Below are 142,170 nucleotides of genomic sequence, written 5' to 3' on the forward strand. Positions count from 1 at the left end.
TGTGTCCACGTTGCGTTTTGGTGCATTTCCTGTTGCGGGCGCTAGGCCTACCCACACAAGTGAGGTATCATTTTTATCGAGAGACTTGGGGGAACGCTGGGTGGAAGGAAATTTGTGGCTCCTGTCTGATTCCAGAACTTTCTGTCACCAAAATGTGAGGAAAACATGTTTTTTTAGTCAAATTTCGAGGTTTGCAAAGGATTCTGAGTAACAGAACCTGGTCAGAGCCCCACAAGTCACCCCATCTTGGATTCCCCTAGGTCTCTAGTTTTCACAAATGCACAGGTTTGGTAGGTTTCCCTAGGTGCCGGCTGAGCTAGAGGCCAAAATCTACAGGTAGGCACATTGCAAAAAACACCTCTGTTTTCTTTCAAAAAATGTGATGTGTGCACGTTGCGTTTTGGGGCATTTCCTGACGCGAGCACTAGGCCTACCTACACAAGTGAGGTATAATTTTTATCGGGAGACATGGGGGAACGCTGGGTGGAAGGAAATTTGTGGCTCCTCTCTGATTCCAGAACTTTCTGTCACCAAAATGTGAGGAAAATGTGTTTTTTTAGCCAAATGTTGAGGTTTGCATAGGATTCTGGGTAACAGAACCTGGTCAGAGCCCCACAAGTCACCCCATCTTGGATTCCCCTAGGTCTCTAGTTTTCAAAAATGCACAGGTTTGGTAGGTTTCCCTAGGTGCTGGCTGAGCTAGAGGCCAAAATCTACAGGTAAGCACTTTGCAAAAAACACCTCTGTTTTCTTTTAAAAAATGTGATGTGTGCACGTTGCGTTTTCGGGCATTTCCTGACGCGGGCGCTAGGCCTACCTACACAAGTGAGGTATAATTTTTATCGGGAGACATGGGGGAACGCTGGGTGGAAGGAAATTTGTGGCTCCTCTCTGATTCCAGAACTTTCTGTCACCAAAATGTGAGGAAAATGTGTTTTTTTTTACAAATGTTGAGGCTGGCAAAGGATTCTGGGTAACAGAACCTGGTCAGAGCCCCACAAGTCACCCCATCTTGGATTCCCCTAGGTCTCTAGTTTAAAAAAATGCACAGGTTTGGTAGGTTTCCATAGGTGCCGGCTGAGCTAGAGGCCAAAATCTACAGGTAGGCACTTTGCAAAAAACACCTCTGTTTTCTTTCAAAAAATGTGATGTGTCCACGTTGCGTTTTGGGCCATTTCCTGTAGCGAACACTAGGCCTACCCACACAAGTGAGGTATCATTTTTATTGGGAGACTTGGGGGAACGCTGGGTGGAGGAAATTTGTGGCTCCTTCTTGGATTCCTCTAGGTCTCTAATTTTCAAAAATGCACAGGTTTGGTAGGTTTTCCTAGGTGCCGGCTGAGCTAGAGGTTTGCAAAGGATTCTGGGTAACAGAACCTGGTCAGAGCCCCACAAGTCACCCCATCTTGGATTCCCCTAGGTCTCTAGTTTTCAAAAATGCACAGGTTTGGTAGGTTTCCCCAGGTGCCGGCTGAGCTAGAGGCCAAAATCTACAGGTAGGCACTTTGCAAAAAACACCTCTGTTTTCTTTAAAAAAAAATGTGATGTGTCCACGTTGCGTTTTGGTGCAATTCCTGTTGCAGGCGCTAGGCCTACCCACACAAGTGAGGTATAATTTTTATCGGGAGACTTGGGGGAACACTGGTTGGAAGGAAATTTGTGGCTCCTCTCTGATTCCAGAACTTTCTGTCACCAAAATGTGAGGAAAACATGTTTTTTTAGCCAAATTTCGAGGTTTGCAAAGGATTCTGAGTAACAGAACCAGGTCAGAGCACCACAAGTCACCCCATCTTGGATTCCCCTAGGTCTCTAGTTTTCAAAAATGCACAGGTTTGGTAGGTTTCCCTAGGTGCCGGCTGAGCTAGAGGCCAAAATCTACAGGTAGGCACATTGCAAAAAACACCTCTGTTTTCTTTCAAAAAATTTGATGTATTCACGTTGCGTTTTGGTGCATTTCCTGTTGCGGGCGCTAGGCCTACCCACACAAGTGAGGTATCATTTTTATCGGGAGACTTGGGGGAACGCTGGGTGCAAGGAAATTTGTGGCTCCTCTCTGATTCCAGAACTTTCTGTCACCAAAATGTGAGGAAAACATGTTTTTTTAGCCAAATTTCGAGGTTTGCAAATGATTCTGAGTAACAGAACTTGGTCAGAGCCCCACAAGTCACCCCATCTTAGATTCCTCTAGGTCTCTAATTTAAAAAAATGCACAGGTTTGGTTGGTTTTCCTAGGTGCCGGCTGAGCTAGAGGCCAAAATCTACAGGTAGGCACTTTGCAGAAAAAAACACCTCTGTTTTCTTTAAACAAAAATGTGATGTGTCCACGTTGCGTTATGGGGCATTTCCTGTCGTGGGCGCTAGGCCTACCCATACAAGTGAGGTATCATTTTTATCGGGAGACTTGAGGGAACGCTGGGTGGAAGGAAGTTTGTGGCTCCTCTCAGATTCCATAACTTTCTGTTACCAAAATGTGAGGAAAACATGTTTTTTTAGCCAAATTTTGAGGTTTGCAAAGGATTCTGTGTAACAGAACCTGGTCAGAGCCCCACAAGTCACCCGATCTTGGATTCCCCTAGGTCTCTAGTTTTCAAAAATGCACAGGTTTGGTAGGTTTCCCTAGGTGCCGGCTGAGCTAGGGGCCAAAATCTACAGGTAGGCACTTTGCAAGAAACACCTCTGTTTTCTTTCAAAAAATGTGATGTGTGCACGTTGCATTTTGGGGCATTTCCTGTTGCGGGCACTAGGCCTACCTACACAAGTGAGGTATAATTTTTATCGGGAGACATGGGGGAACGTTGGGTGGAAGGAAATTTGTGGCTCCTCTCTGATTCCAGAACTTTCTGTCACCAAAATGTGAGGAAAATGTGTTTTTTTAGCCAAATGCTGAGGTTTGCAAAGGATTCTGGGTAACAGAACCTGGTCAGAGCCCCACAAGTCACCCGATCTTGGATTCCCCTAGGTTTCTAGTTTTAAAAAATGCACAGGTTTGGTAGGTTTCCATAGGTGCCGGCTGAGCTAGAGGCCAAAATCTACAGGTAGGCACTTTGCACAAAACTCCTCTGTTTTCTTTCAAAAAATGTGATGTGTCCACGTAGCGTTTAGGTGCATTTCCTTTAGCGGGCGCTAGGCCTACCCACACAAGTGAGGTATCATTTTTATTGAGAGACTTGGGGGAAGGCTGGGTGGAAGGAAATTTGTGGCTCCTCTCAGATTCCAGAACTTTCTGTCACCAAAATGTGAGGAAAATATGTTTTTTTAGCCAAATGTTGAGGTTTGCAAAGGATTCTGGGTAACAGAACTTGGTCAGAGCCCCACAAGTCACCCCATCTTGGATTCCTCTAGGTCTCTAATTTTAAAAAATGCACAGGTTTGGTAGGTTTTCCTAGGTGCCGGCTGAGCTAGAGGCCAAAATCTACAGGTAGGCACTTTGCAAAAAAACACCTCTGTTTTCTTTAAAAAAATGTGATGTGTCCACGTTGCGTTTTGGGGCATTTCCTGTCGCGGGCGCTAGGCCTACCCACACAAGTGAGGTATCATTTTTATCGGGAGACTTGAGGGAACGCTGGGTGGAAGGAAGTTTGTGGCTCCTCTCAGATTCCAGAACTTTCTGTCACCAAAATGTGAGGAAAACATGTTTTTTTAGCCACATTTTGAGGTTTGCAAAGTATTCTGTGTAACAGAACCTGGTCAGAGCCCCACAAGTCACCCCATCTTGGATTCCCCTAGGTCTCTAGTTTTTAAAAAATGCACAGGTTTGGTAGGTTTCCCTAGGTGCCGGCTGAGCTAGAGGCCAAAATCTACAGGTAGGCACTTTGCAAAAAACACCTCTGTTTTCTTTAAAAAAAATGTGATGTGTCCACGTTGCGTTTTGGTGCATTTCCTGTTGCGGGCGCTAGGCCTACCCACACAAGTGAGGTATCATTTTTATCGAGAGACTTGGGGGAACGCTGGGTGGAAGGAAATTTGTGGCTCCTCTCTGATTCCAGAACTTTCTGTCACCAAAATGTGCAGAAAACATGTTTTTTTAGTCAAATTTCGAGCTTTGCAAAGGATTCTGAGTAACAGAACCTGGTCAGAGCCCCACAAGTCACCCCATCTTGGATTCCCCTAGGTCTCTAGTTTTCAAAAATGCACAGGTTTGGTAGGTTTCCCTAGGTGCCGGCTGAGCTAGAGGCCAAAATCTACAGGTAGGCACATTGCAAAAAACACCTCTGTTTTCTTTCAAAAAATGTGATGTGTGCACGTTGCGTTTTGGGGCATTTCCTGACGCGAGCACTAGGCCTACCTACACAAGTGAGGTATAATTTTTATCGGGAGACATGGGGGAACGCTGGGTGGAAGGAAATTTGTGGCTCCTCTCTGATTCCAGAACTTTCTGTCACCAAAATGTGAGGAAAATTGGGTTTTTTAGCCAAATGTTGAGGTTTGCATAGGATTCTGGGTAACAGAACCTGGTCAGAGCCCCACAAGTCACCCCATCTTGGATTCCCCTAGGTCTCTAGTTGAAAAAAATGCACAGGTTTGGTAGGTTTCCATAGGTGCCGGCTGAGCTAGAGGCCAAAATCTACAGGTAGGCACTTTGCAAAAAACACCTCTGTTTTCTTTAAAAAAATGTGATGTGTCCACGTTGCGTTTTGGTCCATTTCCTGTAGCGGACACTAGGCCTACCCACACAAGTGAGGTATCATTTTTATCGGGAGACTTGGGGGAACGGTGGGTGGAAGGAAATTTGTGGCTCCTCTCTGATTCCAGAACTTTCTGTCACCAAAATGTGAGGAAAACATGTTTTTTAGCCAAATTTCGAGGTTTGCAAATGATTCTGAGTAACAGAACTTGGTCAGAGCCCCACAAGTCACCCCATCTTGGATTCCTCTAAGTCTCTAATTTTCAAAAATGCACAGGTTGGGTAGGTTTTCCTAGGGCCCGGCTGAGCTAGAGGCCAAAATCTACAGGTAGGCACTTTGCAAAAAACACCTCTGTTTTCTTTAAAAAAATTTGATGTGTCCACGTTGCGTTTTGGGGCATTTCCTGTCGCGGGCGCTAGGCCTACCCACACAAGTGAGGTATCATTTTTATCGGGAGACTTGGGGGAACGCTGGGTGGAAGGAAATTTGTGGCTCCTCTCAGATTCCAGAACTTTCTGTCACCAAAATGTGAGGAAAACGTGTTTTTTTAGCCAAATGTTGAGGTTTGCAAAGGATTCTGGGTAACAGAACTTGGTCGGGGCCCCACAAGTCACCCCAATCTTGGATTCCTCTAGGTCTCTAATTTTCAAAAATGCACAGGTTTGGTAGGTTTCCCTAGGTGCCGGCTGAGCTAGAGGCCAAAATCTACAGGTAGGCACTTTGCAAAAAACACCTTTTTTAAAAAAAAAAAAATGTGATGTGTCGATGTTGCGTTTTGGGGCATTTCCTGTCGCGGGCGCTAGGCCTACGCATACAGGTGAGGTATCATTTTTATCTGGAGACTTGGGGGAACGCTGGGTGGAAGGAAATCTGTGGCTCCTCTCTGATTCCAGAACTTTCTGTCACCAAAATGTGAGGGAAAAGTGTTTTTTTTAGCCAAATTTCGAGGTTTGCAAAGGATTCTGGGTAACAGAACCTGGTCAGAGCCCCACAGTTAACCACTTCTTTGATTTCCCTAGGTCTCTAGTTTTCAAAAATGCACAGGTTTGGTAGGTTTCCCTAGGTGCCGGATGAGCTAGAGGCCAAACTCTACAGGTAGGCTTTTTGCAAAAAACACCTCTGTTTTCTTTAAAAAAATGTGATGTGTCCACGTTGCGTTTTGGGGCATTTCCTGTCGTGGGCGCTAGGCCTACCCACACAAGTGAGGCACCATTTTTATTGAGAGACTTGGGGGAAGGCTGGATGGAAGGAAATTTGTGGCTCCTCTCAGATTCCAGAACTTTCTGTCACCAAAATGTGAGGAAAATGTGTTTTTTTAGCCAAATGTTGAGGTTTGCAAAGGATTCTGTGTAACAGAACTTGGTCAGAGCCCCACAAGTCACCCCATCTTGGATTCCTCTAGGTCTCTAATTTAAAAAAATGCACAGGTTTGGTAGGTTTTCCTAGGTGCCGGCTGAGCTAGAGGCCAAAATCTACACGTAGGCACTTTGCAAAAAAACACCTCTGTTTTCTTTAAAAAAATGTGATGTGTCCACGTTGCGTTTTGGGGCATTTCCTGTCGCGGGCGCTAGGCCTACCCACACAAGTGAGGTATCATTTTTATCGGGAGACTTGAGGGAACGCTGGGTGGAAGGAAGTTTGTGGCTCCTCTCAGATTCCAGAACTTTCTGTCACCAAAATGTGGGGAAAACATGTTTTTTTAGCCAAATTTTGAGGTTTGCAAAGTATTCTGTGTAACAGAACCTGGTCAGAGCCCCACAAGTCACCCCATTTTGGATTCCCCTAGGTCTCTAGTTTTTAAAAAATGCACAGGTTTGGTAGGTTTCCCTAGGTGCCGGCTGAGCTAGAGGCCAAAATCTACAGGTAGGCACTTTGCAAAAAACACCTCTGTTTTCTTTAAAAAAAATGTGATGTGTCCACGTTGCGTTTTGGTGCAATTCCTGTTGCGGGCGCTAGGCCTACCCACACAAGTGAGGTATCATTTTTATCGGGAGACTTGGGGGAACACTGGGTGGAAGGAAATTTGTGGCTCCTCTCTGATTCCAGAACTTTCTGTCACCAAAATGTGAGGAAAACATGTTTTTTTAGCCACATTTCGAGGTTTGGAAAGGATTCTGAGTAACAGAACCAGGTCAGAGCCCCACAAGTCACCCCATCTTGGATTCCCCTAGGTCTCTAGTTTTCAAAATGCACAGGTTTGGTAGGTTTCCCTAGGTGCCTGCTGAGCTAGAGGCCAAAATCTACAGGTAGGCACATTGCAAAAAACACCTCTGTTTTCTTTAAAAAAATTTGATGTATGCACGTTGCGTTTTGGTGCATTTCCTGTTGCGGGCGCTAGGCCTACCCACACAAGTGAGGTATCATTTTTATCGGGAGACTTGGGGGAACGCTGGGTGGAAGGAAATTTGTGGCTCCTCTCTGATTCCAGAACTTTCTGTCACCAAAATGTGAGGAAAACATGTTTTTTTAGCCAAATTTCGAGCTTTGCAAATGATTCTGAGTAACAGAACTTGGTCAGAGCCCCTCAAGTCACCCCATCTTGGATTCCTCTAGGTCACTAATTTAAAAAAGTGCACAGGTTTGGTTGGTTTTCCTAGGTGCCGGCTGAGCTAGAGGCCAAAATCTACAGGTAGGCACTTTGCAAAAAAACACCTCTGTTTTCTTTAAAAAAATGTGATGTGTCCACGTTGCGTTATGGGTCATTTCCTGTCGTGGGCGCTAGGCCTACCCATACAAGTGAGGTATCATTTTTATCGGGAGACTTGAGGGAACGCTGGGTGGAAGGAAGTTTGTGGCTCCTCTCAGATTCCAGAACTTTCTGTCACCAAAATGTGAGGAAAACATGTTTTTTTAGCCAAATTTTGAGATTTGCAAAGGATTCTGTGTAACAGAACCTGGTCAGAGCCCCACAAGTCACCCCATCTTGGATTCCCCTAGGTCTCTAGTTTTCAAAAATGCACAGGTTTGGTAGGTTTGCCTAGGTGCCGGCTGAGCTAGGGGCCAAAATCTACAGGTAGGCACTTTGCAAGAAACACCTCTGTTTTCTTTAAAAAAATGTGATGTGTGCACGTTGCATTTTGGGGCATTTCCTGTTGCGGGCGCTAGGCCTACCTACACAAGTGAGGTATAATTTTTATCGGGAGACATGGGGGAACGTTGGGTGGAAGGAAATTTGTGGCTCCTCTCTGATTCCAGAACTTTCTGTCACCAAAATGTGAGGAAAATGTGTTTTTTTAGCCAAATGCTGAGGTTTGCAAAGGATTCTGGGTAACAGAACCTGGTCAGAGCCCCACAAGTCACCCGATCTTGGATTCCCCTAGGTTTCTAGTTTTAAAAAATGCACAGGTTTGGTAGGTTTCCATAGGTGCCGGCTGAGCTAGAGGCCAAAATCTACAGGTAGGCACTTTGCAAAAAACTCCTCTGTTTTCTTTCAAAAAATGTGATGTGTCCACGTAGCGTTTAGGTGCATTTCCTGTAGCGGGCGCTAGGCCTACCCACACAAGTGAGGTATCATTTTTATTGAGAGACTTGGGGGAAGGCTGGGTGGAAGGAAATTTGTGGCTCCTCTCAGATTCCAGAACTTTCTGTCACCAAAATGTGAGGAAAATATGTTTTTTTAGCCAAATGTTGAGGTTTGCAAAGGATTCTGGGTAACAGAACTTGGTCAGAGCCCCACAAGTCACCCCATCTTGGATTCTTCTAGGTCTCTAATTTTAAAAAATGCAAAGGTTTGGTAGGTTTTCCTAGGTGCCGGCTGAGCTAGAGGCCAAAATCTACAGGTAGGCACTTTGCAAAAAAACACCTCTGTTTTCTTTAAAAAAATGTGATGTGTCCACGTTGCGTTTTGGGGCATTTCCTGTTGCGGGCGCTAGGCCTACCCACACAAGTGAGGTATCATTTTTATCGGGAGACTTGAGGGAACGCTGGGTGGAAGGAAGTTTGTGGCTCCTCTCAGATTCCAGAACTTTCTGTCACCAAAATGTGAGGAAAACATGTTTTTTTAGCCACATTTTGAGGTTTGCAAAGTATTCTGTGTAACAGAACCTGGTCAGAGCCCCACAAGTCACCCCATCTTGGATTCCCCTAGGTCTCTAGTTTTTAAAAAATGCACAGGTTTGGTAGGTTTCCCTAGGTGCCGGCTGAGCTAGAGGCCAAAATCTACAGGTAGGCACTTTGCAAAAAACACCTCTGTTTTCTTTAAAAAAAATTTGATGTGTCCACGTTGCGTTTTGGTGCATTTCCTGTTGCGGGCGCTAGGCCTACCCACACAAGTGAGGTATCATTTTTATCGAGAGACTTGGGGGAACGCTGGGTGGAAGGAAATTTGTGGCTCCTCTCTGATTCCAGAACTTTCTGTCACCAAAATGTGAGGAAAACATGTTTTTTTAGCCAAATTTCGAGGTTTGCAAAGGATTCTGAGTAACAGAACCTGGTCAGAGCCCCACAAGTCACCCCATCTTGGATTCCCCTAGGTCTCTAGTTTTCAAAAATGCACAGGTTTGGTAGGTTTCCCTAGGTGCCGGCTGAGCTAGAGGCCAAAATCTACAGGTAGGCACATTGCAAAAAACACCTCTGTTTTCTTTCAAAAAATGTGATGTGTGCACGTTGCGTTTTGGGGCATTTCCTGACGCGAGCACTAGGCCTACCTACACAAGTGAGGTATAATTTTTATCGGGAGACATGGGGGAACGCTGGGTGGAAGGAAATTTGTGGCTCCTCTCTGATTCCAGAACTTTCTGTCACCAAAATGTGAGGAAAATGTGTTTTTTTAGCCAAATGTTGAGGTTTGCATAGGATTCTGGGTAACAGAACCTGGTCAGAGCCCCACAAGTCACCCCATCTTGTATTCCCCTAGGTCTCTAGTTTAAAAAAATGCACAGGTTTGGTAAGTTTCCATAGGTGCCGGCTGAGCTAGAGGCCAAAATCTACAGGTAGGCACTTTGCAAAAAACACCTCTGTTTTCTTTAAAAAAATGTGATGTGTCCACGTTGCGTTTTGGGCCATTTCCTGTAGCGGACACTAGGCCTACCCACACAAGTGAGGTATCATTTTTATTGGGAGACATGGGGGAACGCTGGGTGGAGGAAATTTGTGGCTCCATCTTGGATTCCTCTAGGTCTCTAATTTTCAAAAATGCACAGGTTTGGTAGGTTTTCCTAGGTGCCGGCTGAGCTAGAGGTTTGCAAAGGATTCTGGGTAACAGAACCTGGTCAGAGCCCCACAAGTCACCTGATCTTGGATTCCCCTAGGTCTCTAGTTTTAAAAAATGCACAGGTTTGGTAGGTTTCCATAGGTGCCGGCTGAGCTAGAGGCCAAAATCTACAGGTAGGCACTTTGCAAAAAACTCCTCTGTTTTCTTTAAAAAAATGTGATGTGTCCATGTAGCGTTTTGGGGCATTTCCTGTAGCAGGCACTAGGCCTACCCACACAAGTGAGGTATCATTTTTATTGGGAGACTTGGGGGAACGCTGGGTGGAAGGAAATTTGTGGCTCCTCTCAGATTCCAGAACTTTCTGTCACCAAAATGTGAGGAAAACGTGTTTTGTTAGCCACATTTTGAGGTTTGCAAAGGATTCTTGGTAACAGAACCTGGTCAGAGCCCCACAGTTAACCCCTTCTTTGATTTCCCTAGGTCTCTAGTTTTCAAAAATGCACAGGTTTGGTAGGTTTCCCTAGGTGCCGGCTGAGCTAGAGGCCAAACTCTACAGGTAGGCACTTTGCAAAAAACACCTCTGTTTTCTTTAAAAAAATGTGATGTGTCCACGTTGCGTTTTGGGGCATTTCCTGTCGCGGGCGCTAGGGTCTACCCACACAAGTGAGGTATCATTTTTATTGAGAGACTTGGGGGAAGGCTGGGTGGAAGGAAATTTGTGGCTCCTCTCAGATTCCAGAACTTTCTGTCACCAAAATGTGAGGAAAATGTGTTTTTTTAGCCAAATATTGAGGTTTGCAAAGGATTCTGGGTAACAGAACTTGGTCAGAGCCCCACAAGTCACCCCATCTTGGATTCCTCTAGGTCTCTAATTTTAAAAAATGCACAGGTTTGGTAGGTTTCCCTAGGTGCCGGCTCAGCTAGAGGCCAAAATCTACAGGTAGGCACTTTGCAAAAAACACCTCTGTTTTCATTCAAAAAATGTGATGTGTCCACGCTGCGTTTTAGTGCATTTCCTGTTGCGGGCGCTAGGCCTACCCACACAAGTGAGGTATCATTTTTATCGGGAGACTTGGGGGAACGCTGGGTGGAAGGAAATTTGTGGCTCCTCTCTGATTCCAGAACTTTCTGTCACCAAAATGTGAGGAAAACATGTTTTTGTAGCCAAATTTCGAGGTTTGCAAAGGATTCTGAGTAACAGAACCTGGTAACAGCCCCACAAGTCTCCCCATCTTGGATTGCCCTAGGTCTCTAGTTTAAAAAAATGCACAGGTTTGGTAGGTTTCCCTAGGTGCCGGCTGAGCTAGAGGCCAAAATCTACAGGTAGGCACTTTGCAAAAAACACCTCTGTTTTCTTTCAAAAAATGTGATGTGTCCACGTTGCGTTTTGGGGCATTTCCTGACGCGGACGCTAGGCCTACCTACACAAGTGAGGTATAATTTTTATCGGGAGACATGGGGGAACGCTGGGTGGAAGGAAATTTGTGGCTCCTCTCTGATTCCAGAACTTTCTGTCACCAAAATGTGAGGAAAATGTGTTTTTTTAGCCAAATGTTGAGGTTTGCAATGGATTCTGGGTAACAGAACCTCGTCAGAGCCCCACAAGTCACCCCATCTTGGATTCCTCAAGCTCTCTAATTAAAAAAAATGCACAGGTTTGGTAGGTTTCCAGAGGTGCCGGCTGAGCTAGAGGCCAAAATCGACAGGTAGGCACTTTGCAAAAAACACCTCTGTTTTCTTTCAAAAAATGTGATGTGTCCACGTTGCGTTTTGGGCCATTTCCTGTAGTGGACACTAGGCCTACCCACACAAGTGAGGTATCATTTTTATTGGGAGACTTGGGGGAATGCTGGGTGGAAGGAAATTTGTGGCTCCATCTTGCATTCCTCTAGGTCTCTAATTTTCAAAAATGCACAGGTTTGGTAGGTTTTCCTAGGTGCCGGCTGAGCTAGAGGTTTGCAAAGGATTCTGGGTAACAGAACCTGGTCAGAGCCCCACAAGTCACCCCATCTTGGATTCCCCTAGGTCTCTAGTTTTCAAAAATGCACAGGTTTGGTAGGTTTCCCTAGGTGCCGGCTGAGCTAGAGGCCAAACTCTACAGGTAGGCACTTTGCAAAAAACACCTCTGTTTTCTTTAAAAAAAATGTGATGTGTCCACGTTGCGTTTTCCTGTCGCGGGCACTAGGCCTACCCACACAAGTGAGGTATCATTTTTATTGAAAGACTTGGGGGAAGGCTGCGTGGAAGGAAATTTGTGGCTCCTCTCAGATTCCAGAACTTTCTGTCACCAAAATGTGAGGAAAACGTGTTTTTTTAGCCAAATGTTGAGGTTTGCAAAGGATTCTGGGTAACAGAACTTGGTCAGAGCCCCACAAGTCACCCCATCTTGGATTCCTCTAGGTCTCTAATTTTCAAACATGCACAGGTTTGGTAGGTTTTCCTAGGTGCCGGCTGAGCTAGAGGCCAAAATCTACAGGTAGGCACTTTGCAAAAAACACCTCTGTTTTTTAAAAAAAAATGTGATGTGTCCACGTTGCGTTTTGGGGCATTTCCTGTCGCGGGCGCTAGGCCTACCCACACAAGTGAGGTATCATTTTTATCGGGAGACTTGGGGAAACGCTGGGTGGAAGGAAATGTGTGGCTCCTCTCAGATTCCAGAACTTTCTGCCACCAAAATGTGAGGAAAACGTGTTTTTTTAGCCAAATGTTGAGGTTTGCAAAGGATTCTGGGTAACAGAACTTGGTCAGAGCCCCACAAGTCACCCCATCTTGGAATCCTCTAGGTCTCTAATTTTCAAAATTGCACAGGTTTGGTAGGTTTCCCTAGGTGCCGGCTGAGCTAGAGGCCAAAATCTACAGGTAGGCACTTTGCAAAAAACACCTCTGTTTTCTTTCAAAAAATGTGATGTGTCGATGTTGCGTTTTGGGGCATTTCCTGTCGCGGGCGCTAGGCCTACCCACACAAGTGAGGTATCATTTTTATCGGGAGACTTGGGGGAACGCTGGGTGGAAGGAAATCTGTGGCTCCTCTCTGATTCCAGAACTTTCTGTCACCAAAATGTGAGGGAAAAGTGTTTTTTTTAGCCAAATTTCGAGGTTTGCAAAGGATTCTGAGTAACAGAACCTGGTCAGAACCCCACAAGTCACCCCATCTTGGATTCCCCTAGGTCTCTAGTTTTCAAAAATACACAGGTTTGGTAGGTTTCCCTAGGTGCCGGCTGAGCTAGAGGCCAAAATCTACAGGTAGGCACTTTGCAAAAAACACCTCTGTTTTCTTTAAAAAAATGTGATGTGTCCACGTTGCGTTTTGGGGCATTTCCTGTTGCGGGCGCTAGGCCTACCCATACAAGTGAGGTATCATTTTTATCGGGAGTCTTGGGGGAACGCTGGGTGGAAGGAAATCTGTGGCTCCTCTCTGATTCCAGAACTTTCTGTCACCAAAATGTGAGGAAAACGTGTTTTTTTAGCCAAATTTCGAGGTTTGCAAAGGATTCTGAGTAACAGAACCTGGTCAGAGCCCCACAAGCCACCCCATCGTGGATTCCACTAGGTCTCTAGTTTTAAAAAATGCCATGGGTGGCGGCTGAGCTAGAGGCCAAAATCTACAGGTAGGCACCTTGCAAAAAACTCCTCTGTTTTCTTTCAAAAAATGTGATGTTCCCACGTAGCGTTTTGGGGCATTTCCTGTAGCGGGCACTAGGCCTACCCACACAAGTGAGGTATCATTTTTATTGGGAGACTTGGGGGAACGCTGGGTGGAAGGAAATTTGTGGCTCCTCTCTGATTCCAGAACTTTCTGTCACCAAAATGTGAGGAAAACATGTTTTTTTAGCCAAATTCCGAGGTTTGCAAAGGATTCTGAGTAACAGAACCTGGTCAGAGCCACACAAGTCACCCCATCTTGGATTCCCCTAGGTCTCTAGTTTTCAAAAATGCACAGGTTTGGTAGGTTTCCCTAGGTGCCGGCTGAGCTAGAGGCCAAAATCTACAGGTAGGCACTTTGCAAAAAACACCTCTGTTTTCTTTCAAAAAATGTGATGTGTGCACGTTGCGTTTTGGGGCATTTCCTGACGCGGGCGCTAGGCCTACCTACACAAGTGGAGTATCATTTTTATCGGGAGACATGGGGGAACGCTGGGTGGAAGGAAATTTGTGGCTCCTCTCAGATTCCAGAACTTTCTGTCACCAAAATGTGAGGAAAATGTGTTTTTTTAGCCAAATGTTGAGGTTTGCAAAGGATTCTGGGTAACAGAACCTGGTCAGAGCCCCACAAGTCACCCCATCTTGGATTCCCCTAGGTCTCTAGTTTAAAAAAATGCACAGGTTTGGTAGGTTTCCGTAGGTGCCGGCTGAGCTAGAGGCCAAAATCTACAGGTAGGCACTTTGCAAAAAACACCTCTGTTTTCTTTCAAAAAATGTGATGTGTCCACGTTGTGTTTTGGGCCATTTCCTGTAGCGGACACTAGGCCTACCCACACAAGTGAGGTATCATTTTTATTGGGAGACTTGGGGGAACGCTGGGTGGAAGGAAATTTGTGGCTCCTCTCAGATTCCAGAACTTTCTGTCACCAAAATGTGAGGAAAACGTGTTTTGTTAGCCAACTTTTGAGGTTTGCAAAGGATTCTGGGTAACAGAACCTGGTCAGAGCCCCACAAGTCACCCCATCTTGGATTACCCTAGGTCTCTAGTTTTCAAAAATACACAGGTTTGGTAGGTTTCCCTAGGTGCCGGCTGAGCTAGAGGCCAAACTCTACAGGTAGGCACTTTGCAAAAAACACCTCTGTTTTCTTTAAAAAAATGTGATGTGTCCACGTTGCGTTTTGGGCCATTTCCTGTAGCGGACACTAGGCCTACCCACACAAGTGAGGTATCATTTTTATTGGGAGACTTGGGGGAACGCTGGGTGGAAGGAAATTTGTGGCTCCTCTCAGATTCCAGAACTTTCTGTCACCAAAATGTGAGGAAAACATGTTTTGTTAGCCAAATGTTGACGTTTGCAAAGGATTCTGGGTAACAGAACCTGGTCAGAGCCCCACAAGTCACCCCATCTTGGATTCCCCTAGGTCTCTAGTTTTAAAAAATGCACAGGTTTGGTAGGTTTTCCTAGGTGCCGGCTGAGCTAGAGGCCAAAATCTACAGGTAGGCTCTTTGGAAAAAACACCTCTGTTTTCTTTAAAAAAATGTGATATGTCCATTTTGCGTTTTGGGGCATTTACTGTCGCGGGCGCTAGGCCTACCCACACAAGTGAGGTATCATTTTTATCGGGAGACTTGGGGGAACGCTGCGTGGAAGGAAATTTGTGGCTCCTCTCAGATTCCAGAACTTTCTGTCACCAAAATGTGAGGAAAACGTGTTTTTTTAACCAAAGGTTGAGGTTTGCAAAGGATTCTGGGTAACAGAACTTGGTCAGAGCCCCACAAGTCACCCCATCTTGGATTCCTCTAGGTCTCTAATTTTCAAAAATGCACAGGATTGGTAGGTTTCCCTAGGTGCCGGCTGAGCTAGAGGCCAAAATCTACAGGTAGGCACTTTGCAAAAAACACCTCTGTTTTCTTTAAAAAAATGTGATGTGTCCACGTTGCGTTTTGGGGCATTTTCTGTCACGGGCGCTAGGCCTACCCACACAAGTGAGGTATCATTTTTATCGGGAGACTTGAGGGAACGCTGGGTGGAAGGAAGTTTGTGGCTCCTCTCAGATTCCAGAACTTTCTGTCACCAAAATATGAGGAAAACATGTTTTTTTAGCCAAATTTTGAGGTTTCCAAAGGATTCTGTGTAACAGAACCTGGTCAGAGCCCCACAAGTCACCCCATCTTGGATTCCCCTAGGTCTCTAGTTTTTAAAAAATGCACAGGTTTGGTAGGTTTCCCTAGGTGCCGGCTGAGCTAGAGGCCAAAATCTACAGGTAGGCACTTTGCAAAAAACACCTCTGTTTTCTTTCAAAAAATGTGATGTGTCCACATTGCGTTTTGGTGCATTTCCTGTTGCGGGCGCTAGGCCTACCCACACAAGTGAGGTATCATTTTTATCGGGAGACTTGGAGGAACGCTGGGTGGAAGGAAATTTGTGGCTCCTCTCTGATTCCAGAACTTTCTGTCACCAAAATGTGAGGAAAACATGTTTTTGTAGCCAAATTTCGAGGTTTGCAAAGGATTCTGAGTAACAGAACCTGGTAAGAGCCCCACAAGTCTCCCCATCTTGGATTCCCCTAGGTCTCTAGTTTAAAAAAATGCTCAGGTTTGGTAGGTTTCCCTAGGTGCCGGCTGAGCTAGAGGCCAAAATCTACAGGTAGGCACTTTGCAAAAAACACCTCTGTTTTCTTTCAAAAAATGTGATGTGTCCACGTTGCGTTTTGGGGCATTTCCTGACGCGGGCGCTAGGCCTACCTACACAAGTGAGGTATAATTTTTATCGGGAGACATGGGGGAACGCTGGGTGGAAGGAAATTTGTGGCTCCTCTCTGATTCCAGAACTTTCTGTCACCAAAATGTGAGGAAAATGTGTTTTTTTAGCCAAATGTTGAGGTTTGCAATGGATTCTGGGTAACAGAACCTCGTCAGAGCCCCACAAGTCACCCCATCTTGGATTCCCCAAGGTCTCTAATTTAAAAAAATGCACAGGTTTGGTAGGTTTCCAGAGGTGCCGGCTGAGCTAGAGGCCAAAATCTACAGGTAGGCACTTTGCAAAAAACACCTCTGTTTTCTTTCAAAAAATGTGATGTGTCCACGTTGCGTTTTGGGCCATTTCCTGTAGTGGACACTAGGCCTACCCACACAAGTGAGGTATCATTTTTACTGGGAGACTTGGGGGAACGCTGGGTAGAAGGAAATTTGTGGCTCCATCTTGGATTCCTCTAAGTCTCTAATTTTCAAAAATGCACAGGTTTGGTAGGTTTTCCTAGGTGCCGGCTGAGCTAGAGGTTTGCAAAGGATTCTGGGTAACAGAACCTGGTCAGAGCCCCACAAGTCACCCCATCTTGGATTCCCCTAGGTCTCTAGTTTTCAAAAATGCACAGGTTTGGTAGGTTTCCCTAGGTGCCGGCTGAGCTAGAGGCCAAAATCTACAGGTAGGCACTTTGCAAAAAACACCTCTGTTTTCTTTCAAAAAATGTGATGTGTGCACGTTGCGTTTTGGGGCATTTCCTGACGCGGGCGCTAGGCCTACCTACACAAGTGAAGTATCATTTTTATCGGGAGACATGGGGGAACGCTGGGTGGAAGGAAATTTGTGGCTCCTCTCAGATTCCAGAACTTTCTGTCACCAAAATGTGAGGAAAATGTGTTTTTTTAGCCAAATGTTGAGGTTTGCAAAGGATTCTGGGTAACAGAACCTGGTCAGAGCCCCACAAGTCACCCCATCTTGGATTCCCCTAGGTCTCTAGTTTAAAAAAATGCACAGGTTTGGTAGGTTTCCATAGGTGCCGGCTGAGCTAGAGGCCAAAATCTACAGGTAGGCACTTTGCAAAAAACACCTCTGTTTTCTTTAAAAAAATGTGATGTGTCCACGTTGTGTTTTGGGCCATTTCCTGTAGCGGACACTAGGCCTACCCACACAAGTGAGGTATCATTTTTATTGGGAGACTTGGGGGAACGCTGGGTGGAAGGAAATTTGTGGCTCCTCTCAGATTCCAGAACTTTCTGTCACCAAAATGTGAGGAAAACATGTTTTGTTAGCCAACTTTTGAGGTTTGCAAAGGATTCTGGGTAACAGAACCTGGTCAGAGCCCCACAAGTCACCCCATCTTGGATTACCCTAGGTCTCTAGTTTTCAAAAATACACAGGTTTGGTAGGTTTCCCTAGGTGCCGGCTGAGCTAGAGGCCAAACTCTACAGGTAGGCACTTTGCAAAAAACACCTCTGTTTTCTTTAAAAAAATGTGATGTGTCCACGTTGCGTTTTGGGCCATTTCCTGTAGCGGACACTAGGCCTACCCACACAAGTGAGGTATCATTTTTATTGGGAGACTTGGGGGAACGCTGGGTGGAAGGAAATTTGTGGCTCCTCTCAGATTCCAGAACTTTCTGTCACCAAAATGTGAGGAAAACATGTTTTGTTAGCCAAATGTTGACGTTTGCAAAGGATTCTGGGTAACAGAACCTGGTCAGAGCCCCACAAGTCACCCCATCTTGGATTCCCCTAGGTCTCTAGTTTTAAAAAATGCACAGGTTTGGTAGGTTTTCCTAGGTGCCGGCTGAGCTAGAGGCCAAAATCTACAGGTAGGCTCTTTGGAAAAAACACCTCTGTTTTCTTTAAAAAAATGTGATATGTCCATTTAGCGTTTTGGGGCATTTACTGTCGCGGGCGCTAGACCTACCCACACAAGTGAGGTATCATTTTTATCGGGAGACTTGGGGGAACGCTGCGTGGAAGGAAATTTGTGGCTCCTCTCAGATTCCAGAACTTTCTGTCACCAAAATGTGAGGAAAACGTGTTTTTTTAACCAAAGGTTGAGGTTTGCAAAGGATTCTGGGTAACAGAACTTGGTCAGAGCCCCACAAGTCACCCCATCTTGGATTCCTCTAGGTCTCTAATTTTCAAAAATGCACAGGATTGGTAGGTTTCCCTAGGTGCCGGCTGAGCTAGAGGCCAAAATCTACAGGTAGGCACTTTGCAAAAAACACCTCTGTTTTCTTTAAAAAAATGTGATGTGTCCACGTTGCGTTTTGGGGCATTTTCTGTCACGGGCGCTAGGCCTACCCACACAAGTGAGGTATCATTTTTATCGGGAGACTTGAGGGAACGCTGGGTGGAAGGAAGTTTGTGGCTCCTCTCAGATTCCAGAACTTTCTGTCACCAAAATGTGAGGAAAACATGTTTTTTTAGCCAAATTTTGAGGTTTGCAAAGGATTCTGTGTAACAGAACCTGGTCAGAGCCCCACAAGTCACCCCATCTTGGATTCCCCTAGGTCTCTAGTTTTTAAAAAATGCACAGGTTTGGTAGGTTTCCCTAGGTGCCGGCTGAGCTAGAGGCCAAAATCTACAGGTAAGCACTTTGCAAAAAACACCTCTGTTTTCTTTCAAAAAATGTGATGTGTCCACATTGCGTTTTGGTGCATTTCCTGTTGCGGGCGCTAGGCCTACCCACACAAGTGAGGTATCATTTTTATCGGGAGACTTGGAGGAACGCTGGGTGGAAGGAAATTTGTGGCTCCTCTCTGATTCCAGAACTTTCTGTCACCAAAATGTGAGGAAAACATGTTTTTGTAGCCAAATTTCGAGGTTTGCAAAGGATTCTGATTAACAGAACCTGGTAAGAGCCCCACAAGTCTCCCCATCTTGGATTCCCCTAGGTCTCTAGTTTAAAAAAATGCTCAGGTTTGGTAGGTTTCCCTAGGTGCCGGCTGAGCTAGAGGCCAAAATCTACAGGTAGGCACTTTGCAAAAAACACCTCTGTTTTCTTTCAAAAAATGTGATGTGTCCACGTTGCGTTTTGGGGCATTTCCTGACGCGGGCGCTAGGCCTACCTACACAAGTGAGGTATAATTTTTATCGGGAGACATGGGGGAACGCTGGGTGGAAGGAAATTTGTGGCTCCTCTCAGATTCCAGAACTTTCTGTCACCAAAATGTGAGGAAAACGTGTTTTTTTAACCAAAGGTTGAGGTTTGCAAAGGATTCTGGGTAACAGAACTTGGTCAGAGCCCCACAAGTCACCCCATCTTGGATTCCTCTAGGTCTCTAATTTTTAAAAATGCACAGGATTGGTAGGTTTCCCTAGGTGCCGGCTGAGCTAGAGGCCAAAATCTACAGGTAGGCACTTTGCAAAAAACACCTCTGTTTTCTTTAAAAAAATGTGATGTGTCCACGTTGCGTTTTGGGGCATTTTCTGTCACGGGCGCTAGGCCTACCCACACAAGTGAGGTATCATTTTTATCGGGAGACTTGAGGGAACGCTGGGTGGAAGGAAGTTTGTGGCTCCTCTCAGATTCCAGAATTTCTGTCACCAAAATGTGAGGAAAACATGTTTTTTTAGCCAAATTTTGAGGTTTGCAAAGGATTCTGTGTAACAGAACCTGGTCAGAGCCCCACAAGTCACCCCATCTTGGATTCCCCTAGGTCTCTAGTTTTTAAAAAATGCACAGGTTTGGTAGGTTTCCCTAGGTGCCGGCTGAGCTAGAGGCCAAAATCTACAGGTAGGCACTTTGCAAAAAACACCTCTGTTTTCTTTCAAAAAATGTGATGTGTCCACATTGCGTTTTGGTGCATTTCCTGTTGCGGGCGCTAGGCCTACCCACACAAGTGAGGTATCATTTTTATCGGGAGACTTGGAGGAACGCTGGGTGGAAGGAAATTTGTGGCTCCTCTCTGATTCCAGAACTTTCTGTCACCAAAATGTGAGGAAAACATGTTTTTGTAGCCAAATTTCGAGGTTTGCAAAGGATTCTGAGTAACAGAACCTGGTAAGAGCCCCACAAGTCTCCCCATCTTGGATTCCCCTAGGTCTCTAGTTTAAAAAAATGCTCAGGTTTGGTAGGTTTCCCTAGGTGCCGGCTGAGCTAGAGGCCAAAATCTACAGGTAGGCACTTTGCAAAAAACACCTCTGTTTTCTTTCAAAAAATGTGATGTGTCCACGTTGCGTTTTGGGGCATTTCCTGACGCGGGCGCTAGGCCTACCTACACAAGTGAGGTATAATTTTTATCGGGAGACATGGGGGAACGCTGGGTGGAAGGAAATTTGTGGCTCCTCTCTGATTCCAGAACTTTCTGTCACCAAAATGTGAGGAAAATGTGTTTTTTTAGCCAAATGTTGAGGTTTGCAAGGGATTCTGGGTAACAGAACCTCGTCAGAGCCCCACAAGTCACCCCATCTTGGATTCCCCAAGGTCTCTAATTTAAAAAAATGCACAGGTTTGGTAGGTTTCCAGAGGTGCCGGCTGAGCTAGAGGCCAAAATCTACAGGTAGGCACTTTGCAAAAAACACCTCTGTTTTCTTTCAAAAAATGTGATGTGTCCACGTTGCGTTTTGGGGCATTTCCTGTCGTGGGCGCTAGGCCTACCCACACAAGTGAGGCACCATTTTTATTGAGAGACTTGGGGGAAGGCTGGATGGAAGGAAATTTGTGGCTCCTCTCAGATTCCAGAACTTTCTGTCACCAAAATGTGAGGAAAATGTGTTTTTTTAGCCAAATGTTGAGGTTTGCAAAGGATTCTGTGTAACAGAACTTGGTCAGAGCCCCACAAGTCACCCCATCTTGGATTCCTCTAGGTCTCTAATTTAAAAAAATGCACAGGTTTGGTAGGTTTTCCTAGGTGCCGGCTGAGCTAGAGGCCAAAATCTACACGTAGGCACTTTGCAAAAAAACACCTCTGTTTTCTTTAAAAAAATGTGATGTGTCCACGTTGCGTTTTGGGGCATTTCCTGTCGCGGGCGCTAGGCCTACCCACACAAGTGAGGTATCATTTTTATCGGGAGACTTGAGGGAACGCTGGGTGGAAGGAAGTTTGTGGCTCCTCTCAGATTCCAGAACTTTCTGTCACCAAAATGTGGGGAAAACATGTTTTTTTAGCCAAATTTTGAGGTTTGCAAAGTATTCTGTGTAACAGAACCTGGTCAGAGCCCCACAAGTCACCCCATTTTGGATTCCCCTAGGTCTCTAGTTTTTAAAAAATGCACAGGTTTGGTAGGTTTCCCTAGGTGCCGGCTGAGCTAGAGGCCAAAATCTACAGGTAGGCACTTTGCAAAAAACACCTCTGTTTTCTTTAAAAAAAATGTGATGTGTCCACGTTGCGTTTTGGTGCAATTCCTGTTGCGGGCGCTAGGCCTACCCACACAAGTGAGGTATCATTTTTATCGGGAGACTTGGGGGAACACTGGGTGGAAGGAAATTTGTGGCTCCTCTCTGATTCCAGAACTTTCTGTCACCAAAATGTGAGGAAAACATGTTTTTTTAGCCAAATTTCGAGCTTTGCAAATGATTCTGAGTAACAGAACCTGGTAAGAGCCCCACAAGTCTCCCCATCTTGGATTCCCCTAGGTCTCTAGTTTAAAAAAATGCTCAGGTTTGGTAGGTTTCCCTAGGTGCCGGCTGAGCTAGAGGCCAAAATCTACAGGTAGGCACTTTGCAAAAAATACCTCTGTTTTCTTTCAAAAAATGTGATGTGTCCACGTTTCGCTTTGGGCCATTTCCTGTAGCGGACACTAGGCCTACCCACACAAGTGAGGTATCATTTTTATTGGGAGACTTGGGGGAACACTGGGTGGAAGGAAATTTGTGGCTCCTCTCAGATTCCAGAACTTTCTGTCACCAAAATGTGAGGAAAACATGTTTTGTTAGCCAAATTTGGAGGTTTGCAAAGGATTCCGGGTAACAGAACCTGGTCAGAGCCCCACAAATCACCCCATCTTGGATTCCCCTAGGTCTCTAGTTTTCAAAAATGCACAGGTTTGGTAGGTTTCCCTAGGTGCCGGCTGAGCTAGAGGCCAAACTCTACAGGTAGGCACTTTGCAAAAAACACCTCTGTTTTCTTTAAAAAAATGTGATGTGTCCACGTTGCGTTTTCCTGTCGCGGGCGCTAGGCCTACCCACACAAGTGAGGTATCATTTTTATTGAGAGACTTGGGGGAAGGCTGGGTGGAAGGAAATTTGTGGCTCCTCTCAGATTCCAGAACTTTCTGTCACCAAAATGTGAGGAAAACGTGTTTTTTTAGCCAAATGTTGAGGTTTGCAAAGGATTCTGGGTAACAGAACTTGGTCAGAGCCCCACAAGTCACCCCATCTTGGATTCCTCTAGGTCTCTAATTTTAAAAAATGCACAGGTTTGGTAGGTTTTCCTAGGTGCCGGCTGAGCTAGAGGCCAAAATCTACAGGTAGGCACTATGCAAAAAACACCTCTGTTTTCTTTTAAAAAATGTGATGTGTCCACGTTGCGTTTTGGGGCATTTCCTGTTGCGGGCGCTAGGCCTACCCATACAAGTGAGGTATCATTTTTATCGGGAGACTTGGGGGAACGCTGGGTGGAAGGAAATCTCTGGCTCCTCTCAGATTCCAGAACTTTCTGTCACCAAAATGTGAGGAAAATGTGTTTTTTTAGCCAAATGTTGAGGTTTGCAAAGGATTCTGGGTAACAGAACATGGTCAGAGCCCCACAAGTCACCCGATCTTGGATTCCCCTACGTCTCTAGTTTTAAAAAATGCACAGGTTTGGTAGGTTTCCATAGGTGCCGGCTGAGCTAGAGGCGAAACTCTACAGGTAGGCACTTTGCAAAAAACACCTCTGTTTTCTTTCAAAAAATGTGATGTGTCCACGTTGCGTTTTGGGGCATTTCCTGTTGCTGGCGCTAGGCCTACCCATACAAGTGAGGTATCATTTTTATCGGGAGTCTTGTGGAAACGCTGGGTGGAAGGAAATCTGTGGCTCCTCTCTGATTCCAGAACTTTCTGTCACCAAAATGTGAGGAAAACTTGTTTTTTTAGCCAAATTTTGAGGTTTGCAAAGGATTCTGAGTAACAGAACATGGTCTGAGCCCCACAAGTCACCCCATCGTGGATTCCCCTAGGTCTCTAGTTTTCAAAAATGCACAGGTTTGGTCGGTTTCCCTAGGTGCCGGCTGAGCGAGGGGCCAAAATCTATAGGTAGGCACTTTGCAAGAAACACCTCTGTTTTCTTTCAAAAAATGTGATGTGTGCACGTTGCGTTTTGTGGCATTTCCTGTTGCGGGCGCTAGGCCTACCTACACAAGTGAGGTATAATTTTTATCGGGAGACATGGGGGAACGTTGGGTGGAAGGAAATTTGTGGCTCCTCTCTGATTCCAGAACTTTCTGTCACCAAAATGTGAGGAAAATGTTGTTTTTTAGCCAAATGTTGAGGTTTGCAAAGGATTGTGGGTAACAGAACCTGGTCAGAGCCCCACAAGTCACCCGATCTCGGATTCCCCTAGGTCTCTAGTTTTAAAAAATGCACAGGTTTGGTAGGTTTCCATAGGTGCCGGCTGAGCTAGAGGCCAAAATCTACAGGTAGGCACTTTGCAAAAAACTCCTCTGTTTTCTTTAAAAAAATGTGATGTGTCCACGTAGCGTTTTGTGGCATTTCCTGTAGCGGGCACTAGGCCTACCCACACAAGTGAGGTATCATTTTTATTGGGAGACTTGGGGGAACGCTGGGTGGAAGGAAATTTGTGGCTCCTCTCAGATTCCAGAACTTTCTGTCACCAAAATGTGAGGAAAACGTGTTTTGTTAGCCAGATTTTGAGGTTTGCAAAGGATTCTGGGTAACAGAACCTGGTCAGAGCCCCACAGTTAACCCCTTCTTTGATTTCCCTAGGTCTCTAGTTTTTAAAAAATGCACAGGTTTGGTAGGTTTCCCTAGGTGCCGGCTGAGCTAGAGGCCAAAATCTACAGGTAGGCACTTTGCAAAAAACACCTCTGTTTTCTTTAAAAAAATGTGATGTGTCCACGTTGCGTTTTGATGCATTTCCTGTTGCGGTCGCTAGGCCTACCCACACAAGTGAGGTATAATTTTTATCGGGAGACTTGGGGGAACGCTGGGTGGAAGGAAATTTGTGGCTCCTCTCTGATTCCAGAACTTTCTGTCACCAAAATGTGAGGAAAACATGTTTTTTTAGCCAAATTTCGAGGTTTGCAAAGGATTCTGAGTAACAGAACCTGGTCGGAGCCCCACAAGTCACCCCATCTTGGATTCCTCTAGGTCTCTAATTTTCAAAAATGCACAGGTTTGGTAGGTTTTCCTAGGTGCCGGCTGAGCTAGAGGCCAAAATCTACAGGTAGGCTCTTTGGAAAAAACACCTCTGTTTTCTTTAAAAAAATGTGATATGTCCATGTTGCGTTTTGGGGCATTTCCTGTCGCGGGCGCTAGGCCTACCCACACAAGTGAGGTATCATTTTTATCGGGAGACTTGTGGGAACGCTGCGTGGAAGGAAATTTGTGGCTTCTCTCAGATTCCAGAACGTTCTGTCACCAAAATGTGAGGAAAACGTGTTTTTTTAACCAAAGGTTGAGGTTTGCAAAGGATTCTGGGTAACAGAACTTGGTCAGAGCCCCACAAGTCACCCCATCTTGGATTCCTCTAGGTCTCTAATTTTTAAAAATGCACAGGTTTGGTAGGTTTCCCTAGGTGCCGGCTGAGCTAGAGGCCAAACTCTACAGGTAGGCACTTTGCAAAAAACACCTCTGTTTTCTTTCAAAAAATGTGATGTGTCGATGTTGCGTTTTGTGGCATTTCCTGTTGCGGGCGCTAGGCCTACCCATACAGGTGAGGTATAATTTTTATCGGGAGACTTGGGGGAACGCTGGGTGGAAGGAAATCTCTGGCTCCTCTCTGATTCCAGAACTTTCTGTCACCAAAATGTGAGGGAAACGTGTTTTTTTTAGAAAAATTTCGAGGTTTGCAAAGGATTCTGAGTAACAGAACCTGGTCAGAGCCCCACAAGTCACCCCATCTTGGATTCCCCTAGGTCTCTAGTTTAAAAAAATGCACAGGTTTGGTAGGTTTCCATAGGTGCCAGCTGAGCTAGAGGCCAAAATCTACAGGTAGGCACTTTGCAAAAAATACCTCTGTTTTCTTTCAAAAAATGTGATGTGTCCACGTTTCGCTTTGGGCCATTTCCTGTAGCGGACACTAGGCCTACCCACACAAGTGAGGTATCATTTTTATTGGGAGACTTGGGGGAACGCTGGGTGGAAGGAAATTTATGGCTCCTCTCAGATTCCAGACTTTCTGTCACCAAAATGTGAGGAAAACATGTTTTGTTAGCCAAATTTGGAGGTTTGCAAAGGATTCCGGGTAACAGAACCTGGTCAGAGCCCCACAAATCACCCCATCTTGGATTCCCCTAGGTCTCTAGTTTTCAAAAATGCACATGTTTGGTAGGTTTCCCTAGGTGCCGGCTGAGCTAGAGGCCAAACTCTACAGGTAGGCACTTTGCAAAAAACACCTCTGTTTTCTTTAAAAAAATGTGATGTGTCCACGTTGCGTTTTCCTGTCGCGGGCGCTAGGCCTACCCACACAAGTGAGGTATCATTTTTATTGAGAGACTTGGGGGAAGGCTGGGTGGAAGGAAATTTGTGGCTCCTCTCAGATTCCAGAACTTTCTGTCACCAAAATGTGAGGAAAACGTGTTTTTTTAGCCAAATGTTGAGGTTTGCAAAGGATTCTGGGTAACAGAACTTGGTCAGAGCCCCACAAGTCACCCCATCTTGGATTCCTCTAGGTCTCTAATTTTCAAAAATGCACAGGTTTGGTAGGTTTTCCTAGGTGCCGGCTGAGCTAGAGGCCAAAATCTACAGGTAGGCACTATGCAAAAAACACCTCTGTTTTCTTTTAAAAAATGTGATGTGTCCACGTTGCGTTTTGGGGCATTTCCTGTTGCGGGCGCTAGGCCTACCCACACAAGTGAGGTATCATTTTTATCGGGAGACTTGAGGGAACGCTGGGTGGAAGGAAATTTGTGGCTCCTCTCAGATTCCAGAACTTTCTGTCACCAAAATGTGAGGAAAACGTGTTTTTTTAGCCAAATGTTGAGGTTTGCAAAGGATTCTGGGTAACAGAACTTGGTCAGATCCCCACAAGTCACCCCATCTTGGATTCCCCTAGGTCTCTAGTTTTCAAAAATACACAGGTTTGGTAGGTTTCCCTAGGTGCCGGCTGAGCTAGAGGCCAAACTCTACAGGTAGGCACTTTGCAAAAAACACCTCTGTTTTCTTTCAAAAAATGTGATGTGTCCACGTTGCGTTTTCCTGTCGCGGGCGCTAGGCCTATCCACACAAGTGAGGTATCATTTTTATTGAGAGACTTGGGGGAAGGCTGGGTGGAAGGAAATTTGTGGCTCCTCTCAGATTCCAGAACTTTCTGTCACCAAAATGTGAGGAAAATGTGTTTTTTAAGCCAAATGTTGAGGTTTGCAAAGGATTCTGGGTAACAGAACTTGGTCAGAGCCCCACAAGTCACCCCATCTTGGATTCCTCTAGGTCTCTAATTTTCAAAAATGCACAGGTTTGGTAGGTTTTCCTAGGTGCCGGCTGAGCTAGAGGCCAAAATCTACAGGTAGGCACTTTGCAAAAAACACCTCTGTTTTCTTTAAAAAAATGTGATGTGTCTACGTTGCGTTTTGGGGCATTTCCTGTCGCGGGCGCTAGGCCTACCCACACAAGTGAGGTATAATTTTTATCGGGAGTCTTGGGGGAACGCTGGGTGGAAGGAAATTTGTGGCTCCTCTCTGATTCCAGAACTTTCTGTCACCAAAATGTGAGGAAAACATGTTTTTTTAGCCAAATTTCGAGGTTTGCAAAGGATTCTGAGTAACAGAACCTGGTCGGAGCCCCACAAGTCACCCCATCTTGGATTCCCCTAGGTCTCTAGTTTTCAAAAATGCACAGGTTCAGTAGGTTTACCTAGGTGCCGGCTGAGCTAGAGGCCAAAATCTACAGGTAGGCACTTTGCAAAAAACACCTCTGTTTTCTTTCAAAAAATGTGATGTGTCCACGTTGCGTTTTGGGGCATTTCCTGTCGCGGGCGCTAGGCCTACCCACACAAGTGAGGTATCATTTTTATTGAGAGACTTGGGGGAAGGCTGCGTGGAAGGAAATTTGTGGCTCCTCTCAGATTCCAGAGCTTTCTGTCACCAAAATGTGAGGAAAACATGTTTTTTTAGCCAAATGTTGAGGTTTGCAAAGGATTCTGGGTAACAGAACCTGGTCAGAGCCCCACAAGTCACCCGATCTTGGATTCCCCTAGGTCTCTAGTTTTCAAAAATGCACAGGTTTGGTAGGTTTCCCTAGGTGCCGGCTGAGCTAGAGGCCAAACTCTACAGGTAGGCACTTTGCAAAAAACACCTCTGTTTTCTTTAAAAAAATGTGATGTGTCCACGTTGCGTTTTCCTGTCGCGGGCGCTAGGCCTACCCACACAAGTGAGGTATCATTTTTATTGAGAGACTTTGGGGAAGGCTGGGTGGAAGGAAATTTGTGGCTCCTCTCAGATTCCAGAACTTTCTGTCACCAAAATGTGAGGAAAACGTGTTTTTTTAGCCAAATGTTGAGGTTTGCAAAGGATTCTGTGTAACAGAACTTGGTCAGATCCCCACAAGTCACCCCATCTTGGATTCCCCTAGGTCTCTAGTTTTAAAAAATACACAGGTTTGGTAGGTTTCCCTAGGTGCCGGCTGAGCTAGAGGCCAAACTCTACAGGTAGGCACTTTGCAAAAAACACCTCTGTTTTCTTTCAAAAAATGTGATGTGTCCACGTTGCGTTTTCCTGTTGCGGGCGCTAGGCCTATCCACACAAGTGAGGTATCATTTTTATTGAGAGACTTGGGGGAAGGCTGGGTGGAAGGAAATTTGTGGCTCCTCTCAGATTCCAGAACTTTCTGTCACCAAAATGTGAGGAAAATGTGTTTTTTAAGCCAAATGTTGAGGTTTGCAAAGGATTCTGGGTAACAGAACTTGGTCAGAGCCCCACAATTCACCCCATCTTGGATTCCTCTAGGTCTCTAATTTTCAAAAATGCACAGGTTTGGTAGGTTTTCCTAGGTGCCGGCTGAGCTAGAGGCCAAAATCTACAGGTAGGCACTTTGCAAAAAACACCTCTGTTTTCTTTCAAAAAATGTGATGTGTCCATGTTGCGTTTTGGGGCATTTCCCGTTGCGGGCGCTAGGCCTACCCACACAAGTGAGGTATCATTTTTATCGGGAGACTTGGGGGAACGTTGGGTGGAAGGAAATTTCTGGCTCCTCTCAGATTCCAGAACTTTCTGTCACCAAAATGTAAGGAAAACGTGTTTTTTTAGCCAAATGTTGAGGTTTGCAAAGGATTCTGGGTAACAGAACTTGGTCAGAGCCCTAAGTCACCCCATGTTGGATTCCTCCAGGTCTCTAATTTTCAAAAATGCACAGGTTTGGTAGGTTTCCCTAGGTGCCGGCTGTGGCTAGAGGCCAAAATCTACAGGTAGGCACTTTGCAAAAAACACCTCTGTTTTCTTTCAAAAAATGTGATGTGTCCACGTTGCGTTTTGGGGCATTTCCTGTCACGGGCGCTAGGCCTACCCACACAAGTGAGGTATCATTTTTATCGGGAGTCTTGGGGGAACGCTGGGTGGAAGGAAATTTGTGGCTCCTCTCAGATTCCAGAACTTTCTGTCACCAAAATGTGAGGAAAACATGTTTTGTAAGCCAAATTTGGAGGTTTGCAAAGGATTCCGGGTAACAGAACCTGGTCAGAGCCCCACAAATCACCCCATCTTGGATTCCCCTAGGTCTCTAGTTTTCAAAAATGCACAGGTTTGGTAGGTTTCCCTAGGTGCCGGCTGAGCTAGAGGCCAAACTCTACAGGTAGGCACTTTGCAAAAAACACCTCTGTTTTCTTTAAAAAAATGTGATGTGTCCACGTTGCGTTTTCCTGTCGCGGGCGCTAGGCCTACCCACACAAGTGAGGTATCATTTTTATTGAGAGACTTGGGGGAAGGCTGGGTGGAAGGAAATTTGTGGCTCCTCTCAGATTCCAGAACTTTCTGTCACCAAAATGTGAGGAAAACGTGTTTTTTTAGCCAAATGTTGAGGTTTGCAAAGGATTCTGGGTAACAGAACTTGGTCAGAGCCCCACAAGTCACCCCATCTTGGATTCCTGTAGGTCTCTAATTTTAAAAAATGCACAGGTTTGGTAGGTTTTCCTAGGTGCCGGCTGAGCTAGAGGCCAAAATCTACAGGTAGGCACTATGCAAAAAACACCTCTGTTTTCTTTTAAAAAATGTGATTTGTCCACGTTGCGTTTTGGGGCATTTCCTGTTGCGGGCGCTAGGCCTACCCACACAAGTGAGGTATCATTTTTATCGGGAGACTTGGGGGAACGCTGGGTGGAAGGAAATTTGTGGCTCCTCTCAGATTCCAGAACTTTCTGTCACCAAAATGTGAGGAAAACGTGTTTTTTTAGCCAAATGTTGAGGTTTGCAAAGGATTCTGGGTAACAGAACTTGGTCAGATCCCCACAAGTCACCCCATCTTGGATTCCCCTAGGTCTCTAGTTTTCAAAAATACACAGGTTTGGTAGGTTTCCCTAGGTGCCGGCTGAGCTAGAGGCCAAACTCTACAGGTAGGCACTTTGCAAAAAACACCTCTGTTTTCTTACAAAAAATGTGATGTGTCCACGTTGCGTTTTCCTGTCGCGGGCGCTAGGCCTATCCACACAAGTGAGGTATCATTTTTATTGAGAGACTTGGGGGAAGGCTGGGTGGAAGGAAATTTGTGGCTCCTCTCAGATTCCAGAACTTTCTGTCACCAAAATGTGAGGAAAATGTGTTTTTTAAGCCAAATGTTGAGGTTTGCAAAGGATTCTGGGTAACAGAACTTGGTCAGAGCCCCACAAGTCACCCCATCTTGGATTCCTCTAGGTCTCTAATTTTAAAAAATGCACAGGTTTGGTAGGTTTTCCTAGGTGCCGGCTGAGCTAGAGGCCAAAATCTACAGGTAGGCTCTTTGGAAAAAACACCTCTGTTTTCTTTAAAAAAATGTGATATGTCCATGTTGCGTTTTGGGGCATTTCCTGTCGCGGGCGCTAGGCCTACCCACACAAGTGAGGTATCATTTTTATCGGGAGACTTGGGGGAACGCTGCGTGGAAGGAAATTTGTGGCTTCTCTCAGATTCCAGAACTTTCTGTCACCAAAATGTGAGGAAAACGTGTTTTTTTAACCAAAGGTTGAGGTTTGCAAAGGATTCTGGGTAACAGAACTTGGTCAGAGCCCCACAAGTCACCCCATCTTGGATTCCTCTAGGTCTCTAATTTTCAAAAATGCACAGGTTTGGTAGGTTTCCCTAGGTGCCGGCTGAGCTAGAGGCCAAACTCTACAGGTAGGCACTTTGCAAAAAACACCTCTGTTTTCTTTAAAAAAATGTGATGTGTCGATGTTGCGTTTTGTGGCATTTCCTGTTGCGGGCGCTAGGCCTACCCATACAGGTGAGGTATAATTTTTATCGGGAGACTTGGGGGAACGCTGGGTGGAAGGAAATCTCTGGCTCCTCTCTGATTCCAGAACTTTCTGTCACCAAAATGTGAGGGAAACGTGTTTTTTTTAGAAAAATTTCGAGGTTTGCAAAGGATTCTGAGTAACAGAACCTGGTCAGAGCCCCACAAGTCACCCCATCTTGGATTCCCCTAGGTCTCTAGTTTAAAAAAATGCACAGGTTTGGTAGGTTTCCATAGGTGCCAGCTGAGCTAGAGGCCAAAATCTACAGGTAGGCACTTTGCAAAAAATACCTCTGTTTTCTTTCAAAAAATGTGATGTGTCCACGTTTCGCTTTGGGCCATTTCCTGTAGCGGACACTAGGCCTACCCACACAAGTGAGGTATCATTTTTATTGGGAGACTTGGGGGAACGCTGGGTGGAAGGAAATTTGTGGCTCCTCTCAGATTCCAGAACTTTCTGTCACCAAAATGTGAGGAAAACATGTTTTGTTAGCCAAATTTGGAGGTTTGCAAAGGATTCCGGGTAACAGAACCTGGTCAGAGCCCCACAAATCACCCCATCTTGGATTCCCCTAGGTCTCTAGTTTTCAAAAATGCACAGGTTTGGTAGGTTTCCCTAGGTGCCGGCTGAGCTAGAGGCCAAACTCTACAGGTAGGCACTTTGCAAAAAACACCTCTGTTTTCTTTAAAAAAATGTGATGTGTCCACGTTGCGTTTTCCTGTCGCGGGCGCTAGGCCTACCCACACAAGTGAGGTATCATTTTTATTGAGAGACTTGGGGGAAGGCTGGGTGGAAGGAAATTTGTGGCTCCTCTCAGATTCCAGAACTTTCTGTCACCAAAATGTGAGGAAAACGTGTTTTTTTAGCCAAATGTTGAGGTTTGCAAAGGATTCTGGGTAACAGAACTTGGTCAGAGCCCCACAAGTCACCCCATCTTGGATTCCTCTAGGTCTCTAATTTTAAAAAATGCACAGGTTTGGTAGGTTTTCCTAGGTGCCGGCTGAGCTAGAGGCCAAAATCTACAGGTAGGCACTATGCAAAAAACACCTCTGTTTTCTTTTAAAAAATGTGATGTGTCCACGTTGCGTTTTGGGGCATTTCCTGTTGCGGGCGCTAGGCCTACCCATACAAGTGAGGTATCATTTTTATCGGGAGACTTGGGGGAACGCTGGGTGGAAGGAAATCTCTGGCTCCTCTCAGATTCCAGAACTTTCTGTCACCAAAATGTGAGGAAAATGTGTTTTTTTAGCCAAATGTTGAGGTTTGCAAAGGATTCTGGGTAACAGAACATGGTCAGAGCCCCACAAGTCACCCGATCTTGGATTCCCCTACGTCTCTAGTTTTAAAAAATGCACAGGTTTGGTAGGTTTCCATAGGTGCCGGCTGAGCTAGAGGCGAAACTCTACAGGTAGGCACTTTGCAAAAAACACCTCTGTTTTCTTTCAAAAAATGTGATGTGTCCACGTTGCGTTTTGGGGCATTTCCTGTTGCTGGCGCTAGGCCTACCCATACAAGTGAGGTATCATTTTTATCGGGAGTCTTGTGGAAACGCTGGGTGGAAGGAAATCTGTGGCTCCTCTCTGATTCCAGAACTTTCTGTCACCAAAATGTGAGGAAAACTTGTTTTTTTAGCCAAATTTTGAGGTTTGCAAAGGATTCTGAGTAACAGAACATGGTCTGAGCCCCACAAGTCACCCCATCGTGGATTCCCCTAGGTCTCTAGTTTTCAAAAATGCACAGGTTTGGTCGGTTTCCCTAGGTGCCGGCTGAGCGAGGGGCCAAAATCTATAGGTAGGCACTTTGCAAGAAACACCTCTGTTTTCTTTCAAAAAATGTGATGTGTGCACGTTGCGTTTTGTGGCATTTCCTGTTGCGGGCGCTAGGCCTACCTACACAAGTGAGGTATAATTTTTATCGGGAGACATGGGGGAACGTTGGGTGGAAGGAAATTTGTGGCTCCTCTCTGATTCCAGAACTTTCTGTCACCAAAATGTGAGGAAAATGTTGTTTTTTAGCCAAATGTTGAGGTTTGCAAAGGATTGTGGGTAACAGAACCTGGTCAGAGCCCCACAAGTCACCCGATCTCGGATTCCCCTAGGTCTCTAGTTTTAAAAAATGCACAGGTTTGGTAGGTTTCCATAGGTGCCGGCTGAGCTAGAGGCCAAAATCTACAGGTAGGCACTTTGCAAAAAACTCCTCTGTTTTCTTTAAAAAAATGTGATGTGTCCACGTAGCGTTTTGTGGCATTTCCTGTAGCGGGCACTAGGCCTACCCACACAAGTGAGGTATCATTTTTATTGGGAGACTTGGGGGAACGCTGGGTGGAAGGAAATTTGTGGCTCCTCTCAGATTCCAGAACTTTCTGTCACCAAAATGTGAGGAAAACGTGTTTTGTTAGCCAGATTTTGAGGTTTGCAAAGGATTCTGGGTAACAGAACCTGGTCAGAGCCCCACAGTTAACCCCTTCTTTGATTTCCCTAGGTCTCTAGTTTTTAAAAAATGCACAGGTTTGGTAGGTTTCCCTAAGTGCCGGCTGAGCTAGAGGCCAAAATCTACAGGTAGGCACTTTGCAAAAAACACCTCTGTTTTCTTTAAAAAAATGTGATGTGTCCACGTTGCGTTTTGATGCATTTCCTGTTGCGGTCGCTAGGCCTACCCACACAAGTGAGGTATAATTTTTATCGGGAGACTTGGGGGAACGCTGGGTGGAAGGAAATTTGTGGCTCCTCTCTGATTCCAGAACTTTCTGTCACCAAAATGTGAGGAAAACATGTTTTTTTAGCCAAATTTCGAGGTTTGCAAAGGATTCTGAGTAACAGAACCTGGTCGGAGCCCCACAAGTCACCCCATCTTGGATTCCTCTAGGTCTCTAATTTTCAAAAATGCACAGGTTTGGTAGGTTTTCCTAGGTGCCGGCTGAGCTAGAGGCCAAAATCTACAGGTAGGCTCTTTGGAAAAAACACCTCTGTTTTCTTTAAAAAAATGTGATATGTCCATGTTGCGTTTTGGGGCATTTCCTGTCGCGGGCGCTAGGCCTACCCACACAAGTGAGGTATCATTTTTATCGGGAGACTTGGGGGAACGCTGCGTGGAAGGAAATTTGTGGCTTCTCTCAGATTCCAGAACTTTCTGTCACCAAAATGTGAGGAAAACGTGTTTTTTTAACCAAAGGTTGAGGTTTGCAAAGGATTCTGGGTAACAGAACTTGGTCAGAGCCCCACAAGTCACCCCATCTTGGATTCCTCTAGGTCTCTAATTTTCAAAAATGCACAGGTTTGGTAGGTTTCCCTAGGTGCCGGCTGAGCTAGAGGCCAAACTCTACAGGTAGGCACTTTGCAAAAAACACCTCTGTTTTCTTTCAAAAAATGTGATGTGTCGATGTTGCGTTTTGTGGCATTTCCTGTTGCGGGCGCTAGGCCTACCCATACAGGTGAGGTATAATTTTTATCGGGAGACTTGGGGGAACGCTGGGTGGAAGGAAATCTCTGGCTCCTCTCTGATTCCAGAACTTTCTGTCACCAAAATGTGAGGGAAACGTGTTTTTTTTAGAAAAATTTCGAGGTTTGCAAAGGATTCTGAGTAACAGAACCTGGTCAGAGCCCCACAAGTCACCCCATCTTGGATTCCCCTAGGTCTCTAGTTTAAAAAAATGCACAGGTTTGGTAGGTTTCCATAGGTGCCAGCTGAGCTAGAGGCCAAAATCTACAGGTAGGCACTTTGCAAAAAATACCTCTGTTTTCTTTCAAAAAATGTGATGTGTCCACGTTTCGCTTTGGGCCATTTCCTGTAGCGGACACTAGGCCTACCCACACAAGTGAGGTATCATTTTTATTGGGAGACTTGGGGGAACGCTGGGTGGAAGGAAATTTATGGCTCCTCTCAGATTCCAGAACTTTCTGTCACCAAAATGTGAGGAAAACATGTTTTGTTAGCCAAATTTGGAGGTTTGCAAAGGATTCCGGGTAACAGAACCTGGTCAGAGCCCCACAAATCACCCCATCTTGGATTCCCCTAGGTCTCTAGTTTTCAAAAATGCACAGGTTTGGTAGGTTTCCCTAGGTGCCGGCTGAGCTAGAGGCCAAACTCTACAGGTAGGCACTTTGCAAAAAACACCTCTGTTTTCTTTAAAAAAATGTGATGTGTCCACGTTGCGTTTTCCTGTCGCGGGCGCTAGGCCTACCCACACAAGTGAGGTATCATTTTTATTGAGAGACTTGGGGGAAGGCTGGGTGGAAGGAAATTTGTGGCTCCTCTCAGATTCCAGAACTTTCTGTCACCAAAATGTGAGGAAAACGTGTTTTTTTAGCCAAATGTTGAGGTTTGCAAAGGATTCTGGGTAACAGAACTTGGTCAGAGCCCCACAAGTCACCCCATCTTGGATTCCTCTAGGTCTCTAATTTTAAAAAATGCACAGGTTTGGTAGGTTTTCCTAGGTGCCGGCTGAGCTAGAGGCCAAAATCTACAGGTAGGCACTATGCAAAAAACACCTCTGTTTTCTTTTAAAAAATGTGATGTGTCCACGTTGCGTTTTGGGGCATTTCCTGTTGCGGGCGCTAGGCCTACCCACACAAGTGAGGTATCATTTTTATCGGGAGACTTGGGGGAACGCTGGGTGGAAGGAAATTTGTGGCTCCTCTCAGATTCCAGAACTTTCTGTCACCAAAATGTGAGGAAAACGTGTTTTTTTAGCCAAATGTTGAGGTTTGCAAAGGATTCTGGGTAACAGAACTTGGTCAGATCCCCACAAGTCACCCCATCTTGGATTCCCCTAGGTCTCTAGTTTTCAAAAATACACAGGTTTGGTAGGTTTCCCTAGGTGCCGGCTGAGCTAGAGGCCAAACTCTACAGGTAGGCACTTTGCAAAAAACACCTCTGTTTTCTTTCAAAAAATGTGATGTGTCCACGTTGCGTTTTCCTGTCGCGGGCGCTAGGCCTATCCACACAAGTGAGGTATCATTTTTATTGAGAGACTTGGGGGAAGGCTGGGTGGAAGGAAATTTGTGGCTCCTCTCAGATTCCAGAACTTTCTGTCACCAAAATGTGAGGAAAATGTGTTTTTTAAGCCAAATGTTGAGGTTTGCAAAGGATTCTGGGTAACAGAACTTGGTCAGAGCCCCATAAGTCACCCCATCTTGGATTCCTCTAGGTCTCTAATTTTCAAAAATGCACAGGTTTGGTAGGTTTTCCTAGGTGCCGGCTGAGCTAGAGGCCAAAATCTACAGGTAGGCACTTTGCAAAAAACACCTCTGTTTTCTTTAAAAAAATGTGATGTGTCCACGTTGCGTTTTGGGGCATTTCCTGTTGCGGGCGCTAGGCCTACCCACACAAGTGAGGTATCATTTTTATCGGGAGACTTGGGGGAACGTTGGGTGGAAGGAAATTTCTGGCTCCTCTCAGATTCCAGAACTTTCTGTCACCAAAATGTAAGGAAAACGTGTTTTTTTAGCCAAATGTTGAGGTTTGCAAAGGATTCTGGGTAACAGAACTTGGTCAGAGCCCTAAGTCACCCCATGTTGGATTCCTCCAGGTCTCTAATTTTCAAAAATGCACAGGTTTGGTAGGTTTCCCTAGGTGCCGGCTGTGGCTAGAGGCCAAAATCTACAGGTAGGCACTTTGCAAAAAACACCTCTGTTTTCTTTCAAAAAATGTGATGTGTCCACGTTGCGTTTTGGGGCATTTCCTGTCGCGGGCGCTAGGCCTACCCACACAAGTGAGGTATCATTTTTATCGGGAGTCTTGGGGGAACGCTGGGTGGAAGGAAATTTGTGGCTCCTCTCTGATTCCAGAACTTTCTGTCACCAAAATGTGAGGAAAACATGTTTTTTTAGCCAAATTTCGAGGTTTGCAAAGGATTCTGAGTAACAGAACCTGGTCGGAGCCCCACAAGTCACCCCATCTTGGATTCCCCTAGGTCTCTAGTTTTCAAAAATGCACAGGTTCAGTAGGTTTACCTAGGTGCCGGCTGAGCTAGAGGCCAAAATCTACAGGTAGGCACTTTGCAAAAAACACCTCTGTTTTCTTTCAAAAAATGTGATGTGTCCACGTTGCGTTTTGGGGCATTTCCTGTCGCGGGCGCTAGGCCTACCCACACAAGTGAGGTATCATTTTTATTGAGAGACTTGGGGGAAGGCTGCGTGGAAGGAAATTTGTGGCTCCTCTCAGATTCCAGAGCTTTCTGTCACCAAAATGTGAGGAAAACATGTTTTTTTAGCCAAATGTTGAGGTTTGCAAAGGATTCTGGGTAACAGAACCTGGTCAGAGCCCCACAAGTCACCCGATCTTGGATTCCCCTAGGTCTCTAGTTTTCAAAAATGCACAGGTTTGGTAGGTTTCCCTAGGTGCCGGCTGAGCTAGAGGCCAAACTCTACAGGTAGGCACTTTGCAAAAAACACCTCTGTTTTCTTTAAAAAAATGTGATGTGTCCACGTTGCGTTTTCCTGTCGCGGGCGCTAGGCCTACCCACACAAGTGAGGTATCATTTTTATTGAGAGACTTGGGGGAAGGCTGGGTGGAAGGAAATTTGTGGCTCCTCTCAGATTCCAGAACTTTCTGTCACCAAAATGTGAGGAAAACGTGTTTTTTTAGCCAAATGTTGAGGTTTGCAAAGGATTCTGTGTAACAGAACTTGGTCAGATCCCCACAAGTCACCCCATCTTGGATTCCCCTAGGTCTCTAGTTTTAAAAAATACACAGGTTTGGTAGGTTTCCCTAGGTGCCGGCTGAGCTAGAGGCCAAACTCTACAGGTAGGCACTTTGCAAAAAACACCTCTGTTTTCTTTCAAAAAATGTGATGTGTCCACGTTGCGTTTTCCTGTCGCGGGCGCTAGGCCTATCCACACAAGTGAGGTATCATTTTTATTGAGAGACTTGGGGGAAGGCTGGGTGGAAGGAAATTTGTGGCTCCTCTCAGATTCCAGAACTTTCTGTCACCAAAATGTGAGGAAAATGTGTTTTTTAAGCCAAATGTTGAGGTTTGCAAAGGATTCTGGGTAACAGAACTTGGTCAAAGCCCCACAAGTCACCCCATCTTGGATTCCTCTAGGTCTCTAATTTTCAAAAATGCACAGGTTTGGTAGGTTTTCCTAGGTGCCGGCTGAGCTAGAGGCCAAAATCTACAGGTAGGCACTTTGCAAAAAACACCTCTGTTTTCTTTCAAAAAATGTGATGTGTCCACGTTGCGTTTTGGGGCATTTCCTGTTGCGGGCGCTAGGCCTACCCACACAAGTGAGGTATCATTTTTATCGGGAGACTTGGGGGAACGTTGGGTGGAAGGAAATTTCTGGCTCCTCTCAGATTCCAGAACTTTCTGTCACCAAAATGTAAGGAAAACGTGTTTTTTTAGCCAAATGTTGAGGTTTGCAAAGGATTCTGGGTAACAGAACTTGGTCAGAGCCCTAAGTCACCCCATGTTGGATTCCTCCAGGTCTCTAATTTTCAAAAATGCACAGGTTTGGTAGGTTTCCCTAGGTGCCGGCTGTGGCTAGAGGCCAAAATCTACAGGTAGGCACTTTGCAAAAAACACCTCTGTTTTCTTTCAAAAAATGTGATGTGTCCACGTTGCGTTTTGGGGCATTTCCTGTCGCGGGCGCTAGGCCTACCCACACAAGTGAGGTATCATTTTTATCGGGAGTCTTGGGGGAACGCTGGGTGGAAGGAAATTTGTGGCTCCTCTCTGATTCCAGAACTTTCTGTCACCAAAATGTGAGGAAAACATGTTTTTTTAGCCAAATTTCGAGGTTTGCAAAGGATTCTGAGTAACAGAACCTGGTCGGAGCCCCACAAGTCACCCCATCTTGGATTCCCCTAGGTCTCTAGTTTTCAAAAATGCACAGGTTCAGTAGGTTTACCTAGGTGCCGGCTGAGCTAGAGGCCAAAATCTACAGGTAGGCACTTTGCAAAAAACACCTCTGTTTTCTTTCAAAAAATGTGATGTGTCCACGTTGCGTTTTGGGGCATTTCCTGTCGCGGGCGCTAGGCCTACCCACACAAGTGAGGTATCATTTTTATTGAGAGACTTGGGGGAAGGCTGCGTGGAAGGAAATTTGCGGCTCCTCTCTGATTCCAGAACTTTCTTTCACCAAAATGTGAGGAAAACGTGTTTTTTTAGCCAAATTGTTGAGGTTTGCAAAGGATTCTGGGTAACAGAACCTGGTCAGAGCCCCACAAGTCACCCGATCTTGGATTTCCCTAGGTCTCTAGTTTTAAAAAATGCACAGGTTTGGTAGGTTTCCCTAGGTGCCGGCTGAGCTAGAGGCCAAAGTCTACAGGTAGGCACTTTGCAAAAAACACCTCTGTTTTCTTTCAAAAAATGTGATGTGTCCACGTTGCATTTTCCTGTCGCGGGCGCTAGGCCTACCCACACAAGTGAGGTATCATTTTTATTGAGAGACTTGGGGGAAGGCTGGGTGGAAGGAAATTTGTGGCTCCTCTCAGATTCCAGAACTTTCTGTCACCAAAATGTGAGGAAAACTTGTTTTTTTAGCCAAATGTTGAGGTTTGCAAAGGATTCTGGGTAACAGAACTTGGTCAGAGCCCCACAAGTCACCCCATCTTGGATTCCTCTAGGTCTCTAATTTTCAAAAATGCACAGGTTTGGTAGGTTTCCCTAGGTGCCGGCTGAGCTAGAGGCCAAAATCTACAGGTAGGCAGTTTGCAAAAAACACCTCTGTTTTCTTAAAAAAATGTCATGTGTCCACGTTGCGTTTTGGGGCATTTCCTGTCGGGGGCGCTAGGCCTACCCACACAAGTGAGGTATCATTTTTATCGGGAGACTTGGGGGAACGCTGGGTGGAAGGAAATTTGTGGCTCCTCTCTGATTCCAGAACTTTCTGTCACCAAAATGTGAGGAAAACATGTTTTTTTAGCCAAATTTCGAGGTTTGCAAAGGATTCTTGGTAACAGAACCTGGTCGGAACCCCACAAGTCACCCCATCTTGGATTCCCCTAGGTCTCTAGTTTTCAAAAATGCTCAGGTTTGGTAGGTTTCCCTAGGTGCCGGCTGAGCTAGAGGCCAAAATCTACAGGTACGCACTTTGCAAAAAACACCTCTGTTTTCTTTCAAAAAATGAGATGTGTGCACGTTGCGTTTTGGGGCATTTCCTGACGTGGGCGCTAGGCCTACCCACACAAGTGAGGTATAATTTTTATCGGGAGACTTGGGGGAACGCTGGGTGGAAGGAAATTTGTGGCTCCTCTCTGATTCCAGAAATTTCTGTCACCAAAATGTGAGGAAAACATGTTTTTTTAGCCAAATTTCGAGGTTTGCAAAGGATTCTTGGTAACAGAAACTGGTCGGAGCCCCACAAGACACCCCATCTTGGATCCCCCTAGGTCTCTAGTTTTAAAAAATGCTCAGGATTGGTAGGTTTCCCTAGGTGCCGGCTGAGCTAGAGGCCAAAATCTACAGGTACGCACTTTGCAAAAAACACCTCTGTTTTCTTTCAAAAAATGAGATGTGTGCACGTTGCGTTTTGGGGCATTTCCTGACGTGGGCGCTAGGCCTACCCACACAAGTGAGGTATAATTTTTATCGGGAGACTTGGGGGAACGCTGGGTGGAAGGAAATTTGTGGCTCCTCTCTGATTCCAGAACTTTCTGTCACCAAAATGTGAGGAAAATGTGTTTTTTTAGCCAAACGTTGAGGTTTGCAAAGGATTCTGGGTAACAGAACCTAGTCAGAGCCCCACAAGTCACCCCATCTTGGATTCCCCTAGGTCTCTAGTTTTAAAAAATGCACAGGTTTGGTAGGTTTCCATAGGTGCCGGCTGAGCTAGAGGCCAAAATCTACAGGTAGGCACTTTGCAAAAAACACCTCTGTTTTCTGTCAAAAAATGTGATGTGTCCACGTTGTGTTTTGGGCCATTTCCTGTAGCGGGCACTAGGCCTACCCACACAAGTGAGGTATCATTTTTATTGGGTGACTTGGGGGAACGCTGGGTGGAAGGAAATTTGTGGCTCCTCTCAGATTCCAGAACTTTCTGTCACCAAAATGTGAGAAAAACATGTTTTTTTAGCCAAATTTTGAGGTTTGCAAAGGATTCTGAGTAACAGAACCTGGTCAGAGCCCCACAAGTCACCCCATCTTGGATTCCCCTAGGTCTCTAGTTTTTAAAAAATGCACAGGTTTGGTAGGTTTCCCTAGGTGCCGGCTGAGCTAGAGGCCAAAATCTACAGGTAGGCACTTTGCAAAAAACACCTCTGTTTTCTTTAAAAAAATGTGATGTGTCCACGTTGCGTTTTGGGGCATTTCCTGTTGCGGGCGCTAGGCCTACCCACACAAGTGAGGTATCATTTTTATCGGGAGACTTGGGGGAACACTGGGTGGAAGGAAATTTGTTGGTCCTCTCTGATTCCAGAACTTTCTGTCACCAAAATTTGAGGAAAATGTGTTCTTTTAGCCAAATGTTGAGGTTTGCAAAGGATTCTGGGTAACAGAACCTGGTCAGAGCTCCACAAGTCACCCCATCTTGGATTCCCCTAGGTCTCTAGTTTTAAAAAATGCACAGGTTTGGTAGGTTTCCATAGGTGCCGGCTGAGCTAGAGGCCAAAATCTACAGGTAGGCACTTTGCAAAAAACACCTCTGTTTTCTTTAAAAAAATGTGATGTGTCCACGGTGCGTTTTGGGCCATTTCCTGTAGCGGACACTAGGCCTACCCACACAAGTGAGGTACCATTTTTATTGGGGGACTTGGGGGAACGCTGGGTGGAAGGAAATTTGTGGCTCCTCTCAGATTCCAGAACTTTCTGTCACCAAAATATGAGGAAAACGTGTTTTGTTAGCCACATTTTGAGGTTTGCAAAGGATTCTGGGTTACAGAACCTGGTCAGAGCCCCACAAGTCACTCTACCTTGGATTCCCCTAGGTCTCTCGTTTTCAAAAATGCACAGGTTTGGTTGGTTTCCCTAGGTGCCGGCTGAGCTAGAGGCCAAACTCTACAGGTAGGCACTTTGCAAAAAACACCTCTGTTTTCTTAAAAAAAATGTGATGTGTCCACTTTGCGTTTTGGGGCATCTCTTGTCGCGGGCGCTAGGCCTACCCACACAAGTGAGGTATCATTTTTATTGAGAGACTTGGGGGAAGGCTGGGTGGAAGGAAATTTGTGGCTCCTCTCAGATTCCAGAACTTTCTGTCACCAAAATGTGAGGAAAACGTGTTTTTTTAGCCAAATGTTGAGGTTTGCAAAGGATTCTGGGTTAGAGAACCTGGTCAGAGCCCCACAAGTCACCCCATCTTGGATTCCTCTAGGTCTCTAGTTTAAAAAAATGCACAGGTTTGGTAGGTTTCCATAGGTGCCGTCTGAGCTAGAGGCCAAAATCTACAGGTAGGCACTTTGCAAAAAACACCTCTGTTTTCTTTAAAAAAATGTGATGTGTCCATGTTGCGTTTTGGGCCATTTCCTGTAGCGGGCACTAGGCCTACCCACACAAGTGAGGTATCATTTTTATTGGGAGACTTGGGGGAACGCTGGGTGGAAGGAAATTTGTGGCTCCTCTCTGATTCCAGAACTTTCTGTCACCAAAATGTGAGGAAAATGTGTTTTGTTAGCCAAATTTTGAGGTTTGCAAAGGATTCTGGGTAACAGAACCTGATCAGAGCCCCACAAGTCACCCCATCTTGGATTCCCCTATGTCTCTAGTTTTCAAAAATGCACAGGTTTGGTAGGTTTCCCTAGGTGCCGGCTGAGCTAGAGGCCAAACCCTACAGGTAGGCACTTTGCAAAAAACACCTCTGTTTTCTTTAAAAAAAATGTGATGTGTCCACGTTGCGTTTTGGGGCATTTCCTGTCGCGGGCGCTAGGCCTACCCACACAAGTGAGGTATCATTTTTATTGAGAGACTTGGGGGAAGGCTGCGTGGAAGGAAATTTGTGGCTCCTCTCAGATTCCAGAACTTTCTGTCACCAAAATGTGAGGAAAACGTGTTTTTTTAGCCAAATGTTGAGGTTTGCAAAGGATTCTGGGTAACAGAACCTGGTCAGAGCCCCACAAGTCACCCGATCTTGGATTTCCCTAGGTCTCTAGTTTTAAAAAATGCACAGGTTTGGTATGTTTCCCTAGGTGCCGGCTGAGCTAAAGGCCAAAGTCTACAGGTAGGCACTTTTCAAAAAACACCTCTGTTTTCTTTCAAAAAATGTGATGTGTCCATGTTGCATTTTGGGCCATTTCCTGTAGCGGGCACTAGGCCTACCCACACAAGTGAGGTATCATTTTTATTGGGAGACTTGGGGGAACGCTGGGTGGAAGGAAATTTGTGGCTCCTCTCAGATTCCAGAACTTTCTGTCACCAAAATGTGAGGAAAATGTGTTTTGTTAGCCAAATTTTGAGGTTTGCAAAGGATTCTGGGTAACAGATCCTGGTCAGAGCCCCACAAGTCACCCCATCTTGGATTCCCCTAGGTCTCTAGTTTTCAAAAATGCACAGGTTTGGTAGGTTTCCCTAGGTGCCGGCTGAGCTAGAGGCCAAACCCTACAGGTAGGCACTTTGCAAAAAACACCTCTGTTTTCTTTAAAAAAATGTGATGTGTCCACGTTGCCTTTTCCTGTCGCGGGCGCTATGCCTACCCACACAAGTGAGGTATCATTTTTATTGAGAGACTTGGGGGAAGGCTGGGTCGCAGGAAATTTGTGGCTCCTCTCAGATTCCAGAACTTTCTGTCACCAAAATGTGAGGAAAACGTGTTTTTTGAGCCAAATGTTGAGGTTTGCAAAGGATTCTGTGTAACAGAACTTGGTCAGAGCCCCACAAGTCACCCCATCTTGGATTCCTCTCGGTCTCTAATTTTCAAAAATGCACAGGTTTGGTAGCTTTTCTTAGGTGCCGGCTGAGCTAGAGGCCAAAATCTACAGGTAGGCACTTTGCTAAAAACACCTCTGTTTTCTTTAAAAAAAATGTGATGTGTCCACGTTGCGTTTTGGGGCATTTCCTGTCGGCGGCGCTAGGCCTAAACACACAAGTGAGGTATAATTTTTATCGGGAGTCTTGGGGGAATGCTGGGTGGAAGGAAATTTGTGGCTCCTCTCTGATTCCAGAACTTTCTGTCACCAAAATGTGAGGAAAACATGTTTGTTTAGCCAAATTTCGAGGTTTGCAAAGGATTCTGAGTAACAGAACCTGGTCGGAGCCCCACAAGTCACCCCATTTTGGATTCCTCTAGGTCTCTAATTTTCAAAAATGCACAGGTTTGGTAGGTTTCCCTAGGTGCCGGCTGAGCTAGAGGCCAAAATCTACAGGTAGGCACTTTGCTAAAAACACCTCTGTTTTCTTTAAAAAAAATGTGATGTGTCCACGTTGCGTTTTGGGGCATTTCCTGTCGGCGGCGCTAGGCCTAACCACACAAGTGAGGTATCATTTTTATCGGGAGTCTTGGGGGAATGCTGGGTGGAAGGAAATTTGTGGCTCCTCTCTGATTCCAGAACTTTCTGTCACCAAAATGTGAGGAAAACATGTTTGTTTAGCCAAATTTCGAGGTTTGCAAAGGATTCTGAGTAACAGAACCTGGTCGGAGCCCCACAAGTCACCCCATCTTGGATTCCCCTAGGTCTCTAGTTTTCAAAAATGCACAGGTTTGGTAGGTTTCCCTAGGTGCCGGCTGAGCTAGAGGCCAAAATCTACAGGTAGGCACTTTGCAAAAATCACCTCTGTTTTCTTTAAATAAATGTGATGTGTCCACGTTGCGTTTTGGGGCATTTCCTGTCGCGGGCGCTAGGCCTACCCACACAAGTGAGGTATCATTTTTATCGGGAGACTTGGGGGAACGCTGGGTGGAAGGAAATTTGTGGCTCCTCTCAGATTCCAGACCTTTCTGTCACCAAAATGTGAGGAAAACCTGTTTTTTTAGCCAAATGTTGAGGTTTGCAAAGGATTCTGGGTTAGAGAACCTGGTCAGCGTCCCACAAGTCACCCCATCTTGGATTCCTCTAGGTCTCTAGTTTAAAAAAATGCACAGGTTTGGTAGGTTTCCATAGGTGCCGGCTGAGCTAGAGGCCAAAATCTACAGGTAGGCACTTTTCAAAAAATACCTCTGTTTTCTTTCAAAAAATGTGATGTGTCCACGTTGCGTTTTGGGCCATTTCCTGTAGCGGGCACTAGGCCTACCCACACAAGTGAGGTATCATTTTTATTGGGTGACTTGGGGGAACGCTGGGTGGAAGGAAATTTGTGTCTCCTCTCAGATTCCAGAACTTTCTGTCACCAAAATGTGATGAAAACATGTTTTGTTAGCCAAATTTGGAGGTTTGCAAAGGATTCCGGGTAACAGAACCTGGTCAGAGCCCCACAAGTCACCCCATCTTGGATTCCCCTAGGTCTCTAGTTTTCAAAAATGCACAGGTTTGGTAGGTTTCCCTAGGTGCCTGCTGAGCTAGATGCCAAACTCTACAGGTAGGCACTTTGCAAAAAACACCTCTGTTTTCTTTAAAAAAATGTGATGTGTGCACGTTGCGTTTTGGGGCATTTCCTGACGCGGGCGCTAGGCCTACCCACACAAGTGAGGTATAATTTGAATCGGGAGAGATGGGGGAACGCTGGGTGGAAGGAAATTTGTGGCTCCTCTCTGATTCCAGAACTTTCTGTCACCAAAATGTGAGGAAAACATGTTTGTTTAGCCAAATTTCGAGGTTTGCAAAGGATTCTGAGTAACAGAACCTGGTCGGAGCCCCACAAGTCACCCCATCTTGGATTCCCCTAGGTCTCTAGTTTTCAAAAATGCACAGGTTTGGTAGGTTTCCCTAGGTGCCGGCTGAGCTAGAGGCCAAAATCTACAGGTAGGCACTTTGCAAAAATCACCTCTGTTTTCTTTAAAAAAATGTGATGTGTCCACGTTGCGTTTTGGGGCATTTCCTGTCGCGGGCGCTAGGCCTACCCACACAAGTGAGGTATCATTTTTATCGGGAGACTTGGGGGAACGCTGGGTGGAAGGAAATTTGTGGCTCCTCTCTGATTCCAGAACTTTCTGTCACCAAAATGTGAGGAAAATGTGTTTTTTTAGCCAAATGTTGAGGTTTGCAAGGGATTCTGGGTAACAGAACCTGGTCAGAGCCCCACAAGTCACCCCATCTTGGATTCCCCTAGGTCTCTAGTTTTAAAAAATGCACAGGTTTGGTATGTTTCCCTAGGTGCCGGCTGAGCTAGAGGCCAAACTCTACAGGTAGGCACTTTGCAAAAAACACCTCTGTTTTCTTTAAAAAAATGTGATGTGTCCACGTTGCGTATTCCTGTCGCGGGCGCTAGGTCTACCCACACAAGTGAGGTATCATTTTTATTGAGAGACTTGGGGGAAGGCTGGGTGGAAGGAAATTTGTGGCTCCTCTCAGATTCCAGAACTTTCTGTCACCAAAATGTGAGGAAAACGTGTTTTTTTAGCCAAATGTTGAGGTTTGCAAAGGATTCTGGGTAACAGAACTTGGTCAGAGCCCCACAAGTCACCCCATCTTGGATTCCCCTAGGTCTCTAGTTTTCAAAAATGCACAGGTTTGGTATGTTTCCCTAGGTGCCGGCTGAGCTAGAGGCCAAACTCTACAGGTAGGCACTTTGCAAAAAACACCTCTGTTTTCTTTAAAAAAATGTGATGTGTCCACGCTGCGTTTTCCTGTTGCGGGAGCTAGGCCTACCCACACAAGTGAGGTATCATTTTTATTGAGAGACTTGGGGGAAGGCTGGGTGGAAGGAAATTTGTGGCTCCTCTCAGATTCCAGAACTTTCTGTAACCAAAATGTGAGGAAAATGTGTTTTTTAAGCCAAATGTTGAGGTTTGCAAAGGATTCTGGGTAACAGAACTTGGTCAGAGCCCCACAAGTCACCCCATCTTGGATTCCTCTAGGTCTCTAATTTTCAAAAATGCACAGGTTTGGTAGGTTTTCCTCGGTGCCGGCTGAGCTAGAGGCCAAAATCTACAGGTAGGCACTTTGCAAAAAACACCTCTGTTTTCTTTAAAAAAATGTGATGTGTCCACGTTGCGTTTTGGGGCATTTCCTGTCGCGGGCGCTAGACCTACCCACACAAGTGAGGTATCATTTTTATCGGGAGACTTGGGGGAACGCTGGGTGGAAGGAAATTTGTGGCTCCTCTCTGATTCCAGAACTTTCTGTCACCAAAATGTGAGGAAAACTTGTTTTTTTAACCAAATTTCGAGGTTTGCAAAGGATTCTGAGTAACAGAACCTGGTCGTAGCCCCACAAGTCACCCCATCTTGGATTCCCCTAGGTCTCTAGTTTTCAAAAATGCACAGGTTTGGTAGGTTTCCCTAGGTGCCGGCTGAGCTAGAGGCCAAAATCTACAGGTAGGCACTTTGCAAAAAATACCTCTGTTTTCTTTAAAAAAATGTGATGTGTCCACGTTGCGTTTTGGGGCATTTCCTGTTGCGGGCGCTAGGCCTACCCACACAAGTGAGGTATCATTTTTATCGGGAGACTTGGGGGAACGCTGGGTGGAAGGAAATTTGTGGCTCCTCTCTGATTCCAGAACTTTCTGTCACCAAAATGTGAGGAAAACGTGTTTTTTTAACCAAATTTCGAGGTTTGCAAAGGATTCTGGGAAACAGAACCTGGTCAGAGCCCCACAAGTCACCCCATCTTGGATTCCCCTAGGTCTCTTGTTTTAAAAAATGCACAGGTTTGGTAGGTTTCCATAGGTGCCGGCTGAGCTAGAGGCCAAAATCTACAGGTAGGCACTTTGCAAAAAACACCTCTGTTTTCTTTCAAAAAATGTGATGTGTCCACGTTGCGTTTTCCTGTCGCGGGCGCTAGGCCTACCCACACAAGTGAGATATCATTTTTATTGAGAGACTTGGGGGAAGGCTGGGTGGAAGGAAATTTGTGGCTCCTCTCAGATTCCAGAACTTTCTGTCACAAAATTGTGAGAAAAACGTGTTTTTTTAGCCAAATGTTGAGGTTTGCAAAGGATTCTGGGTAACAGAACTTGGTCAGAGCCCCACAAGTCACCCCATCTTGGATTCCTCTAGGTCTCTAATTTTCAAAAATGCACAGGTTTGGTAGGTTTCCCTAGGTGCCGGCTGAGCTAGAGGCCAAAATCTACAGGTAGGCACTTTGCAAAAAACACCTCTGTTTTCTTTAAAAAAATGTGATGTGTCCACGTTGCGTTTTGGGGCATTTCCTGTCGCGGGCGCTAGGCCTACCCACACAAGTGAGGTATCATTTTTATCGGGAGACTTGGGGGAACGCTGGGTGGAAGGAAATTTGTGGCTCCTCTCTGATTCCAGAACTTTCTGTCACCAAAATGTGAGGAAAATGTGTTTTTTTAGCCAAATGTTGAGGTTTGCAAGGGATTCTGGGTAACAGAACCTGGTCAGAGCCCCACAAGTCACCCCATCTTGGATTCCCCTAGGTCTCTAGTTTTAAAAAATGCACAGGTTTGGTAGGTTTCCATTGTTGCCGGCTGAGCTAGAGGCCAAAATCTACAGGTAGGCACTTTGCAAAAAACACCACTGTTTTCTTTAAAAAAATGTGATGTGTCCACGTTGCGTTTTCCTGTCGCGGGCGCTAGGCCTACCCACACAAGTGAGGTATCATTTTTATTGAGAGACTTGGGGGAAGGCTGGGTGGAAGGAAATTTGTGGCTCCTCTCAGATTCCAGAACTTTCTGTCACCAAAATGTGAGAATAACGTGTTTTTTTAGCCAAATGTTGAGGTTTGCAAAGGATTCTGGGTAACAGAACTTGGTCAGAGCCCCACAAGTCACCCCATCTTGGATTCCTCTAGGTCTCTAATTTTCAAAAATGCACAGGTTTGGTAGGTTTCCCTAGGTGCCGGCTGAGCTAGAGGCCAAAATCTACAGGTAGGCACTTTGCAAAAAACACCTCTGTTTTCTTTAAAAAAATGTGATGTGTCCACATTGCGCTTTGGGGCATTTCCTGTCGCGGGCGCTAGGCCTACCCACACAAGTGAGGTATCATTTTTATCGGGAGACTTGGGGGAACGCTGGGTGGAAGGAAATTTGTGGCTCCTCTCTGATTCCAGAACTTTCTGTCACCAAAATGTGAGGAAAATGTGTTTTTTTAGCCAAATGTTGAGGTTTGCAAGGGATTCTGGGTAACAGAACCTGGTCAGAGCCCCACAAGTCACCCCATCTTGGATTCCCCTAGGTCTCTAGTTTTAAAAAATGCACAGGTTTGGTAGGTTTCCATTGTTGCCGGCTGAGCTAGAGGCCAAAATCTACAGGTAGGCACTTTGCAAAAAACACCTCTGTTTTCTTTCAAAAAATGTGATGTGTCCACGTTGTGTTTTCCTGTCGCGGGCGCTAGGCCTACCCACACAAGTGAGGTATCATTTTTATTGAGAGACTTGGGGGAAGGCTGGGTGGAAGGAAATTTGTGGCTCCTCTCAGATTCCAGAACTTTCTGTCACCAAAATGTGAGGAAAACATGTTTTTTTAGCCAAATGTTGAGGTTTGCAAAGGATTCTGGGTAACAGAACTTGGTCAGAGCCCCACAAGTCACCCCATCTTGGATTCCCCTAGGTCTCTAGTTTTCAAAAATGCACAGGTTTGGTATGTTTCCCTAGGTGCCGGCTGAGCTAGAGGCCAAACTCTACAGGTAGGCACTTTGCAAAAAACACCTCTGTTTTCTTTAAAAAAATGTGATGTGTCCACGTTGCGTTTTCCTGTTGCGGGCGCTAGGCCTACCCACACAAGTGAGGTATCATTTTTATTGAGAGACTTGGGGGAAGGCTGGGTGGAAGGAAATTTGTGGCTCCTCTCAGATTCCAGAACTTTCTGTCACCAAAATGTGAGGAAAACATGTTTTTTTAGCCAAATGTTGAGGTTTGCAAAGGATTCTGGGTAACAGAACTTGGTCAGAGCCCCACAAGTCACCCCATCTTGGATTCCTCTAGGTCTCTAATTTTCAAAAATGAACAGGTTTGGTAGGTTTTCCTAGGTGCCGGCTGAGCTAGAGGGCAAAATCTACAGGTAGGCACTTTGCAAAAAACACCTCTGCTTTCTTTAAAAAAATGTGATGTGTCCACATTGCGTTTTGGGGCATTTCCTGTTGCGGCGCTAGGCCTACCCACACAAGTGAGGTATCATTTTTATCGGGAGACTTGGGGGAACGCTGGGTGGAAGGAAATTTGTGGCTCCTCTCAGATTCCAGAACTTTCTGTCACCAAAATGTGAGGAAAATGTGTTTTTTTAGCCAAATGTTGAGGTTTGCAAAGGATTCTGGGTAACAGAACTTGGTCAGAGCCCCACAAGTCACCCCATCTTGGATTCCTCCAGGTCTCTAATTTTAAAAAATGCACAGGTTTGGTAGGTTTCCCTAGGTGCCGGCTGAGCTAGAGGCCAAAATCTACAGGTAGGCACTTTGCAAAAAACACCTCTGTTTTCTTTAAAAAAATGTGATGTGTCCACGTTGCGTTTTCGGGCATTTCCTGTCGCTGGCGCTAGGCCTACCCACACAAGTGAGGTATCATTTTTATCAGGAGTCTTGGCGGAACGCTGGGTGGAAGGAAATTTGTGGCTCCTCTCTGATTCCAGAACTTTCTGTCACCAAAATGTGAGGAAAACGTGTTTTTTTAGCCAAATGTTGAGGTTTGCAAAGGATTCTGGGTAACAGAACTTGGTCAGAGCCCCACAAGTCACACCATCTTGGATTCCCCTAGGTCTCTAGTTTTCAGAAATGCACAGGTTTGGTATGTTTCCCTAGGTGCCGGCTGAGCTAGAAGCCAAACTCTACAGGTAGGCACTTTGCAAAAAACACCTCTGTTTTCTTTTAAAAAATGTGATGTGTCCATGTTGCGTCTTCCTGTCGCGGGCGCTAGGCCTACCCACACAAGTGAGGTATCATTTTTATTGAGAGACTTGGGGGAAGGCTGGGTGGAAGGAAATTTGTGGCTCTTCTCAGATTCCAGAACTTTCTGTCACCAAAAGGTGAGGAAAATGAGTTTTTTAAGCCAAATGTTGAGGTTTGCAAAGGATTCTGGGTAACAGAACTTGGTCAGAGCCCCACAAGTCACCCCATCTTGGATTCCTCTAGGTCTCTAATTTTTCAAAAATGCACAGGTTTGGTAGGTTTTCCTAGGTGCCGGCTGAGCTTGAGGCCAAAATCTACAGGTAGGCACTTTGCAAAAAACACCTCTGTTTTCTTTAAAAAAATGTGATGTGTCCACGTTGCGTTTTGGGGCATCTCCTGTCGCGGGCGCTAGTCCTACCCACACAAGTGAGGTATCATTTTTATTGAGAGACTTGGGGGAAGGCTGGGTGGAAGGAAATTTGTGGCTCCTCTCAGATTCCAGAACTTTCTGTCACCAAAATGTGAGGAAAACGTGTTTTTTTAGCCAAATGTTGAGGTTTGCAAAGGATTCTGGGTTAGAGAACCTGGTCAGCGTCCCACAAGTCACCCCATCTTGGATTCCTCTAGGTCTCTAGTTTAAAAAAATGCACAGGTTTGGTAGGTTTCCATAGGTGCCGGCTGAGCTAGAGGCCAAAATCTACAGGTAGGCACTTTTCAAAAAATACCTCTGTTTTCTTTCAAAAAATGTGATGTGTCCACGTTGCGTTTTGGGCCATTTCCTGTAGCGGGCACTAGGCCTACCCACACAAGTGAGGTATCATTTTTATTGGGTGACTTGGGGGAACGCTGGGTGGAAGGAAATTTGTGTCTCCTCTCAGATTCCAGAACTTTCTGTCACCAAAATGTGATGAAAACATGTTTTGTTAGCCAAATTTGGAGGTTTGCAAAGGATTCCGGGTAACAGAACCTGGTCAGAGCCCCACAAGTCACCCCATCTTGGATTCCCCTAGGTCTCTAGTTTTCAAAAATGCACAGGTTTGGTAGGTTTCCCTAGGTGCCTGCTGAGCTAGAGGCCAAACTCTACAGGTAGGCACTTTGCAAAAAACACCTCTGTTTTCTTTAAAAAAATGTGATGTGTCCACGTTGCGTTTTCCTGTCGCTGGTGCTAGGCCTACCCACACAAGTGAGGTATCATTTTTATTGAGAGACTTGGGGGAAGGCTGGGTGGAAGGAAATTTGTGGCTCCTCTCAGATTCCAGAACTTTCTGTCACCAAAATGTGAGGAAAACATGTTTTTTTAGCCAAATGTTGAGGTTTGCAAAGGATTCTGGGTAACAGAACTTGGTCAGAGCCCCACAAGTCACCCCATCTTGGATTCCTCCAGGTCTCTAATTTTCAAAAATGCACAGGTTTGGTAGGTTTCCCTAGGTGCCGGCTGAGCTAGAGGCCAAAATCTACAGGTAGGCACTTTGCAAAAAACACCTCTGTTTTCTTTAAAAAAATGTGATGTGTCCACGTTGCGTTTTGGGGCATTTCCTGTCGCGGGCGCTAGGCCTACCCACACAAGTGAGGTATCATTTTTATCGGGAGACTTGGGGGAACGCTGGGTGGAAGGAAATTTGTGGCTCCTCTCAGATTCCAGAACTTTCTGTCACCAAAATGTGAGGAAAATGTGTTTTTTTAGCCAAATGTTGAGGTTTGCAAAGGATTCTGGGTAACAGAACTTGGTCAGAGCCCCACAAGTCACCCCATCTTGGATTCCTCCAGGTCTCTAATTTTAAAAAATGCACAGGTTTGGTAGGTTTCCCTAGGTGCCGGCTGAGCTAGAGGCCAAAATCTACAGGTAGGCACTTTGCAAAAAACACCTCTGTTTTCTTTAAAAAAATGTGATGTGTCCACGTTGCGTTTTCGGGCATTTCCTGTCGCTGGCGCTAGGCCTACCCACACAAGTGAGGTATCATTTTTATCAGGAGTCTTGGCGGAACGCTGGGTGGAAGGAAATTTGTGGCTCCTCTCTGATTCCAGAACTTTCTGTCACCAAAATGTGAGGAAAACGTGTTTTTTTAGCCAAATGTTGAGGTTTGCAAAGGATTCTGGGTAACAGAACTTGGTCAGAGCCCCACAAGTCACACCATCTTGGATTCCCCTAGGTCTCTAGTTTTCAGAAATGCACAGGTTTGGTATGTTTCCCTAGGTGCCGGCTGAGCTAGAAGCCAAACTCTACAGGTAGGCACTTTGCAAAAAACACCTCTGTTTTCTTTTAAAAAATGTGATGTGTCCATGTTGCGTCTTCCTGTCGCGGGCGCTAGGCCTACCCACACAAGTGAGGTATCATTTTTATTGAGAGACTTGGGGGAAGGCTGGGTGGAAGGAAATTTGTGGCTCTTCTCAGATTCCAGAACTTTCTGTCACCAAAAGGTGAGGAAAATGAGTTTTTTAAGCCAAATGTTGAGGTTTGCAAAGGATTCTGGGTAACAGAACTTGGTCAGAGCCCCACAAGTCACCCCATCTTGGATTCCTCTAGGTCTCTAATTTTTCAAAAATGCACAGGTTTGGTAGGTTTTCCTAGGTGCCGGCTGAGCTTGAGGCCAAAATCTACAGGTAGGCACTTTGCAAAAAACACCTCTGTTTTCTTTAAAAAAATGTGATGTGTCCACGTTGCGTTTTGGGGCATCTCCTGTCGCGGGCGCTAGTCCTACCCACACAAGTGAGGTATCATTTTTATTGAGAGACTTGGGGGAAGACTGGGTGGAAGGAAATTTGTGGCTCCTCTCAGATTCCAGAACTTTCTGTCACCAAAATGTGAGGAAAACGTGTTTTTTTAGCCAAATGTTGAGGTTTGCAAAGGATTCTGGGTTAGAGAACCTGGTCAGCGTCCCACAAGTCACCCCATCTTGGATTCCTCTAGGTCTCTAGTTTAAAAAAATGCACAGGTTTGGTAGGTTTCCATAGGTGCCGGCTGAGCTAGAGGCCAAAATCTACAGGTAGGCACTTTTCAAAAAATACCTCTGTTTTCTTTCAAAAAATGTGATGTGTCCACGTTGCGTTTTGGGCCATTTCCTGTAGCGGGCACTAGGCCTACCCACACAAGTGAGGTATCATTTTTATTGGGTGACTTGGGGGAACGCTGGGTGGAAGGAAATTTGTGTCTCCTCTCAGATTCCAGAACTTTCTGTCACCAAAATGTGATGAAAACATGTTTTGTTAGCCAAATTTGGAGGTTTGCAAAGGATTCCGGGTAACAGAACCTGGTCAGAGCCCCACAAGTCACCCCATCTTGGATTCCCCTAGGTCTCTAGTTTTCAAAAATGCACAGGTTTGGTAGGTTTCCCTAGGTGCCTGCTGAGCTAGAGGCCAAACTCTACAGGTAGGCACTTTGCAAAAAACACCTCTGTTTTCTTTAAAAAAATGTGATGTGTCCACGTTGCGTTTTCCTGTCGCTGGTGCTAGGCCTACCCACACAAGTGAGGTATCATTTTTATTGAGAGACTTGGGGGAAGGCTGGGTGGAAGGAAATTTGTGGCTCCTCTCAGATTCCAGAACTTTCTGTCACCAAAATGTGAGGAAAACATGTTTTTTTAGCCAAATGTTGAGGTTTGCAAAGGATTCTGGGTAACAGAACTTGGTCAGAGCCCCATAAGTCACCCCATCTTGGATTCCTCCAGGTCTCTAATTTTCAAAAATGCACAGGTTTGGTAGGTTTCCCTAGGTGCCGGCTGAGCTAGAGGCCAAAATCTACAGGTAGGCACTTTGCAAAAAACACCTCTGTTTTCTTTAAAAAAATGTGATGTGTCCACGTTGCGTTTTGGGGCATTTCCTGTCGCGGGCGCTAGGCCTACCCACACAAGTGAGGTATCATTTTTATGGGGAGACTTGGGGGAACGCTGGGTGGAAGGAAATTTGTGGCTCCTCTCAGATTCCAGAACTTTCTGTCACCAAAATGTGAGGAAAACGTGTTTTTTTAGCCAAATGTTGAGGTTTGCAAAGGATTCTGGGTAACAGAACTTGGTCAGAGCCCCACAAGTCACCCCATCTTGGATTCCTCCAGGTCTCTAATTTTCAAAAATGCACAGGTTTGGTAGGTTTCCCTAGGTGCCGGCTGAGCTAGAGGCCAAAATCTACAGGTAGGCACTTTGCAAAAAACACCTCTGTTTTCTTTAAAAAAATGTGATGTGTCCACGTTGCGTTTTGGGGCGTTTCCTGTCGTGGGCGCTAGGCCTACCCACACAAGTGAGGTATCATTTTTATCGGGAGTCTTGGGGGAACGCTGGGTGGAAGGAAATTTGTGGCTCCTCTCTGATTCCAGAACTTTCTGTCACCAAAATGTGAGGAAAACGTGTTTTTTTAGCCAAATGTTGAGGTTTGCAAAGGATTCTGGGTAACAGAACTTGGTCAGAGCCCCACAAGTCACCCCATCTTGGATTCCCCTAGGTCTCTAGTTTTCAGAAATGCACAGGTTTGGTATGTTTCCCTAGGTGCCGGCTGAGCTAGAGGCCAAAATCTACAGGTAGGCACTTTGCTAAAAACACCTCTGTTTTCTTTAAAAAAAATGTGATGTGTCCACGTTGCGTTTTGGGGCATTTCCTGTCGGCGGCGCTAGGCCTAACCACACAAGTGAGGTATCATTTTTATCGGGAGTCTTGGGGGAATGCTGGGTGGAAGGAAATTTGTGGCTCCTCTCTGATTCCAGAACTTTCTGTCACCAAAATGTGAGGAAAACATGTTTGTTTAGCCAAATTTCGAGGTTTGCAAAGGATTCTGAGTAACAGAACCTGGTCGGAGCCCCACAAGTCACCCCATCTTGGATTCCCCTAGGTCTCTAGTTTTCAAAAATGCACAGGTTTGGTAGGTTTCCCTAGGTGCCGGCTGAGCTAGAGGCCAAAATCTACAGGTAGGCACTTTGCAAAAATCACCTCTGTTTTCTTTAAAAAAAATGTGATGTGTCCACGTTGCGTTTTGGGGCATTTCCTGTCGCGGGCGCTAGGCCTACCCACACAAGTGAGGTATCATTTTTATCGGGAGACTTGGGGGAACGCTGGCTGGAAGGAAATTTGTGGCTCCTCTCTGATTCCAGAACTTTCTGTCACCAAAATGTGAGGAAAATGTGTTTTTTTAGCCAAATGTTGAGGTTTGCAAGGGATTCTGGGTAACAGAACCTGGTCAGAGCCCCACAAGTCACCCCATCTTGGATTCCCCTAGGTCTCTAGTTTTAAAAAATGCACAGGTTTGGTAGGTTTCCATTGTTGACGGCTGAGCTAGAGGCCAAAATCTACAGGTAGGCACTTTGCAAAAAACACCTCTGTTTTCTTTAAAAAAATGTGATGTGTCCACGTTGCGTATTCCTGTCGCGGGCGCTAGGCCTACCCACACAAGTGAGGTATCATTTTTATTGAGAGACTTGGGGGAAGGCTGGGTGGAAGGAAATTTGTGGCTCCTCTCAGATTCCAGAACTTTCTGTCACCAAAATGTGAGGAAAACGTGTTTTTTTAGCCAAATGTTGAGGTTTGCAAAGGATTCTGGGTAACAGAACTTGGTCAGAGCCCCACAAGTCACCCCATCTTGGATTCCCCTAGGTCTCTAGTTTTCAAAAATGCACAGGTTTGGTATGTTTCCCTAGGTGCCGGCTGAGCTAGAGGCCAAACTCTACAGGTAGGCACTTTGCAAAAAACACCTCTGTTTTCTTAAAAAAAATGTGATGTGTCCACGCTGCGTTTTCCTGTTGCGGGCGCTAGGCCTACCCACACAAGTGAGGTATCATTTTTATTGAGAGACTTGGGGGAAGGCTGGGTGGAAGGAAATTTGTGGCTCCTCTCAGATTCCAGAACTTTCTGTAACCAAAATGTGAGGAAAATGTGTTTTTTAAGCCAAATGTTGAGGTTTGCAAAGGATTCTGGGTAACAGAACTTGGTCAGAGCCCCACAAGTCACCCCATCTTGGATTCCTCTAGGTCTCTAATTTTCAAAAATGCACAGGTTTGGTAGGTTTTCCTAGGTGCCGGCTGAGCTAGAGGACAAAATCTACAGGTAGGCACTTTGCAAAAAACACCTCTGTTTTCTTTAAAAAAATGTGATGTGTCCACGTTGCGTTTTGGGGCATTTCCTGTCGCGGGCGCTAGACCTACCCACACAAGTGAGGTATCATTTTTATCGGGAGACTTGGGGGAACGCTGGGTGGAAGGAAATTTGTGGCTCCTCTCTGATTCCAGAACATTCTGTCACCAAAATGTGAGGAAAACGTGTTTTTTTAACCAAATTTCGAGGTTTGCAAAGGATTCTGAGTAACAGAACCTGGTCGTAGCCCCACAAGTCACCCCATCTTGGATTCCCCTAGGTCTCTAGTTTTAAAAAATGCACAGGTTTGGTAGGTTTCCCTAGGTGCCGGCTGAGCTAGAGGCCAAAATCTACAGGTAGGCACTTTGCAAAAAACACCTCTGTTTTCTTTCAAAAAATGTGATGTGTCCACGTTGCGTTTTGGGGCATTTCCTGTTGCGGGCGCTAGGCCTATCCACACAAGTGAGGTATCATTTTTATCGGGAGACTTGGGGGAACGCTGGGTGGAAGGAAATTTGTGGCTCCTCTCTGATTCCAGAACTTTCTGTCACCAAAATGTGAGGAAAACGTGTTTTTTTAACCAAATTTCGAGGTTTGCAAAGAATTCTGAGTAACAGAACCTGGTCGTAGCCCCACAAGTCACCCCATCTTGGATTCCCCTAGGTCTCTAGTTTTCAAAAATGCACAGGTTTGGTAGGTTTCCCTAGGTGCCGGCTGAGCTAGAGGCCAAAATCTACAGGTAGGCACTTTGCAAAAAACACCTCTGTTTTCTTTCAAAAAATGTGATGTGTCCACGTTGCGTTTTGGGGCATTTCCTGTCGCGGGCGCTAGGCCTACCCACACAAGTCAGGTATCATTTTTATCGGGAGACTTGGGGGAACGCTGGGTGGAAGGAAATTTGTGGCTCCTCTCTGATTCCAGAACTTTCTGTCACCAAAATTTGAGGAAAATGTGTTTTTTTAGCCAAATGTTGAGGTTTGCAAAGGATTCTGGGAAACAGAACCTGGTCAGAGCCCCACAAGTCACCCCATCTTGGATTCCCCTAGGTCTCTTGTTTTAAAAAATGCACAGGTTTGGTAGGTTTCCATAGGTGCCGGCTGAGCTAGAGGCCAAAATCTACAGGTAGGCACTTTGCAAAAAACACCTCTGTTTTCTTTCAAAAAATGTGATGTGTCCACGTTGCGTTTTCCTGTCGCGGGTGCTAGGCCTACCCACACAAGTGAGATATCATTTTTATTGAGAGACTTGGGGGAAGGCTGGGTGGAAGGAAATTTGTGGCTCCTCTCAGATTCCAGAACTTTCTGTCACAAAATTGTGAGAAAAACGTGTTTTTTTAGCCAAATGTTGAGGTTTGCAAAGGATTCTGGGTAACAGAACTTGGTCAGAGGCCCACAAGTCACCCCATCTTGGATTCCTCTAGGTCTCTAATTTTCAAAAATGCACAGGTTTGGTAGGTTTCCCTAGGTGCCGGCTGAGCTAGAGGCCAAAATCTACAGGTAGGCACTTTGCAAAAAACACCTCTGTTTTCTTTAAAAAATGTGATGTGTCCATGTTGCGTTTTGGGGCATTTCCTGTCGGGGGTGCTAGGCCTACCCACACAAGTGAGGTATCATTTTTATCGGGAGACTTGGGGGAACGCTGGGTGGAAGGAAATTTGTGGCTCCTCTCTGATTACAGAACTTTCTGTCACCAAAATGTGAGGAACACATGTTTTTTTAGACAAATTTCGAGGTTTGCAAAGGATTCTTGGTAACAGAACCTGGTCGGAGCCCCACAAGTCACCCCATCTTGGATTCCCCTAGGTCTCTAGTTTTCAAAAATGCACAGGTTTGGTAGGTTTCCCTAGGTGCCGGCTGAGCTAGAGGCCAAAATCTACAGGTAGGCACTTTGCAAAAAACACCTCTGTTTTCTTTAAAAAAATGTGATGTGTCCACGTTGCGTTTTGGGGCATTTCCCGTCGCGGGCGCTAGGCCTACCCACACAAGTGAGGTATCATTTTTATCGGGAGACTTGGGGGAACGCTGGGTGGAAGGAAATTTGTGGCTCCTCTCTGATTCCAGAACTTTCTGTCACCAAAATGTGAGGAAAATGTGTTTTTTTAGCCAAATGTTGAGGTTTGCATGGGATTCTGGGTAACAGAACCTGGTCAGAGCCCCACAAGTCACCCCATCTTGGATTCCCCTAGGTCTCTAGTTTTAAAAAATGCACAGGTTTGGTAGGTTTCCATTGTTGCCGGCTGAGCTAGAGGCCAAAATCTACAGGTAGGCACTTTGCAAAAAACACCACTGTTTTCTTTAAAAAAATGTGATGTGTCCACGTTGCGTTTTCCTGTCGCGGGCGCTAGGCCTACCCACACAAGTGAGGTATCATTTTTATTGAGAGACTTGGGGGAAGGCTGGGTGGAAGGAAATTTGTGGCTCCTCTCAGATTCCAGAACTTTCTGTCACCAAAATGTGAGGAAAACGTGTTTTTTTAGCCAAATGTTGAGGTTTGCAAAGGATTCTGGGTAACAGAACTTGGTCAGAGCCCCACAAGTCACCCCATCTTGGATTCCTCTAGGTATCTAATTTTCAAAAATGCACAGGTTTGGTAGGTTTCCCTAGGTGCCGGCTGAGCTAGAGGCCAAAATCTACAGGTAGGCACTTTGCAAAAAACACCTCTGTTTTCTTTAAAAAATGTGATGTGTCCATGTTGCGTTTTGGGGCATTTCCTGTCGGGGGTGCTAGGCCTACCCACACAAGTGAGGTATCATTTTTATGGGGAGACTTGGGGGAACGCTGGGTGGAAGGAAATTTGTGGCTCCTCTCTGATTCCAGAACTTTCTGTCACCAAAATGTGAGGAAAATTTGTTTTTTTAGCCAAATGTTGAGGTTTGCAAGGGATTCTGGGTAACAGAACCTGGTCAGAGCCCCACAAGTCACCCCATCTTGGATTCCCCTAGGTCTCTAGTTTTCAAAAATGCACAGGTTTGGTAGGTTTCCCTAGGTGCCGGCTGAGCTAGAGGCCAAAATCTACAGGTAGGCACTTTGCAAAAATCACCTCTGTTTTCTTTTAAAAAATGTGATGTGTCCACGTTGCGTTTTGGGGCATTTCCTGTCGCGGGCGCTAGGCCTACCCACACAAGTGAGGTATCATTTGTATCGGGAGACTTGGGGGAACGCTGGGTGGAAGGAAATTTGTGGCTCCTCTCTGATTCCAGAACTTTCTGTCACCAAAATGTGAGGAAAATGTGTTTTTTTAGCCAAATGTTGAGGTTTGCAAGGGATTCTGGGTAACAGAACCTGGTCAGAGCCCCACAAGTCACCCCATCTTGGATTCCCCTAGGTCTCTAGTTTTAAAAAATGCACAGGTTTGGTAGGTTTCCATTGTTGCCGGCTGAGCTAGAGGCCAAAATCTACAGGTAGGCACTTTGCAAAAAACACCTCTGTTTTCTTTCAAAAAATGTGATGTGTCCACGTTGCGTTTTCCTGTCGCGGGCGCTAGGCCTACCCACACAAGTGAGGTATCATTTTTATTGAGAGACTTGGGGGAAGGCTGGGTGGAAGGAAATTTGTGGCTCCTCTCAGATTCCAGAACTTTCTGTAACCAAAATGTGAGGAAAATGTGTTTTTTAAGCCAAATGTTGAGGTTTGCAAAGGATTCTGGGTAACAGAACTTGGTCAGAGCCCCACAAGTCACCCCATCTTGGATTCCTCTATGTCTCTAATTTTCAAAAATGCACAGGTTTGGTAGGTTTTCCAAGGTGCCGGCTGAGCTAGAGGCCAAAATCTACACGTAGGCACTTTGCAAAAAACACCTCTGTTTTCTTTAAAAAAATGTGATGTGTCCACGTTGCGTTTTGGGGCATTTCCTGTCGCGGGCGCTAGACCTACCCACACAAGTGAGGTATCATTTTTATCGGGAGACTTGGGGGAACGCTGGGTGGAAGGAAATTTGTGGCTCCTCTCTGATTCCAGAACTTTCTGTCACCAAAATGTGAGGAAAACGTGTTTTTTTAACCAAATTTCGAGGTTTGCAAAGGATTCTGAGTAACAGAACCTGGTCGTAGCCCCACAAGTCACCCCATCTTGGATTCCCCTAGGTCTCTAGTTTTAAAAAATGCACAGGTTTGGTAGGTTTCCCTAGGTGCCGGCTGAGCTAGAGGCCAAAATCTACAGGTAGGCACTTTGCAAAAAACACCTCTGTTTTCTTTCAAAAAATGTGATGTGTCCACGTTGCGTTTTGGGGCATTTCCTGTTGCGGGCGCTAGGCCTATCCACACAAGTGAGGTATCATTTTTATCGGGAGACTTGGGGGAACGCTGGGTGGAAGGAAATTTGTGGCTCCTCTCTGATTCCAGAACTTTCTGTCACCAAAATGTGAGGAAAACGTGTTTTTTTAACCAAATTTCGAGGTTTGCAAAGAATTCTGAGTAACAGAACCTGGTCGTAGCCCCACAAGTCACCCCATCTTGGATTCCCCTAGGTCTCTAGTTTTCAAAAATGCACAGGTTTGGTAGGTTTCCCTAGGTGCCGGCTGAGCTAGAGGCCAAAATCTACAGGTAGGCACTTTGCAAAAAACACCTCTGTTTTCTTTCAAAAAATGTGATGTGTCCACGTTGCGTTTTGGGGCATTTCCTGTCGCGGGCGCTAGGCCTACCCACACAAGTGAGGTATCATTTTTATCGGGAGACTTGGGGGAACGCTGGGTGGAAGGAAATTTGTGGCTCCTCTCTGATTCCAGAACTTTCTGTCACCAAAATTTGAGGAAAATGTGTTTTTTTAGCCAAATGTTGAGGTTTGCAAAGGATTCTGGGAAACAGAACCTGGTCAGAGCCCCACAAGTCACCCCATCTTGGATTCCCCTAGGTCTCTTGTTTTAAAAAATGCACAGGTTTGGTAGGTTTCCATAGGTGCCGGCTGAGCTAGAGGCCAAAATCTACAGGTAGGCACTTTGCAAAAAACACCTCTGTTTTCTTTCAAAAAATGTGATGTGTCCACGTTGCGTTTTCCTGTCGCGGGTGCTAGGCCTACCCACACAAGTGAGATATCATTTTTATTGAGAGACTTGGGGGAAGGCTGGGTGGAAGGAAATTTGTGGCTCCTCTCAGATTCCAGAACTTTCTGTCACAAAATTGTGAGAAAAACGTGTTTTTTTAGCCAAATGTTGAGGTTTGCAAAGGATTCTGGGTAACAGAACTTGGTCAGAGGCCCACAAGTCACCCCATCTTGGATTCCTCTAGGTCTCTAATTTTCAAAAATGCACAGGTTTGGTAGGTTTCCCTAGGTGCCGGCTGAGCTAGAGGCCAAAATCTACAGGTAGGCACTTTGCAAAAAACACCTCTGTTTTCTTTAAAAAATGTGATGTGTCCATGTTGCGTTTTGGGGCATTTCCTGTCGGGGGTGCTAGGCCTACCCACACAAGTGAGGTATCATTTTTATCGGGAGACTTGGGGGAACGCTGGGTGGAAGGAAATTTGTGGCTCCTCTCTGATTACAGAACTTTCTGTCACCAAAATGTGAGGAACACATGTTTTTTTAGACAAATTTCGAGGTTTGCAAAGGATTCATGGTAACAGAACCTGGTCGGAGCCCCACAAGTCACCCCATCTTGGATTCCCCTAGGTCTCTAGTTTTCAAAAATGCACAGGTTTGGTAGGTTTCCCTAGGTGCCGGCTGAGCTAGAGGCCAAAATCTACAGGTAGGCACTTTGCAAAAAACACCTCTGTTTTCTTTAAAAAAATGTGATGTGTCCACGTTGCGTTTTGGGGCATTTCCTGTCGCGGGCGCTAGGCCTACCCACACAAGTGAGGTATCACTTTTATCGGGAGACTTGGGGGAACGCTGGGTGGAAGGAAATTTGTGGCTCCTCTCTGATTCCAGAACTTTCTGTCACCAAAATGTGAGGAAAATGTGTTTTTTTAGCCAAATGTTGAGGTTTGCATGGGATTCTGGGTAACAGAACCTGGTCAGAGCCCCACAAGTCACCCCATCTTGGATTCCCCTAGGTCTCTAGTTTTAAAAAATGCACAGGTTTGGTAGGTTTCCATTGTTGCCGGCTGAGCTAGAGGCCAAAATCTACAGGTAGGCACTTTGCAAAAAACACCACTGTTTTCTTTAAAAAAATGTGATGTGTCCACGTTGCGTTTTCCTGTCGCGGGCGCTAGGCCTACCCACACAAGTGAGGTATCATTTTTATTGAGAGACTTGGGGGAAGGCTGGGTGGAAGGAAATTTGTGGCTCCTCTCAGATTCCAGAACTTTCTGTCACCAAAATGTGAGGAAAACGTGTTTTTTTAGCCAAATGTTGAGGTTTGCAAAGGATTCTGGGTAACAGAACTTGGTCAGAGCCCCACAAGTCACCCCATCTTGGATTCCTCTAGGTCTCTAGTTTTCAAAAATGCACAGGTTTGGTATGTTTCCCTAGGTGCCGGCTGAGCTAGAGGCCAAACTCTACAGGTAGGCACTTTGCAAAAAACACCTCTGTTTTCTTTAAAAAAATGTGATGTGTCCACGCTGCGTTTTCCTGTTGCGGGAGCTAGGCCTACCCACACAAGTGAGGTATCATTTTTATTGAGAGACTTGGGGGAAGGCTGGGTGGAAGGAAATTTGTGGCTCCTCTCAGATTCCAGAACTTTCTGTAACCAAAATGTGAGGAAAATGTGTTTTTTAAGCCAAATGTTGAGGTTTGCAAAGGATTCTGGGTAACAGAACTTGGTCAGAGCCCCACAAGTCACCCCATCTTGGATTCCTCTAGGTCTCTAATTTTCAAAAATGCACAGGTTTGGTAGGTTTTCCTCGGTGCCGGCTGAGCTAGAGGCCAAAATCTACAGGTAGGCACTTTGCAAAAAACACCTCTGTTTTCTTTAAAAAAATGTGATGTGTCCACGTTGCGTTTTGGGGCATTTCCTGTCGCGGGCGCTAGACCTACCCACACAAGTGAGGTATCATTTTTATCGGGAGACTTGGGGGAACGCTGGGTGGAAGGAAATTTGTGGCTCCTCTCTGATTCCAGAACTTTCTGTCACCAAAATGTGAGGAAAACTTGTTTTTTTAACCAAATTTCGAGGTTTGCAAAGGATTCTGAGTAACAGAACCTGGTCGTAGCCCCACAAGTCACCCCATCTTGGATTCCCCTAGGTCTCTAGTTTTCAAAAATGCACAGGTTTGGTAGGTTTCCCTAGGTGCCGGCTGAGCTAGAGGCCAAAATCTACAGGTAGGCACTTTGCAAAAAACACCTCTGTTTTCTTTCAAAAAATGTGATGTGTCCACGTTGCGTTTTGGGGCATTTCCTGTTGCGGGCGCTAGGCCTACCCACACAAGTGAGGTATCATTTTTATCGGGAGACTTGGGGGAACGCTGGGTGGAAGGAAATTTGTGGCTCCTCTCTGATTCCAGAACTTTCTGTCACCAAAATGTGAGGAAAACGTGTTTTTTTAACCAAATTTCGAGGTTTGCAAAGGATTCTGGGAAACAGAACCTGGTCAGAGCCCCACAAGTCACCCCATCTTGGATTCCCCTAGGTCTCTTGTTTTAAAAAATGCACAGGTTTGGTAGGTTTCCATAGGTGCCGGCTGAGCTAGAGGCCAAAATCTACAGGTAGGCACTTTGCAAAAAACACCTCTGTTTTCTTTCAAAAAATGTGATGTGTCCACGTTGCGTTTTCCTGTCGCGGGCGCTAGGCCTACCCACACAAGTGAGATATCATTTTTATTGAGAGACTTGGGGGAAGGCTGGGTGGAAGGAAATTTGTGGCTCCTCTCAGATTCCAGAACTTTCTGTCACAAAATTGTGAGAAAAACGTGTTTTTTTAGCCAAATGTTGAGGTTTGCAAAGGATTCTGGGTAACAGAACTTGGTCAGAGCCCCACAAGTCACCCCATCTTGGATTCCTCTAGGTCTCTAATTTTCAAAAATGCACAGGTTTGGTAGGTTTCCCTAGGTGCCGGCTGAGCTAGAGGCCAAAATCTACAGGTAGGCACTTTGCAAAAAACACCTCTGTTTTCTTTAAAAAAATGTGATGTGTCCACGTTGCGTTTTGGGGCATTTCCTGTCGCGGGCGCTAGGCCTACCCACACAAGTGAGGTATCATTTTTATCGGGAGACTTGGGGGAACGCTGGGTGGAAGGAAATTTGTGGCTCCTCTCTGATTCCAGAACTTTCTGTCACCAAAATGTGAGGAAAATGTGTTTTTTTAGCCAAATGTTGAGGTTTGCAAGGGATTCTGGGTAACAGAACCTGGTCAGAGCCCCACAAGTCACCCCATCTTGGATTCCCCTAGGTCTCTAGTTTTAAAAAATGCACAGGTTTGGTAGGTTTCCATTGTTGCCGGCTGAGCTAGAGGCCAAAATCTACAGGTAGGCACTTTGCAAAAAACACCACTGTTTTCTTTAAAAAAATGTGATGTGTCCACGTTGCGTTTTCCTGTCGCGGGCGCTAGGCCTACCCACACAAGTGAGGTATCATTTTTATTGAGAGACTTGGGGGAAGGCTGGGTGGAAGGAAATTTGTGGCTCCTCTCAGATTCCAGAACTTTCTGTCACCAAAATGTGAGAATAACGTGTTTTTTTAGCCAAATGTTGAGGTTTGCAAAGGATTCTGGGTAACAGAACTTGGTCAGAGCCCCACAAGTCACCCCATCTTGGATTCCTCTAGGTCTCTAATTTTCAAAAATGCACAGGTTTGGTAGGTTTCCCTAGGTGCCGGCTGAGCTAGAGGCCAAAATCTACAGGTAGGCACTTTGCAAAAAACACCTCTGTTTTCTTTAAAAAAATGTGATGTGTCCACATTGCGTTTTGGGGCATTTCCTGTCGCGGGCGCTAGGCCTACCCACACAAGTGAGGTATCATTTTTATCGGGAGACTTGGGGGAACGCTGGGTGGAAGGAAATTTGTGGCTCCTCTCTGATTCCAGAACTTTCTGTCACCAAAATGTGAGGAAAATGTGTTTTTTTAGCCAAATGTTGAGGTTTGCAAGGGATTCTGGGTAACAGAACCTGGTCAGAGCCCCACAAGTCACCCCATCTTGGATTCCCCTAGGTCTCTAGTTTTAAAAAATGCACAGGTTTGGTAGGTTTCCATTGTTGCCGGCTGAGCTAGAGGCCAAAATCTACAGGTAGGCACTTTGCAAAAAACACCTCTGTTTTCTTTCAAAAAATGTGATGTGTCCACGTTGTGTTTTCCTGTCGCGGGCGCTAGGCCTACCCACACAAGTGAGGTATCATTTTTATTGAGAGACTTGGGGGAAGGCTGGGTGGAAGGAAATTTGTGGCTCCTCTCAGATTCCAGAACTTTCTGTCACCAAAATGTGAGGAAAACATGTTTTTTTAGCCAAATGTTGAGGTTTGCAAAGGATTCTGGGTAACAGAACTTGGTCAGAGCCCCACAAGTCACCCCATCTTGGATTCCCCTAGGTCTCTAGTTTTCAAAAATGCACAGGTTTGGTATGTTTCCCTAGGTGCCGGCTGAGCTAGAGGCGAAACTCTACAGGTAGGCACTTTGCAAAAAACACCTCTGTTTTCTTTAAAAAAATGTGATGTGTCCACGTTGCGTTTTCCTGTTGCGGGCGCTAGGCCTACCCACACAAGTGAGGTATCATTTTTATTGAGAGACTTGGGGGAAGGCTGGGTGGAAGGAAATTTGTGGCTCCTCTCAGATTCCAGAACTTTCTGTCACCAAAATGTGAGGAAAATGTGTTTTTTAAGCCAAATGTTGAGGTTTGCAAAGGATTCTGGGTAACAGAACTTGGTCAGAGCCCCACAAGTCACCCCATCTTGGATTCCTCTAGGTCTCTAATTTTCAAAAATGAACAGGTTTGGTAGGTTTTCCTAGGTGCCGGCTGAGCTAGAGGCCAAAATCTACAGGTAGGCACTTTGCAAAAAACACCTCTGTTTTCTTTAAAAAAATGTGATGTGTCCATGTTGCGTTTTGGGGCATTTCCTGTCGCGGGCACTAGACCTACCCACACAAGTGAGGTATCATTTTTATCGGGAGACTTGGGGGAACGCTGGGTGGAAGGAAATTTGTTGCTCCTCTCTGATTCCAGAACTTTCTGTCACCAAAATGTGAGGAAGACATGTTTTTTAGCCCAATTTCGAGGTTTGCAAAGGATTCTGAGTAACAGAACCTGGTCGTAGCCCCACAAGTCACCCCATCTTGGATTCCCCTAGGTCTATAGTTTTAAAAAATGCACAGGTTTGGTAGGTTTCCCTAGGTGCCGGCTGAGCTAGAGGCCAAAATCTACAGGTAGGCACTTTGCAAAAAACACCTCTGTTTTCTTTAAAAAAATGTGATGTGTCCACGTTGCGTTTTCCTGTTGCGGGCGCTAGGCCTACCCACACAAGTGAGGTATCATTTTTATTGAGAGACTTGGGGGAAGGCTGGGTGGAAGGAAATTTGTGGCTCCTCTCAGATTCCAGAACTTTCTGTCACCAAAATGTGAGGAAAACGTGTTTTTTTAGCCAAATGTTGAGGTTTGCAAAGGATTCTGGGTAACAGAACTTGGTCAGAGCCCCACAAGTCACCCCATCTTGGATTCCTCTAGGTCTCTAATTTTCAAAAATGCACAGGTTTGGTAGGTTTTCCTAGGTGCCGGCTGAGCTAGAGGGCAAAATCTACAGGTAGGCACTTTGCAAAAAACACCTCTGCTTTCTTTAAAAAAATGTGATGTGTCCACATTGCGTTTTGGGGCATTTCCTGTTGCGGCGCTAGGCCTACCCACACAAGTGAGGTATCATTTTTATCGGGAGACTTGGGGGAACGCTGGGTGGAAGGAAATTTGTGGCTCCTCTCAGATTCCAGAACTTTCTGTCACCAAAATGTGAGGAAAATGTGTTTTTTTAGCCAAATGTTGAGGTTTGCAAAGGATTCTGGGTAACAGAACTTGGTCAGAGCCCCACAAGTCACCCCATCTTGGATTCCTCCAGGTCTCTAATTTTAAAAAATGCACAGGTTTGGTAGGTTTCCCTAGGTGCCGGCTGAGCTAGAGGCCAAAATCTACAGGTAGGCACTTTGCAAAAAACACCTCTGTTTTCTTTAAAAAAATGTGATGTGTCCACGTTGCGTTTTCGGGCATTTCCTGTCGCTGGCGCTAGGCCTACCCACACAAGTGAGGTATCATTTTTATCAGGAGTCTTGGCGGAACGCTGGGTGGAAGGAAATTTGTGGCTCCTCTCTGATTCCAGAACTTTCTGTCACCAAAATGTGAGGAAAACGTGTTTTTTTAGCCAAATGTTGAGGTTTGCAAAGGATTCTGGGTAACAGAACTTGGTCAGAGCCCCACAAGTCACACCATCTTGGATTCCCCTAGGTCTCTAGTTTTCAGAAATGCACAGGTTTGGTATGTTTCCCTAGGTGCCGGCTGAGCTAGAAGCCAAACTCTACAGGTAGGCACTTTGCAAAAAACACCTCTGTTTTCTTTTAAAAAATGTGATGTGTCCATGTTGCGTCTTCCTGTCGCGGGCGCTAGGCCTACCCACACAAGTGAGGTATCATTTTTATTGAGAGACTTGGGGGAAGGCTGGGTGGAAGGAAATTTGTGGCTCTTCTCAGATTCCAGAACTTTCTGTCACCAAAAGGTGAGGAAAATGAGTTTTTTAAGCCAAATGTTGAGGTTTGCAAAGGATTCTGGGTAACAGAACTTGGTCAGAGCCCCACAAGTCACCCCATCTTGGATTCCTCTAGGTCTCTAATTTTTCAAAAATGCACAGGTTTGGTAGGTTTTCCTAGGTGCCGGCTGAGCTTGAGGCCAAAATCTACAGGTAGGCACTTTGCAAAAAACACCTCTGTTTTCTTTAAAAAAATGTGATGTGTCCACGTTGCGTTTTGGGGCATCTCCTGTCGCGGGCGCTAGTCCTACCCACACAAGTGAGGTATCATTTTTATTGAGAGACTTGGGGGAAGGCTGGGTGTAAGGAAATTTGTGGCTCCTCTCAGATTCCAGAACTTTCTGTCACCAAAATGTGAGGAAAACGTGTTTTTTTAGCCAAATGTTGAGGTTTGCAAAGGATTCTGGGTTAGAGAACCTGGTCAGCGTCCCACAAGTCACCCCATCTTGGATTCCTCTAGGTCTCTAGTTTAAAAAAATGCACAGGTTTGGTAGGTTTCCATAGGTGCCGGCTGAGCTAGAGGCCAAAATCTACAGGTAGGCACTTTTCAAAAAATACCTCTGTTTTCTTTCAAAAAATGTGATGTGTCCACGTTGCGTTTTGGGCCATTTCCTGTAGCGGGCACTAGGCCTACCCACACAAGTGAGGTATCATTTTTATTGGGTGACTTGGGGGAACGCTGGGTGGAAGGAAATTTGTGTCTCCTCTCAGATTCCAGAACTTTCTGTCACCAAAATGTGATGAAAACATGTTTTGTTAGCCAAATTTGGAGGTTTGCAAAGGATTCCGGGTAACAGAACCTGGTCAGAGCCCCACAAGTCACCCCATCTTGGATTCCCCTAGGTCTCTAGTTTTCAAAAATGCACAGGTTTGGTAGGTTTCCCTAGGTGCCTGCTGAGCTAGAGGCCAAACTCTACAGGTAGGCACTTTGCAAAAAACACCTCTGTTTTCTTTAAAAAAATGTGATGTGTCCACGTTGCGTTTTCCTGTCGCTGGTGCTAGGCCTACCCACACAAGTGAGGTATCATTTTTATTGAGAGACTTGGGGGAAGGCTGGGTGGAAGGAAATTTGTGGCTCCTCTCAGATTCCAGAACTTTCTGTCACCAAAATGTGAGGAAAACATGTTTTTTTAGCCAAATGTTGAGGTTTGCAAAGGATTCTGGGTAACAGAACTTGGTCAGAGCCCCACAAGTCACCCCATCTTGGATTCCTCCAGGTCTCTAATTTTCAAAAATGCACAGGTTTGGTAGGTTTCCCTAGGTGCCGGCTGAGCTAGAGGCCAAAATCTACAGGTAGGCACTTTGCAAAAAACACCTCTGTTTTCTTTAAAAAAATGTGATGTGTCCACGTTGCGTTTTGGGGCATTTCCTGTCGCGGGCGCTAGGCCTACCCACACAAGTGAGGTATCATTTTTATCGGGAGACTTGGGGGAACGCTGGGTGGAAGGAAATTTGTGGCTCCTCTCAGATTCCAGAACTTTCTGTCACCAAAATGTGAGGAAAATGTGTTTTTTTAGCCAAATGTTGAGGTTTGCAAAGGATTCTGGGTAACAGAACTTGGTCAGAGGCCCACAAGTCACCCCATCTTGGATTCCTCCAGGTCTCTAATTTTAAAAAATGCACAGGTTTGGTAGGTTTCCCTAGGTGCCGGCTGAGCTAGAGGCCAAAATCTACAGGTAGGCACTTTGCAAAAAACACCTCTGTTTTCTTTAAAAAAATGTGATGTGTCCACGTTGCGTTTTCGGGCATTTCCTGTCGCTGGCGCTAGGCCTACCCACACAAGTGAGGTATCATTTTTATCAGGAGTCTTGGCGGAACGCTGGGTGGAAGGAAATTTGTGGCTCCTCTCTGATTCCAGAACTTTCTGTCACCAAAATGTGAGGAAAACGTGTTTTTTTAGCCAAATGTTGAGGTTTGCAAAGGATTCTGGGTAACAGAACTTGGTCAGAGCCCCACAAGTCACACCATCTTGGATTCCCCTAGGTCTCTAGTTTTCAGAAATGCACAGGTTTGGTATGTTTCCCTAGGTGCCGGCTGAGCTAGAAGCCAAACTCTACAGGTAGGCACTTTGCAAAAAACACCTCTGTTTTCTTTTAAAAAATGTGATGTGTCCATGTTGCGTCTTCCTGTCGCGGGCGCTAGGCCTACCCACACAAGTGAGGTATCATTTTTATTGAGAGACTTGGGGGAAGGCTGGGTGGAAGGAAATTTGTGGCTCTTCTCAGATTCCAGAACTTTCTGTCACCAAAAGGTGAGGAAAATGAGTTTTTTAAGCCAAATGTTGAGGTTTGCAAAGGATTCTGGGTAACAGAACTTGGTCAGAGCCCCACAAGTCACCCCATCTTGGATTCCTCTAGGTCTCTAATTTTTCAAAAATGCACAGGTTTGGTAGGTTTTCCTAGGTGCCGGCTGAGCTTGAGGCCAAAATCTACAGGTAGGCACTTTGCAAAAAACACCTCTGTTTTCTTTAAAAAAATGTGATGTGTCCACGTTGCGTTTTGGGGCATCTCCTGTCGCGGGCGCTAGTCCTACCCACACAAGTGAGGTATCATTTTTATTGAGAGACTTGGGGGAAGGCTGGGTGGAAGGAAATTTGTGGCTCCTCTCAGATTCCAGAACTTTCTGTCACCAAAATGTGAGGAAAACGTGTTTTTTTAGCCAAATGTTGAGGTTTGCAAAGGATTCTGGGTTAGAGAACCTGGTCAGCGTCCCACAAGTCACCCCATCTTGGATTCCTCTAGGTCTCTAGTTTAAAAAAATGCACAGGTTTGGTAGGTTTCCATAGGTGCCGGCTGAGCTAGAGGCCAAAATCTACAGGTAGGCACTTTTCAAAAAATACCTCTGTTTTCTTTCAAAAAATGTGATGTGTCCACGTTGCGTTTTGGGCCATTTCCTGTAGCGGGCACTAGGCCTACCCACACAAGTGAGGTATCATTTTTATTGGGTGACTTGGGGGAACGCTGGGTGGAAGGAAATTTGTGTCTCCTCTCAGATTCCAGAACTTTCTGTCACCAAAATGTGATGAAAACATGTTTTGTTAGCCAAATTTGGAGGTTTGCAAAGGATTCCGGGTAACAGAACCTGGTCAGAGCCCCACAAGTCACCCCATCTTGGATTCCCCTAGGTCTCTAGTTTTCAAAAATGCACAGGTTTGGTAGGTTTCCCTAGGTGCCTGCTGAGCTAGAGGCCAAACTCTACAGGTAGGCACTTTGCAAAAAACACCTCTGTTTTCTTTAAAAAAATGTGATGTGTCCACGTTGCGTTTTCCTGTCGCTGGTGCTAGGCCTACCCACACAAGTGAGGTATCATTTTTATTGAGAGACTTGGGGGAAGGCTGGGTGGAAGGAAATTTGTGGCTCCTCTCAGATTCCAGAACTTTCTGTCACCAAAATGTGAGGAAAACATGTTTTTTTAGCCAAATGTTGAGGTTTGCAAAGGATTCTGGGTAACAGAACTTGGTCAGAGCCCCATAAGTCACCCCATCTTGGATTCCTCCAGGTCTCTAATTTTCAAAAATGCACAGGTTTGGTAGGTTTCCCTAGGTGCCGGCTGAGCTAGAGGCCAAAATCTACAGGTAGGCACTTTGCAAAAAACACCTCTGTTTTCTTTAAAAAAATGTGATGTGTCCACGTTGCGTTTTGGGGCATTTCCTGTCGCGGGCGCTAGGCCTACCCACACAAGTGAGGTATCATTTTTATCGGGAGACTTGGGGGAACGCTGGGTGGAAGGAAATTTGTGGCTCCTCTCAGATTCCAGAACTTTCTGTCACCAAAATGTGAGGAAAACGTGTTTTTTTAGCCAAATGTTGAGGTTTGCAAAGGATTCTGGGTAACAGAACTTGGTCAGAGCCCCACAAGTCACCCCATCTTGGATTCCTCCAGGTCTCTAATTTTCAAAAATGCACAGGTTTGGTAGGTTTCCCTAGGTGCCGGCTGAGCTAGAGGCCAAAATCTACAGGTAGGCACTTTGCAAAAAACACCTCTGTTTTCTTTAAAAAAATGTGATGTGTCCACGTTGCGTTTTGGGGCGTTTCCTGTCGTGGGCGCTAGGCCTACCCACACAAGTGAGGTATCATTTTTATCGGGAGTCTTGGGGGAACGCTGGGTGGAAGGAAATTTGTGGCTCCTCTCTGATTCCAGAACTTTCTGTCACCAAAATGTGAGGAAAACGTGTTTTTTTAGCCAAATGTTGAGGTTTGCAAAGGATTCTGGGTAACAGAACTTGGTCAGAGCCCCACAAGTCACCCCATCTTGGATTCCCCTAGGTCTCTAGTTTTCAGAAATGCACAGGTTTGGTATGTTTCCCTAGGTGCCGGCTGAGCTAGAGGCCAAAATCTACAGGTAGGCACTTTGCTAAAAACACCTCTGTTTTCTTTAAAAAAAATGTGATGTGTCCACGTTGCGTTTTGGGGCATTTCCTGTCGGCGGCGCTAGGCCTAACCACACAAGTGAGGTATCATTTTTATCGGGAGTCTTGGGGGAATGCTGGGTGGAAGGAAATTTGTGGCTCCTCTCTGATTCCAGAACTTTCTGTCACCAAAATGTGAGGAAAACATGTTTGTTTAGCCAAATTTCGAGGTTTGCAAAGGATTCTGAGTAACAGAACCTGGTCGGAGCCCCACAAGTCACCCCATCTTGGATTCCCCTAGGTCTCTAGTTTTCAAAAATGCACAGGTTTGGTAGGTTTCCCTAGGTGCCGGCTGAGCTAGAGGCCAAAATCTACAGGTAGGCACTTTGCAAAAATCACCTCTGTTTTCTTTAAAAAAAATGTGATGTGTCCACGTTGCGTTTTGGGGCATTTCCTGTCGCGGGCGCTAGGCCTACCCACACAAGTGAGGTATCATTTTTATCGGGAGACTTGGGGGAACGCTGGCTGGAAGGAAATTTGTGGCTCCTCTCTGATTCCAGAACTTTCTGTCACCAAAATGTGAGGAAAATGTGTTTTTTTAGCCAAATGTTGAGGTTTGCAAGGGATTCTGGGTAACAGAACCTGGTCAGAGCCCCACAAGTCACCCCATCTTGGATTCCCCTAGGTCTCTAGTTTTAAAAAATGCACAGGTTTGGTAGGTTTCCATTGTTGACGGCTGAGCTAGAGGCCAAAATCTACAGGTAGGCACTTTGCAAAAAACACCTCTGTTTTCTTTAAAAAAATGTGATGTGTCCACGTTGCGTATTCCTGTCGCGGGCGCTAGGCCTACCCACACAAGTGAGGTATCATTTTTATTGAGAGACTTGGGGGAAGGCTGGGTGGAAGGAAATTTGTGGCTCCTCTCAGATTCCAGAACTTTCTGTCACCAAAATGTGAGGAAAACGTGTTTTTTTAGCCAAATGTTGAGGTTTGCAAAGGATTCTGGGTAACAGAACTTGGTCAGAGCCCCACAAGTCACCCCATCTTGGATTCCCCTAGGTCTCTAGTTTTCAAAAATGCACAGGTTTGGTATGTTTCCCTAGGTGCCGGCTGAGCTAGAGGCCAAACTCTACAGGTAGGCACTTTGCAAAAAACACCTCTGTTTTCTTTAAAAAAATGTGATGTGTCCACGCTGCGTTTTCCTGTTGCGGGCGCTAGGCCTACCCACACAAGTGAGGTATCATTTTTATTGAGAGACTTGGGGGAAGGCTGGGTGGAAGGAAATTTGTGGCTCCTCTCAGATTCCAGAACTTTCTGTAACCAAAATGTGAGGAAAATGTGTTTTTTAAGCCAAATGTTGAGGTTTGCAAAGGATTCTGGGTAACAGAACTTGGTCAGAGCCCCACAAGTCACCCCATCTTGGATTCCTCTAGGTCTCTAATTTTCAAAAATGCACAGGTTTGGTAGGTTTTCCTAGGTGCCGGCTGAGCTAGAGGACAAAATCTACAGGTAGGCACTTTGCAAAAAACACCTCTGTTTTCTTTAAAAAAATGTGATGTGTCCACGTTGCGTTTTGGGGCATTTCCTGTCGCGGGCGCTAGACCTACCCACACAAGTGAGGTATCATTTTTATCGGGAGACTTGGGGGAACGCTGGGTGGAAGGAAATTTGTGGCTCCTCTCTGATTCCAGAACATTCTGTCACCAAAATGTGAGGAAAACGTGTTTTTTTAACCAAATTTCGAGGTTTGCAAAGGATTCTGAGTAACAGAACCTGGTCGTAGCCCCACAAGTCACCCCATCTTGGATTCCCCTAGGTCTCTAGTTTTAAAAAATGCACAGGTTTGGTAGGTTTCCCTAGGTGCCGGCTGAGCTAGAGGCCAAAATCTACAGGTAGGCACTTTGCAAAAAACACCTCTGTTTTCTTTCAAAAAATGTGATGTGTCCACGTTGCGTTTTGGGGCATTTCCTGTTGCGGGCGCTAGGCCTATCCACACAAGTGAGGTATCATTTTTATCGGGAGACTTGGGGGAACGCTGGGTGGAAGGAAATTTGTGGCTCCTCTCTGATTCCAGAACTTTCTGTCACCAAAATGTGAGGAAAACGTGTTTTTTTAACCAAATTTCGAGGTTTGCAAAGAATTCTGAGTAACAGAACCTGGTCGTAGCCCCACAAGTCACCCCATCTTGGATTCCCCTAGGTCTCTAGTTTTCAAAAATGCACAGGTTTGGTAGGTTTCCCTAGGTGCCGGCTGAGCTAGAGGCCAAAATCTACAGGTAGGCACTTTGCAAAAAACACCTCTGTTTTCTTTCAAAAAATGTGATGTGTCCACGTTGCGTTTTGGGGCATTTCCTGTCGCGGGCGCTAGGCCTACCCACACAAGTCAGGTATCATTTTTATCGGGAGACTTGGGGGAACGCTGGGTGGAAGGAAATTTGTGGCTCCTCTCTGATTCCAGAACTTTCTGTCACCAAAATTTGAGGAAAATGTGTTTTTTTAGCCAAATGTTGAGGTTTGCAAAGGATTCTGGGAAACAGAACCTGGTCAGAGCCCCACAAGTCACCCCATCTTGGATTCCCCTAGGTCTCTTGTTTTAAAAAATGCACAGGTTTGGTAGGTTTCCATAGGTGCCGGCTGAGCTAGAGGCCAAAATCTACAGGTAGGCACTTTGCAAAAAACACCTCTGTTTTCTTTCAAAAAATGTGATGTGTCCACGTTGCGTTTTCCTGTCGCGGGTGCTAGGCCTACCCACACAAGTGAGATATCATTTTTATTGAGAGACTTGGGGGAAGGCTGGGTGGAAGGAAATTTGTGGCTCCTCTCAGATTCCAGAACTTTCTGTCACAAAATTGTGAGAAAAACGTGTTTTTTTAGCCAAATGTTGAGGTTTGCAAAGGATTCTGGGTAACAGAACTTGGTCAGAGGCCCACAAGTCACCCCATCTTGGATTCCTCTAGGTCTCTAATTTTCAAAAATGCACAGGTTTGGTAGGTTTCCCTAGGTGCCGGCTGAGCTAGAGGCCAAAATCTACAGGTAGGCACTTTGCAAAAAACACCTCTGTTTTCTTTAAAAAATGTGATGTGTCCATGTTGCGTTTTGGGGCATTTCCTGTCGGGGGTGCTAGGCCTACCCACACAAGTGAGGTATCATTTTTATCGGGAGACTTGGGGGAACGCTGGGTGGAAGGAAATTTGTGGCTCCTCTCTGATTACAGAACTTTCTGTCACCAAAATGTGAGGAACACATGTTTTTTTAGACAAATTTCGAGGTTTGCAAAGGATTCTTGGTAACAGAACCTGGTCGGAGCCCCACAAGTCACCCCATCTTGGATTCCCCTAGGTCTCTAGTTTTCAAAAATGCACAGGTTTGGTAGGTTTCCCTAGGTGCCGGCTGAGCTAGAGGCCAAAATCTACAGGTAGGCACTTTGCAAAAAACACCTCTGTTTTCTTTAAAAAAATGTGATGTGTCCACGTTGCGTTTTGGGGCATTTCCCGTCGCGGGCGCTAGGCCTACCCACACAAGTGAGGTATCATTTTTATCGGGAGACTTGGGGGAACGCTGGGTGGAAGGAAATTTGTGGCTCCTCTCTGATTCCAGAACTTTCTGTCACCAAAATGTGAGGAAAATGTGTTTTTTTAGCCAAATGTTGAGGTTTGCATGGGATTCTGGGTAACAGAACCTGGTCAGAGCCCCACAAGTCACCCCATCTTGGATTCCCCTAGGTCTCTAGTTTTAAAAAATGCACAGGTTTGGTAGGTTTCCATTGTTGCCGGCTGAGCTAGAGGCCAAAATCTACAGGTAGGCACTTTGCAAAAAACACCACTGTTTTCTTTAAAAAAATGTGATGTGTCCACGTTGCGTTTTCCTGTCGCGGGCGCTAGGCCTACCCACACAAGTGAGGTATCATTTTTATCGAGAGACTTGGGGGAAGGCTGGGTGGAAGGAAATTTGTGGCTCCTCTCAGATTCCAGAACTTTCTGTCACCAAAATGTGAGGAAAACGTGTTTTTTTAGCCAAATGTTGAGGTTTGCAAAGGATTCTGGGTAACAGAACTTGGTCAGAGCCCCACAAGTCACCCCATCTTGGATTCCTCTAGGTATCTAATTTTCAAAAATGCACAGGTTTGGTAGGTTTCCCTAGGTGCCGGCTGAGCTAGAGGCCAAAATCTACAGGTAGGCACTTTGCAAAAAACACCTCTGTTTTCTTTAAAAAATGTGATGTGTCCATGTTGCGTTTTGGGGCATTTCCTGTCGGGGGTGCTAGGCCTACCCACACAAGTGAGGTATCATTTTTATGGGGAGACTTGGGGGAACGCTGGGTGGAAGGAAATTTGTGGCTCCTCTCTGATTCCAGAACTTTCTGTCACCAAAATGTGAGGAAAATTTGTTTTTTTAGCCAAATGTTGAGGTTTGCAAGGGATTCTGGGTAACAGAACCTGGTCAGAGCCCCACAAGTCACCCCATCTTGGATTCCCCTAGGTCTCTAGTTTTCAAAAATGCACAGGTTTGGTAGGTTTCCCTAGGTGCCGGCTGAGCTAGAGGCCAAAATCTACAGGTAGGCACTTTGCAAAAATCACCTCTGTTTTCTTTTAAAAAATGTGATGTGTCCACGTTGCGTTTTGGGGCATTTCCTGTCGCGGGCGCTAGGCCTACCCACACAAGTGAGGTATCATTTGTATCGGGAGACTTGGGGGAACGCTGGGTGGAAGGAAATTTGTGGCTCCTCTCTGATTCCAGAACTTTCTGTCACCAAAATGTGAGGAAAATGTGTTTTTTTAGCCAAATGTTGAGGTTTGCAAGGGATTCTGGGTAACAGAACCTGGTCAGAGCCCCACAAGTCACCCCATCTTGGATTCCCCTAGGTCTCTAGTTTTAAAAAATGCACAGGTTTGGTAGGTTTCCATTGTTGCCGGCTGAGCTAGAGGCCAAAATCTACAGGTAGGCACTTTGCAAAAAACACCTCTGTTTTCTTTAAAAAAATGTGATGTGTCCACGTTGCGTTTTCCTGTCGCGGGCGCTAGGCCTACCCACACAAGTGAGGTATCATTTTTATTGAGAGACTTGGGGGAAGGCTGGGTGGAAGGAAATTTGTGGCTCCTCTCAGATTCCAGAACTTTCTGTAACCAAAATGTGAGGAAAATGTGTTTTTTAAGCCAAATGTTGAGGTTTGCAAAGGATTCTGGGTAACAGAACTTGGTCAGAGCCCCACAAGTCACCCCATCTTGGATTCCTCTATGTCTCTAATTTTAAAAAATGCACAGGTTTGGTAGGTTTTCCAAGGTGCCGGCTGAGCTAGAGGCCAAAATCTACACGTAGGCACTTTGCAAAAAACACCTCTGTTTTCTTTAAAAAAATGTGATGTGTCCACGTTGCGTTTTGGGGCATTTCCTGTCGCGGGCGCTAGACCTACCCACACAAGTGAGGTATCATTTTTATCGGGAGACTTGGGGGAACGCTGGGTGGAAGGAAATTTGTGGCTCCTCTCTGATTCCAGAACTTTCTGTCACCAAAATGTGAGGAAAACGTGTTTTTTTAACCAAATTTCGAGGTTTGCAAAGGATTCTGAGTAACAGAACCTGGTCGTAGCCCCACAAGTCACCCCATCTTGGATTCCCCTAGGTCTCTAGTTTTAAAAAATGCACAGGTTTGGTAGGTTTCCCTAGGTGCCGGCTGAGCTAGAGGCCAAAATCTACAGGTAGGCACTTTGCAAAAAACACCTCTGTTTTCTTTCAAAAAATGTGATGTGTCCACGTTGCGTTTTGGGGCATTTCCTGTTGCGGGCGCTAGGCCTATCCACACAAGTGAGGTATCATTTTTATCGGGAGACTTGGGGGAACGCTGGGTGGAAGGAAATTTGTGGCTCCTCTCTGATTCCAGAACTTTCTGTCACCAAAATGTGAGGAAAACGTGTTTTTTTAACCAAATTTCGAGGTTTGCAAAGAATTCTGAGTAACAGAACCTGGTCGTAGCCCCACAAGTCACCCCATCTTGGATTCCCCTAGGTCTCTAGTTTTCAAAAATGCACAGGTTTGGTAGGTTTCCCTAGGTGCCGGCTGAGCTAGAGGCCAAAATCTACAGGTAGGCACTTTGCAAAAAACACCTCTGTTTTCTTTCAAAAAATGTGATGTGTCCACGTTGCGTTTTGGGGCATTTCCTGTCGCGGGCGCTAGGCCTACCCACACAAGTGAGGTATCATTTTTATCGGGAGACTTGGGGGAACGCTGGGTGGAAGGAAATTTGTGGCTCCTCTCTGATTCCAGAACTTTCTGTCACCAAAATTTGAGGAAAATGTGTTTTTTTAGCCAAATGTTGAGGTTTGCAAAGGATTCTGGGAAACAGAACCTGGTCAGAGCCCCACAAGTCACCCCATCTTGGATTCCCCTAGGTCTCTTGTTTTAAAAAATGCACAGGTTTGGTAGGTTTCCATAGGTGCCGGCTGAGCTAGAGGCCAAAATCTACAGGTAGGCACTTTGCAAAAAACACCTCTGTTTTCTTTCAAAAAATGTGATGTGTCCACGTTGCGTTTTCCTGTCGCGGGTGCTAGGCCTACCCACACAAGTGAGATATCATTTTTATTGAGAGACTTGGGGGAAGGCTGGGTGGAAGGAAATTTGTGGCTCCTCTCAGATTCCAGAACTTTCTGTCACAAAATTGTGAGAAAAACGTGTTTTTTTAGCCAAATGTTGAGGTTTGCAAAGGATTCTGGGTAACAGAACTTGGTCAGAGGCCCACAAGTCACCCCATCTTGGATTCCTCTAGGTCTCTAATTTTCAAAAATGCACAGGTTTGGTAGGTTTCCCTAGGTGCCGGCTGAGCTAGAGGCCAAAATCTACAGGTAGGCACTTTGCAAAAAACACCTCTGTTTTCTTTAAAAAATGTGATGTGTCCATGTTGCGTTTTGGGGCATTTCCTGTCGGGGGTGCTAGGCCTACCCACACAAGTGAGGTATCATTTTTATCGGGAGACTTGGGGGAACGCTGGGTGGAAGGAAATTTGTGGCTCCTCTCTGATTACAGAACTTTCTGTCACCAAAATGTGAGGAACACATGTTTTTTTAGACAAATTTCGAGGTTTGCAAAGGATTCATGGTAACAGAACCTGGTCGGAGCCCCACAAGTCACCCCATCTTGGATTCCCCTAGGTCTCTAGTTTTCAAAAATGCACAGGTTTGGTAGGTTTCCCTAGGTGCCGGCTGAGCTAGAGGCCAAAATCTACAGGTAGGCACTTTGCAAAAAACACCTCTGTTTTCTTTAAAAAAATGTGATGTGTCCACGTTGCGTTTTGGGGCATTTCCTGTCGCGGGCGCTAGGCCTACCCACACAAGTGAGGTATCATTTTTATCGGGAGACTTGGGGGAACGCTGGGTGGAAGGAAATTTGTGGCTCCTCTCTGATTCCAGAACTTTCTGTCACCAAAATGTGAGGAAAATGTGTTTTTTTAGCCAAATGTTGAGGTTTGCATGGGATTCTGGGTAACAGAACCTGGTCAGAGCCCCACAAGTCACCCCATCTTGGATTCCCCTAGGTCTCTAGTTTTAAAAAATGCACAGGTTTGGTAGGTTTCCATTGTTGCCGGCTGAGCTAGAGGCCAAAATCTACAGGTAGGCACTTTGCAAAAAACACCACTGTTTTCTTTAAAAAAATGTGATGTGTCCACGTTGCGTTTTCCTGTCGCGGGCGCTAGGCCTACCCACACAAGTGAGGTATCATTTTTATTGAGAGACTTGGGGGAAGGCTGGGTGGAAGGAAATTTGTGGCTCCTCTCAGATTCCAGAACTTTCTGTCACCAAAATGTGAGGAAAACGTGTTTTTTTAGCCAAATGTTGAGGTTTGCAAAGGATTCTGGGTAACAGAACTTGGTCAGAGCCCCACAAGTCACCCCATCTTGGATTCCTCTAGGTCTCTAATTTTCAAAAATGCACAGGTTTGGTAGGTTTCCCTAGGTGCCGGCTGAGCTAGAGGCCAAAATCTACAGGTAGGCACTTTGCAAAAAACACCTCTGTTTTCTTTAAAAAATGTGATGTGTCCATGTTGCGTTTTGGGGCATTTCCTGTTGGGGGTGCTAGGCCTACCCACACAAGTGAGGTATCATTTTTATGGGGAGACTTGGGGGAACGCTGGGTGGAAGGAAATTTGTGGCTCCTCTCTGATTCCAGAACTTTCTGTCACCAAAATGTGAGGAAAATGTGTTTTTTTAGCCAAATGTTGAGGTTTGCAAGGGATTCTGGGTAACAGAACCTGGTCAGAGCCCCACAAGTCACCCCATCTTGGATTCCCCTAGGTCTCTAGTTTTCAAAAATGCACAGGTTTGGTAGGTTTCCCTAGGTGCCGGCTGAGCTAGAGGCCAAAATCTACAGGTAGGCACTTTGCAAAAATCACCTCTGTTTTCTTTTAAAAAATGTGATGTGTCCACGTTGCGTTTTGGGGCATTTCCTGTCGCGGGCGCTAGGCCTACCCACACAAGTGAGGTATCATTTTTATCGGGAGACTTGGGGGAACGCTGGGTGGAAGGAAATTTGTGGCTCCTCTCTGATTCCAGAACTTTCTGTCACCAAAATGTGAGGAAAATGTGTTTTTTTAGCCAAATGTTGAGGTTTGCAAGGGATTCTGGGTAACAGAACCTGGTCAGAGCCCCACAAGTCACCCCATCTTGGATTCCCCTAGGTCTCTAGTTTTAAAAAATGCACAGGTTTGGTAGGTTTCCATTGTTGCCGGCTGAGCTAGAGGCCAAAATCTACAGGTAGGCACTTTGCAAAAAACACCTCTGTTTTCTTTCAAAAAATGTGATGTGTCCACGTTGCGTTTTCCTGTCGCGGGCGCTAGGCCTACCCACACAAGTGAGGTATCATTTTTATTGAGAGACTTGGGGGAAGGCTGGGTGGAAGGAAATTTGTGGCTCCTCTCAGATTCCAGAACTTTCTGTCACCAAAATGTGAGGAAAACATGTTTTTTTAGCCAAATGTTGAGGTTTGCAAAGGATTCTGGGTAACAGAACTTGGTCAGAGCCCCACAAGTCACCCCATCTTGGATTCCCCTAGGTCTCTAGTTTTAAAAAATGCACAGGTTTGGTATGTTTCCCTACGTGCCGGCTGAGCTAGAGGCCAAACTCTACAGGTAGGCACTTTGCAAAAAACACCTCTGTATTCTTTAAAAAAATGTGATGTGTCCACGTTGCGTTTTCCTGTTGCGGGCGCTAGGCCTACCCACACAAGTGAGGTATCATTTTTATTGAGAGACTTGGGGGAAGGCTGGGTGGAAGGAAATTTGTGGCTCCTCTCAGATTCCAGAACTTTCTGTCACCAAAATGTGAGGAAAATGTGTTTTTTAAGCCAAATGTTGAGGTTTGCAAAGGATTCTGGGTAACAGAACTTGGTCAGAGCCCCACAAGTCACCCCATCTTGGATTCCTCTAGGTCTCTAATTTTCAAAAATGAACAGGTTTGGTAGGTTTTCCTAGGTGCCGGCTGAGCTAGAGGCCAAAATCTACAGGTAGGCACTTTGCAAAAAACACCTCTGTTTTCTTTAAAAAAATGTGATGTGTCCACGTTGCGTTTTGGGGCATTTCCTGTCGCGGGCGCTAGACCTACCCACACAAGTGAGGTATCATTTTTATCGGGAGACTTGAGGGAACGCTGGGTGGATGGAAATTTGTGGCTCCTCTCTGATTCCAGAACTTTCTGTCACCAAAATGTGAGGAAAACATGTTTTTTAGCCAACTTTCAAGGTTTGCAAAGGATTCTGAGTAACAGAACCTGGTCGTAGCCCCACAAGTCACCCCATCTTGGATTCCCCTCGGTCTCTAGTTTTCAAAAATGCACAGGTTTGGTAGGTTTCCCTAGGTGCCGGCTGAGCTAGAGGCCAAAATCTACAGGTAGGCACTTTGCAAAAAACACCTCTGTTTTCTTTCAAAAAATGTGATGTGTCCACGTTGCGTTTTGGGGCATTTCCTGTCGCGGGCGATACGCCTACCCACACAAGTGAGGTATCATTTTTATCGGGAGACTTGGGGGAACGCTGGATGGAAGGAAATTTGTAGCTCCTCTCTGATTACAGAACTTTCTGTCACCATAATTTGAGGAAAATGTGTTTTTTTAGTCAAATGTTGAGGTTTGCAAAGGATTCTGGGTAACAGAACCTGGTCAGAGCCCCACAAGTCACCCCATCTTGGATTCCCCTAGGTCTCTTGTTTTAAAAAATGCACAGGTTTGGTAGGTTTCCATAGGTGTCGGCTGAGCTAGAGGCCAAAATCTACAGGTAGGCACTTTGCAAAAAACACCTCTGTTTTCTTTCAAAAAATGTGATGTGTCCACGTTGCGTTTTCCTGTCGCGGGCGCTAGGCCTACCCACACAAGTGAGGTATCATTTTTATTGAGAGAATTGGGGGAAGGCTGGGTGGAAGGAAATTTGTGGCTCCTCTCAGATTCCAGAACTTTCTGTCACCAAAATATGAGGAAAACGTGTTTTTTTAGACAAATGTTGAGGTTTGCAAAGGATTCTGGGTAACAGAACTTGGTCAGAGCCCCACAAGTCACCCCATCTTGGATTCCTCTAGGTCTCTAATTTTCAAAAATGCACAGGTTTGGTAGGTTTCCCTAGGTGCCGGCTGAGCTAGAGGCCAAAATCTACAGGTAGGCACTTTGCAAAAAACACCTCTGTTTTCTTTAAAAAAATGTGATGTGTCCACGTTGCGTTTTGGGGCATTTCCTGTCGGGGGTGCTAGGCCTACCCACACAAGTGAGGTATCATTTTTATCGGGAGACTTGGGGGAACGCTGGGTGGAAGGAAATTTGTGGCTCCTCTCTGATTCCAGACCTTTCTGTCACCAAAATGTGAGGAAAACATGTTTTTTTAGCCAAATTTCGAGGTTTGCAAAGGATTCTGAGTAACAGAACCTGGTCGGAGCCCCACAAGTCACCCCATCTTGGATTCCCCTAGGTCTCTAGTTTTCAAAAATGCACAGGTTTGGTAGGTTTCCCTAGGTGCCGGCTGAGCTAGAGGCCAAAATCTACAGGTAGGCACTTTGCAAAAAACACCTCTGTTTTCTTAAAAAAAATGTGATGTGTCCACGTTGCGTTTTGGGGCATTTCCTGTCGCGGGCGCTAGGCCTACCCACACAAGTGAGGTATCATTTTTATCGGGAGACTTGGGGGAACGCTGCGTGGAAGGAAATTTGTGGCTCCTCTCTAATTCCAGAATTTTCTGTCAACAAAATGTGAGGAAAATGTGTTTTTTTAGCCAAATGTTGAGGTTTGCAAGGGATTCTGGGTAACAGAACCTGGTCAGAGCCCCACAAGTTACCCCATCTTGGATTCCCCTAGGTCTCTAGTTTTTAAAAATGCACTGGTTTGGTAGGTTTCCATTGTTGCCGGCTGAGCTAGAGGCCAAAATCTACAGGTAGGCACTTTGCAAAAAACACCTCTGTTTTCTTTAAAAAAATGTGATGTGTCAACGTTGCGTTTTCCTGTTGCGGGCGCTAGGCCTACCCACACAAGTGAGGTATCATTTTTATTGAGAGACTAGGGGGAAGGCTGGGTGGAAGGAAATTTGTGCTCCTCTCAGATTCCAGAACTTTCTGTCACCAAAATGTGAGGAAAACGTGTTTTTTTAGCCAAATGTTGAGGTTTGCAAAGGATTCTGGGTAACAGAACTTGGTCAGAGCCCCACAAGTCACCCCATCTTGGATTCCTCTAGGTCTCTAATTTTCAAAAATGCACAGGTTTGGTAGGTTTTCCTAGGTGCCGGCTGAGCTAGAGGCCAAAATCTACAGGTAGGCACTTTGCAAAAAACACCTCTGTTTTCTTTCAAAAAATGTGATGTGTCCACGTTACGTTTTGGGGCATTTCCTGTTGCGGCGCTAGGCCTACCCACACAAGTGAGGTATCATTTTTATCGGAAGACTCGGGGGAACGCTGGGTGGAAGGAAATTTGTGGCTCCTCTCAGATTCCAGAACTTTCTGTCACCAAAATGTGAGGAAAACGTGTTTTTTTAGCCAAATGTTGAGGTTTGCAAAGGATTCTGGGTAACAGAACTTGGTCAGAGCCCCACAAGTCACCCCATCTTGGATTCCCCTAGGTCTCTAGTTTTCAGAAATGCACAGGTTTGGTAGGTTTCCCTAGGTGCCGGCTGAGCTAGAGGCCAAACTCTACAGGTAGGCACTTTGCAAAAAACACCTCTGTTTTCTTTTAAAAAATGTGATGTGTCCACGTTGCGTTTTCCTGTCGCGGGCGCTAGGCCTACCCACACAAGTGAGGTATCATTTTTATTGAGAGACTTGGGGGAAGGCTGGGTGGAAGGAAATTTGTGGCTCTTCTCAGATTCCAGAACTTTCTGTCACCAAAATGTGAGGAAAATGTGTTTTTTAAGCCAAATGTTGAGGTTTGCAAAGGATTCTGGTTAACAGAACTTGGTCAGAGTCCCACAAGTCACCCCATCTTGGATTCCTCTAGGTCTCTAATTTTTCAAAAATGCACAGGTTTGGTAGGTTTTCCTAGGTGCCGGCTGAGCTAGAGGCCAAAATCTACAGGTAGGCACTTTGCAAAAAACACCTCTGTTTTCTTTAAAAAAATGTGATGTGTCCACGTTGCGTTTTGGGGCATCTCCTGTCGCGGGCGCTAGTCCTACCCACACAAGTGAGGTATCATTTTTATTGAGAGACTTGGGGGAAGGCTGGGTGGAAGGAAATTTGTGGCTCCTCTCAGATTCCAGAACTTTCTGTCACCAAAATGTGAGGAAAACCTGTTTTTTTAGCCAAATGTTGAGGTTTGCAAAGGATTCTGGGTTAGAGAACCTGGTCAGCGTCCCACAAGTCACCTCATCTTGGATTCCTCTAGGTCTCTAGTTTAAAAAAATGCACAGGTTTGGTAGGTTTCCATAGGTGCCGGCTGAGCTAGAGGCCAAAATCTACAGGTAGGCACTTTTCAAAAAATACCTCTGTTTTCTTTCAAAAAATGTGATGTGTCCACGTTGCGTTTTTGGCCATTTCCTGTAGCGGGCACTAGGCCTACCCACACAAGTGAGGTAGTGAGGTATCATTTTTATTGGGAGACTTGGAGGAACGCTGGGTGGAAGGAAATTTGTGGCTCCTCTCGGATTCCAGAACTTTCTGTCACCAAAATGTGAGGAAAACATGTTTTGTTAGCCAAATTTGGAGGTTTGCAAAGGATTCCGGGTAACAGAACCTGGTCAGAGCCCCACAAGTCACCCCATCTTGGATTCCCCTAGGTCTCTAGTTTTAAAAAATGCACAGGTTTGGTAGGTTTCCCTAGGTGCCTGCTGAGCTAGAGGCCAAACTCTACAGGTAGGCACTTTGCAAAAAACACCTCTGTTTTCTTTAAAAAAATGTGATGTGTCCACGTTGCGTTTTCCTGTCGCTGGTGCTAGGCCTACCCACACAAGTGAGGTATCATTTTTATTGAGAGACTTGGGGGAAGGCTGGGTGGAAGGAAATTTGTGGCTCCTCTCAGATTCCAGAACTTTCTGTCACCAAAATGTGAGGAAAACGTGTTTTTTTAGCCAAATGTTGAGGTTTGCAAAGGATTCTGGGTAACAGAACTTGGTCAGAGCCCCACAAGTCACCCCATCTTGGATTCCTCCAGGTCTCTAATTTTCAAAAATGCACAGGTTTGGTAGGTTTCCCTAGGTGCCGGCTGAGCTAGAGGCCAAAATCTACAGGTAGGCACTTTGCAAAAAACACCTCTGTTTTCTTTAAAAAAATGTGATGTGTCCACGTTGCGTTTTGGGGCATTTCCTGTCGCGGGCGCTAGGCCTACCCACACAAGTGAGGTATCATTTTTATCGGGAGTCTTGGGGGAACGCTGGGTGGAAGGTAATTTGTGGCTCCTCTCAGATTCCAGAACTTTCTGTCACCAAAATGTGAGGAAAACGTGTTTTTTTAGCCAAATGTTGAGGTTTGCAAAGGATTCTGGGTAACAGAACTTGGTCAGAGCCCCACAAGTCACCCCATCTTGGATTCCCCTAGGTCTCTAGTTTTCAGAAATGCACAGGTTTGGTATGTTTCCCTAGGTGCCGGCTGAGCTAGAGGCCAAACTCTACAGGTAGGCACTTTGCAAAAAATACCTCTGTTTTCTCTAAAAAAATGTGATGTGTCCACGTTGCGTTTTCCTGTCGCGGGCGCTAGGCCTACCCACACAAGTGAGGTATCATTTTTATTGAGAGACTTGGGGGAAGTCTGGGTGGAAGGAAATTTGTGGCTCCTCTCAGATTCCAGAACTTTCTGTCACCAAAATGTGAGGAAAATGTGTTTTTTAAGCCAAATGTTGAGGTTTGCAAAGGATTCTGGGTAACAGAACTTGGTCAGAGCCCCACAAGTCACCCCATCTTGGATTCCTCTAGGTCTCTAATTTTCAAAAATGCACAGGTTTGGTAGGTTTTCCTAGGTGCCGGCTGAGCTAGAGGCCAAAAACTACAGGTAGGCACTTTGCAAAAAACACCTCTGTTTTCTTTAAAAAAATGTGATGTGTCCACGTTGCGTTTTGGGGCATCTCCTGTCGCGGGCGCTAGTCCTACCCACACAAGTGAGGTATCATTTTTATTGAGAGACTTGGGGGAAGGCTGGGTGGAAGGTAATTTGTGGCTCCTCTCAGATTCCAGAACTTTCTGTCACCAAAATGTGAGGAAAACGTGTTTTTTTAGCCAAATGTTGAGGTTTGCAAAGGATTGTGGGTTAGAGAACCTGGTCAGAGCCCCACAAGTCACCCCATCTTGGATTCCTCTAGGTCTCTACTTTAAAAAAATGCACAGGTTTGGTAGGTTTCCATAGGTGCCGGCTGAGCTAGAGGCCAAAATCTACAGGTAGGCACTTTGCAAAAAATACCTCTGTTTTCTTTCAAAAAATGTGATGTGTCCACGTTGCGTTTTGGGCCATTTCCTGTAGCGGACACTAGGCCTACCCACACAAGTGAGGTATCATTTTTATTGGGAGACTTGGGGGAACGCTGGGTGGAAGGAAATTTGTGGCTCCTCTCAGATTCCAGAACTTTCTGTCACCAAAATGTGAGGAAAACATGTTTTGTTAGCCAAATTTGGAGGTTTGCAAAGGATTCCGGGTAACAGAACCTGGTCAGTGCCCCACAAGTCACCCCATTTTGGATTCCTCTAGGTCTCTAATTTTCAAAAATGCACAGGTTTGGTAGGTTTTCCTAGGTGCCGGCTGAGCTAGAGGCCATAATCTACAGGTAGGCACTTTGCAAAAAACACCTCTGTTTTCTTTCAAAAAATGTGATGTGTCCACGTTGTGTTTTGGGGCATTTCCTGTTGCGGGCGCTAGGCCTACCCACACAAGTGAGGTATCATTTTTATCGGGAGACTTGGGGGAACGCTGGGTGGAAGGAAATTTGTGGCTCCTCTCAGATTCCAGAACTTTCTGTCACCAAAATGTGAGGAAAACGTGTTTTTTTAGCCAAATGTTGAGGTTTGCAAAGGATTCTGGGTAACAGAACTTGGTCAGAGCCCACAAGTCACCCCATCTTGGATTCCTCCAGGTCTCTAATTTTCAAAAATGCACAGGTTTGGTAGGTTTCCCTAGGTGCCGGCTGAGCTAGAGGCCAAAATCTACAGGTAGGCACTTTGCAAAAAACACCTCTGTTTTCTTTAAAAAAATGTGATGTGTCCACGTTGCGTTTTGGGGCATTTCCTGTCGCGGGCGCTAGGCCTACCCACACAAGTGAGGTATCATTTTTATCGGGAGTCTTGGGGGAACGCTGGGTGGAAGGAAATTTGTGGCTCCTCTCTGATTCCAGAACTTTCTGTCACCAAAATGTGAGGAAAACATGTTTTTTTAGCCAAATTTCGAGGTTTGCAAAGGATTCTGAGTAACAGAACCTGGTCGGAGCCCCAAAAGTCACCCCATCTTGGATTCCCCTAGGTCTCTAGTTTTCAAAAATGCACAGGTTTGGTAGGTTTACCTAGGTGACGGCTGAGCTAGAGGCCAAAATCTACATGTAGGCACTTTGCAAAAAACACCTCTGTTTTCTTTCAAAAAATGTGATGTGTCCACGTTGCGTTTTGGGGCATTTCCTGTCGCGGGCGCTAGGCCTACCCACACAAGTGGGGTATCATTTTTATTGAGAGACTTGGGGGAAGGCTGCGTGGAAGGAAATTTGTGGCTCCTCTCAGATTCCAGAACTTTCTGTCACCAAAATGTGAGGAAAATGTGTTTTTTAAGCCAAATGTTGAGGTTTGCAAAGGATTCTGGGTAACAGAACTTGGTCAGAGCCCCACAAGTCACCCTATCTTGGATTCCTCTAGGTCTCTAATTTTCAAAAATGCACAGGTTTGGTAGGTTTTCCTAGGTGCCGGCTGAGCTAGAGGCCAAAAACTACAGGTAGGCACTTTGCAAAAAACACCTCTGTTTTCTTTAAAAAAATGTGATGTGTCCACGTTGCGTTTTGGGGCATCTCCTGTCGCGGGCGCTAGTCCTACCCACACAAGTGAGGTATCATTTTTATTGAGAGACTTGGGGGAAGGCTGGGTGGAAGGTAATTTGTGGCTCCTCTCAGATTCCAGAACTTTCTGTCACCAAAATGTGAGGAAAACGTGTTTTTTTAGCCAAATGTTGAGGTTTGCAAAGGATTGTGGGTTAGAGAACCTGGTCAGAGCCCCACAAGTCACCCCATCTTGGATTCCTCTAGGTCTCTACTTTATAAAAATGCACAGGTTTGGTAGGTTTCCATAGGTGCCGGCTGAGCTAGAGGCCAAAATCTACAGGTAGGCACTTTGCAAAAAATACCTCTGTTTTCTTTCAAAAAATGTGATGTGTCCATGTTGCGTTTTGGGCCATTTCCTGTAGCGGACACTAGGCCTACCCACACAAGTGAGGTATCATTTTTATTGGGAGACTTGGGGGAACGCTGGGTGGAAGGAAATTTGTGGCTCCTCTCAGATTCCAGAACTTTCTGTCACCAAAATGTGAGGAAAACATGTTTTGTTAGCCAAATTTGGAGGTTTGCAAAGGATTCCGGGTAACAGAACCTGGTCAGTGCCCCACAAGTCACCCCATTTTGGATTCCTCTAGGTCTCTAATTTTCAAAAATGCACAGGTTTGGTAGGTTTTCCTAGGTGCCGGCTGAGCTAGAGGCCAAAATCTACAGGTAGGCTCTTTGGAAAAAACACCTCTGTTTTCTTTAAAAAAATGTGATGTGTCCACGTTGCGTTTTCCTGTCGCGGGCGCTAGGCCTACCCACACAAGTGAGGTATCATTTTTATTGAGAGAATTGGGGGAAGGCTGGGTGGAAGGAAATTTGTGGCTCCTCTCAGATTCCAGAACTTTCTGTCACCAAAATATGAGGAAAACGTGTTTTTTTAGACAAATGTTGAGGTTTGCAAAGGATTCTGGGTAACAGAACTTGGTCAGAGCCCCACAAGTCACCCCATCTTGGATTCCTCTAGGTCTCTAATTTTCAAAAATGCACAGGTTTGGTAGGTTTCCCTAGGTGCCGGCTGAGCTAGAGGCCAAAATCTACAGGTAGGCACTTTGCAAAAAACACCTCTGTTTTCTTTAAAAAAATGTGATGTGTCCACGTTGCGTTTTGGGGCATTTCCTGTCGGGGGTGCTAGGCCTACCCACACAAGTGAGGTATCATTTTTATCGGGAGACTTGGGGGAACGCTGGGTGGAAGGAAATTTGTGGCTCCTCTCTGATTCCAGACCTTTCTGTCACCAAAATGTGAGGAAAACATGTTTTTTTAGCCAAATTTCGAGGTTTGCAAAGGATTCTGAGTAACAGAACCTGGTCGGAGCCCCACAAGTCACCCCATCTTGGATTCCCCTAGGTCTCTAGTTTTCAAAAATGCACAGGTTTGGTAGGTTTCCCTAGGTGCCGGCTGAGCTAGAGGCCAAAATCTACAGGTAGGCACTTTGCAAAAAACACCTCTGTTTTCTTAAAAAAAATGTGATGTGTCCACGTTGCGTTTTGGGGCATTTCCTGTCGCGGGCGCTAGGCCTACCCACACAAGTGAGGTATCATTTTTATCGGGAGACTTGGGGGAACGCTGGGTGGAAGGAAATTTGTGGCTCCTCTCTAATTCCAGAATTTTCTGTCAACAAAATGTGAGGAAAATGTGTTTTTTTAGCCAAATGTTGAGGTTTGCAAGGGATTCTGGGTAACAGAACCTGGTCAGAGCCCCACAAGTTACCCCATCTTGGATTCCCCTAGGTCTCTAGTTTTTAAAAATGCACTGGTTTGGTAGGTTTCCATTGTTGCCGGCTGAGCTAGAGGCCAAAATCTACAGGTAGGCACTTTGCAAAAAACACCTCTGTTTTCTTTAAAAAAATGTGATGTGTCAACGTTGCGTTTTCCTGTTGCGGGCGCTAGGCCTACCCACACAAGTGAGGTATCATTTTTATTGAGAGACTAGGGGGAAGGCTGGGTGGAAGGAAATTTGTGGCTCCTCTCAGATTCCAGAACTTTCTGTCACCAAAATGTGAGGAAAACGTGTTTTTTTAGCCAAATGTTGAGGTTTGCAAAGGATTCTGGGTAACAGAACTTGGTCAGAGCCCCACAAGTCACCCCATCTTGGATTCCTCTAGGTCTCTAATTTTCAAAAATGCACAGGTTTGGTAGGTTTTCCTAGGTGCCGGCTGAGCTAGAGGCCAAAATCTACAGGTAGGCACTTTGCAAAAAACACCTCTGTTTTCTTTCAAAAAATGTGATGTGTCCACGTTACGTTTTGGGGCATTTCCTGTTGCGGCGCTAGGCCTACCCACACAAGTGAGGTATCATTTTTATCGGAAGACTTGGGGGAACGCTGGGTGGAAGGAAATTTGTGGCTCCTCTCAGATTCCAGAACTTTCTGTCACCAAAATGTGAGGAAAACGTGTTTTTTTAGCCAAATGTTGAGGTTTGCAAAGGATTCTGGGTAACAGAACTTGGTCAGAGCCCCACAAGTCACCCCATCTTGGATTCCCCTAGGTCTCTAGTTTTCAGAAATGCACAGGTTTGGTAGGTTTCCCTAGGTGCCGGCTGAGCTAGAGGCCAAACTCTACAGGTAGGCACTTTGCAAAAAACACCTCTGTTTTCTTTTAAAAAATGTGATGTGTCCACGTTGCGTTTTCCTGTCGCGGGCGCTAGGCCTACCCACACAAGTGAGGTATCATTTTTATTGAGAGACTTGGGGGAAGGCTGGGTGGAAGGAAATTTGTGGCTCTTCTCAGATTCCAGAACTTTCTGTCACCAAAATGTGAGGAAAATGTGTTTTTTAAGCCAAATGTTGAGGTTTGCAAAGGATTCTGGTTAACAGAACTTGGTCAGAGTCCCACAAGTCACCCCATCTTGGATTCCTCTAGGTCTCTAATTTTTCAAAAATGCACAGGTTTGGTAGGTTTTCCTAGGTGCCGGCTGAGCTAGAGGCCAAAATCTACAGGTAGGCACTTTGCAAAAAACACCTCTGTTTTCTTTAAAAAAATGTGATGTGTCCACGTTGCGTTTTGGGGCATCTCCTGTCGCGGGCGCTAGTCCTACCCACACAAGTGAGGTATCATTTTTATTGAGAGACTTGGGGGAAGGCTGGGTGGAAGGAAATTTGTGGCTCCTCTCAGATTCCAGAACTTTCTGTCACCAAAATGTGAGGAAAACCTGTTTTTTTAGCCAAATGTTGAGGTTTGCAAAGGATTCTGGGTTAGAGAACCTGGTCAGCGTCCCACAAGTCACCTCATCTTGGATTCCTCTAGGTCTCTAGTTTAAAAAAATGCACAGGTTTGGTAGGTTTCCATAGGTGCCGGCTGAGCTAGAGGCCAAAATCTACAGGTAGGCACTTTTCAAAAAATACCTCTGTTTTCTTTCAAAAAATGTGATGTGTCCACGTTGCGTTTTTGGCCATTTCCTGTAGCGGGCACTAGGCCTACCCACACAAGTGAGGTAGTGAGGTATCATTTTTATTGGGAGACTTGGAGGAACGCTGGGTGGAAGGAAATTTGTGGCTCCTCTCGGATTCCAGAACTTTCTGTCACCAAAATGTGAGGAAAACATGTTTTGTTAGCCAAATTTGGAGGTTTGCAAAGGATTCCGGGTAACAGAACCTGGTCAGAGCCCCACAAGTCACCCCATCTTGGATTCCCCTAGGTCTCTAGTTTTAAAAAATGCACAGGTTTGGTAGGTTTCCCTAGGTGCCTGCTGAGCTAGAGGCCAAACTCTACAGGTAGGCACTTTGCAAAAAACACCTCTGTTTTCTTTAAAAAAATGTGATGTGTCCACGTTGCGTTTTCCTGTCGCTGGTGCTAGGCCTACCCACACAAGTGAGGTATCATTTTTATTGAGAGACTTGGGGGAAGGCTGGGTGGAAGGAAATTTGTGGCTCCTCTCAGATTCCAGAACTTTCTGTCACCAAAATGTGAGGAAAACGTGTTTTTTTAGCCAAATGTTGAGGTTTGCAAAGGATTCTGGGTAACAGAACTTGGTCAGAGCCCCACAAGTCACCCCATCTTGGATTCCTCCAGGTCTCTAATTTTCAAAAATGCACAGGTTTGGTAGGTTTCCCTAGGTGCCGGCTGAGCTAGAGGCCAAAATCTACAGGTAGGCACTTTGCAAAAAACACCTCTGTTTTCTTTAAAAAAATGTGATGTGTCCACGTTGCGTTTTGGGGCATTTCCTGTCGCGGGCGCTAGGCCTACCCACACAAGTGAGGTATCATTTTTATCGGGAGTCTTGGGGGAACGCTGGGTGGAAGGTAATTTGTGGCTCCTCTCAGATTCCAGAACTTTCTGTCACCAAAATGTGAGGAAAACGTGTTTTTTTAGCCAAATGTTGAGGTTTGCAAAGGATTCTGGGTAACAGAACTTGGTCAGAGCCCCACAAGTCACCCCATCTTGGATTCCCCTAGGTCTCTAGTTTTCAGAAATGCACAGGTTTGGTATGTTTCCCTAGGTGCCGGCTGAGCTAGAGGCCAAACTCTACAGGTAGGCACTTTGCAAAAAATACCTCTGTTTTCTCTAAAAAAATGTGATGTGTCCACGTTGCGTTTTCCTGTCGCGGGCGCTAGGCCTACCCACACAAGTGAGGTATCATTTTTATTGAGAGACTTGGGGGAAGTCTGGGTGGAAGGAAATTTGTGGCTCCTCTCAGATTCCAGAACTTTCTGTCACCAAAATGTGAGGAAAATGTGTTTTTTAAGCCAAATGTTGAGGTTTGCAAAGGATTCTGGGTAACAGAACTTGGTCAGAGCCCCACAAGTCACCCCATCTTGGATTCCTCTAGGTCTCTAATTTTCAAAAATGCACAGGTTTGGTAGGTTTTCCTAGGTGCCGGCTGAGCTAGAGGCCAAAAACTACAGGTAGGCACTTTGCAAAAAACACCTCTGTTTTCTTTAAAAAAATGTGATGTGTCCACGTTGCGTTTTGGGGCATCTCCTGTCGCGGGCGCTAGTCCTACCCACACAAGTGAGGTATCATTTTTATTGAGAGACTTGGGGGAAGGCTGGGTGGAAGGTAATTTGTGGCTCCTCTCAGATTCCAGAACTTTCTGTCACCAAAATGTGAGGAAAACGTGTTTTTTTAGCCAAATGTTGAGGTTTGCAAAGGATTGTGGGTTAGAGAACCTGGTCAGAGCCCCACAAGTCACCCCATCTTGGATTCCTCTAGGTCTCTACTTTAAAAAAATGCACAGGTTTGGTAGGTTTCCATAGGTGCCGGCTGAGCTAGAGGCCAAAATCTACAGGTAGGCACTTTGCAAAAAATACCTCTGTTTTCTTTCAAAAAATGTGATGTGTCCACGTTGCGTTTTGGGCCATTTCCTGTAGCGGACACTAGGCCTACCCACACAAGTGAGGTATCATTTTTATTGGGAGACTTGGGGGAACGCTGGGTGGAAGGAAATTTGTGGCTCCTCTCAGATTCCAGAACTTTCTGTCACCAAAATGTGAGGAAAACATGTTTTGTTAGCCAAATTTGGAGGTTTGCAAAGGATTCCGGGTAACAGAACCTGGTCAGTGCCCCACAAGTCACCCCATTTTGGATTCCTCTAGGTCTCTAATTTTCAAAAATGCACAGGTTTGGTAGGTTTTCCTAGGTGCCGGCTGAGCTAGAGGCCATAATCTACAGGTAGGCACTTTGCAAAAAACACCTCTGTTTTCTTTCAAAAAATGTGATGTGTCCACGTTGTGTTTTGGGGCATTTCCTGTTGCGGGCGCTAGGCCTACCCACACAAGTGAGGTATCATTTTTATCGGGAGACTTGGGGGAACGCTGGGTGGGAGGAAATTTGTGGCTCCTCTCAGATTCCAGAACTTTCTGTCACCAAAATGTGAGGAAAACGTGTTTTTTTAGCCAAATGTTGAGGTTTGCAAAGGATTCTGGGTAACAGAACTTGGTCAGAGCCCCACAAGTCACCCCATCTTGGATTCCTCCAGGTCTCTAATTTTCAAAAATGCACAGGTTTGGTAGGTTTCCCTAGGTGCCGGCTGAGCTAGAGGCCAAAATCTACAGGTAGGCACTTTGCAAAAAACACCTCTGTTTTCTTTAAAAAAATGTGATGTGTCCACGTTGCGTTTTGGGGCATTTCCTGTCGCGGGCGCTAGGCCTACCCACACAAGTGAGGTATCATTTTTATCGGGAGTCTTGGGGGAACGCTGGGTGGAAGGAAATTTGTGGCTCCTCTCTGATTCCAGAACTTTCTGTCACCAAAATGTGAGGAAAACATGTTTTTTTAGCCAAATTTCGAGGTTTGCAAAGGATTCTGAGTAACAGAACCTGGTCGGAGCCCCAAAAGTCACCCCATCTTGGATTCCCCTAGGTCTCTAGTTTTCAAAAATGCACAGGTTTGGTAGGTTTACCTAGGTGACGGCTGAGCTAGAGGCCAAAATCTACATGTAGGCACTTTGCAAAAAACACCTCTGTTTTCTTTCAAAAAATGTGATGTGTCCACGTTGCGTTTTGGGGCATTTCCTGTCGCGGGCGCTAGGCCTACCCACACAAGTGGGGTATCATTTTTATTGAGAGACTTGGGGGAAGGCTGCGTGGAAGGAAATTTGTGGCTCCTCTCAGATTCCAGAACTTTCTGTCACCAAAATGTGAGGAAAATGTGTTTTTTAAGCCAAATGTTGAGGTTTGCAAAGGATTCTGGGTAACAGAACTTGGTCAGAGCCCCACAAGTCACCCTATCTTGGATTCCTCTAGGTCTCTAATTTTCAAAAATGCACAGGTTTGGTAGGTTTTCCTAGGTGCCGGCTGAGCTAGAGGCCAAAAACTACAGGTAGGCACTTTGCAAAAAACACCTCTGTTTTCTTTAAAAAAATGTGATGTGTCCACGTTGCGTTTTGGGGCATCTCCTGTCGCGGGTGCTAGTCCTACCCACACAAGTGAGGTATCATTTTTATTGAGAGACTTGGGGGAAGGCTGGGTGGAAGGTAATTTGTGGCTCCTCTCAGATTCCAGAACTTTCTGTCACCAAAATGTGAGGAAAACGTGTTTTTTTAGCCAAATGTTGAGGTTTGCAAAGGATTGTGGGTTAGAGAACCTGGTCAGAGCCCCACAAGTCACCCCATCTTGGATTCCTCTAGGTCTCTACTTTAAAAAAATGCACAGGTTTGGTAGGTTTCCATAGGTGCCGGCTGAGCTAGAGGCCAAAATCTACAGGTAGGCACTTTGCAAAAAATACCTCTGTTTTCTTTCAAAAAATGTGATGTGTCCATGTTGCGTTTTGGGCCATTTCCTGTAGCGGACACTAGGCCTACCCACACAAGTGAGGTATCATTTTTATTGGGAGACTTGGGGGAACGCTGGGTGGAAGGAAATTTGTGGCTCCTCTCAGATTCCAGAACTTTCTGTCACCAAAATGTGAGGAAAACATGTTTTGTTAGCCAAATTTGGAGGTTTGCAAAGGATTCCGGGTAACAGAACCTGGTCAGTGCCCCACAAGTCACCCCATTTTGGATTCCTCTAGGTCTCTAATTTTCAAAAATGCACAGGTTTGGTAGGTTTTCCTAGGTGCCGGCTGAGCTAGAGGCCATAATCTACAGGTAGGCACTTTGCAAAAAACACCTCTGTTTTCTTTAAAAAAATGTGATGTGTCCACGTTGCGTTTTCCTGTCGCGGGCGCTAGGCCTACCCACACAAGTGAGGTATCATTTTTATTGAGAGACTTGGGGGAAGGCTGTGTGGAAGGAAATTTGTGGCTCCTCTCAGATTCCAGAACTTTCTGTCACCAAAATGTGAGGAAAACGTGTTTTTTTAGCCAAATGTTGAGGTTTGCAAAGGATTCTGGGTAACAGAACTTGGTCAGTGCCCCACAAGTCACCCCATTTTGGATTCCTCTAGGTCTCTAATTTTCAAAAATGCACAGGTTTGGTAGGTTTTCCTAGGTGCCGGCTGAGCTAGAGGCCATAATCTACAGGTAGGCACTTTGCAAAAAACACCTCTGTTTTCTTTCAAAAAATATGATGTGTCCACGTTGTGTTTTGGGGCATTTCCTGTTGCGGGCGCTAGGCCTACCCACACAAGTGAGGTATCATTTTTATCGGGAGACTTGGGGGAACGCTGGGTGGAAGGAAATTTGTGGCTCCTCTCAGATTCCAGAACTTTCTGTCACCAAAATGTGAGGAAAACGTGTTTTTTTAGCCAAATGTTGAGGTTTGCAAAGGATTCTGGGTAACAGAACTTGGTCAGAGCCCCACAAGTCACCCCATCTTGGATTCCTCCAGGTCTCTAATTTTCAAAAATGCACAGGTTTGGTAGGTTTCCCTAGGTGCCGGCTGAGCTAGAGGCCAAAATCTACAGGTAGGCACTTTGCAAAAAACACCTCTGTTTTCTTTCAAAAAATGTGATGTGTCCACGTTGCGTTTTGGGGCATTTCCTGTCGCGGGCGCTAGGCCTACCCACACAAGTGAGGTATCATTTTTATTGAGAGACTTGGGGGAAGGCTGCGTGGAAGGAAATTTGTGGCTCCTCTCAGATTCCAGAACTTTCTTTCACCAAAATGTGAGGAAAACGTGTTTTTTTAGCCAAATGTTGAGGTTTGCAAAGGATTCTGTGTAACCGAACCTGGTCAGAGCCCCACAAGTAACCCGATCTTGGATTTCCCTAGGTCTCTAGTTTTCAAAAATGCACAGGTTTGGTAAGTTTACCTAGGTGCCGGCTGAGCTAGAGGCCAAAGTCTACAAGTAGGCACTTTGCAAAAAACACCTCTGTTTTCTTTAAAAAAATGTGATGTGTTCACGTTGCATTTCGGGCCATTTCCTGTAGCAGCACTAGGCCTACCCACACAAATGAGGTATCATTTTTATTGGGAGACTTGGGGGAACGCTGGGTGGAAGGAAATTGGTGGCTCCTCTCAGATTCCAGAACTTTCTGTCACCAAAATGTGAGGAAAATGTGTTTTGTTAGCCAAATTTTGAGGTTTGAAAAGGATTCTGGGTAACAGAACCTGGTCAGAGCCCCACAAGTCACCCCATCTTGGATTCCCCTAGGTCTCTAGTTTTCAAAAATGCACAGGTTTGGTAGGTTTCCCTAGGTGCCGGCTGAGCTAGAGGCCAAACTCTACAGGTAGGCACTTTGCAAAAAACACCTCTGTTTTCTTTAAAAAAATGTGATGTGTCCATGTTGCGTTTTCCTGTCGCGGGCGCTAGGCCTACCCACACAAGTGAGGTATCATTTTTATTGAGAGACTTGGGGGAAGGCTGGGTGGAAGGAAATTTGTGGCTCCTCTCAGATTCCAGAACTTTCTGTCACCAAAATGTGAGGAAAACGTGTTTTTTGAGCCAAATGTTGAGGTTTGCAAAGGATTCTGTGTAACAGAACTTGGTCAGAGCCCCACAAGTCACCCCATCTTGGATTCCTCTAGGTCTCTAATTTTCAAAAATGCACAGGTTTGGTAGGTTTTCCTAGGTGCCGGCTGAGCTAGAGGCCAAAATCTACAGGTAAGGCACTTTGCAAAAAACAACTCTGTTTTCTTTCAAAAAATGTGATGTGCCCACGTTGTGTTTTGGGGCATTTCCTGTTGCGGGCGCTAGGCCAACCCACACAAGTGAGGTATAATTTTTATCAGGAGTCTTGGGGGAATGCTGGGTGGAAGGAAATTTGTGGCTCCTCTCTGATTCCAGAACTTTCTGTCACCAAAATGTGAGGAAAACATGTTTTTTTAGCCAAATTTCGAGGTTTGCAAAGGATTCTGAGTAACAGAACCTGGTCGTAGCCCCACAAGTCACCCCATCTTGGATTCCCCTAGGTCTCTAGTTTTCAAAAATGCACAGGTTTGGTAGGTTTCCCTAGGTGCCGGCTGAGCTAGAGGCCAAAATCTACAGGTAGGCACTATGCAAAAAACACCTCTGTTTTCTTTCAAAAAATGTGATGTGTCCACGTTGCGTTTTGGGGCATTTCCTGTCGCGGGAGCTAGGCCTACCCACACAAGTGAGGTATCATTTTTATCGGGAGACTTGGGGGAACGCTGGGTGGAAGGAAATTTGTGGCTCCTCTCTGATTCCAGAACTTTCTGTCACCAAAATGTGAGGAAAATGTGTTTTTTTAGCCAAATGTTGAGGTTTGCAAGTGATTCTGGGTAACAGAACCTGGTCAGAGCCCCACAAGTCACCCCATCTTGGATACCCCTAGGTCTCTAGTTTTCAAAAATGCACAGGTTTGGTATGTTTCCCTAGGTGCCGGCTGAGCTAGAGGCCAAACTCTACAGGTAGGCACTTTGCAAAAAACACCTCTGTTTTCTTTAAAAAAATGTGATGTGCCCACGTTGTGTTTTGGGGCATTTCCTGTTGCGGGCGCTAGGCCAACCCACACAAGTGAGGTACCATTTTTATCAGGAGTCTTGGGGAAATGCTGGGTGGAAGGAAATTTGTGGCTCCTCTCTGATTCCAGAACTTTCTGTCACCAAAATGTGAGGAAAACATGTTTGTTTAGCCAAATTTCGAGGTTTGCAAAGGATTCTGAGTAACAGAACCTGGTCGTAGCCCCACAAGTCACCCCATCTTGGATTCCCCTAGGTCTCTAGTTTTCAAAGATGCACAGGTTTGGTAGGTTTCCCTAGGTGCCGGCTGAGCTAGAGGCCAAAATCTACAGGTAGGCACTATGCAAAAAACACCTCTGTTTTCTTTCAAAAAATGTGATGTGTCCACGTTGCGTTTTGGGGCATTTCCTGTCGCGGGCGCTAGGCCTACCCACACAAGTGAGGTATCATTTTTATCGGGAGACTTGGGGGAACGCTGGGTGGAAGGAAATTTGTGGCTCCTCTCTGATTCCAGAACTTTCTGTCACCAAAATGTGAGGAAAATGTGTTTTTTTAGCCAAATGTTGAGGTTTGCAAGTGATTCTGGGTAACAGAACCTGGTCAGAGACCCACAAGTCACCCCATCTTGGATACCCCTAGGTCTCTAGTTTTAAAAAATGCACAGGTTTGGTAGGTTTCCATTGTTGCCGGCTGAGCTAGAGGCCAAAATCTACAGGTAGGCACTTTGCAAAAAACACCTCTGTTTTCTTTAAAAAAATGTGATGTGTCCACGCTGCGTTTTCCTGTCGTGGGCGCTAGGCCTACCCACACAAGTGAGGTATCATTTTTATTGAGAGACTTGGGGGAAGGCTGGGTGGAAGGAAATTTGTGGCTCCTCTCAGATTCCAGAACTTTCTTTCACCAAAATGTGAGGATAACTTGTTTTTTTAGCCAAATGTTGAGGTTTGCAAAGGATTCTGGGTAACAGAACTTGGTCAGAGCCCAACAAGTCACCCCATCTTGGATTCCTCTAGGTCTCTAATTTTCAAAAATGCACAGGTTTGGTAGGTTTTCCTAGGTGCCGGCTGAACTAGAGGCCAAAATCTACAGGTAGGCACTTTGCAAAAAACACCTCTGTTTTCTTTAAAAAAATGTGATGTGTTCACGTTGCGTTTTGGGGCATTTCCTGTCGCGGGCGCTAGGCCTACCCACACAAGTGAGGTATCATTTTTATCGGGAGACTTAGGGGAACGCTGGGTGGAAGGAAATTTGTGGCTCCTCTCTGATTCCAGAACTTTCTGTCACCAAAATGTGAGGAAAACATGTTTTTTTAGCCAAATTTCGAGGTTTGCAAAGGATTCTGAGTAACAGAACCTGGCCGTAGCACCACAAGTCACCCCATCTTGGATTCCCCTAGGTCTCTAGTTTAAAAAAATGCACAGGTTTGGTAGGTTTCCATAGGTGCCGGCTGAGCTAGAGGCCAAAATCTACAGATAGGCACCTTGCAAAAAACACCTCTGTTTTCTTTAAAAAATGTGATGTGTCCACGTTGCGTTTTGGGGCATTTCCCGTCGGGGGCGCTAGGCCTACCCACACAAGTGAGGTATCATTTTTATCGGGAGACTTGAGGGAACGCTGGGTGGAAGGAAATTTGTGGCTCCTCTCTGATTCCAGAACTTTCTGTCACCAAAATGTGAGGAAAACATGTTTTTTTAGCCAAATTTTGAGGTTTGCAAAGGATTCTGGGTAACAGAACCTGGTCAGAGCCCCACAAGTCACCCCATCTTGGATTCCCCTAGGTCTCTAGTTTTAAAAAATGCACAGGTTTGGTAGGTTTCCCTAGGTGCCGGCTGAGCTAGAGGCCAAAATCTACAGGTACGCACTTTGCAAAAAACACCTCTGTTTTCTTCAAAAAAATGTGATGTGTGAACGTTGCGTTTTGGGGCATTTCCTGACGCGGGCGCTAGGCCTACCCACACAAGTGAGGTATCATTTTTATCGGGAGACTTGGGGGAACGCTGGGTGGAAGGAAATTTGTGGCTCCTCTCTGATTCCAGAAATTTCTGTCACCAAAATGTGAGGAAAACATGTTTTTTTAGCCAAATTTTAAGGTTTGCAAAGGATTCTGGGTAACAGAACCTGGTCGGAGCCCCACAAGTCACCCCATCTTGGATTCCCCTCGGTCTCCAGTTTTCAAAAATGCACAGGTTTGGTAGGTTTCCATAGGTGCCGGCTGAGCTAGAGGCCAAACTCTACAGGTAGGCACTTTGCAAAAAACACCTCTGTTTTCTTTTAAAAAATGTGATGTGTCCACGTTGCGTTTTGGGGCATTTCCTGACGCGGGCGCTAGGCCTACCCACACAAGTGAGGTATAATTTGTATCGGGAGAGATGGGGGAACGCTGGGTGGAAGGAAATTTGTGGCTCCTCTCTGATTCCAGAACTTTCTGTCACCAAATGTGAGGAAAATGTGTTTTTTTAGCCAAATGTTGAGGTTTGCAAAGGATTCTGGGTAACAGAACCTAGTCAGAGCCCCACAAGTCACCCCATCTTGGATTCCCCTAGGTCTCTAGTTTTAAAAAATGCACAGGTTTGGTCGGTTTCCATAGGTGCCGGCTGGGCTAGAGGCCAAAATCTACAGGTAGGCACTCTGCAAAAAACAGCTCTGTTTTCTTTAAAAAAATGTGATGTGTCCACGTTGCGTTTTGGGCCATTTCCTGTAGCGGGCACTAGGCCTACCCACACAAGTGAGGTATCATTTTTATTGGGAGACTTGGGGGAACGCTGGGTGGAAGGAAATTTGTGGCTCCTCTCAGATTCCAGAACTTTCTGTCACCAAAATGTGAGGAAAACATGTTTTTTTAGCCAAATTTTGAGGTTTGCAAAGGATTCTGGGTAACAGAAACTGGACAGAGCCCCACAAGTCACCCCATCTTGGATTCCCCTAGGTCTCTAGTTTTAAAAAATGCACAGGTTTGGTAGGTTTCCCTAGGTACCGGCTGAGCTAGAGGCCAAAATCTACACGTAGGCACTTTGCAAAAAACACCTCTGTTTTCTTTCAAAAAATGTGATGTGTGCACGTTGCGTTTTGGGGCATTTCCTGACGCGGGCGCTAGGCCTACCCACACAAGTGAGGAATAATTTGTATCGGGAGAGATGGGGGAACGCTGGGTGGAAGGAAATTTGTGGCTCCTCTCTGATTCCAGAACTTTCTGTCACCAAATGTGAGGAAAATGTGTTTTTTTAGCCAAATGTTGAGGTTTGCAAAGGATTCTGGGTAACAGAACCTGGTCAGAGCCCACAAGTCACCCCATCTTGGATTCCCCTAGGTCTCTAGTTTTAAAAAATGCACAGGTTTGGTCGGTTTCCATAGGTGCCGGCTGAGCTAGAGGCCAAACTCTACAGGTAGGCACTTTGCAAAAAACACCTCTGTTTTCTTTAAAAAAATGTGATGTGTGCACGTTGCGTTTTGGGGCATTTCCTGACGCGGGCGCTAGGCCTACCCAAACAAGTTAGGTATCATTTTTATCGGGAGAGATGGGGGAACGCTGGGTGGAAGGAAATTTGTGGCTCCTCTCTGATTCCAGAACTTTCTGTCACCAAAATGTAAGGAAAATGTGTTTTTTTAGCCAAATGTTGAGGTTTGCAAAGGATTCTGGGTAACAGAACCTGGTCAGAGCCCCACAAGTAACCCCAGCTTGGATTCCTCTAGGTCTCTAATTTTCAGAAATGCACAGGTTTGGTACGTTTCCCTAGGTGCCGGCTAAGCTAGAGGCGAAAATCTACAGGTAGGCACTTTGCAAAAAACACCTCTGTTTTCTTTAAAAAAAATGTGATGTGTCCACGTTGCGTTTTGGGGTATTTCCTGTCGTGGGCGCTAGGCCTACCCACACAGGTGAGGCATCATTTTTACCGGGAGACTTGGGGGAACGCTGGGTGGAAGGAAATTTGTGGCTCCTCTCTGATTCCAGAACTTTCTGTCACCAAAATGTGAGGAAAACATGTTTTTTTAGCCAAATTTTGAGGTTTGCAAAGGATTCTGGGTAACAGAACCTGGTCAGAGCCCCACAAGTCACCCCATCTTGGATTCCCCTAGGTCTCTAGTTTTTAAAAAATGCACAGGTTTGGTAGGTTTCCCTAGGTGCCGGCTGAGCTAGAGGCCAAAATCAACAGGTAGGCACTTTGCAAAAAACACCTCTGTTTTCTTTCAAAAAATGTGATGTGTGCACGTTGCGTTTTGGGCATTTCCTGACGCGGGCGCTAGGCCTACCTACACAAGTGAGGTATAATTTTTATCGGGAGACATGGGGGAACGCTGGGTGGAAGGAAATTTGTGGCTCCTCTCTGAATCCAGAACTTTCTGTCACCAAAATGTGAGGAAAATGTGTTTTTTTAGCCAAATGTTGAGGTTTGCAAAGGATGCTGGGTAACAGAACCTGGTCAGAGCCCCACAAGTCACCCCATCTTGGATTCCCCTAGGTCTCTAGTTTTCAAAAATGCACAGGTTTGGTAGGTTTCCCTAGGTGCCGGCTGAGCTAGAGGCCAAATTCTACAGGTAGGCACTATGCAAAAAACACCTCTGTTTTCTTTAAAAAAATGTGATGTGTCCACGTTGCGTTTTGGGGCATTTCTTGTCGCGGGCGCTAGGCCTACCCACACAAGTGAGGTATCATTTTTATCGGGAGACTTGGGGGAAGGCTGGTTGGAAGGAAATTTGTGGCTCCTCTCAGATTCCAGAACTTCCTGTCACCAAAATTTGAGGAAAACATGTTTTTTTAGCCAAATTTTGAGGTTTGCGAAGGATTCTGTGTAACGGAACCTGGTCAGAGCCCCACAAGTCACCCCATCTTGGATTCCCCTAAGTCTCTAGTTTTTTAAAAATGCACAGGTTTGGTAGGTTTCCTTAGGTGCCGGCTGAGCTAGAGGCCAAAATCTACAGGTAGGCACTTTGCAAAAAACACCTCTTTTTTCTTTAAAAAAATGTGATGTGTCCACGTTGCGTTTTGGTGCATTTCCTGTTGCGGGCGCTAGGCCTACCCACACAAGTGAGGTATCATTTTTATCGGGAGACTTAGGGGAACGCTGGGTGGAAGGAAATTTGTGGCTCCTCTCTGATTCCAGAACTTTCTGTCACCAAAATGTGAGGAAAACATGTTTTTCTAGCCAAATTTTGAGGTTTCCAAAGGATTCTGAGTAACAGAACCTGGTCGGAGCCCCACAAGTCACCCCATCTTGGATTCCCCTAGGTCTCTAGTTTTCAAAAATGCACAGGTTTGGTAGGTTTCCCTAGGTGCCGGCTGAGCTAGACACCAAAATCTACAGGTAGGCACTTTGCAAAAAACACCTCTGTTTTCTTTAAAAAAATGTGATGTGTGCACGTTGCGTTTTGGGGCATTTCCTGACGCGGGCGCTAGGCCTACCCACACAAGTGAGGTATAATTTGTATCGGGAGAGATGGGGGAACGCTGGGTGGAAGGAAATTTGTGGCTCCTCTCTGATTCCAGAACTTTCTGTCACCAAATGTGAGGAAAATGTGTTTTTTTAGCCAAATGTTGAGGTTTGCAAAGGATTCTGGGTAACAGAACCTGGTCAGAGCCCCACAAGTCACCCCATCTTGGATTCCCCTAGGTCTCTAGTTTTAAACAATGCACAGGTTTGGTCGGTTTCCATAGGTGCCGGCTGAGCTAGAGGCCAAAATCTACAGGTAGGCACTCTGCAAAAAACAGCTCTGTTTTCTTTAAAAAAATGTGATGTGTCCACGTTGCGTTTTGGGCCATTTCCTGTAGCGGGCACTAGGCCTACCCACACAAGTGAGGTATCATTTTTATTGGGAGACTTGAGGGAACGCTGGGTGGAAGGAAATTTGTGGCTCCTCTCAGATTCCAGAACTTTCTGTCACCAAAATGTGAGGAAAACATGTTTTTTTAGCCAAATTTTGAGGTTTGCAAAGGATTCTGGGTAACAGAAACTGGACAGAGCCCCACAAGTCACCCCATCTTGGATTCCCCTAGGTCTCTAGTTTTAAAAAATGCACAGGTTTGGTAGGTTTCCCTAGGTACCGGCTGAGCTAGAGGACAAAATCTACAGGTAGGCACTTTGCAAAAAACACCTCTGTTTTCTTTAAAAGAATGTGATGTGTGCACGTTTTGTTTTGGGGCATTTCCTGACGCGGGCGCTAGGCCTACCCACACAAATTACGTATAATTATTATCGGGAGAGATGGGGGAACGCTGGGTGGAAGGAAATTTGTGGCTCCTCTCTGATTCCAGAACTTTCTGTCACCAAATGTGAGGAAAATGTGTTTTTTTAGCCAAATGTTGAGGTTTGCAAAGGATTCTGGGTAACAGAACCTGGTCAGAGCCCCTCAAGTCACCCCATCTTGGATTCCCCTAGGTCTCTAGTTTAAAAAAATGCACAGGTTTGGTAGGTTTCCATAGGTGCCGGCTGTGCTAGAGGCCAAAATCTACAGGTAGGCACTTTGCAAAAAACACCTCTGTTTTCTTTCAAAAAATGTGATGTGTGCACGTTGCGTTTTGGGGCATTTCCTGACGCGGGCGCTAGGCCTACCTACACAAGTGAGGTATAATTTTTATCGGGAGACATGGGGGAACGCTGGGTGGAAGGAAATTTGTGGCTCCTCTCTGATTCCAGAACTTTCTGTCACCAAAATGTGAGGAAAATGTGTTTTTTTATCCAAATGTTGAGGTTTGCAAAGGATTCTGGGTAACAGAACCTGGTCAGAGCCCCACAAGTCACCCCATCTTGGATTCCCCTAGGTCTCTAGTTTTAAAAAATGCACAGGTTTGGTAGGTTTCCCTAGGTGCCGGCTGAGCTAGAGGCCAAATTCTACAGGTAGGCACTATGCAAAAAACACCTCTGTTTTCTTTAAAAAAATGTGATGTGTCCACGTTGCGTTTTGGGGCATTTCCTGTCGCGGGCGCTAGGCCTACCCACACAAGTGAGGTATCATTTTTATCGGGAGACTTGGGGGAAGGCTGGTTGGAAGGAAATTTGTGGCTCCTCTCAGATTCCAGAACTTTCTGTCACCAAAATTTGAGGAAAACATGTTTTTTTAGCCAAATTTTGAGGTTTGCGAAGGATTCTGTGTAACGGAACCTGGTCAGAGCCCCACAAGTCACCCCATCTTGGATTCCCCTAAGTCTCTAGTTTTTTAAAAATGCACAGGTTTGGTAGGTTTCCTTAGGTGCCGGCTGAGCTAGAGGCCAAAATCTACAGGTAGGCACTTTGCAAAAAACACCTTTTTTTTCTTTAAAAAAATGTGATGTGTCCACGTTGCGTTTTGGTGCATTTCCTGTTGCGGGCGCTAGGCCTACCCACACAAGTGAGGTATCATTTTTATCGGGAGACTTAGGGGAACGCTGGGTGGAAGGAAATTTGTGGCTCCTCTCTGATTCCAGAACTTTCTGTCACCAAAATGTGAGGAAAACATGTTTTTCTATCCAAATTTCGAGGTTTCCAAAGGATTCTGAGTAACAGAACCTGGACGGAGCCCCACAAGTCACCCCATCTTGGATTCCCCTAGGTCTCTAGTTTTCAAAAATGCACAGGTTTGGTAGGTTTCCCTAGGTGCCGGCTGAGCTAGAGGCCAAAATCTACAGGTAGGCACTTTGCAAAAAACACCTCTGTTTTCTTTCAAAAAATGTGATGTGTGCACGTTGCGTTTTGGGGCATTTCCTGACGCGGGCGCTAGGCCTACCCACACAAGTGAGGTATAATTTGTATCGGGAGAGATGGGGGAACGCTGGGTGGAAGGAAATTTGTGGCTCCTCTCTGATTCCAGAACTTTCTGTCACCAAATGTGAGGAAAATGTGTTTTTTTAGCCAAATGTTGAGGTTTGCAAAGGATTCTGGGTAACAGAACCTGGTCAGAGCCCCACAAGTCACCCCATCTTGGATTCCCCTAGGTCTCTAGTTTTAAACAATGCACAGGTTTGGTCGGTTTCCATAGGTGCCGGCTGAGCTAGAGGCCAAAATCTACAGGTAGGCACTCTGCAAAAAACAGCTCTGTTTTCTTTAAAAAAATGTGATGTGTCCACGTTGCGTTTTGGGCCATTTCCTGTAGCGGGCACTAGGCCTACCCACACAAGTGAGGTATCATTTTTATTGGGAGACTTGGGGGAACGCTGGGTGGAAGGAAATTTGTGGCTCCTCTCAGATTCCAGAACTTTCTGTCACCAAAATGTGAGGAAAACATGTTTTTTTAGCCAAATTTTGAGGTTTGCAAAGGATTCTGGGTAACAGAAACTGGACAGAGCCCCAAAAGTCACCCCATCTTGGATTCCCCTAGGTCTCTAGTTTTAAAAAATGCACAGGTTTGGTAGGTTTCCCTAGGTACCGGCTGAGCTAGAGGACAAAATCTACAGGTAGGCACTTTGCAAAAAACACCACTGTTTTCTTTAAAAAAATGTGATGTGTGCACGTTTTGTTTTGGGGCATTTCCTGACCCGGGCGCTAGGCCTACCCACACAAGTTACGTATAATTATTATCGGGAGAGATGGGGGAACGCTGGGTGGAAGGAAATTTGTGGCTCCTCTCTGATTCCAGAACTTTCTGTCACCAAATGTGAGGAAAATGTGTTTTTTTAGCCAAATGTTGAGGTTTGCAAAGGATTCTGGGTAACAGAACCTGGTCAGAGCCCCTCAAGTCACCCCATCTTGGATTCCCCTAGGTCTCTAGTTTTAAAAAATGCACAGGTTTGGTAGGTTTCCATAGGTGCCGGCTGTGCTAGAGGCCAAAATCTACAGGTAGGCACTTTGCAAAAAACACCTCTGTTTTCTTTCAAAAAATGTGATGTGTGCACGTTGCGTTTTGGGGCATTTCCTGACGCGGGCGCTAGGCCTACCTACACAAGTGAGGTATAATTTTTATCGGGAGACATGGGGGAACGCTGGGTGGAAGGAAATTTGTGGCTCCTCTCTGATTCCAGAACTTTCTGTCACCAAAATGTGAGGAAAATGTGTTTTTTTATCCAAATGTTGAGGTTTGCAAAGGATTCTGGGTAACAGAACCTGGTCAGAGCCCCACAAGTCACCCCATCTTGGATTCCCCTAGGTCTCTAGTTTTAAAAAATGCACAGGTTTGGTAGGTTTCCCTAGGTGCCGGCTGAGCTAGAGGCCAAAATCTACAGGTAGACACTTTGCAAAAAACACCTCTGTTTTCTTACAAAAAATGTGATGTGTCCACGTCGCGTTTTGGGGCATTTCCTGTTGCGGGCGCCAGGCCTACCCACACAAGTTAGGTATAATTATTATGGGGAGAGATGGGGGAACGCTGGGTGGAAGGAAATTTGTGGCTCCTCTCTGATTCCAGAACTTTCTGTCACCAAATGTGAGGAAAATGTGTTTTTTTAGCCAAATGTTGAGGTTTGCAAAGGATTCTGGGTAACAGAACCTGGTCAGAGCCCCTCAAGTCACCCCATCTTGGATTCCCCTAGGTCTCTAGTTTTAAAAAATGCACAGGTTTGGTAGGTTTCCCTAGGTGCCGGCAGAGCTAGAGGCCAAAATCTACAGGTAGGCACTTTGCAAAAAACACCTCTGTTTTCTTACAAAAAATGTGATGTGTCCACGTCGCGTTTTGGGGCATTTCCTGTTGCGGGCGCCAGGCCTACCCACACAAGTGAGGTATCATTTTTATCGGGAGACTTGGGGGAACGCTGGGTGGAAGGAAATTTGTGGCTCCTCTCTGATTCCAGAACTTTCTGTCACCAAAATGTGAGGAAAACATGTTTTTTTAGCCAAATTTCGAGGTTTGCAAAGGATTCTTAGTAACAGAACCTGGTCAGAGCCCCACAAGTCACCCCATCTTGGATTCCCCTAGGTCTCTAGTTTTCAAAAATGCACAGGTTTGGTAGGTTTCCATAGGTGCCGGCTGAGCTAGAGGCCAAAATCTACAGGTAGGCACTTTGCAAAAAACACCTCTGTTTTCTTTCAAAAAATGTGATGTGTGCACGTTGCGTTTTGGGCCATTTCCTGACACGGGCGCTAGGCCTACCTACACAAGTGAGGTATAATTTTTATCGGGAGACATGGGGGAACGCTGGGTGGAAGGAAATTTGTGTACTCCTCTCTGATTCCAGAACTTTCTGTCACCAAAATGTGAGGAAAATGTGTTTTTTTAGCCAAATGTTGAGGTTTGCAAAGGATTCTGGGTAACAGAACCTGGTCAGAGCCCCACAAGTCACCCCATCTTGGATTCCCCTAGGTCTCTAGTATAAAAAAATGCACAGGTTTGGTAGGTTTCCATAGGTGCCGGCTGAGCTAGAGGCCAAAATCTACAGGTAGGCACTTTGCAAAAAACACCTCTGTTTTCTTTCAAAAAATGTGATGTGTCCATGTTGCGTTTTGGGCCATTTCCTGTAGCGGACACTAGGCCTACCCACACAAGTGAGGTATCATTTTTATTGGGAGACTTGGGGGAACGCTGGGTGGAAGTTAATTTGTGGCTCCTCTCAGATTCCAGAATTTTTTCTCACCAAAATATGAGGAAAACGTGTTTTGTTAGCCAAATTTTGAGGTTTGCAAAGGATTCTGGGTAACAGAACCTGGTCAGAGCCCCACAAGTCACCCCATCTTGGATTCCCCTAGGTCTCTAGTTTAAAAAAATGCACAGGTTTGGTCGGTTTCCATAGGTGCCGGCTGAGCTAGAGGCCAAAATCTACAGGTAGGCACTTTGCAAAAAACAGCTCTGTTTTCTTTAAAAAAATGTCATGTGTCCACGTTGCGTTTTGGGCCATTTCCTGTAGCGGGCACTAGGCCTACCCACACAAGTGAGGTATCATTTTCATTGGGAGACTTGGGGGAACGCTGGGTGGAAGGAAATTTGTGGCTCCTCTCAGATTCCAGAACTTTCTGTCACCAAAATGTGAGGAAAAGATGTTTTTTTAGCTAAATGTTGAGGTTTGCAAAGGATTCTGGGTAACAGAACCTGGACAGAGCCCCACAAGTCACCCCATCTTGGATTCCCCTAGGTCTCTAGTTTTCAAAAATGCACAGGTTTGGTAGGTTTCCCTAGGTACCGGCTGAGCTAGAGGCCAAAATCTACAGGTAGGCACTTTGCAAATAACACCTCTGTTTTCTTTAAAAAAATGTGATATGTGCACGTTGCGTTTTGGGGCATTTCCTGACGCGGACGCTAGTCCTACCCACACAAGTGAGGTATCATTTTTATCGGGAGACATGGGGGAACGCTGGGTGGAAGGAAATTTGTGGCTCCTCTCTGATTCCAGAACTTTCTGTCACCAAAATGTGAGGAAAATGTGTTTTTTTAGCCAAATGTTGAGGTTTGCAAAGGATTCTGGGTAACAGAACCTGGTCAGAGCGACACAAGTCACCCCATCTTGGATTCCCCTAGGTCTCTAGTTTTAAAAAATGCACAGGTTTGGTAGGTTTCCCTAGGTGACGGCTGAGCTAGAGGCCAAAATCTACAGGTAGGCACTTTGCAAAAAACACCTCTGTTTTCTTAAAAAAAATGTGATGTGTCCACTTTGCGTTTTGGGGCATCTCCTGTCGCGGGCGCTAGGCCTACCCACACAAGTGAGGTATCATTTTTATTGAGAGACTTGGGGGAAGGCTGGTTGGAAGGAAATTTGTGGCTCATCTCAGATTCCAGAACTTTCTATCACCAAAATGTGAGGAAAACGTGTTTTTTAGCCAAATGTTGAGGTTTGCAAAGGATTCTGTGTAACAGAACCTGGTCAGAGCCCCACAGGTCACCCCATCTTGGATTCCTCTAGGTCTCTAATTTTCAGAAATGCACAGGTTTGGTACGTTTCCCTAGGTGCCGGCTGAGCTAGAGGCCAAAATCAACAGGTAGGCACTTTACAAAAAACACCTCTGTTTTCTTTAAAAAAATGTGATGTGTCCACGTTGCGTTTTGGGGTATTTCCTGTCGTGGGCACTAGGCCTACCCACACAGGTGAGGCATCATTTTTATCGGGAGACTTGGGGGAACGCTGAGTGGAAGTAAATTTATGGCTCCTCTCTGATTCCAGAACTTTCTGTCACCAAAATGTGAGGAAAACATGTTTTTTTAGCCAAATTTTGAGGTTTGCAAAGGATTCTGGGTAACAGAACCTGGTCAGAGCCCCACAGGTCACCCCATCTTGGATTCCTCTAGGTCTCTAATTTTCAGAAATGCACAGGTTTGGTACGTTTCCCTAGGTGCCGGCTGAGCTAGAGGCCAAAATCAACAGGTAGGCACTTTGCAAAAAACACCTCTGTTTTCTTTCAAAAAATGTGATGTGTACACGTTGCATTTTGGGGCATTTCCTGACGCGGACGCTAGTCCTACGTACACAAGTGAGGTATAATTTTTATCGGGAGACATGGAGGAACGCTGGGTGGAAGGAAATTTGTGGCTCCTCTCTGAATCCAGAACTTTCTGTCACCAAAATGTGAGGAAAATGTGTTTTTTTAGCCAAATGTTGAGGTTTGCAAAGGATTCTGGTTAACAGAACCTGGTCAGAGCCCCACAAGTCAACCCATCTTGGATTCCCCTAGGTCTATAGTTTTAAAAAATGCAGAGGTTTGGTAGGTTTCCCTAGGTGCCGGCTGAGCTAGAGGCCAAACTCTACAGGTAGGCACTTTGCAAAAAACACCTCTGTTTTCTTTAAAAAAATGTGATGTGTCCACGTTGCGTTTTGGGGCATTTCCTGTCGCGGGCGCTAGGCCTACCCACACAAGTGAGGTATCATTTTTATCGGGAGACTTGGGGGAACGCTGGGTGGAAGGAAATTTGTGGCTCCTCTCAGATTCCAGAACTTTCTGTCACCAAAATGTGAGGAAAACATGTTTTTTTAGCCAAATTTTGAGGTTTGCAAAGGATTCTGTGTAACAGAACCTGGTCAGAGCCCCACAAGTCACCCCATCTTGGATTCCCCTAGGTCTCTAGTTTTTAAAAAATGCACAGGTTTGGTAGGTTTCCCTTGGTGCCGGCTGAGCTAGAGGCCAAAGTCTACAGGTAGGCACTTTGCAAAAAACACCTCTGTTTTCTTTAAATAAATGTGATGTGTCCACGTTGCGTTTTGGTGCATTTCCTGTTGCGGGCGCTAGGCCTACCCACACAAGTGAGGTATCATTTTTATTGAGAGACTTGGGGGAAGGCTGTTTGGAAGGAAATTTGTGGCTCATCTCAGATTCCAGAACTTTCTGTCACCAAAATGTGAGGAAAACGTGTTTTTTAGCCAAATGTTGAGGTTTGCAAAGGATTCTGGGTAACAGAACCTGGTCAGAGCCCCACAGGTCACCCCATCTTGGATTCCTCTAGGTCTCTAATTTTCAGAAATGCACAGGTTTGGTACGTTTCCCTAGGTGCCGGCTGAGCTAGAGGCCAAAATCAACAGGTAGGCACTTTACAAAAAACACCTCTGTTTTCTTTCAAAAAATGTGATGTGTCCACGTTGCGTTTTGGGGTATTTCCTGTCGTGGGCGCTAGGCCTACCCACACAGGTGAGGCATCATTTTTATCGGGAGACTTGGGGGAACGCTGAGTGGAAGTAAATTTATGGCTCCTCTCTGATTCCAGAACTTTCTGTCACCAAAATGTGAGGAAAACATGTTTTTTTAGCCAAATTTTGAGGTTTGCAAAGGATTCTGGGTAACAGAACCTGGTCAGAGCCCCACAGGTCACCCCATCTTGGATTCCTCTAGGTCTCTAATTTTCAGAAATGCACAGGTTTGGTACGTTTCCCTAGGTGCCGGCTGAGCTAGAGGCCAAAATCAACAGGTAGGCACTTTACAAAAAACACCTCTGTTTTCTTTCAAAAAATGTGATGTGTCCATGTTGCGTTTTGGGGTATTTCCTGTCGTGGGCGCTAGGCCTACCCACACAGGTGAGGCATCATTTTTATCGGGAGACTTGGGGGAACGCTGAGTGGAAGTAAATTTATGGCTCCTCTCTGATTCCAGAACTTTCTGTCACCAAAATGTGAGGAAAACATATTTTTTTAGCCAAATTTTGAGGTTTGCAAAGGATTCTGGGTAACAGAACCTGGTCAGAGCCCCACAGGTCACCCCATCTTGGATTCCCCTAGGTCTCTAGTTTTTAAAAAATGCACAGGTTTGGTAGGTTTCCCTAGGTGCCGGCTGAGCTAGAGGCCAAAATCAACAGGTAGGCACTTTGCAAAAAACACCTCTGTTTTCTTTCAAAAAATGTGATGTGTACACGTTGCATTTTGGGGCATTTCCTGACGCGGACGCTAGTCCTACGTACACAAGTGAGGTATAATTTTTATCGGGAGACATGGAGGAACGCTGGGTGGAAGGAAATTTGTGGCTCCTCTCTGAATCCAGAACTTTCTGTCACCAAAATGTGAGGAAAATGTGTTTTTTTAGCCAAATGTTGAGGTTTGCAAAGGATTCTGGTTAACAGAACCTGGTCAGAGCCCCACAAGTCACCCCATCTTGGATTCCCCTAGGTCTATAGTTTTAAAAAATGCACAGGTTTGGTAGGTTTCCCTAGGTGCCGGTTGAGCTAGAGCCCAAACTCTACAGGTAGGCACTTTGCAAAAAACACCTCTGTTTTCTTTCAAAAAATGTGATGTGTCCACGTTGCGTTTTGGGGCATTTCCTGTCGTGGGCGATAGGCCTACCCACACAAGTGAGGTATAATTTTTATCGGGAGACTTGGGGGAACGCTGGGTGGAAGGAAATTTGTGGCTCCTCTCAAATTCCAGAACTTTCTGTCACCAAAATGTGAGGAAAACATGTTTTTTTAGCCAAATTGTGAGGTTTGCAAAGGATTCTGTGTAACAGAACCTGGTCAGAGCCCCACAAGTCACCCCATCTTGGATTCCCCTAGGTCTCTAGTTTTTAAAAAATGCACAGGTTTGGTAGGTTTCCCTTGGTGCCGGCTGAGCTAGAGGCCAAAGTCTACAGGTAGGCACTTTGCAAAAAACACCTCTGTTTTCTTTAAATAAATGTGATGTGTCCACGTTGCGTTTTGGTGCATTTCCTGTTGCGGGCGCAAGGCCTACCCACACAAGTGAGGTATCATTTTTATCGGGAGACTTGGGGGAACGCTGGGTGGAAAGAAATTTGTGGCTCCTCTCTGATTCCAGAACTTTCTGTCACCTAAATGTGAGGAAAACATGTTTTTTTTGCCAAATTTCGAGGTTTCCAAAGGATTCTGAGTAACAGAACCTGGTCGGAGCCCCACAAGTCACCCCATCTTGGATTCCCCTAGGTCTCTAGTTTTCAAAAATGCACAGGTTTGGTAGGTTTCCCTAGGTGCCGGCTGAGCTAGAGGCCAAAATCTACAGGTAGGCACTTTGCAAAAAACACCTCTGTTTTCTTTAAAAAAATGTGATGTGTGCACGTTGCGTTTTGGGGCATTTCCTGACGCGGGCGCTAGGCCTACCCACACAAGTGAGGTATAATTTGTATCGGGAGAGATGGGGGAACGCTGGGTGGAAGGAAATTTGTGGCTCCTCTCTGATTCCAGAACTTTCTGTCACCAAATGTGAGGAAAATTTGTTTTTTTAGCCAAATGTTGAGGTTTGCAAAGGATTCTGGGTAACAGAACCTGGTCAGAGCCCCTCAAGTCACCCCATCTTGGATTCCCCTAGGTCTCTAGTTTTAAAAAATGCACAGGTTTGGTCGGTTTCCATAGGTGCCGGCTGAACTAGGGGCCAAAATCTACAGGTAGGCACTCTGCAAAAAACAGCTCTGTTTTCTTTAAAAAAATGTGATTTGTCCACGTTGCGTTTTGGGCCATTTCCTGTGGTGGGCACTAGGCCTACCCACACAAGTGAGGTATCATTTTTATTGGGAGACTTGGGGGAACGGTGGGTGGAAGGAAATTTGTGGCTCCTCTCAGATTCCAGAACTTTCTGTCACCAAAATGTGAGGAAAACATGTTTTTTTAGCCAAATTTTGAGGTTTGCAAAGGATTCTGGGTAACAGAACCTTGACAGAGCCCCACAAGTCACCCCATCTTGGATTCCCCTAGGTCTCTAGTTTTCAAAAATGCACAGGTTTGGTAGGTTTCCCTAGGTACCGGCTGAGCTAGAGGCCAAAATCTACAGGTAGGCACTTTGCAAAAAACACCTCTGTTTTCTTTCAAAAAATGTGATGTGTGCACATTGCGTTTTGGGGCATTTCCTGACGCGGGCGCTAGGCCTACCTACACAAGTGAGATATAATTTTTATCGGGAGACATGGGGGAACGCTGGGTGGAAGGAAATTTGTGGCTCCTCTCTGAATCCAGAACTTTCTGTCATCAAAATGTGAGGAAAATGTGTTTTTTTTAGCCAAATGTTGAGGTTTGCAAAGGATTCTGTGTAACAGAACCTGGTCAGAGCCCCACAAGTCACCCCATCTTGGATTCCCCTAGGTCTCTAGTTTTTAAAAAATGCACAGGTTTGGTAGGTTTCCCTAGGTGCCGGCTGAGCTAGAGGCCAAAATCTACAGGTAGGCACTTTGCAAAAAAAACCTCTGTTTTCTTTAAATAAATGTGATGTGTCCACGTTGCGTTTTGGTGCATTTCCTTTTGCGGGCGCTAGGCCTACCCACACAAGTGGGGTATCATTTTTATCGGGAGACTTCGGGGAACGCTGGGTGGAAGGAAATTTGTGGCTCCTCTCTGATTCCAGAACTTTCTGTCACCAAAATGTGAGGAAAATGTGTTTTTTTTAGCCAAATGTTGAGGTTTGCAAAGGATTCTGGGTAACAGAACCTGGTCAGAGCCCCACAAGTCACCCCATCTTGGATTCCCCTAGGTCTCTAGTTTTCAAAAATGCACAGGTTTGGTAGGTTTCCCTAGGTGCCGGCTGAGCTAGAGGCCAAACTCTACAGGTAGGCACTTTGCAAAAAACACCTCTGTTTTCTTTAAAAAAATGTGATGTGTCCACGTTGCGTTTTGGGGCATTTCCTGTCGCGGGCGCTAGGCCTACCCACACAAGTGAGGAATCATTTTTATCGGGAGACTTGGGGGAACGCTGGGTGGAAGGAATTTTGTGGCTCCTCTCTGATTCCAGAACTTTCTGTCACCAAAATGTGAGGAAAACATGTTTTTTTAGCCAAATTTTGAGGTTTGCAAAGGATTCTGTGTAACAGAACCTGGTCAGAGCCCCACAAGTCACCCCATCTTGGATTCCCCTAGGTCTCTAGTTTTTAAAAAATGCACAGGTTTGGTAGGTTTCCCTTGGTGCCGGCTGAGCTAGAGGCCAAAATCTACAGGTAGGCACTTTGCAAAAAACACCTCTGTTTTCTTTAAATAAATGTGATGTGTCCACGTTGCGTTTTGGTGTATTTCCTGTTGCGGGCGCTAGGCCTACCCACACAAGTGAGGTATCATTTTTATCGGGAGACTTGGGGGAACACTGGGTGGAAGGAAATTTGTGGCTCCTCTCAGATTCCAGAACTTTCTGTCACCAAAATGTGAGGAAAACATGTTTTTTTAGCCAAATTTTGAGGTTTGCAAAGGATTCTGGGTAACAGAACCTTGACAGAGCCCCACAAGTAACCCCATCTTGGATTCCCCTAGGTCTCTAGTTTTCAAAAATGCACAGGTTTGGTAGGTTTCCCTAGGTACCGGCTGAGCTAGAGGCCAAAATCTACAGGTAGGCACTTTGCAAAAAACACCTCTGTTTACTTTCAAAAAATGTGATGTGTGCACATTGCGTTTTGGGGCATTTCCTGACGCGGGCGCTAGGCCTACCTACACAAGTGAGATATAATTTTTATCGGGAGACATGGGGGAACGCTGGGTGGAAGGAAATTTGTGGCTCCTCTCTGAATCCAGAACTTTCTGTCACCAAAATGAGAGGAAAATGTGTTTTTTTTTAGCCAAATGTTGAGGTTTGCAAAGGATTCTGGGTAACAGAACCTGGTCAGAGCCCCACAAGTCACCCCATCTTGGATTCCCCTAGGTCTCTAGTTTTCAAAAATGCACAGGTTTGGTAGGTTTCCCTAGGTGCCGGCTGAGCTAGAGGCCAAACTCTACAGGTAGGCACTTTGCAAAAAACACCTCTGTTTTCTTTCAAAAAATGTGATGTGTCCACGTTGCGTTTTGGGGCATTTCCTGTCGCGGGCGCTAGGCCTACCCACACAAGTGAGGAATCATTTTTATCGGGAGACTTGGGGGAACGCTGGGTGGAAGGAATTTTGTGGCTTCTCTCTGATTCCAGAACTTTCTGTCACCAAAATGTGAGGAAAACATGTTTTGTTAGCCAAATTTTGAGGTTTGCAAAGGATTCTGGGTAACAGAACCTGGTCAGAGCCCCACAAGTCACCCCATCTTGGATTCCCCTAGGTCTCTAGTTTTTAAAAAATGCACAGGTTTGGTAGGTTTCCCTAGGTGCCGGCTGAGCTAGAGGCCAAAATCTACAGGTAGGCACTTTGCAAAAAACACCTCTGTTTTCTTTAAATAAATGTGATGTGTCCACGTTGCGTTTTGGTGTATTTCCTGTTGCGGGCGCTAGGCCTACCCACACAAGTGAGGTATCATTTTTATCGGGAGACTTGGGGGAACGCTGGGTGGAAGGAAATTTGTGGCTCCTCTCAGATTCCAGAACTTTCTGTCACCAAAATGTGAGGAAAACATGTTTTTTTAGCCAAATTTTGAGGTTTGCAAAGGATTCTGGGTAACAGAACCTTGACAGAGCCCCACAAGTCACCCCATCTTGGATTCCCCTAGGTCTCTAGTTTTCAAAAATGCACAGGTTTGGTAGGTTTCCCTAGGTACCGGCTGAGCTAGAGGCCAAAATATACAGGTAGGCACTTTGCAAAAAACACCTCTGTTTTCTTTCAAAAAATGTGATGTGTGCACATTGCGTTTTGGGGCATTTCCTGACGCGGGCGCTAGGCCTACCTACACAAGTGAGATATAATTTTTATCGGGAGACATGGGGGAACGCTGGGTGGAAGGAAATTTGTGGCTCCTCTCTAAATCCAGAACTTTCTGTCACCAAAATGTGAGGAAAACATGTTTTTTTAGCCAAATTTTGAGGTTTGCAAAGGATTCTGTGTAACAGATCCTGGTCAGAGCCCCACAAGTCACCCCATCTTGGATTCCCCTAGGTCTCTAGTTTTTAAAAAATGCACAGGTTTGGTAGGTTTCCCTAGGTACCGGCTGAGCTAGAGGCCAAAATCTACACGTAGGCACTTTGCAAAAAACACCTCTGTTTTCTTTCAAAAAATGTGATGTGTGCACGTTGCGTTTTGGGGCATTTCCTGACGCGGGCGCTAGGCCTACCCACACAAGTGAGGAATAATTTGTATCGGGAGAGATGGGGGAACGCTGGGTGGAAGGAAATTTGTGGCTCCTCTCTGATTCCAGAACTTTCTGTCACCAAATGTGAGGAAAATGTGTTTTTTTAGCCAAATGTTGAGGTTTGCAAAGGATTCTGGGTAACAGAACCTGGTCAGAGCCCACAAGTCACCCCATCTTGGATTCCCCTAGGTCTCTAGTTTTAAAAAATGCACAGGTTTGGTCGGTTTCCATAGGTGCCGGCTGAGCTAGAGGCCAAACTCTACAGGTAGGCACTTTGCAAAAAACACCTCTGTTTTCTTTAAAAAAATGTGATGTGTGCACGTTGCGTTTTGGGGCATTTCCTGACGCGGGCGCTAGGCCTACCCAAACAAGTTAGGTATCATTTTTATCGGGAGAGATGGGGGAACGCTGGGTGGAAGGAAATTTGTGGCTCCTCTCTGATTCCAGAACTTTCTGTCACCAAAATGTAAGGAAAATGTGTTTTTTTAGCCAAATGTTGAGGTTTGCAAAGGATTCTGGGTAACAGAACCTGGTCAGAGCCCCACAAGTAACCCCAGCTTGGATTCCTCTAGGTCTCTAATTTTCAGAAATGCACAGGTTTGGTACGTTTCCCTAGGTGCCGGCTAAGCTAGAGGCGAAAATCTACAGGTAGGCACTTTGCAAAAAACACCTCTATTTTCTTTAAAAAAAATGTGATGTGTCCACGTTGCGTTTTGGGGTATTTCCTGTCGTGGGCGCTAGGCCTACCCACACAGGTGAGGCATCATTTTTACCGGGAGACTTGGGGGAACGCTGGGTGGAAGGAAATTTGTGGCTCCTCTCTGATTCCAGAACTTTCTGTCACCAAAATGTGAGGAAAACATGTTTTTTTAGCCAAATTTTGAGGTTTGCAAAGGATTCTGGGTAACAGAACCTGGTCAGAGCCCCACAAGTCACCCCATCTTGGATTCCCCTAGGTCTCTAGTTTTTAAAAAATGCACAGGTTTGGTAGGTTTCCCTAGGTGCCGGCTGAGCTAGAGGCCAAAATCAACAGGTAGGCACTTTGCAAAAAACACCTCTGTTTTCTTTCAAAAAATGTGATGTTTACACGTTGCGTTTTGGGGCATTTCCTGACGCGGGCGCTAGGCCTACCTACACAAGTGAGGTATAATTTTTATCGGGAGACATGGGGGAACGCTGGGTGGAAGGAAATTTGTGGCTCCTCTCTGAATCCAGAACTTTCTGTCACCAAAATGTGAGGAAAATGTGTTTTTTTAGCCAAATGTTGAGGTTTGCAAAGGATGCTGGGTAACAGAACCTGGTCAAAGCCCCACAAGTCACCCCATCTTGGATTCCCCTAGGTCTCTAGTTTTCAAAAATGCACAGGTTTGGTAGGTTTCCCTAGGTGCCGGCTGAGCTAGAGGCCAAATTCTACAGGTAGGCACTATGCAAAAAACACCTCTGTTTTCTTTAAAAAAATGTGATGTGTCCACGTTGCGTTTTGGGGCATTTCCTGTCGCGGGCGCTAGGCCTACCCACACAAGTGAGGTATCATTTTTATCGGGAGACTTGGGGGAAGGCTGGTTGGAAGGAAATTTGTGGCTCCTCTCAGATTCCAGAACTTTCTGTCACCAAAATTTGAGGAAAACATGTTTTTTTAGCCAAATTTTGAGGTTTGCGAAGGATTCTGTGTAACGGAACCTGGTCAGAGCCCCACAAGTCACCCCATCTTGGATTCCCCTAAGTCTCTAGTTTTTTAAAAATGCACAGGTTTGGTAGGTTTCCTTAGGTGCCGGCTGAGCTAGAGGCCAAAATCTACAGGTAGGCACTTTGCAAAAAACACCTCTTTTTTCTTTAAAAAAATGTGATGTGTCCACGTTGCGTTTTGGTGCATTTCCTGTTGCGGGCGCTAGGCCTACCCACACAAGTGAGGTATCATTTTTATCGGGAGACTTAGGGGAACGCTGGGTGGAAGGAAATTTGTGGCTCCTCTCTGATTCCAGAACTTTCTGTCACCAAAATGTGAGGAAAACATGTTTTTCTAGCCAAATTTCGAGGTTTCCAAAGGATTCTGAGTAACAGAACCTGGTCGGAGCCCCACAAGTCACCCCATCTTGGATTCCCCTAGGTCTCTAGTTTTCAAAAATGCACAGGTTTGGTAGGTTTCCCTAGGTGCCGGCTGAGCTAGAGACCAAAATCTACAGGTAGGCACTTTGCAAAAAACACCTCTGTTTTCTTTCAAAAAATGTGATGTGTGCACGTTGCGTTTTGGGGCATTTCCTGACGCGGGCGCTAGGCCTACCCACACAAGTGAGGTATAATTTGTATCGGGAGAGATGGGGGAACGCTGGGTGGAAGGAAATTTGTGGCTCCTCTCTGATTCCAGAACTTTCTGTCACCAAATGTGAGGAAAATGTGTTTTTTTAGCCAAATGTTGAGGTTTGCAAAGGATTCTGGGTAACAGAACCTGGTCAGAGCCCCACAAGTCACCCCATCTTGGATTCCCCTAGGTCTCTAGTTTTAAACAATGCACAGGTTTGGTCGGTTTCCATAGGTGCCGGCTGAGCTAGAGGCCAAAATCTACAGGTAGGCACTCTGCAAAAAACAGCTCTGTTTTCTTTAAAAAAATGTGATGTGTCCACGTTGCGTTTTGGGCCATTTCCTGTAGCGGGCACTAGGCCTACCCACACAAGTGAGGTATCATTTTTATTGGGAGACTTGAGGGAACGCTGGGTGGAAGGAAATTTGTGGCTCCTCTCAGATTCCAGAACTTTCTGTCACCAAAATGTGAGGAAAACATGTTTTTTTAGCCAAATTTTGAGGTTTGCAAAGGATTCTGGGTAACAGAAACTGGACAGAGCCCCACAAGTCACCCCATCTTGGATTCCCCTAGGTCTCTAGTTTTAAAAAATGCACAGGTTTGGTAGGTTTCCCTAGGTACCGGCTGAGCTAGAGGACAAAATCTACAGGTAGGCACTTTGCAAAAAACACCTCTGTTTTCTTTCAAAAAATGTGATGTGTGCACGTTTTGTTTTGGGGCATTTCCTGACGCGGGCGCTAGGCCTACCCACACAAGTTACGTATAATTATTATCGGGAGAGATGGGGGAACGCTGGGTGGAAGGAAATTTGTGGCTCCTCTCTGATTCCAGAACTTTCTGTCACCAAATGTGAGGAAAATGTGTTTTTTTAGCCAAATGTTGAGGTTTGCAAAGGATTCTGGGTAACAGAACCTGGTCAGAGCCCCTCAAGTCACCCCATCTTGGATTCCCCTAGGTCTCTAGTTTTAAAAAATGCACAGGTTTGGTAGGTTTCCATAGGTGCCGGCTGTGCTAGAGGCCAAAATCTACAGGTAGGCACTTTGCAAAAAACACCTCTGTTTTCTTTCAAAAAATGTGATGTGTGCACGTTGCGTTTTGGGGCATTTCCTGACGCGGGCGCTAGGCCTACCTACACAAGTGAGGTATAATTTTTATCGGGAGAGATGGGGGAACGCTGGGTGAAAGGAAATTTGTGGCTCCTCTCTGATTCCAAAACTTTCTGTCACCAAAATGTGAGGAAAATGTGTTCTTTTAGCCAAATGTTGAGGTTTGCAAAGGATTCTGGGTAACAGAACCTGGTCAGAGCCCCACAAGTCACCCCATCTTGGATTCCCCTAGGTCTCTAGTTTAAAAAAATGCACAGGTTTGGTCGGTTTCCATAGGTGCCGGCTGAGCTAGAGGCCAAAATCTACAGGTAGGCACTATGCAAAAAACACCTCTGTTTTCTTTAAAAAAATGTGATGTGTCCACGTTGCGTTTTGGGGCATTTCCTGTCGCGGGCGCTAGGCCTACCCACACAAGTGAGGTATCATTTTTATCGGGAGACTTGGGGGAAGGCTGGTTGGAAGGAAATTTGTGGCTCCTCTCAGATTCCAGAACTTTCTGTCACCAAAATTTGAGGAAAACATGTTTTTTTAGCCAAATTTTGAGGTTTGCGAAGGATTCTGTGTAACGGAACCTGGTCAGAGCCCCACAAGTCACCCCATCTTGGATTCCCCTAAGTCTCTAGTTTTTTAAAAATGCACAGGTTTGGTAGGTTTCCTTAGGTGCCGGCTGAGCTAGAGGCCAAAATCTACAGGTAGGCACTTTGCAAAAAACACCTCTTTTTTCTTTAAAAAAATGTGATGTGTCCACGTTGCGTTTTGGTGCATTTCCTGTTGCGGGCGCTAGGCCTACCCACACAAGTGAGGTATCATTTTTATCGGGAGACTTAGGGGAACGCTGGGTGGAAGGAAATTTGTGGCTCCTCTCTGATTCCAGAACTTTCTGTCACCAAAATGTGAGGAAAACATGTTTTTCTAGCCAAATTTCGAGGTTTCCAAAGGATTCTGAGTAACAGAACCTGGTCGGAGCCCCACAAGTCACCCCATCTTGGATTCCCCTAGGTCTCTAGTTTTCAAAAATGCACAGGTTTGGTAGGTTTCCCTAGGTGCCGGCTGAGCTAGAGACCAAAATCTACAGGTAGGCACTTTGCAAAAAACACCTCTGTTTTCTTTCAAAAAATGTGATGTGTGCACGTTGCGTTTTGGGGCATTTCCTGACGCGGGCGCTAGGCCTACCCACACAAGTGAGGTATAATTTGTATCGGGAGAGATGGGGGAACGCTGGGTGGAAGGAAATTTGTGGCTCCTCTCTGATTCCAGAACTTTCTGTCACCAAATGTGAGGAAAATGTGTTTTTTTAGCCAAATGTTGAGGTTTGCAAAGGATTCTGGGTAACAGAACCTGGTCAGAGCCCCACAAGTCACCCCATCTTGGATTCCCCTAGGTCTCTAGTTTTAAACAATGCACAGGTTTGGTCGGTTTCCATAGGTGCCGGCTGAGCTAGAGGCCAAAATCTACAGGTAGGCACTCTGCAAAAAACAGCTCTGTTTTCTTTAAAAAAATGTGATGTGTCCACGTTGCGTTTTGGGCCATTTCCTGTAGCGGGCACTAGGCCTACCCACACAAGTGAGGTATCATTTTTATTGGGAGACTTGAGGGAACGCTGGGTGGAAGGAAATTTGTGGCTCCTCTCAGATTCCAGAACTTTCTGTCACCAAAATGTGAGGAAAACATGTTTTTTTAGCCAAATTTTGAGGTTTGCAAAGGATTCTGGGTAACAGAAACTGGACAGAGCCCCACAAGTCACCCCATCTTGGATTCCCCTAGGTCTCTAGTTTTAAAAAATGCACAGGTTTGGTAGGTTTCCCTAGGTACCGGCTGAGCTAGAGGACAAAATCTACAGGTAGGCACTTTGCAAAAAACACCTCTGTTTTCTTTCAAAAAATGTGATGTGTGCACGTTTTGTTTTGGGGCATTTCCTGACGCGGGCGCTAGGCCTACCCACACAAGTTACGTATAATTATTATCGGGAGAGATGGGGGAACGCTGGGTGGAAGGAAATTTGTGGCTCCTCTCTGATTCCAGAACTTTCTGTCACCAAATGTGAGGAAAATGTGTTTTTTTAGCCAAATGTTGAGGTTTGCAAAGGATTCTGGGTAACAGAACCTGGTCAGAGCCCCTCAAGTCACCCCATCTTGGATTCCCCTAGGTCTCTAGTTTTAAAAAATGCACAGGTTTGGTAGGTTTCCATAGGTGCCGGCTGTGCTAGAGGCCAAAATCTACAGGTAGGCACTTTGCAAAAAACACCTCTGTTTTCTTTCAAAAAATGTGATGTGTGCACGTTGCGTTTTGGGGCATTTCCTGACGCGGGCGCTAGGCCTACCTACACAAGTGAGGTATAATTTTTATCGGGAGACATGGGGGAACGCTGGGTGGAAGGAAATTTGTGGCTCCTCTCTGATTCCAGAACTTTCTGTCACCAAAATGTGAGGAAAATGTGTTTTTTTATCCAAATGTTGAGGTTTGCAAAGGATTCTGGGTAACAGAACCTGGTCAGAGCCCCACAAGTCACCCCATCTTGGATTCCCCTAGGTCTCTAGTTTTAAAAAATGCACAGGTTTGGTAGGTTTCCCTAGGTGCCGGCTGAGCTAGAGGCCAAATTCTACAGGTAGGCACTATGCAAAAAACACCTCTGTTTTCTTTAAAAAAATGTGATGTGTCCACGTTGCGTTTTGGGGCATTTCCTGTCGCGGGCGCTAGGCCTACCCACACAAGTGAGGTATCATTTTTATCGGGAGACTTGGGGGAAGGCTGGTTGGAAGGAAATTTGTGGCTCCTCTCAGATTCCAGAACTTTCTGTCACCAAAATTTGAGGAAAACATGTTTTTTTAGCCAAATTTTGAGGTTTGCGAAGGATTCTGTGTAACGGAACCTGGTCAGAGCCCCACAAGTCACCCCATCTTGGATTCCCCGAAGTCTCTAGTTTTTTTAAAATGCACAGGTTTGGTAGGTTTCCTTAGGTGCCGGCTGAGCTAGAGGCCAAAATCTACAGGTAGGCACTTTGCAAAAAACACCTCTTTTTTCTTTAAAAAAATGTGATGTGTCCACGTTGCGTTTTGGTGCATTTCCTGTTGCGGGCGCTAGGCCTACCCACACAAGTGAGGTATCATTTTTATCGGGAGACTTAGGGGAACGCTGGGTGGAAGGAAATTTGTGGCTCCTCTCTGATTCCAGAACTTTCTGTCACCAAAATGTGAGGAAAACATGTTTTTCTAGCCAAATTTCGAGGTTTCCAAAGGATTCTGAGTAACAGAACCTGGACGGAGCCCCACAAGTCACCCCATCTTGGATTCCCCTAGGTCTCTAGTTTTCAAAAATGCACAGGTTTGGTAGGTTTCCCTAGGTGCCGGCTGAGCTAGAGGCCAAAATCTACAGGTAGGCACTTTGCAAAAAACACCTCTGTTTTCTTTCAAAAAATGTGATGTGTGCACGTTGCGTTTTGGGGCATTTCCTGACGCGGGCGCTAGGCCTACCCACACAAGTAAGGTATAATTTGTATCGGGAGAGATGGGGGAACGCTGGGTGGAAGGAAATTTGTGGCTCCTCTCTGATTCCAGAACTTTCTGTCACCAAATGTGAGGAAAATGTGTTTTTTTAGCCAAATGTTGAGGTTTGCAAAGGATTCTGGGTAACAGAACCTGGTCAGAGCCCCACAAGTCACCCCATCTTGGATTCCCCTAGGTCTCTAGTTTTAAACAATGCACAGGTTTGGTCGGTTTCCATAGGTGCCGGCTGAGCTAGAGGCCAAAATCTACAGGTAGGCACTCTGCAAAAAACAGCTCTGTTTTCTTTAAAAAAATGTGATGTGTCCACGTTGCGTTTTGGGCCATTTCCTGTAGCGGGCACTATGCCTACCCACACAAGTGAGGTATCATTTTTATTGGGAGACTTGGGGGAACGCTGGGTGGAAGGAAATTTGTGGCTCCTCTCAGATTCCAGAACTTTCTGTCACCAAAATGTGAGGAAAACATGTTTTTTTAGCCAAATTTTGAGGTTTGCAAAGGATTCTGGGTAACAGAAACTGGACAGAGCCCCACAAGTCACCCCATCTTGGATTCCCCTAGGTCTCTAGTTTTAAAAAATGCACAGGTTTGGTAGGTTTCCTTAGGTACCGGCTGAGCTAGAGGACAAAATCTACAGGTAGGCACTTTGCAAAAAACACCTCTGTTTTCTTTAAAAAAATGTGATGTGTGCACGTTTTGTTTTGGGGCATTTCCTGACGCGGGCGCTAGGCCTACCCACACAAGTTACGTATAATTATTATCGGGAGAGATGGGGGAACGCTGGGTGGAAGGAAATTTGTGGCTCCTCTCTGATTCCAGAACTTTCTGTCACCAAATGTGAGGAAAATGTGTTTTTTTAGCCAAATGTTGAGGTTTGCAAAGGATTCTGGGTAACAGAACCTGGTCAGAGCCCCTCAAGTCACCCCATCTTGGATTCCCCTAGGTCTCTAGTTTTAAAAAATGCACAGGTTTGGTAGGTTTCCATAGGTGCCGGCTGTGCTAGAGGCCAAAATCTACAGGTAGGCACTTTGCAAAAAACACCTCTGTTTTCTTTCAAAAAATGTGATGTGTGCACGTTGCGTTTTGGGGCATTTCCTGACGCGGGCGCTAGGCCTACCTACACAAGTGAGGTATAATTTTTATCGGGAGACATGGGGGAACGCTGGGTGGAAGGAAATTTGTGGCTCCTCTCTGATTCCAGAACTTTCTGTCACCAAAATGTGAGGAAAATGTGTTTTTTTATCCAAATGTTGAGGTTTGCAAAGGATTCTGGGTAACAGAACCTGGTCAGAGCCCCACAAGTCACCCCATCTTGGATTCCCCTAGGTCTCTAGTTTTAAAAAATGCACAGGTTTGGTAGGTTTCCCTAGGTGCCGGCTGAGCTAGAGGCCAAAATCTACAGGTAGACACTTTGCAAAAAACACCTCTGTTTTCTTACAAAAAATGTGATGTGTCCACGTCGCGTTTTGGGGCATTTCCTGTTGCGGGCGCCAGGCCTACCCACACAAGTTAGGTATAATTATTATGGGGAGAGATGGGGGAACGCTGGGTGGAAGGAAATTTGTGGCTCCTCTCTGATTCCAGAACTTTCTGTCACCAAATGTGAGGAAAATGTGTTTTTTTAGCCAAATGTTGAGGTTTGCAAAGGATTCTGGGTAACAGAACCTGGTCAGAGCCCCTCAAGTCACCCCATCTTGGATTCCCCTAGGTCTCTAGTTTTAAAAAATGCACAGGTTTGGTAGGTTTCCCTAGGTGCCGGCAGAGCTAGAGGGCAAAATCTACAGGTAGGCACTTTGCAAAAAACACCTCTGTTTTCTTACAAAAAATGTGATGTGTCCACGTCGCGTTTTGGGGCATTTCCTGTTGCGGGCGCCAGGCCTACCCACACAAGTGAGGTATCATTTTTATCGGGAGACTTGGGGGAACGCTGGGTGGAAGGAAATTTTTGGCTCCTCTCTGATTCCAGAACTTTCTGTCACCAAAATGTGAGGAAAACATGTTTTTTTAGCCAAATTTCGAGGTTTGCAAAGGATTCTTAGTAACAGAACCTGGTCAGAGCCCCACAAGTCACCCCATCTTGGATTCCCCTAGGTCTCTAGTTTTCAAAAATGCACAGGTTTGGTAGGTTTCCATAGGTGCCGGCTGAGCTAGAGGCCAAAATCTACAGGTAGGCACTTTGCAAAAAACACCTCTGTTTTCTTTCAAAAAATGTGATGTGTGCACGTTGCGTTTTGGGCCATTTCCTGACACGGGCGCTAGGCCTACCTACACAAGTGAGGTATAATTTTTATCGGGAGACATGGGGGAACGCTGGGTGGAAGGAAATTTGTGTACTCCTCTCTGATTCCAGAACTTTCTGTCACCAAAATGTGAGGAAAATGTGTTTTTTTAGCCAAATGTTGAGGTTTGCAAAGGATTCTGGGTAACAGAACCTGGTCAGAGCCCCACAAGTCACCCCATCTTGGATTCCCCTAGGTCTCTAGTTTAAAAAAATGCACAGGTTTGGTAGGTTTCCATAGGTGCCGGCTGAGCTAGAGGCCAAAATCTACAGGTAGGCACTTTGCAAAAAACACCTCTGTTTTCTTTCAAAAAATGTGATGTGTCCATGTTGCGTTTTGGGCCATTTCCTGTAGCGGACACTAGGCCTACCCACACAAGTGAGGTATCATTTTTATTGGGAGACTTGGGGGAACGCTGGGTGGAAGTTAATTTGTGGCTCCTCTCAGATTCCAGAATTTTTTCTCACCAAAATATGAGGAAAACGTGTTTTGTTACCCAAATTTTGAGGTTTGCAAAGGATTCTGGGTAACAGAACCTGGTCAGAGCCCCACAAGTCACCCCATCTTGGATTCCCCTAGGTCTCTAGTTTAAAAAAATGCAGAGGTTTGGTCGGTTTCCATAGGTGCCGGCTGAGCTAGAGGCCAAAATCTACAGGTAGGCACTTTGCAAAAAACAGCTCTGTTTTCTTTAAAAAAATGTCATGTGTCCACGTTGCGTTTTGGGCCATTTCCTGTAGCGGGCACTAGGCCTACCCACACAAGTGAGGTATCATTTTCATTGGGAGACTTGGGGGAAGGCTGGGTGGAAGGAAATTTGTGGCTCCTCTCAGATTCCAGAACTTTCTGTCACCAAAATGTGAGGAAAACATGTTTTTTTAGCCAAATGTTGAGGTTTGCAAAGGATTCTGGGTAACAGAACCTGGACAGAGCCCCACAAGTCACCCCATCTTGGATTCCCCTAGGTCTCTAGTTTTCAAAAATGCACAGGTTTGGTAGGTTTCCCTAGGTACCGGCTGAGCTAGAGGCCAAAATCTACAGGTAGGCACTTTGCAAATAACACCTCTGTTTTCTTTAAAAAAATGTGATATGTGCACGTTGCGTTTTGGGGCATTTCCTGACGCGGACGCTAGTCCTACCCACACAAGTGAGGTATCATTTTTATCGGGAGACATGGGGGAACGCTGGGTGGAAGGAAATTTGTGGCTCCTCTCTGATTCCAGAACTTTCTGTCACCAAAATGTGAGGAAAATGTGTTTTTTTAGCCAAATGTTGAGGTTTGCAAAGGATTCTGGGTAACAGAACCTGGTCAGAGCGACACAAGTCACCCCATCTTGGATTCCCCTAGGTCTCTAGTTTTAAAAAATGCACAGGTTTGGTAGGTTTCCCTAGGTGACGGCTGAGCTAGAGGCCAAAATCTACAGGTAGGCACTTTGCAAAAAACACCTCTGTTTTCTTAAAAAAAATGTGATGTGTCCACTTTGCGTTTTGGGGCATCTCCTGTCGCGGGCGCTAGGCCTACCCACACAAGTGAGGTATCATTTTTATTGAGAGACTTGGGGGAAGGCTGGTTGGAAGGAAATTTGTGGCTCATCTCAGATTCCAGAACTTTCTATCACCAAAATGTGAGGAAAACGTGTTTTTTAGCCAAATGTTGAGGTTTGCAAAGGATTCTGTGTAACAGAACCTGGTCAGAGCCCCACAGGTCACCCCATCTTGGATTCCTCTAGGTCTCTAATTTTCAGAAATGCACAGGTTTGGTACGTTTCCCTAGGTGCCGGCTGAGCTAGAGGCCAAAATCAACAGGTAGGCACTTTACAAAAAACACCTCTGTTTTCTTTAAAAAAATGTGATGTGTCCACGTTGCGTTTTGGGGTATTTCCTGTCGTGGGCACTAGGCCTACCCACACAGGTGAGGCATCATTTTTATCGGGAGACTTGGGGGAACGCTGAGTGGAAGTAAATTTATGGCTCCTCTCTGATTCCAGAACTTTCTGTCACCAAAATGTGAGGAAAACATGTTTTTTTAGCCAAATTTTGAGGTTTGCAAAGGATTCTGGGTAACAGAACCTGGTCAGAGCCCCACAGGTCACCCCATCTTGGATTCCTCTAGGTCTCTAATTTTCAGAAATGCACAGGTTTGGTACGTTTCCCTAGGTGCCGGCTGAGCTAGAGGCCAAAATCAACAGGTAGGCACTTTGCAAAAAACACCTCTGTTTTCTTTCAAAAAATGTGATGTGTACACGTTGCATTTTGGGGCATTTCCTGACGCGGACGCTAATCCTACGTACACAAGTGAGGTATAATTTTTATCGGGAGACATGGAGGAACGCTGGGTGGAAGGAAATTTGTGGCTCCTCTCTGAATCCAGAACTTTCTGTCACCAAAATGTGAGGAAAATGTGTTTTTTTAGCCAAATGTTGAGGTTTGCAAAGGATTCTGGTTAACAGAACCTGGTCAGAGCCCCACAAGTCACCCCATCTTGGATTCCCCTAGGTCTATAGTTTTAAAAAATGCAGAGGTTTGGTAGGTTTCCCTAGGTGCCGGCTGAGCTAGAGGCCAAACTCTACAGGTAGGCACTTTGCAAAAAACACCTCTGTTTTCTTTAAAAAAATGTGATGTGTCCACGTTGCGTTTTGGGGCATTTCCTGTCGCGGGCGCTAGGCCTACCCACACAAGTGAGGTATAATTTTTATCGGGAGACTTGGGGGAACGCTGGGTGGAAGGAAATTTGTGGCTCCTCTCAGATTCCAGAACTTTCTGTCACCAAAATGTGAGGAAAACATGTTTTTTTAGCCAAATTTTGAGGTTTGCAAAGGATTCTGTGTAACAGAACCTGGTCAGAGCCCCACAAGTCACCCCATCTTGGATTCCCCTAGGTCTCTAGTTTTTAAAAAATGCACAGGTTTGGTAGGTTTCCCTTGGTGCCGGCTGAGCTAGAGGCCAAAGTCTACAGGTAGGCACTTTGCAAAAAACACCTCTGTTTTCTTTAAATAAATGTGATGTGTCCACGTTGCGTTTTGGTGCATTTCCTGTTGCGGGCGCTAGGCCTACCCACACAAGTGAGGTATCATTTTTATTGAGAGACTTGGGGGAAGGCTGTTTGGAAGGAAATTTGTGGCTCATCTCAGATTCCAGAACTTTCTGTCACCAAAATGTGAGGAAAATGTGTTTTTTAGCCAAATGTTGAGGTTTGCAAAGGATTCTGGGTAACAGAACCTGGTCAGAGCCCCACAGGTCACCCCATCTTGGATTCCTCTAGGTCTCTAATTTTCAGAAATGCACAGGTTTGGTACGTTTCCCTAGGTGCCGGCTGAGCTAGAGGCCAAAATCAACAGGTAGGCACTTTACAAAAAACACCTCTGTTTTCTTTCAAAAAATGTGATGTGTCCACGTTGCGTTTTGGGGTATTTCCTGTCGTGGGCGCTAGGCCTACCCACACAGGTGAGGCATCATTTTTATCGGGAGACTTGGGGGAACGCTGAGTGGAAGTAAATTTATGGCTCCTCTCTGATTCCAGAACTTTCTGTCACCAAAATGTGAGGAAAACATGTTTTTTTAGCCAAATTTTGAGGTTTGCAAAGGATTCTGGGTAACAGAACCTGGTCAGAGCCCCACAGGTCACCCCATCTTGGATTCCTCTAGGTCTCTAATTTTCAGAAATGCACAGGTTTGGTACGTTTCCCTAGGTGCCGGCTGAGCTAGAGGCCAAAATCAACAGGTAGGCACTTTACAAAAAACACCTCTGTTTTCTTTCAAAAAATGTGATGTGTCCATGTTGCGTTTTGGGGTATTTCCTGTCGTGGGCGCTAGGCCTACCCACACAGGTGAGGCATCATTTTTATCGGGAGACTTGGGGGAACGCTGAGTGGAAGTAAATTTATGGCTCCTCTCTGATTCCAGAACTTTCTGTCACCAAAATGTGAGGAAAACATATTTTTTTAGCCAAATTTTGAGGTTTGCAAAGGATTCTGGGTAACAGAACCTGGTCAGAGCCCCACAGGTCACCCCATCTTGGATTCCCCTAGGTCTCTAGTTTTAAAAAAATGCACAGGTTTGGTAGGTTTCCCTAGGTGCCGGCTGAGCTAGAGGCCAAAATCAACAGGTAGGCACTTTGCAAAAAACACCTCTGTTTTCTTTAAAAAAAGGTGATGTGTACACGTTGCATTTTGGGGCATTTCCTGACGCGGACGCTAGTCCTACGTACACAAGTGAGGTATAATTTTTATCGGGAGACATGGAGGAACGCTGGGTGGAAGGAAATTTGTGGCTCCTCTCTGAATCCAGAACTTTCTGTCACCAAAATGTGAGGAAAATGTGTTTTTTTAGCCAAATGTTGAGGTTTGCAAAGGATTCTGGTTAACAGAACCTGGTCAGAGCCCCACAAGTCACCCCATCTTGGATTCCCCTAGGTCTATAGTTTTAAAAAATGCACAGGTTTGGTAGGTTTCCCTAGGTGCCGGTTGAGCTAGAGCCCAAACTCTACAGGTAGGCACTTTGCAAAAAACACCTCTGTTTTCTTTCAAAAAATGTGATGTGTCCACGTTGCGTTTTGGGGCATTTCCTGTCGTGGGCGATAGGCCTACCCACACAAGTGAGGTATAATTTTTATCGGGAGACTTGGGGGAACGCTGGGTGGAAGGAAATTTGTGGCTCCTCTCAAATTCCAGAACTTTCTGTCACCAAAATGTGAGGAAAACATGTTTTTTTAGCCAAATTGTGAGGTTTGCAAAGGATTCTGTGTAACAGAACCTGGTCAGAGCCCCACAAGTCACCCCATCTTGGATTCCCCTAGGTCTCTAGTTTTTAAAAAATGCACAGGTTTGGTAGGTTTCCCTTGGTGCCGGCTGAGCTAGAGGCCAAAATCTACAGGTAGGCACTTTGCAAAAAACACCTCTGTTTTCTTTAAATAAATGTGATGTGTCCACGTTGCGTTTTGGTGCATTTCCTGTTGTGGGCGCAAGGCCTACCCACACAAGTGAGGTATCATTTTTATCGGGAGACTTGGGGGAACGCTGGGTGGAAAGAAATTTGTGGCTCCTCTCTGATTCCAGAACTTTCTGTCACCTAAATGTGAGGAAAACATGTTTTTTTTGCCAAATGTCGAGGTTTCCAAAGGATTCTGAGTAACAGAACCTGGTCGGAGCCCCACAAGTCACCCCATCTTGGATTCCCCTAGGTCTCTAGTTTTCAAAAATGCACAGGTTTGGTAGGTTTCCCTAGGTGCCGGCTGAGCTAGAGGCCAAAATCTACAGGTAGGCACTTTGCAAAAAACACCTCTGTTTTCTTTAAAAAAATGTGATGTGTGCACGTTGCGTTTTGGGGCATTTCCTGACGCGGGCGCTAGGCCTACCCACACAAGTGAGGTATAATTTGTATCGGGAGAGATGGGGGAACGCTGGGTGGAAGGAAATTTGTGGCTCCTCTCTGATTCCAGAACTTTCTGTCACCAAATGTGAGGAAAATGTGTTTTTTTAGCCAAATGTTGAGGTTTGCAAAGGATTCTGGGTAACAGAACCTGGTCAGAGCCCCTCAAGTCACCCCATCTTGGATTCCCCTAGGTCTCTAGTTTAAAAAAATGCACAGGTTTGGTCGGTTTCCATAGGTGCCGGCTGAGCTAGGGGCCAAAATCTACAGGTAGGCACTCTGCAAAAAACAGCTCTGTTTTCTTTAAAAAAATGTGATTTGTCCACGTTGCGTTTTGGGCCATTTCCTGTGGTGGGCACTAGGCCTACCCACACAAGTGAGGTATCATTTTTATTGGGAGACTTGGGGGAACGGTGGGTGGAAGGAAATTTGTGGCTCCTCTCAGATTCCAGAACTTTCTGTCACCAAAATGTGAGGAAAACATGTTTTTTTAGCCAAATTTTGAGGTTTGCAAAGGATTCTGGGTAACAGAACCTTGACAGAGCCCCACAAGTCACCCCATCTTGGATTCCCCTAGGTCTCTAGTCTTCAAAAATGCACAGGTTTGGTAGGTTTCCCTAGGTACCGGCTGAGCTAGAGGCCAAAATCTACAGGTAGGCACTTTGCAAAAAACACCTCTGTTTTCTTTCAAAAAATGTGATGTGTGCACATTGCGTTTTGGGGCATTTCCTGACGCGGGCGCTAGGCCTACCTACACAAGTGAGATATAATTTTTATCGGGAGACATGGGGGAACGCTGGGTGGAAGGAAATTTGTGGCTCCTCTCTGAATCCAGAACTTTCTGTCATCAAAATGTGAGGAAAATGTGTTTTTTTTAGCCAAATGTTGAGGTTTGCAAAGGATTCTGTGTAACAGAACCTGGTCAGAGCCCCACAAGTCACCCCATCTTGGATTCCCCTAGGTCTCTAGTTTTTAAAAAATGCACAGGTTTGGTAGGTTTCCCTAGGTGCCGGCTGAGCTAGAGGCCAAAATCTACAGGTAGGCACTTTGCAAAAAAAACCTCTGTTTTCTTTAAATAAATGTGATGTGTCCACGTTGCGTTTTGGTGCATTTCCTGTTGCGGGCGCTAGGCCTACCCACACAAGTGGGGTATCATTTTTATCGGGAGACTTCGGGGAACGCTGGGTGGAAGGAAATTTGTGGCTCCTCTCTGATTCCAGAACTTTCTGTCACCAAAATGTGAGGAAAATGTGTTTTTTTTAGCCAAATGTTGAGGTTTGCAAAGGATTCTGGGTAACAGAACCTGGTCAGAGCCCCACAAGTCACCCCATCTTGGATTCCCCTAGGTCTCTAGTTTTCAAAAATGCACAGGTTTGGTAGGTTTCCCTAGGTGCCGGCTGAGCTAGAGGCCAAACTCTACAGGTAGGCACTTTGCAAAAAACACCTCTGTTTTCTTTAAAAAAATGTGATGTGTCCACGTTGCGTTTTGGGGCATTTCCTGTCGCGGGCGCTAGGCCTACCCACACAAGTGAGGAATCATTTTTATCGGGAGACTTGGGGGAACGCTGGGTGGAAGGAATTTTGTGGCTCCTCTCTGATTCCAGAACTTTCTGTCACCAAAATGTGAGGAAAACATGTTTTTTTAGCCAAATTTTGAGGTTTGCAAAGGATTCTGTGTAACAGAACCTGGTCAGAGCCCCACAAGTCACCCCATCTTGGATTCCCCTAGGTCTCTAGTTTTAAAAAAATGCACAGGTTTGGTAGGTTTCCCTTGGTGCCGGCTGAGCTAGAGGCCAAAATCTACAGGTAGGCACTTTGCAAAAAACACCTCTGTTTTCTTTAAATAAATGTGATGTGTCCACGTTGCGTTTTGGTGTATTTCCTGTTGCGGGCGCTAGGCCTACCCACACAAGTGAGGTATCATTTTTATCGGGAGACTTGGGGGAACACTGGGTGGAAGGAAATTTGTGGCTCCTCTCAGATTCCAGAACTTTCTGTCACCAAAATGTGAGGAAAACATGTTTTTTTAGCCAAATTTTGAGGTTTGCAAAGGATTCTGGGTAACAGAACCTTGACAGAGCCCCACAAGTAACCCCATCTTGGATTCCCCTAGGTCTCTAGTTTTCAAAAATGCACAGGTTTGGTAGGTTTCCCTAGGTACCGGCTGAGCTAGAGGCCAAAATCTACAGGTAGGCACTTTTGCAAAAAACACCTCTGTTTTCTTTCAAAAAATGTGATGTGTGCACATTGCGTTTTGGGGCATTTCCTGACGCGGGCGCTAGGCCTACCTACACAAGTGAGATATAATTTTTATCGGGAGACATGGGGGAACGCTGGGTGGAAGGAAATTTGTGGCTCCTCTCTGAATCCAGAACTTTCTGTCACCAAAATGTGAGGAAAATGTGTTTTTTTTTAGCCAAATGTTGAGGTTTGCAAAGGATTCTGGGTAACAGAACCTGGTCAGAGCCCCACAAGTCACCCCATCTTGGATTCCCCTAGGTCTCTAGTTTTCAAAAATGCACAGGTTTGGTAGGTTTCCCTAGGTGCCGGCTGAGCTAGAGGCCAAACTCTACAGGTAGGCACTTTGCAAAAAACACCTCTGTTTTCTTTCAAAAAATGTGATGTGTCCACGTTGCGTTTTGGGGCATTTCCTGTCGCGGGCGCTAGGCCTACCCACACAAGTGAGGAATCATTTTTATCGGGAGACTTGGGGGAACGCTGGGTGGAAGGAATTTTGTGGCTCCTCTCTGATTCCAGAACTTTCTGTCACCAAAATGTGAGGAAAACATGTTTTGTTAGCCAAATTTTGAGGTTTACAAAGGATTCTGTGTAACAGAACCTGGTCAGAGCCCCACAAGTCACCCCATCTTGGATTCCCCTAGGTCTCTAGTTTTTAAAAAATGCACAGGTTTGGTAGGTTTCCCTAGGTGCCGGCTGAGCTAGAGGCCAAAATCTACAGGTAGGCACTTTGCAAAAAACACCTCTGTTTTCTTTAAATAAATGTGATGTGTCCACGTTGCGTTTTGGTGTATTTCCTGTTGCGGGCGCTAGGCCTACCCACACAAGTGAGGTATCATTTTTATCGGGAGACTTGGGGGAACGCTGGGTGGAAGGAAATTTGTGGCTCCTCTCAGATTCCAGAACTTTCTGTCACCAAAATGTGAGGAAAACATGTTTTTTTAGCCAAATTTTGAGGTTTGCAAAGGATTCTGGGTAACAGAACCTTGACAGAGCCCCACAAGTCACCCCATCTTGGATTCCCCTAGGTCTCTAGTTTTCAAAAATGCACAGGTTTGGTAGGTTTCCCTAGGTACCGGCTGAGCTAGAGGCCAAAATATACAGGTAGGCACTTTGCAAAAAACACCTCTGTTTTCTTTCAAAAAATGTGATGTGTGCACATTGCGTTTTGGGGCATTTCCTGAAGCGGGCGCTAGGCCTACCTACACAAGTGAGATATAATTTTTATCGGGAGACATGGGGGAACGCTGGGTGGAAGGAAATTTGTGGCTCCTCTCTGAATCCAGAACTTTCTGTCACCAAAATGTGAGGAAAACGTGTTTTTTAGCCAAATGTTGAGGTTTGCAAAGGATTCTGTGTAACAGAACCTGGTCAGAGCCCCACAGGTCACCCCATCTTGGATTCCTCTAGGTCTCTAATTTTCAGAAATGCACAGGTTTGGTACGTTTCCCTAGGTGCCGGCTGAGCTAGAGGCCAAAATCAACAGGTAGGCACTTTACAAAAAACACCTCTGTTTTCTTTAAAAAAATGTGATGTGTCCACGTTGCGTTTTGGGGTATTTCCTGTCGTGGGCACTAGGCCTACCCACACAGGTGAGGCATCATTTTTATCGGGAGACTTGGGGGAACGCTGAGTGGAAGTAAATTTATGGCTCCTCTCTGATTCCAGAACTTTCTGTCACCAAAATGTGAGGAAAACATGTTTTTTTAGCCAAATTTTGAGGTTTGCAAAGGATTCTGGGTAACAGAACCTGGTCAGAGCCCCACAGGTCACCCCATCTTGGATTCCTCTAGGTCTCTAATTTTCAGAAATGCACAGGTTTGGTACGTTTCCCTAGGTGCCGGCTGAGCTAGAGGCCAAAATCAACAGGTAGGCACTTTGCAAAAAACACCTCTGTTTTCTTTCAAAAAATGTGATGTGTACACGTTGCATTTTGGGGCATTTCCTGACGCGGACGCTAATCCTACGTACACAAGTGAGGTATAATTTTTATCGGGAGACATGGAGGAACGCTGGGTGGAAGGAAATTTGTGGCTCCTCTCTGAATCCAGAACTTTCTGTCACCAAAATGTGAGGAAAATGTGTTTTTTTAGCCAAATGTTGAGGTTTGCAAAGGATTCTGGTTAACAGAACCTGGTCAGAGCCCCACAAGTCACCCCATCTTGGATTCCCCTAGGTCTATAGTTTTAAAAAATGCAGAGGTTTGGTAGGTTTCCCTAGGTGCCGGCTGAGCTAGAGGCCAAACTCTACAGGTAGGCACTTTGCAAAAAACACCTCTGTTTTCTTTAAAAAAATGTGATGTGTCCACGTTGCGTTTTGGGGCATTTCCTGTCGCGGGCGCTAGGCCTACCCACACAAGTGAGGTATATTTTTTATCGGGAGACTTGGGGGAACGCTGGGTGGAAGGAAATTTGTGGCTCCTCTCAGATTCCAGAACTTTCTGTCACCAAAATGTGAGGAAAACATGTTTTTTTAGCCAAATTTTGAGGTTTGCAAAGGATTCTGTGTAACAGAACCTGGTCAGAGCCCCACAAGTCACCCCATCTTGGATTCCCCTAGGTCTCTAGTTTTTAAAAAATGCACAGGTTTGGTAGGTTTCCCTTGGTGCCGGCTGAGCTAGAGGCCAAAGTCTACAGGTAGGCACTTTGCAAAAAACACCTCTGTTTTCTTTAAATAAATGTGATGTGTCCACGTTGCGTTTTGGTGCATTTCCTGTTGCGGGCGCTAGGCCTACCCACACAAGTGAGGTATCATTTTTATTGAGAGACTTGGGGGAAGGCTGTTTGGAAGGAAATTTGTGGCTCATCTCAGATTCCAGAACTTTCTGTCACCAAAATGTGAGGAAAACGTGTTTTTTAGCCAAATGTTGAGGTTTGCAAAGGATTCTGGGTAACAGAACCTGGTCAGAGCCCCACAGGTCACCCCATCTTGGATTCCTCTAGGTCTCTAATTTTCAGAAATGCACAGGTTTGGTACGTTTCCCTAGGTGCCGGCTGAGCTAGAGGCCAAAATCAACAGGTAGGCACTTTACAAAAAACACCTCTGTTTTCTTTCAAAAAATGTGATGTGTCCACGTTGCGTTTTGGGGTATTTCCTGTCGTGGGCGCTAGGCCTACCCACACAGGTGAGGCATCATTTTTATCGGGAGACTTGGGGGAACGCTGAGTGGAAGTAAATTTATGGCTCCTCTCTGATTCCAGAACTTTCTGTCACCAAAATGTGAGGAAAACATGTTTTTTTAGCCAAATTTTGAGGTTTGCAAAGGATTCTGGGTAACAGAACCTGGTCAGAGCCCCACAGGTCACCCCATCTTGGATTCCTCTAGGTCTCTAATTTTCAGAAATGCACAGGTTTGGTACGTTTCCCTAGGTGCCGGCTGAGCTAGAGGCCAAAATCAACAGGTAGGCACTTTCCAAAAAACACCTCTGTTTTCTTTCAAAAAATGTGATGTGTCCATGTTGCGTTTTGGGGTATTTCCTGTCGTGGGCGCTAGGCCTACCCACACAGGTGAGGCATCATTTTTATCGGGAGACTTGGGGGAACGCTGAGTGGAAGTAAATTTATGGCTCCTCTCTGATTCCAGAACTTTCTGTCACCAAAATGTGAGGAAAACATATTTTTTTAGCCAAATTTTGAGGTTTGCAAAGGATTCTGGGTAACAGAACCTGGTCAGAGCCCCACAGGTCACCCCATCTTGGATTCCCCTAGGTCTCTAGTTTTTAAAAAATGCACAGGTTTGGTAGGTTTCCCTAGGTGCCGGCTGAGCTAGAGGCCAAAATCAACAGGTAGGCACTTTGCAAAAAACACCTCTGTTTTCTTTCAAAAAATGTGATGTGTACACGTTGCATTTTGGGGCATTTCCTGACGCGGACGCTAGTCCTACGTACACAAGTGAGGTATAATTTTTATCGGGAGACATGGAGGAACGCTGGGTGGAAGGAAATTTGTGGCTCCTCTCTGAATCCAGAACTTTCTGTCACCAAAATGTGAGGAAAATGTGTTTTTTTAGCCAAATGTTGAGGTTTGCAAAGGATTCTGGTTAACAGAACCTGGTCAGAGCCCCACAAGTCACCCCATCTTGGATTCCCCTAGGTCTATAGTTTTAAAAAATGCACAGGTTTGGTAGGTTTCCCTAGGTGCCGGTTGAGCTAGAGCCCAAACTCTACAGGTAGGCACTTTGCAAAAAACACCTCTGTTTTCTTTCAAAAAATGTGATGTGTCCACGTTGCGTTTTGGGGCATTTCCTGTCGTGGGCGATAGGCCTACCCACACAAGTGAGGTATAATTTTTATCGGGAGACTTGGGGGAACGCTGGGTGGAAGGAAATTTGTGGCTCCTCTCAAATTCCAGAACTTTCTGTCACCAAAATGTGAGGAAAACATGTTTTTTTAGCCAAATTGTGAGGTTTGCAAAGGATTCTGTGTAACAGAACCTGGTCAGAGCCCCACAAGTCACCCCATCTTGGATTCCCCTAGGTCTCTAGTTTTTAAAAAATGCACAGGTTTGGTAGGTTTCCCTTGGTGCCGGCTGAGCTAGAGGCCAAAGTCTACAGGTAGGCACTTTGCAAAAAACACCTCTGTTTTCTTTAAATAAATGTGATGTGTCCACGTTGCGTTTTGGTGCATTTCCTGTTGCGGGCGCAAGGCCTACCCACACAAGTGAGGTATCATTTTTATCGGGAGACTTGGGGGAACGCTGGGTGGAAAGAAATTTGTGGCTCCTCTCTGATTCCAGAACTTTCTGTCACCTAAATGTGAGGAAAACATGTTTTTTTTGCCAAATTTCGAGGTTTCCAAAGGATTCTGAGTAACAGAACCTGGTCGGAGCCCCACAAGTCACCCCATCTTGGATTCCCCTAGGTCTCTAGTTTTCAAAAATGCACAGGTTTGGTAGGTTTCCCTAGGTGCCGGCTGAGCTAGAGGCCAAAATCTACAGGTAGGCACTTTGCAAAAAACACCTCTGTTTTCTTTAAAAAAATGTGATGTGTGCACGTTGCGTTTTGGGGCATTTCCTGACGCGGGCGCTAGGCCTACCCACACAAGTGAGGTATAATTTGTATCGGGAGAGATGGGGGAACGCTGGGTGGAAGGAAATTTGTGGCTCCTCTCTGATTCCAGAACTTTCTGTCACCAAATGTGAGGAAAATTTGTTTTTTTAGCCAAATGTTGAGGTTTGCAAAGGATTCTGGGTAACAGAACCTGGTCAGAGCCCCTCAAGTCACCCCATCTTGGATTCCCCTAGGTCTCTAGTTTTAAAAATTGCACAGGTTTGGTCGGTTTCCATAGGTGCCGGCTGAGCTAGGGGCCAAAATCTACAGGTAGGCACTCTGCAAAAAACACCTCTGTTTTCTTTCAAAAAATGTGATGTGTCCATGTTGCGTTTTGGGGTATTTCCTGTCGTGGGCGCTAGGCCTACCCACACAGGTGAGGCATCATTTTTATCGGGAGACTTGGGGGAACGCTGAGTGGAAGTAAATTTATGGCTCCTCTCTGATTCCAGAACTTTCTGTCACCAAAATGTGAGGAAAACATATTTTTTTAGCCAAATTTTGAGGTTTGCAAAGGATTCTGGGTAACAGAACCTGGTCAGAGCCCCACAGGTCACCCCATCTTGGATTCCCCTAGGTCTCTAGTTTTTAAAAAATGCACAGGTTTGGTAGGTTTCCCTAGGTGCCGGCTGAGCTAGAGGCCAAAATCAACAGGTAGGCACTTTGCAAAAAACACCTCTGTTTTCTTTCAAAAAATGTGATGTGTACACGTTGCATTTTGGGGCATTTCCTGACGCGGACGCTAGTCCTACGTACACAAGTGAGGTATAATTTTTATCGGGAGACATGGAGGAACGCTGGGTGGAAGGAAATTTGTGGCTCCTCTCTGAATCCAGAACTTTCTGTCACCAAAATGTGAGGAAAATGTGTTTTTTTAGCCAAATGTTGAGGTTTGCAAAGGATTCTGGTTAACAGAACCTGGTCAGAGCCCCACAAGTCACCCCATCTTGGATTCCCCTAGGTCTATAGTTTTAAAAAATGCACAGGTTTGGTAGGTTTCCCTAGGTGCCGGTTGAGCTAGAGCCCAAACTCTACAGGTAGGCACTTTGCAAAAAACACCTCTGTTTTCTTTCAAAAAATGTGATGTGTCCACGTTGCGTTTTGGGGCATTTCCTGTCGTGGGCGATAGGCCTACCCACACAAGTGAGGTATAATTTTTATCGGGAGACTTGGGGGAACGCTGGGTGGAAGGAAATTTGTGGCTCCTCTCAAATTCCAGAACTTTCTGTCACCAAAATGTGAGGAAAACATGTTTTTTTAGCCAAATTGTGAGGTTTGCAAAGGATTCTGTGTAACAGAACCTGGTCAGAGCCCCACAAGTCACCCCATCTTGGATTCCCCTAGGTCTCTAGTTTTTAAAAAATGCACAGGTTTGGTAGGTTTCCCTTGGTGCCGGCTGAGCTAGAGGCCAAAGTCTACAGGTAGGCACTTTGCAAAAAACACCTCTGTTTTCTTTAAATAAATGTGATGTGTCCACGTTGCGTTTTGGTGCATTTCCTGTTGCGGGCGCAAGGCCTACCCACACAAGTGAGGTATCATTTTTATCGGGAGACTTGGGGGAACGCTGGGTGGAAAGAAATTTGTGGCTCCTCTCTGATTCCAGAACTTTCTGTCACCTAAATGTGAGGAAAACATGTTTTTTTTGCCAAATTTCGAGGTTTCCAAAGGATTCTGAGTAACAGAACCTGGTCGGAGCCCCACAAGTCACCCCATCTTGGATTCCCCTAGGTCTCTAGTTTTCAAAAATGCACAGGTTTGGTAGGTTTCCCTAGGTGCCGGCTGAGCTAGAGGCCAAAATCTACAGGTAGGCACTTTGCAAAAAACACCTCTGTTTTCTTTAAAAAAATGTGATGTGTGCACGTTGCGTTTTGGGGCATTTCCTGACGCGGGCGCTAGGCCTACCCACACAAGTGAGGTATAATTTGTATCGGGAGAGATGGGGGAACGCTGGGTGGAAGGAAATTTGTGGCTCCTCTCTGATTCCAGAACTTTCTGTCACCAAATGTGAGGAAAATTTGTTTTTTTAGCCAAATGTTGAGGTT

Source organism: Pleurodeles waltl, unplaced genomic scaffold (genome assembly GCF_031143425.1).
Source record: "Pleurodeles waltl isolate 20211129_DDA unplaced genomic scaffold, aPleWal1.hap1.20221129 scaffold_124, whole genome shotgun sequence".
NCBI classification, from domain to species: domain Eukaryota; kingdom Metazoa; phylum Chordata; class Amphibia; order Caudata; family Salamandridae; genus Pleurodeles; species Pleurodeles waltl.